General features: G+C 37.4%; 4 protein-coding genes and 6 long non-coding RNA genes across 27 annotated transcripts in view; 5 read left to right on the top strand and 5 right to left on the bottom strand.

The window, feature by feature from the left end:
- Positions 1-5,374, top strand: part of LOC129415602 (uncharacterized) — a 6,491-nt gene extending 1,117 nt beyond the window's left edge. The window contains exons 2-8 of the mRNA XM_073873629.1: positions 312-3,436; positions 3,598-3,695; positions 3,883-3,933; positions 4,045-4,426; positions 4,512-4,688; positions 5,007-5,136; positions 5,248-5,374. Of these exons, the coding sequence (XP_073729730.1) occupies positions 1,027-3,436; positions 3,598-3,695; positions 3,883-3,933; positions 4,045-4,426; positions 4,512-4,688; positions 5,007-5,136; positions 5,248-5,269 (3,270 nt within the window). The 5' untranslated portion in view covers positions 312-1,026 and the 3' untranslated portion in view covers positions 5,270-5,374. The remainder of the gene's footprint in view (positions 1-311; positions 3,437-3,597; positions 3,696-3,882; positions 3,934-4,044; positions 4,427-4,511; positions 4,689-5,006; positions 5,137-5,247) is intronic.
- A 12,801-nt stretch (positions 5,375-18,175) lies between these two features.
- Positions 18,176-21,845, top strand: LOC129416425 (THAP domain-containing protein 6-like). Of its 5 annotated transcripts, XM_073872841.1 has the most exons (8): positions 18,620-18,786; positions 18,880-19,624; positions 19,734-19,837; positions 20,080-20,272; positions 20,419-20,508; positions 20,619-20,880; positions 20,991-21,421; positions 21,526-21,845. In XM_073872841.1, the coding sequence occupies exons 3-7, from the start codon at positions 19,758-19,760 to the stop codon at positions 21,200-21,202; spliced, it is 837 nt and encodes a 278-aa protein (XP_073728942.1). In that variant the 5' UTR covers positions 18,620-18,786; positions 18,880-19,624; positions 19,734-19,757; the 3' UTR covers positions 21,203-21,421; positions 21,526-21,845. The 5 variants fall into 5 exon arrangements, with proteins under 5 accessions (XP_073728940.1, XP_073728941.1, XP_073728942.1 ...); XM_073872839.1 differs by lacking the exons at positions 18,620-18,786; positions 18,880-19,624 and adding an exon at positions 18,176-18,356; XM_073872840.1 differs by lacking the exons at positions 18,620-18,786; positions 18,880-19,624 and adding an exon at positions 18,242-18,292.
- A 14,936-nt stretch (positions 21,846-36,781) lies between these two features.
- On the top strand, positions 36,782-61,268 carry LOC141368747 (uncharacterized). Of its 2 annotated transcripts, XR_012371968.1 has the most exons (6): positions 36,782-37,021; positions 40,009-40,159; positions 40,300-40,755; positions 40,828-40,958; positions 49,440-50,239; positions 61,047-61,268. It is a non-coding gene; the product is annotated as an uncharacterized lncRNA (long non-coding RNA). The 2 variants fall into 2 exon arrangements; XR_012371967.1 differs by lacking the exon at positions 40,009-40,159.
- On the bottom strand, positions 48,558-50,205 carry LOC129415601 (uncharacterized). The gene is made up of 3 exons (XM_055169639.2): positions 50,124-50,205; positions 49,438-49,855; positions 48,558-49,323 (listed from the first exon to the last, which is right to left on the bottom strand). The coding sequence occupies exons 1-2, from the start codon at positions 50,193-50,195 to the stop codon at positions 49,445-49,447; spliced, it is 483 nt and encodes a 160-aa protein (XP_055025614.2). The 5' UTR covers positions 50,196-50,205; the 3' UTR covers positions 48,558-49,323; positions 49,438-49,444.
- A 5,368-nt stretch (positions 61,269-66,636) lies between the features above and the next one.
- LOC129416420 (uncharacterized) lies at positions 66,637-97,108 on the bottom strand. 5 transcript variants are annotated; one of them, XR_012371970.1, is made up of 8 exons: positions 95,767-97,108; positions 95,623-95,677; positions 95,451-95,522; positions 68,910-68,997; positions 68,248-68,804; positions 68,034-68,098; positions 67,512-67,612; positions 66,637-67,131 (listed from the first exon to the last, which is right to left on the bottom strand). It is a non-coding gene; the product is annotated as an uncharacterized lncRNA (long non-coding RNA). The 5 variants fall into 5 exon arrangements; XR_012371973.1 differs by lacking the exons at positions 68,248-68,804; positions 68,910-68,997 and adding exons at positions 94,659-94,737; positions 95,243-95,323 and having other exon boundaries at positions 95,767-96,429; XR_012371971.1 differs by having other exon boundaries at positions 68,248-68,326; positions 95,767-96,422.
- Positions 72,697-76,326, top strand: LOC129416419 (uncharacterized). The gene is made up of 5 exons (XM_073872843.1): positions 72,697-73,933; positions 74,098-74,198; positions 74,376-74,426; positions 74,547-74,924; positions 75,010-76,326. The coding sequence occupies exons 1-5, from the start codon at positions 72,787-72,789 to the stop codon at positions 75,163-75,165; spliced, it is 1,833 nt and encodes a 610-aa protein (XP_073728944.1). The 5' UTR covers positions 72,697-72,786; the 3' UTR covers positions 75,166-76,326.
- Positions 89,855-90,610, bottom strand: LOC141368849 (uncharacterized). The gene is made up of 3 exons (XR_012372274.1): positions 90,516-90,610; positions 90,252-90,394; positions 89,855-90,154 (listed from the first exon to the last, which is right to left on the bottom strand). It is a non-coding gene; the product is annotated as an uncharacterized lncRNA (long non-coding RNA).
- Positions 97,109-98,517: 1,409 nt separating the features above from the next.
- On the bottom strand, positions 98,518-101,235 carry LOC141368850 (uncharacterized). 2 transcript variants are annotated; one of them, XR_012372275.1, is made up of 5 exons: positions 101,126-101,235; positions 100,502-100,549; positions 99,789-99,856; positions 99,365-99,481; positions 98,518-98,659 (listed from the first exon to the last, which is right to left on the bottom strand). It is a non-coding gene; the product is annotated as an uncharacterized lncRNA (long non-coding RNA). The 2 variants fall into 2 exon arrangements; XR_012372276.1 differs by lacking the exon at positions 101,126-101,235 and adding an exon at positions 100,796-101,018.
- Positions 101,236-120,295: 19,060 nt separating this feature from the next.
- LOC129447924 (uncharacterized) lies at positions 120,296-128,298 on the top strand. 7 transcript variants are annotated; one of them, XR_012371976.1, is made up of 8 exons: positions 120,296-120,360; positions 120,497-120,586; positions 120,725-120,785; positions 120,964-121,024; positions 126,973-127,160; positions 127,270-127,465; positions 127,604-127,755; positions 127,893-128,298. It is a non-coding gene; the product is annotated as an uncharacterized lncRNA (long non-coding RNA). The 7 variants fall into 7 exon arrangements; XR_012371980.1 differs by having other exon boundaries at positions 120,302-120,610; positions 120,725-120,816; XR_012371977.1 differs by having other exon boundaries at positions 120,302-120,610.
- A 10,832-nt stretch (positions 128,299-139,130) lies between these two features.
- LOC141368748 (uncharacterized) lies at positions 139,131-140,978 on the bottom strand. 2 transcript variants are annotated; one of them, XR_012371981.1, is made up of 3 exons: positions 140,791-140,978; positions 140,378-140,456; positions 139,131-139,847 (listed from the first exon to the last, which is right to left on the bottom strand). It is a non-coding gene; the product is annotated as an uncharacterized lncRNA (long non-coding RNA). The 2 variants fall into 2 exon arrangements; XR_012371982.1 differs by lacking the exon at positions 140,791-140,978 and adding an exon at positions 140,584-140,658.
- Positions 140,979-144,179: the final 3,201 nt, after the last annotated feature.

The raw sequence follows: 144,179 nt of genomic DNA on the forward strand, positions 1-144,179 counted from the left end.
ACATTAAAGTCAGTAAAATAAAGCATCTTACAATAAGAAATTAAGTTTAGACCATTTTTCTAGTGTGTTTTAAACTCTTATTTTAACAGCATTATTAATGCAATAATCATTGCTGTATTTTTAGGAATTTGTTATAAAGAATTAGATACTCAATTACATATACATATTTAATCAAATAGTATCTGGGTGGACAGTTTGTTAAATGTGTTTATTAAGTATTATTACTGACCACGGTTCTTTGTCATTCTCTTTTGTCATAATGAATTTTCTAATAGTTTATCATTTGTTTTTGTTTTTCTTTTTTGGTGTAGAAAAATGCGAGAATAAATTATTGAAATCATTAAAGAAGGGATGGAATATTGTAAGGCGCCCATTCCTTCATAATGATAAAGTGGAAACACTGATTCCTTCAGAGGTTTGTTACATCATTACATTTACTACAACTATCTGTCCATTTATAGACATGTTTCCATCCAGGTTTTGTTATCGACCAAGTGAATATGCGTAAAAAAGGTTTTCTATTCAAATGGTGCTAAAATGGTGTCCGTGGTGATATCACGAAGGATGAAAGCGACATTAGTTTTGGTGTATCACAAAAAATCTGATCTTGAGCAAATTATCTACCTAATTTCTCTAATGCTCTTAAAATAAAAGCTTAGTCAGGTCGAGTCTGATGTTTGTGGTCTCGGTAATTTAAAATAAATGTGCTTTCACCAAAGGGACCCGATTATGAGGAGAAAAAATGTAATATTTAGGAGAATAAACATGAATCATTTTATGGATAAGTGATTGACATTTCAGCACTTCATGAAGTAAGTTCAGTGCAGCTTGTGTACCCTCTGTGTATATGGAGGATCGACTCTGCAAATCAAAACAGAAAGTCTCAGGCTGCAATAAGAGCGCCTATTGTTTGCTGTTATGTCCTTCAGAGGTTGCGGGTGATGAAGATCTATCATGTGACATCACATTTATTGCGTTAAAGCTATTTTTTATATATATGTATTTTGAGGTATTGACATTGCATTTATGCGCTTAAGCATTTTTTTGCTAAAAAGCCTTGGATGGAAACATTTATCTGTCTGTCTGTCCATCTGTCTGACCCACCTCTGGTCTTCTCCACAGCTTAATGCAGATTCAGATGATCCTAATGTAAAGGATGATGCTGGTCTGGCGAGCTCTGAATTAAACAATAAGATCAAACCGGAAAAACAACGAATGGCATTCTTTGACTGTCTCTGGAGGGGCAAGGTGGAGTCAGTGCCGACTCCCCTGCTTAAAGCGGATCCAGCTATCCCTGATGTTAGGGAAGTTGTTGATCTTGCATCACAGTCAAAGACCTACGTTGGTCCGAAGAAGCAGAAAGAAAAGGCTTCAAAGAGCCGCAAATCTAACCTCCAGGGAGAAAAAGTGACTGTTGTGCCAACTCAACAGCCCAAGGCTATTTCAGATATTCCTGTTGGCATGGATGTTCCTGCTCTGGCCGGCCCCCAATCAAAACCAAAGATTCGTCCGGATAAATGCATGACATTGACGCAACGCTTCTTTGGATGCTTCCGGAGGGGCAAAGTGGAGTCGATGCCGACTTCACAGATTGAGGCCGATCCAGCTATCCCTGATGCCAGGGAAGTTGTTGATCTGGCAGATTCTCAATCGAAGAGTGTTGGCTTAAAGCAACAAAAACAAAAGGCTTCAAAGAGCCGCTCATTTCACAACCCTTGGAGTAAAAAAGGGAAGAGTAAAGTGAAAAAAGATGCCAATCCAGCTATTCCTGATGCCATGGATGATGTGGATCTGGCCAGTTTTGGTGGCATCGCTGCAGCCAATGCCAGGCTACTGAAGTTAGGTGCCATTCCAGAGAATATTGGGTTAAAAGGTGGTGGAAATCCTGACCCAAATAAAGCAAAAAATCCTGGGTCAAAAGATGTTGGAAATCCTGAGGCAAAAGGTTGTAAAAATCCCAGGCCAAAAGCTCTTAAAGCTCTTGAAAATCCCAGACGTTTTTGGGGTCCTAACCCAGGTAGATTTATAATTCCCACACCAAAAGCTTTGGAAAATACTAGACGTTTTTGGGATCCTTACCCAGCTAGATTTAAAACTCGCAGACGAAAAGTTGTTGGAAAACCCGCAATAGGTTGGATTCGTAACCCAACTAAATTTAAAATTACCCCACCAGAAGCTTTTGAAAATCCCAGAGATTCCTCGCCAGAAGATGATAAGGTTGTCAGGCCAAAAGCTTTTGAAAATCCCCGACGTTTTTGGATTCCTAAACCAAGTAGATTTAAAATTCCCACACCAAAAGCTTTTGAAAATCCCAGAGATCCCTCGCCAGAAGATGATAAAGTTGTCAGGCCAAAAGTTATGAATGTTGTTCAACAAGCTTTTAAACCGCCAAGTGAGAAGAAACGAGCTAATCGCTCAGTACCAAGAGGTCCCACACCAAAAGCTTTTGAAAATCCCAGAGATCCCTCGCCAGAAGATGATAAAGTTGTCAGGCCAAAAGTTATGAATGTTGTTCAACAAGCTTTTAAACCCCCAAGCGAGAAGAAACGAGCTAATCGCTCAGTGCCAAGAGGTCCCACACCAAAAGCTTTTGAAAATCCCAGAGATCCCTCGCCAGAAGATGATAAAGTTGTCAGGCCAAAAGTTATGAATGTTGTTCAACAAGCTTTTAAACCGCCAAGCGAGAAGAAACGAGCTAATCGCTCAGTGCCAAGAGGTCCCACACCAAAAGCTTTTGAAAATCCCAGAGATCCCTCGCCAGAAGATGATAAAGTTGTCAGGCCAAAAGTTATGAATGTTGTTCAACAAGCTTTTAAACCGCCAAGCGAGAAGAAACGAGCTAATCGCTCAGTACCAAGAGGTCCCACACCAGAAGCTTTTGAAAATCCCAGAGATTCCTCGCCAGAAGATGATAATGTTGTCAGGCCAAAAGGTATGAATGTTGTTCAACAAGCTTTTAAACCGCCAAGTGAGAAGAAACGAGCTAATCGCTCAGTACCAAGAGGTCCCACACCAAAAGCTTTTGAAAATCCCAGAGATCCCTCGCCAGAAGATGATAAAGTTGTCAGGCCAAAAGTTATGAATGTTGTTCCACAAGCTTTTAAACCCCCAAGCGAGAAGAAACGAGCTAATCGCTCAGTGCCAAGAGGTCCCACACCAGAAGCTTTTGAAAATCCCAGAGATTCCTCGCCAGAAGATGATAAAGTTGTCAGGCCAAAAGTTATGAATGTTGTTCAACAAGCTTTTAAACCGCCAAGTGAGAAGAAACGAGCTAATCGCTCAGTACCAAGAGGTCCCACACCAAAAGCTTTTGAAAATCCCAGAGATCCCTCGCCAGAAGATGATAAAGTTGTCAGGCCAAAAGTTATAAATGTTGTTCAACAAGCTTTTGAACCGCCAAGCAAGAAGAAACGAGCTAATCGCTCAGTGCTTAGAGGTGAGTGTACTGACTTCATTACTCCTACTTTGCAACAATAAGTGAAATGGTTTCTTCATCATATTCTTCTGTACCTGGAAATGTATGCTGTACCTTTCATCTGTGAGTATATGAGTGTTAACATGTACTGTCACCTCATCATTTTTCTGTGTGTTTTTCAGAGCCTTTTGATTCTATATATCAACTCTTGTATGAAGTGCTTGGGCAAGGGTGCGGTGGCAGAGTGTACAAAGGGATCCGTATATCGGATAACACTCCGGTAATGCACTCGTATTTATATCAAACACAATGTTTGCTGAAATTTGTATGTTCACTTGATCTAAACCATGTTTTAAAGTTTGTAGATTCTTAAACCTTAAAGTTATGTGTGCAGTGTCAGGTGAGCCGCTTTAGTCAGCTCAAGAGAAATTAACTTTTTTGTTTTTTTGTTGTTTTTCTCTTTACAGGTTGCCATCAAGCAAATAGACAAACGAAAGTATGAAAGGACTCTTCAGATTGTAAGTTGTCATAAAATTCGATGAATTGAACTAAACAGAAAATAGAGATTACGCACCAATACAAGATATTTGTTTCATCTAATTGTAATTTGTTGACCATTTTTTGTCCAGCCTGGATACCCCAAACCACTTATTACAGAAGTGGCGCTGATGCTTAAGTTAAGAGATGCGCCCTCATGCCCCAATGTCATACAGATGTATGACTGGTACGACACTAAACACTTTTACACGCTCGTGTTGGAGTACCCACTGCACAGCGAATCCTTGTGGGATTTTGTTACAAATCATAGAGGACTTAGTGAAAATACAGCAAGACATCTCATGCGTCAGGCGGTACTGGCAGTGAAACACTGTCTGGATAATGGAGTTTTTCACACCGACCTCCATGCCAGTAACTTCTTGGTGCAGCAATCAACAATGAGCCTGAAGTTAATTGACTTTGGGGCTGGACATTATCTGACGCATGAGGCATATAAGACCTCCGACTTTGTAGGTGAGCTGAATTTTTTTAATATAGCGGAGTATTGAAACCTGTTGTTTCTTTTACAAAATGACTCAACACGATGTTTTGTGTACAGGAGCTCCATGTTGCACCCCGCCTGAGATCAAAACAGCTAAGAAATTCCACGCCGTGCCAGCAAACGTCTGGGCCTTAGGTACTGTGCTGTACTTCATGGTGCTTGGATCTTTGCCCTGTCTTTTAAACGACTTTAATTCCGGGTGTCTGAAGACAAATGAGAAGGATTTATCAAAGGGTGAGTGAAAATGACTGATCAACATGCACACACAAAGTATCTGATCAAATCCACAATTAATATTATCAGATGACACGGTCTGTCTGGTAAAATGTTAGACTTTATTGGGTTTAGCTAAACAGTCATTTAGTGGCTCGCCGATGTATTACATCACTGTGCCATCATCTTAACCTGAGGTACTGTCTGTCTGTGACCAGGGGCCCTTTAGATGATAGACAGACAACAAAAATGACAACAAAAGCGTCTCTTTATGCCATGATCATTATTGTCATTTGTGTGTCATGATGACTAACCAGCTCTCTCCTAAATCTTGTACAGAAATCTGTGATCTGTTAAGTTGGTGCCTGGCCCTGAATCCAAGTGATCGTCCGACGCTCAAGCAGATCTTAGATCATGACTGGTTTAAAACTAAGTCTGACAAAGAAGAGCTACTCGTGTACAAAATCAGGTAACAGACCTTTTCAAGTAGGAAACTGCATTTTGCAGATTACATGCTTTTTATTTTGCGTAGTTAGTTGTGTAGAAAGATTGTTTTAAATGTACATTTTCATCACTACAGGGCAATATCCACACAAAAATGAAAAGGATGAAGCTGAATGACTGAAGGAGAGGGGAAATGATTGGAGATACTGTTTTCATCATCCTGAGACGTATGGAGTTTGAAGGAGGTATGAATGAATGCTTTTTTTAACTATAATCGCATAATCTCGTGCATAATCAAAGTTTACTGTTAAGGGAGTGTCTTGCGTGTATTTTGTGAACGTGAGCGTCTCTTTTATCATAAATGGTTTTGACGCGTGTGCAGCAGGCACTTATTTTGACAAAACACGTGATGCACATGGATCACATGACGCAACAAACAAATATTTTTAAAACGCAAGCAACACACAACACTTATTTTGATTTAGCGCCCCTCGGATGAGCAGTCACGAGCCGCCACTGATATTGTGGCTTTAAGGTTCTAGATATACTATAAATATGATGACTAAAAATTAAATGTTGACATTTTCTTTCTTTCTCATCTTCAGGTTGTATTTCAGACTTCATGAACACAGACCGCTGGCTGAACGTCTGATGCAGATCCTGTCTCATCCTTGAACACATTAAAAAAAAATCAATTCTTAATGTTTTTATTTTTCAAAGTTGTAAAATAAAGTATCTAATATATAGTAAGTTCTCTATAGAATCAGCGATGTCTGGCTCTCTCTCGGGTTTTTTTTCTCCTAGGAGTTTAGGGAGTCAGGTTTATGAATGTAAAGCTGCTTTGAAATAATTAAAAAATTGTGAAAAGTGCTACAGTATATAAATAAAATTGAATTGAATATGGAAGACTTTTCTTTAGCAGATGTTTTCATTTGCTTTTTTAACTTTATTATTTGATCAAACTGATTAACTTGGTTACTTATGTACATGTTTTTCATATGCAATATCAAACCCTTGACCTTGGTATAAAATACTGGGAGTTAAAATAGTAAATTCAATCAGACACAATGTTAAACCTGATGCTGTTTTAACCCAAATAAATAAGTACACTTGACCTAAACCTTAGTGGAAACAACAATCGCGGATCGTTCTCTTCCATGAAGGCCGATGTAAACATCTAAGAATATATGAACATTTATCAGATTTATTACTTTTGTGGACTACAAATGCAAGTTAATGTCATGCCGGGATTGCCTGGCGAAGATAATTTACAAACATGAGTCCGGATGGATTATGACTTGCGCACAATTTTTAAACAAAGGTATGTTGTCCCGTTTAGATTTAGCATGTTCATTCTATATGCACTGTCAGCTATGATGAAGTGTAATGATTCATTGCGCCGCCAACCACGGTCCTGCGACGTCAGATATGTTGTCTATTTTTTACAAAATAGAGTAACGCGAGTAACGAACTCCTTTATATTTCAGTAATTGTAATTGCATTACTTGATTTAAAAAAATACTTTGTTACATGCTCGTTACTGCTAAAAGTAGTGGAATTACAGTAACGCGTTTCTCCCATCACTGGTGCACGCGTCAATGCGACTGCTTCGTCGCTTTTACAAACGTAAATTGGGTGTCTACATTGCAAATAGATCCGTTTTTGCCGCGGTTGTCTTAAGGATTGCACTAGTTAACTGCTAAAATTTAAACTTGAGATTTACAGCGGGGCACAAAAGGTTTGCACTGGGGCACGTGCCCCAGTAAAAGGGGTCTAGCGACGCCCCTGCCACCAAGGTTTCTATGTGCTGCAACATTTACTATACATTTTACATCATTCTTTTTACAGAATACAATATCAGACTAGAAATAAAAAAAAATCTGTAGTGCTAGTTATCATATTTATCCACATTTTCATCATTATCACTCTTATCATTGTATACCAGTGTCTGTATGCTTGGCATGGGGAGGGCCTGACAAAAGTGAGGGTTGTCTGCAGGAACAAAGTCTGATACATGTGGGTGAAACATCACAATGGCTTGATGCAGTTTTCTTTCCAGCTGTTGGAGGTGTTGAATGAGAGCAGCTTTTGCACCAGGCTGCTCAGTGTCTTTGATGTTACAGCGCAGATCTTAGAGGCCTGCTGCTGATGGGATGTTCAGTTACACACTTCTCATTTCTTGGTAAAGCATGCGCCTTTAGACTCCTCGAACATCATCTTCTTCAATCTAGAAGACAAAAGAAAACAAAATGCTGTTATGTTATGTTACCAGGTGGTTTCTAATATGATTTGCAGGTAGTTAGTTTGTCAGATGGTTACTAGAGTGACTGCTGTGTGGTTACTAGAGTAAAATAATTTTACTTACAGTGTCATCAAAGCAGAAGTAGACATGCCAAGAGGGATCACATGATTCCTGAAAATCAATTGTCGCAGGTAAGAAGCTCATCTGCGGTGACCATTGAATGCTGTTGTATTCTTTTTTTGCCTGTCTCAGTCTATTGTTGGAGCTGGCTACCTGCTTGGAGAGTCTAATGGCAATGCCCTGCCCATCTGAAGCAAAGCTAGGAAACAAGCATGCAGAAAAATGAATGTATTAGTTTGTATTATAGTCCTTTTTAAGTTCAAACCTAATGTCATATTGTATCTACTTATCCACTTATAGCACTATACCTGGATATATTCTTCTCAGGTGGAGGACGACTGCTCTCTCCCTTGATTCAGTTCTAGCCTTGCAGTTGGACTCTGAGCTCACGGTCCACATCTTTAAGGGTACACTGGAAGTTTGAATCAGACTCTTGCCATCTTCTCCCAATACGGTATTTTTTCCTCAATGAGTCCTCAACTCTACAATGGTCAGCAAATAATTAAGCAATATCGCTCGAGTAGGAGTGTGATATAGCTCTATATCATCACAGCTGTGATTAGGCCAGAGGCAATCACAGCCGTGATGATATAGAGCTATATCACACGACTCCGAGAGCGATATTGCTTTTATACAACAGTTCGACGGCACACGTTTGAAAAACGAAAACTAGAAAACAACAACGGAGTTATTTTAAAAGCCTCTTTGTTTGAGAACTACTTCTTCCACCACGGATTTGAGGGCGGCCAGAATGACAGGTAAAACTTTCGGCTGCTTTGAAGCTCATACAACTCAATGGACGGAAAAGCCGTTACTTTATATTAGGGGAGACCGGGGCTGGTTGTCTCACGGGTTGGTTGTCACACTGCTTATTCCAGACATACTACATGGCACTGTGGTACAATTTTGATATCAATTTGTTAGCCTTTAATAGCTTACTCATTTGCACTGGAAATTTTGCTGAGCAGACAGAAAACAATGATGTTAGGAGACAATTTTTTATTTTTATGGGTCAGAGTAAATTTTCATGTTGGTGTTGTTTTTGTGTTGAGATCTTGTAGGATATTAGTCATTCAAAAACAAAACATTCATTAAAAAGCTAAAAGTAGTAGCTTTATTTTGAGTCATCTTTTAGCGATCAATTTAAAGCCGTGTAGCAGCTAGCTTATCATGTTTGTCAAGAAGTCAGTTGGGGATGTTGTCACATAGCTTGCGGGGTTGGTTGTCACATAAGAATATTGGACATCTAGACCTTTTAAGACTGTTTGTCTGATTGTTTGTTTGTTTTTGTTTGTTGTTAAAATAAAATAAATAAATCATTAATTAAAGAGGTTTTAACACTAAAAGTTATTTAATTTTATTTCTAAACACAGTAGACAACAGGCTTTATGCCCAGCTGCACTAGTACTTCCTGAACTTCAGCCAGCTCCTTGTTTCCTGTCTGCCATTATTGGACAAACTGATTAATCCAGGTGTGCCTGACCTCAGTAGTCACAACAACAATAATCAGACACACCTGGATTAATCAGTTTGTCCAATAATGGCAGACAGGAAACAAGGAGCTGGCTGAAGTTCATAGTGCAGCTGGGCATAAAGCCTATTCAAGTAACTGATCACCCACTTTAATCCCATTGTTTAAACATAAGGGGCATTAATAACAAGTATCATAGGGTTGGATTCATATTAAAACTTATTTGGAGTTTCTAGCTTAAAAAACTAAAAAGTTACACATTATCTTTTCAGATCCCAATTTATCACTGAAATCCTATTGAATCACTATAGGGACAACCAACCCCATACCCTGTGACAACCAACCCCGTGATGGGGTTGGTTGTCACATTGTGTCAGAGTGTCTTTGATGGTTAATTACTTTCTGTTACAATACATTCTAAAAGTAAAAAGTATACACATTTAAAGCCAAGACCCCAAGCTTTCATTTCATGTGGGAATTACTGCTGAAAGATTTTTTGAAGATGAGCAATTCATGCATGAGTAAAAATTGTGACAACCAACCCCGGTCTCCCCTACCGTTTCTTGGTCACAAAGTGTAGTTTTAAGATTAGTTCAGTCGAGAATGTATCTGTATTATATTTAAATCTGCAGTCGATTAGTAAAGATAGCGCCTGTTTGAACGTTTGCTTAGTGAGATTCGGTACGAATGAGAACCAAAGCATGAGCGGACGTCAGTGTTCACTCACCCCGCTGACCACCGCCCTCTCTGGGCTACATTTCTGAAAGGGATTCCCTGGCTCTCATGTTGGCCTTGTTTGTTTATGATCGTCAAAATGAGATCAAATCAGCAGTATTTGGTGTCATGATCAAAGTATTACTTGTTTTTTAATTCATATTTAGTGTCTTTTGTGTTGTTATTGTTTTGGCACGAGGTAAAAGTTAATAAAACTATGCTTGTGTAACGTTACTATTGCTTTCTCATTTATTCTTAACGCGATATGAGCACTCGATTATTATTATTAAACTTTGTTCTGGTCAGTACTATATAAAACGTTTTTTTATAAGTGTCAGAGATATGTTTTTGCATGCTGCTTATAAATATACCAGTGGCCATATCTCATAACATGTTTTAATAGTCACGTGACGTCACGATAAAGTAAATGATCAATGTCCACATTTAAAAGCTGCGGTGCTTACCTGCAGTTCCACGGTGTTTTCGCGTTCTGATAAGAAATATAGCACCAGAAAAAAACGAGTGTTTATATTCCTCTTTCCAAGTGTTAATCGTCCACACGATGTGACAAGACATTTCTCCCATTAACTTTATTAATAACTTCTGATTGGGGATTCACAGACTGATTTATGAGCTAGTAAACTAATGAGACACACGGAGAGTGATTCAAACAGCGCGTCTGTGTTTTTCCATTCAGAGATGAGCCTGTTTAATGGACCTCCATTCACTAGGTGGCGGAATAATACGAAAGGTGAAGCGGTTACAGTGCCGTTATCAGCACAATATTGTATAGCTCTTAGCCAATCAGATTCGAGAACCAGAAAGAACTGTTGTATAATTAGTATTAAACGTTATGTACACACTTGATCAGAGAACAGTAACAGACAGATTACTGCTTACTCTGTTTCACCCTTTTTGTGCGACTCACGAGTCCCATATCTACACATTACAAAAAGTACAGCACAAAAGTTCAGTAGCTAGCAAGCAGAAAGCATTACCGTGGTACACCTGACCAAATATATGTTACATATAAGGCCTTGGTGGTAATAGATTACTAATTACACCACATGAAGATTTGCAATGATGCTGCAATACTTACATTTATAACCACTGATGACAGTTTCCTTCAAAGCTATGCCATTAATATAATCACACGTTGAAGCACATCAGCAACACCGTTTTTCAATATTTACTACAGGGCTATTCAGATCTTACCCTGGAGGGCCAGAGCACTGCATAGTTAAGCTCCAACCCTGATCAAGCACACCTGAGCAAGCTAATCAAGGTCTTCATGATTACTAGAAAATCACAGGTGTTTAATGGTACATAAACTCATGTAGTGCTCCAGCCCTCCAGGGTAAGATGGGAATAGCCTTGTTTTACTATGTTCTTACCTCAACTTATACCTATCTTTTTTCAATGCGTGCACTTTTAGTCTTTGTACAGCGCCTTGTGAATGTATTAGCGTTTAGTCTAGCCCCGTTCATTCATATGGCTCCAAACAGAGATGAATTTAGAAGCCACCAAACACTTCCAGGTATTTACACGAGTAAGTATACTGGCACAAAATAAAACTCTTGTTTGGAGCCATAGGAATGAATGGGGCTAGGCTAAATGCCAACACATTCACGAAGTGCTTAACAAAGACTAAAAGTGCATGCATTGAATAAAGATAGGTATGCATTAATTCATCTAAGTTGAGCTAAGAACATAGTAAAATATTGAAAAACAGTGGTGTTTTCCTTTAAAGACGTCTGTAATTACCAAAGTCTTACCAGTGGCGTGTTTACCATTTTGGGGGCCCTAAGCAAAGTCCAAGAACCGGGCCCCCCATGCCCCAGCATTGCCCAAGGTTTTTCATTTGAATTGCACAAAAATAATATTCAGTATATAGAGTTAAGTGATATATATATATAAAGCGGATTTATTTTGTTTTACAATGCTTAAAATAACACTAAATTGTTACAGTTTGGTATGACAAAAATTCTTGGTTTAAAAAAATGTTTCACGCCCCTCTCAGATATATTTTTTGCTCGCAAATGTCTTACAGGATGTATTTCAAACAATGTAATTAATACTGCAACTTCAATGTCTGACATCTTACTAAAAAAACTAAATGAGGAAAAAGACGAAGCTTTAGATTATGATTCAGACTGATCTAACAAGCTGAACTAACAAACACCAGCAAACAACATTGTAAGTTGGTTATTGCTTGAATTTATGGATGGGAATCACATAACTCTCATGTTCATATTGTAAAACCAAACTTACTCTGAGATACAACAAGCATATAGACTAGACCACACCCGTCGCTATGGGCGGGCCATAGGGGGCCGGGCCCGCCTTCAAAGACGCCTGTGCCCCCCCCAGTATTTAAAAAATACTGTAATTTTAAATGATCATAGTTGCTAATTTTGTGTTGCATTAATGTTGCATTCTTTATAATTAAAACATTGAAAATATAAAAAACAATGGTGTGATTTTGTTTGATTGATGGGAATCTAGCTACACTGCAACAGCCTATCACGAGGCTACGTACGACACGTACGTGACGTAGCCTACGTCAGTGTAGCCTCTCAACAGTTACCGCACTTTTTTTAAACTGGATGAGTTTAGCTATACTGCTTTAAGATGGATATTATCCGCAAATGGTTAAAAAAGGAACAAGGACCTCACTCACAAGTTTAATTCCGAGTGGACACTTTATTAATGAGGAGGTTCTGCTCGGAGAAACGCCGCCTGCCGCTGTAGTGACAAGGGAGAGACGACAGCGCTGCCTCCACTCAAGTACAGTAGTCTGCGTGCGTGTGTGCGCACGTGTCTCATGGCAATGCATATCCCTCTGTTGACTGCTTTAAAATGCAATGTTTGAGAGATGCCTCTAGTGTTACATGTAATATGTTGTATAGATTTATGGATATTCATAAGATTGCTTCTATGTGTAATGTGGTGTAGGCTATCTGGTCATATTGCTGATGGTTATGTTTAACGTGATGATTACGTGCTGCGCGAATGGATTATATATTATTATAAGTATACGTACTGTAGGCTAATTATAAGTGTGCCCACCCATGCATTTCATATGCCCCCCTTAAGACTGAGGTCTGGCGACGGGTCTGGACTAGACAAACATTAAAGATGAGATTTGATGACAATAATGAGATACAGAATATGATTGATCTATTTTCGACATGATTAAAACCCCTGCGTGGTGTCTTTATCATGTTTATACCTGTACGAGCGTGGAACAAAAAATGCGTGTCGGTGTCACCAATCACAGGTGTGAAGCCCAAAGTCTTTAAAGTAAACTTGACCATAGAGTGAATGTTGTGCAGTTACGAGAGCAGAGAGAGTCGAGGGAGCGCTCATTCCAGCACTTGTGTGGCTGCATTTGTGAGCGCTGAGCAGAGGTGCGTTTTCCCGTAGAGTTTTGCTCATGAAGTAGCCTATATGTGCCCTCACAAGGATGCGCGCATATATTATTCTGCGTACAGACTCGCACATATCGTGCTCGTGCATGCTTCATCCGTACCTTAGATTTGGGTCTGAATAAACGTAACATACTTTCGCACACCTTGTGGCCAGTAGGGGGCCCCCCAAGCCCGTGGGGCCCCATGCAATTGCGTGGTTTGCGTGGTGGGTAAACACGCCACTGAGTCTTACATAAAAACATTAAACTCTTACTTGAACTTGTAGAACTGAATCAGTCTGATGATGTAGTCACTTTTCCATCTACAGACAGTGTCTGAAGAAAAGACGTCATTACTACCACTCTAATAAAGTCAGTAATTTCATGTTACTTCTGTTTCTTTGTTAATAGTATTCATGACATTCTTACAGTAGGCTACCCCCAAAAATGGGGAAGGAATGGATCTTCAAAGAACAAATTATATTTATATAAATTTTTGTATGCGCATTTATGAGGAATAAAAAGATTTACAGATGTGACAATTATGACATTTTCTTTGAAAATATCAAAGTATGGGGGAAAGAAAATGCTTAAAACTTTTAACAGACATTGCATGGGTATTTAAACCATGTTTGACATATAAGATACCAGTGTGATTAAAAACTTTACTTTTCTTGATAAGTTTAACATTTGCAAGGAATTGCTCATATACAAATCAGCTAGAGTGAAATAATGAAGAATCCACAATTTCCACAATTTTACCAATTTTAATTGTTTTTGAGTAAATACAAAAATATTACACTTACAGCTTCATTAATTTAATGAATCTGGGATGGATTACTACACTTTTATGAAAGTGCAAAAAACTAAATATTATTAATTTATTATAGCTTTTCAATGTAAATACTGTAACATTTTAGAAAAATATTAATTGCAAAACAGGAAAGTAATGCAGCAACTCATCAGTATCAGTTTAACCCTCAAGAGATCTTATAGGGACATTTTGTGCCGTTCTGATTTTTACTTTTAATTAAACCATCTTGACTGTGATGATTGAATAGAGAATGTCTGTGATGATTACCCAAAATTGGCAGAGGTTACTCATTGTTGACACATTTTTGGTTTCAGTTTTTCAAATTAGCTTAAAATGGCTAAAACACATGTGATCCTAAAGCCAAAAAATGTCCCATTGAAAACTATTATAATTACCATTTTGAACCCCCATTTATTTTAACATAAAGTAATGCATACCTTTATGTCAAGATATATTTTGAAGTACTGCTTTCAATTTTTGATTTTTATACTTGTCCACCAGGTGGGGCTACTTTTTACCATTTCATCCATGTATCAGATTTCAATTTTTTTCTGCATTGCTACTGAAAAGATAAGCATTTGATGTGAAAAATGGTGTGTGTGCAAAAAAAATTGTCTGAGAGGTAAGGGGGTATAAAATCAGCCCTGTTAAAAAATAACAATGCATCAAAATCCATGTTGCAATCTTTGATTTATCATAATATTAATCAAATGGTAGTTCAAAATTATTATTATTTTTCTGAAAATATTTAGTGTTTTGTTTTTTATGTTAAGAAAAATGGGTTAATGTAAACTAACTGGCATATAAAGGGTTAACATTAATATTTGATGTGTATGGTGCAGGCAGAAGTGTGCAGTTGTTTAAAGTGAAAAGAATATTGATGAATAATATTTTTACATTTAAGCAGATTTCATAAATGCCCAAGGAAATAAAACACAAGGAGCAAATAGTTAAATCCGTTAACCTTGAGTATCTATTAATTAAATAAAAAAACAAAGAAATGATTCAAATAATTTGTATTATAAGGTATTAAATATAGTTATGATCACAAACTGATACTGTATGCATCATGTGACATAGAAACATTGGCTGTCTAAAAGTAAAATCCTACCATGATAAGGAGAGAGATGCTCTTGAATTCTGCTGTAGTTTTCCATCAGTTCTCTGTCAGGATCTGATGAAGACACTAAAAATAAGAGGAAATGAAAATGTTTGAATCTTAAAACTCACACAAAAAATGTGCAAAATAACTTGGAGAAAATATCAAATGAAAGTTCATACTCTCTATTTTTAATAAACACATCACTTCTACATCATTTACATGCATATTAGTGTTAATAGTATACTGTAAAATAAAACACACTTTCTCTCGAGGTGCTCAAACCCCTTTTGATGTCCATGCATGTACACAGACTACACACGTCTGTTTGTTAGTATGTTGTAATTCAGGATGTTGTTCAAGAGTAACAGTACTTACAATTCATCATAAGAGCGCTCAGACTTCCAAGAAGAAATGAAACCGAGACAGACAAAACCAGCAGGAAAAGTTTAGCCCTATCAGACAGATTGACTCCATATGACCTGAAGATAGAAAACAAATGACTTTATGATTTTAGTGATATTTTATTAAATATCTATATGATGATATAACAGCACTTATGTTAAAATTGAATTAGAAATTATGCAAAACCACATGTGTTAAACATTTTAAGGCAGGTAAAATTTGTTGTTGTTAAATTTATTTAAAAACCCGCCGTTTTTAGGAAAAACTAAACAAAAACCCTAATGCTAAAATGTACAGATGACATTATTTCAGTAAATGAGCATCTGTATCTTTTTTTTTTTTTTTAGCTGGGGTTTCCCCTCTTATCGAACAATATAGCCTACAGTATACAGTTATCTATTAGGGGAGAGTGGGGTAAAGTGAGACATTTTTTACATTTGCTCCCCTCTAAGCGAGCTAAAATGATATATCAGTCAAATTTACACATTTCCCATTAATTCAGGATGTTTCCTTGCTATGGAAATTACCAGAATGTATTCAGGACAAAGAGCAGTGAAAATATGATTGTTTTAAAAAAAGTGGTCTTGTGTCTCACTTTACCCCAGCTTAGGGGTAAACTGAGACAGACCAGAAAAATCAAGGGGGTAAAGTGAACCAGCTCGGGGTAAACTGATCCACTTACTTTTTCCACTCTGAAACTACCATAACAGCACATATTGTAACAGATAAAATCCTGACGGCTAGCTTGACAACCACACATTCCAGAACTAATGTTGGACTAGTAAAAGAATCAAGGGTATTGGTCAATTAAGAACATTATTTTTCTAAACACTTGAAAGTACAGTAACTCTGAACCAAAATCAAATACAACATAATATAATTCAAAAGTTATATTTTTTGGCCAGTTTTTGCCTTTATTTAACAGTGAGTTTTGGAGAGGACAGGAAAGGATAGGGAGGAGAGAAGGGTATTGGATCGGCAAATGACCACGAGCCGGGAATCGAACTCGGGTCCCAGAAAGTGTGAAAGCACCACATGTCGGAGCGCTGCCCACTATACATCATTGGCTCCGACAATTCAATTTTTTTTTATTAACATTCAAATGACATATAGAACCAGTTAGATTAGAACGCAGTCTGGGGGTCAGAACAAAGGACCCTTATAGCCAGCTAGTGTCTGTGGGTCAGCGCAAAAGACAATCAGAACCATCTATCAATATTTCTATCCCTTGCAGCTGCTCTTACTGTGGGTTCACACCAGATGTGAGTTCAACGATTTGTGCAAGTAGATTACATTCAAAGTTAATGCAAAGACACGATTAGACGCATCCTCGCCTGGGGCGATGCGAATGACGCCATATGAGCGGAGCATTTGCCGCAAAAACACGCACTATTCACCTCAAACATGTCTTCGCCCAAGTTGAAAATATTTATCACGAGCGAAAAATTTGCATGACACAATGTTAAATCCTGTGAGTAATCTAGAGTGAGTAATGCTACGTACACACCAAATGTGGGGCATCGCGTTACTTGATCTAGATTACTCGCAGGATTTAACATTGTGTAATGCGAATTTTTCGCTCGTGATAAATATTTTCAAATTGGGCGAAGACGTGTTTGCGGCGAATAGCGCGTGTCTGATCGCGTCTTTGCATTGACTTATATATGTAATCTACTTGAGCAAATTGTTGAACTTGTGTCTGGTGTGAACCCACAGTACCATGATGCCTCGCGTTTGGTGTGTACGTAGCATTAGAGACTTCTTTCCTTCCTTGACCGAAGCGGCTGCACTCTCCATCTCCTCAAGGGGTGTTTTTCCCCAGGCTGTCTTCCTGGTGTATTGACTAGGCATAATGGTTTTTTGCAATGTTTATAACATTAAAAATAAAACATATGTAATGTAATATTACATTAAAATATGTTTTAGACTAAACTGAACTTGTGCCTCATGTCTCACTTTACCCCACAGCATTTGTCTCACTTTACCCCACCGCCACATTTTGGAAAAAAACTTTCTCTCTTGGAAATTCAGGCTAATCTTCAGCTAGCATCAACACAAGGTTTTATATGTTGTTAGTTCATAAACATGTGTGATATAAGTTTTTCTACCTGAATCAATTTGCTTTGGCACAACAGCTGATTAAGTTGACAGCAAGAAAATTTAATTTTACAAGCAAAAAATATATTTTTGTGAAAAAAAACATGCTAACCACATCAGCATGAGGTCCTGTCCTTCATGGCCAAGGGGAAATTTGAGGGGCTTAAAAACATAATAGTCATAGGACCACAAATGTGTTCCGTTGCCTAGATACAGGGGGTGTCTCACTTTACCCGATGTCTCACTTTACCCCACTCTCCCCTATAGACTATTCCTATTATGTATTGCATTGCGTCATATATACCTTAAATATCCCTACAAATCACCTGCTACTGGAAGATAAACATACAAGCAGAACATTTTTATTCTTGGATCATTTTTTTAAATAAAAATAATTGCTCATTTTGACTCATCTTGCCAGCACGGGTTACACATGATAACAGTGTATTTTATACTTTATACCGTAAATGCAAAAACACTACCTTTAATTTAATAAGATTTAAATGTACAATACAGAGAAATGTGCAAAGATCCTCAATATAAGACCGTCATAGTTATCACTCAAATGTAATAAATAATTTTTCACAGATTAACTTTTTCTTGTATTCACAAGATGCATCTTTTTAAGTAAAATCAGCAACATTTATCATAGAGATAGAAAATGACGACTTTCGAATACTTGCAGCTCAATGCAGGCATAGATATGTATAAAGGCTAGATGGCTCAAGGCGGAGTCAGCTGTGTCGTCACTTGGCGGCCATCTTAGGTCAGTGCTGCCATAGTGCTGCTCCCTGCTGCTGTGGACGGAAGGTGAGTGACATACGCCAACTAAAATGCTCGTAACTTGCTGAATTCTTGACGGATTTACAAACGGGTTGGTGTATTACAAACCTTATTAACGTGGCTATGATTTGTGCTGATGCCGATGTTTAAATTGTAGCTCCACGTTTTGAGAAACGCTTAACATTGCAGCGTAGCTGTGTGTTTCATGGCTGCCCTTGTTGTGTCGAACTCAGTTCCCCCTATGTTTCCTGTAGCTGACGCTGAGATGTCAGTAAAAGCATAATACATTTATGTGATTTGTATTTATTATATATTCTATGTAAGAATTGGGTCATTGTATTTGGATTGTGTAATTTGTGTAAATTGATCATGTTTAACTTGTTGTTGTGCCGGAAGACGTGTTCACGTGACCTCTCCTTATTTAACCCGGACGCGTTAGCGTTCAGTATGGATTAAGAATGATTGCACACATACGTGAATAAGTTGAACTGAATTCTACTGCTGGTTATCAGGCGCACACGGTAATGAACTGTTTATGTATCTATTGTATTTTAAGGATTTAGTGTGTTTGTTGTGGTGTTATTTGTAAAACTGTTGTTGTTTGTTTGTCTTAGTTTTCACGGTGTTCCAACAACAAATAAACTTGGATATTGGACATCAGTATGAGACGTGGAGTCAGTGAATTTAAGCTATAGCCAGTGGATAGTTACATTTCCCTTTAGTGTAGTGCTTTTATAACGTTTTCATCACGTTACATTTAGAAAGATTAAATATTTGAATTGGTTATACTAAAAAGGCATAATATAATGTATTTTATAATACAATTTATAAAATATTTCATACATTTAACAGTTTTCTATTAGGGTATTTCTTTTAAAATATAGCCTGTCTTTTTCTCTTTTTTTTTTTACTTTACTGGTTGTTTTAAAAATGTAATGTTTGCATTCATAATTAAATAAATATTATACATATAATATGATTCATACTGTAAAAATAATTGACTTACCATTAAGAACAATACAGATACATTACAGAAATGCACACACATACATCTCAGTAGCCATTAAAACTTTAAATATATAAATAATAAAACCTATAACGTGATAAAAACGCCATAAAAACACTACACTGAAGGGAAAAATAGGGGGAACAGACTTCGACACAACACCCTCTACTCTAAAGTGATACCACACAGTCGACATTTTCAATTATTAACAGGTTTCCTGAGACCAGTTTCTTGACAACCTAATCTTTTGTCTAAATGTCATTTTGTGGATGTGGTTGTATTTATTTGCTGGCTAGCAGTGAAGAGGCCGTAAGTGAGTCACCAAGCAATTGTAAATTGGTGGGAGAGGCAGGGTTAGTCTTTCGTTTCAACATAGCTTTGAGTTACACATGATTTCCAAGTGGTTTGGTTTCTTAAAAACATCTTTACATTTGGATTACTTTGTTGGTTTTTTGTTTACAGAACTTCTGATTACGCTTGTGGAAAATGCCTGATTTTTGTGCTGCCTACGGCTGCAACAACGAACGGAGCCTCCAAACCAGAACGCGTGGGATCACCTTTCACAAGTAAGAAAACAAAATATTATGACTATTATTAGGATACTTAGTAATACAAGTTCTGCTAGGAATAGTGTAACTGACACAACATTACAAGATTGGCTACATATATAGGCATACATGCAGTACATAGAATCATAATGATAATATATTTTATACTGTATTTTAGTCCATACCCTCAATGTTGAAGGAAATAAAGGTGCAAGGTTAACAATCATTTATATCTGACTACTATTTCTCCCATTTGTAAGGTTTCCCAAATGTAGCGAGCGCCGGAGACAGTGGGAGCGTGCACTGAGAAGGGAAGGTTTTGTGGCTAATGACAGAACACTGCTCTGCAGTGAACACTTCAGAAATGAAGATTTCGACAGGACAGGACAGACTATCAGACTCAAAGCTGGAGCTGTTCCATCTGTCTTCAACTTCCCTGCTCATCTTCAGAGGGTACGTGTATAATTGGCCAACTAGATTACAAGGTGTTAAAGATGGATGCATCGATATTTAAATGTGATTTAATGTTACACTTTCTGCAAGTTTAGCAATACATAAAGTGTATTACAGATCAATTGAATATTTAACTATTTTTTCAGCCGGTAGCACCAAGAAGCACAAACGCTTCAAGAAAAGCAGGAGAAAACCAGCCCATGTACCCCGAGAAGGATCAACCTCCACCTGATGTTGTGAGTATTTGTACACATGAGGAATGTCACTAACAAATACACTAACTCTAATTAACTTCATTATATATATATATATATATATATATATAATTTTTTTTTTTTTTTCAAAGCCACAGCCATCCACTAGAGAGGGGCAAAGGAGTCGGAAGAGGAAGGCCCCTGACCACCAATATGCAATGCCTTCCTCTCCAAAGGCTCTTAAGGCCAAACTTGATGCAGCCATGGCCACAGTGCGTAAAATGTGGCGGGAAAAGAGCAATGCCTTGGCAAGGGTAAGGAGGGCCAGGAAGAACATGAAGGCTCTTCTGGAGGAGCTGAAAGCTAAGAACCTCATCAATGAAGAGCTGAATGACAAGCTGGAATGCTACTCAGGTAAAATAAATAATGACTTTAAATGTTTTGTCTTTTTTATGTTCTTTGTTAGACATAAAAATTACTATCAAAGGAGACTTACTAAATCACTTTTTCTAATTACATTTCAGATCTTCCGGTTCACCTCCTGTCAAGACAGGGTGCAGAGTACACCCAGGCCCAGAGAGACTTTGCGCTCACTCTCCACCTGCATGGTCCTAAGGCGTATCACTACCTGAGAGACGACCTGAAAATTCACCTTCCACATCCCAGTTCCTTGAAAAGGTATTCTTCGTCTCTAATTTCAACTACAGTAACAACTTCAGCTACAAAAGCAATGTGACAGCACAGGATGACACAGAGTCCCTACCAGCTGATCAGTCTGCTGTTCAGTCCTACCGCATGGACACATCTACCAACCTGTCGGCTGTAGAAATGTCCTCTGCAGAAGGAGAAGATCTCCCTTCCCCGTTTGCAGACATTCCTGCCCTTGTACAAGACCACAGCTGTCTTCCCAAGAAGTTTGATGGTCTTGTGGAAAATGTGCTTGTGTACATTTCAGGTAGAGTTAGACTTTATAGTAGATTTAGCCTATAACTAATTCATTTCCCCATGCTTATTAATTAAAAAAAGTCATAATGTGAATCTGTCCACCATTGATTTCAGGATTTGTGGTGCGACACACACTAAAAAAGCTTTCCTGTGATGTCTGCCGGGCAAGCCTGTTGATGGATGCTGAATCTGCCAGTAAGGACCAGAGCTACCATCTGCTGACGCTGAAAAACAATGGAGGGCTTGTCATCCCATCAGCAGGCACAGTGAAGGTCGTCAGGGCAGCAGAGTGGGTTGTTCGGCAGGCAGTAGCAGATTCCAGGAGATCGCAACCCATCAAACTGCTGGAGGTCCTCTACATGGTGAGGAAGAGGATAGGTGGAGAGGATGTGTTTTTGCTCGGGGAGCACATCACTGACACGCGATATGGCATTGACAGTAGGGCTGTCACTTTTCGTTCGAAAATCGATTGCACAATCGATCGGACCAACCAAAAAACGTTTCGAAAACGAAAATAGGCAATCGATTTTAACCAAATATGTACACTATTAATTTTAAAAGAATTAAACGGTTAAAATATAGATGTAACAAAACTCACAAACAAGCAGAAAAAGAAAATAAAGAATTCCGAAAGTGCAGTAGGTGTGCGAAAGCTAGACAGAAAATACCCAGCAATTTTACGCACCTATAGTTTCACGCTTTCAATCGCTGCATCTAGTGTTTTGCAAAGAAAATGGAGGACAACGTCAATAAACCTGTGCAACACGAGACAACGTCGAAATTGTGACCTTACAGGAGATGATGAGTTATGACATGGAGCCACCCTTGCGAGCTGACAGCGACCCGCTTTTGAGATGGAAGATTGGCAGTACGAAATACGCAGCTGGCAACGAAGTACCCGAGTTTCCCTGGGACATCAGAGCGGTCGGAGTGCGTCTTCTCAACAGATGGACATATATAGTGAATGAAAAGCGCTCTGCTCTTGACCCCTAAAATGTTGATCGACTTGTTTTCCTGACCAATAATTTGTAATGGCCCTAGTCTTTTTGCGCATTTCATTATGCCTGCCTAGTGCCGCCTAAGTGTCGGTTACGTTTAATAAAAAAATACACAGCATGTTCTCGTCTTCAAGTAAGTCTATTTAAAGTTTCATTTTTGAACAGTTGTTTGAAATGCATCGAATCATTATTTAAAATAATTTTTTAATTGCCTAAATCATAAAAGCAGCCGGTTGAACCTGCAGTAATGTTTTTCATTTATGGCAGCAGTCCACTCTGCATATTTTTTTAGAGAATGTTGCACTACTGTTGCTGTTTTTTATTCTGCACGAAACTTAATGACAATGAATAAGAAATATTGCTGACGTGTGCGTTTCAGGCGCTCTCTTTACATTTGTCTGTTATTTGGCGTTAAATGGAAACGTCTTTTTTAGACATGGAAAATCGATTTTACAATCGATTCAATGAACACTTGTATATTAAAAATCGAAAATGATTTTTTCACAAAAGTGACAGCCCTAATTGACAGTCACCACCATACACTCTTGACCCTGGTTGTGTCCCTCTTCTTCAAGCTAAGGCTGCACCACATTGCGAAAATGTCAACGCTTAGCTTGCAGAAAGACAGTGTGAGACAGAAGCTCACAAAAACTGTCCTTTTCAAAGGGCAGTAGCGCAAACTATTTGTGCACTTAAAGAATGGGTTTTCAACTGGTGGTCTGTTTAGTTTGCTACTCTTCTTTGATGTTTGCATGTGAATGAGTGGTGTATGAGTGTGTGGGTGAATGGGTGAATGTGGGGCTTTGTAAAGCGCTTTGGGCACCAAGACGGTGTAGAAAAGCGCTATGTAAGTTCAGACCATTTAAGAGAGAGGAGGAGAGGGAGGGAGCTGTATTGATTATATTGTATTGATGGAAAGAGTTTTGTGTCCAATTGTGTCTTAATGTTTTTTTTTTTTTTTGTATATTTTGTATATTTTTTTGTAAGTTTTTTCTAATTGTGTGCCTTTGGACCTAAGTAAAAAAAACAAAGACCCATCTCTTTTCTCTTTATTTTAAAGAATGGCAACTTGAGACAGATTTATATTATACATAAATTTACACATGTATTTAATAATGTTAATATTAGTAATAAACTAAATTGCACTATTTCATGTTTCATGTACCTTATAAATATTGACATCATTACTGTGTGTGTGTTTATGGGTATACCTAGTACTTTACCTGTCTAGTCTGCTTAATATACTATTTTCTTAAGAAACTCCGTGGCTATAATTTTTCACAAGTATGCAGTTAAATAGCCGCATCCCTGAAGTTTATGACACACCAAGCCGTTTGAAAATCGGTTGAAAATTGAGCAAAATATAGTTATTTCAGCACTGCATGCACAATAGACTTTAATGTTATAACTGGACGAGCGGTCCTGTCCTAAGATGGCCGCCGTGTGACGTCGTCGGGTCCCATTGGCTCTCAGCGCCGGTAAGCCATCTAGCCTTTATACATATCTATGAATGCAGGCATAGGCGGAGCTTGCGGTGGAGCAGGACCCTCATTGGCTAAAATGATTTTTATAAAATAAATTATATTCCACAACAAATATACATATTAATTTAGGTTCTTATACATTTCAAAACGTTACTTTTTAAGATGCTTTGTAAAACAATTGCTATTTTGTTAATAATACGTGTTTATCAAAACGTGGCACTCGGTAAAGTCGCTTTTATCCAGCCGTCCAATCACAATGGAGGAGAGGCGGGACAAACAGTACATCGACCAATCGGAACATCCTTTCGCTACTACTTGAAAACATAAAAGTTAATATATCTTATCTTGTCGAAAACAACATATAACAGTCCGTGCTACCACAATATGAGTACGCTTTGATTAAACAAATTATCTGCAAAATCTGATACTTATAAAACAGTACTTCCGCGGAGGTTTAAATAATAGCAAACAGCGCACAAAAGCGCCCTCAAGCGGATATTTTTAGAACACCACCTGGCGGTTTGAATTAATTATTTTCACAGATTAACTTTTTCGTGTATTCGCTAGATGCATCTTTTTAAGTAAAATCAGCAACATTTATCATAAAGATAGAAAATGACGACTTTCTAATACTTTCAGCTCAATACAGGCATAGGCGGAGCTTGCAGTGGAGCAGGCCCCCCATTGGCTAAAAGGGTTTTTTAAATAAAATAAATGATATTCCACAACAAATATACGTATTCATTTTAAATTATACATTTTAAAAGTTTTTAAGATGCTTTGAAAAACAATTATTATTCTGCTAATAATGTGAATTTATCAAAAGTGGTGCGCTGTAAATCGATTTTGTCCAATCACAATGGAGGAGAGGCGGGACAAATAGTACATCGACCAATCGGAACATTCTTCCTCTACTACTGAAAAAAACATAAAAGTTAATATATCTTGTCGATAACAACATATAACAGCCCGTGCTACCACAATTTGAGTACGCATTGATTAAACAAATATCTGCAAAATCTGATACTTATAAAACAGTACTTCCGCGGAGGTTTGAATAATAGCAACCAACGCACATAAGCGTCCTAAAGCGCCCTCAAGCGGTCATTTTTAGAACTACGCCTGGTGTGTGAAGCTTCTGTGGAGTTTATTTATCCACAAAATATTATAGAAATTAATGGGCTAATGTACTGTTCACTTTATATACATTTTCCGTTTCGTTTTAACTTGTATATTAAATTAGGCATTGAATTTTGTTGTGTTTTAGAAGTGAAGAAAATGTCCTAAAATTAACTAACCTTGTGTTTTTTTTTTTAATAAAGAATTTCAAAATCTAAATAACAAAAATTTTAATTTGCTTATTCCAACTCATTTTGCCAGCATCACAAATGATAAACACATTTTAGTGTCTTTTATACCGTATACTGTAAATGCAAAACTACACTGAATGGTATAAAATCAGAGTAAAGACCGCCTTTTATTAAATATTCATGATTTAAATGCACAATACAGAGAGACGTGCAAAGATATTAGATCGAGACTATCATTTTAGTCATCACTGAAGTGCAATTCATTATTTTCACAGATTACCTTTTTTTTGTATTCGCAAGATGCATTAAAAAAATAAAGTAAAATCAGCAACATTTATCATAAAAATAGAAATTGACGACTTTCTAATACTTGCAGCTCAATGCAGGCATAGGCGGAGCTTGTGGTGGAGCAGACCCCACATTGGCTAAAAAGATTTTTTATAAAATAAATGATATTCCACAACAAATATACATATTCATTTTATATTATACATTTTAAAATGTTTTTAAAGATGCTTTGTAAAACAACTGTTATTCTGCTAATAATGTGTATTTAAAGTGGCGTGTTGTAAATCACTTTTGTCCAATCACAATGGAGGAGAGGCGGGACAAACAGTACATTGACCAATCGGAACATCCTTCCTCTACTACTGAAAAAATATAAAAGTTAATATATCTTGTCGATTACAACATAATTACGCATTGATTAAACAAATTATCTGCAAAATCTGACCATAAAATTGCAATTCCGCGGAGGTTTGAATAATAGCAACCAACGCACATAAGCGCCTCTAAAGCGCCCTCAAGCGGTCATTTGTAGAACAGCGCCTGGTGTGTGAAGCTTCTGTGGAGTTTATTTATTTATCCTCAAAATATTATAGAAATTAATGGGCTAATGTACTGTTTACTGTATATACATTTTCCGTTTTTACTTCATTGTATTTTAAATTAGGCATTGAATTTTGTTGTGTTTTAGAAGTGAAGAAAATTTCCTAAATTTAACCAACCCTGTATTTTTTTGGGGTAAGCTATGTTAACTTTAATATAATTCTTGTTTATAGGCTGTCATTTATTATGATTTTGCTTCAATATTTGATCACTGTTTTATAATAATAGTTTCTAAATACAGTGGGAGTCATTTCATTGATTAGAGTATTATAAATAAAAACTTACAAATTGTCATCATTCTTTACTTTTAACTTTTTATAATTTTCACAAAGTAAGTGTGTTATAGGTTGTGTAAGAGTGCCACTAAGTAGAGTGGATCTAAAAACCAAAATTTGGCAGGAAAAGAGAAACTGTTGATTTATTCACCCCATCAAAATGGGACAGCTGAAAGAGCTTGGAGGACTTTGTTTGAAATGGCAAGATGTATGTTAATTGAGACTAGTGAAGTTTGTCACAAAAAGTACAAATGAAAGGGATACTTAGACAGTGGAGGACGTGGATGAATATGTGGAATACAGGAAGGAGGTTGAAACCTTAGTACCAAAACTGAACAAGACTACAGTAATTCCACAAGAAATGAAAGTTGAGGGTAAAGTCAGCACAAAGGGTGAAAATGAGAGCGGTCAAGGTACTAGATATCCAAAAAGGGAAAGAAGACCCCCTCAGTACTTTGCAGATTCTGAATATGAGATCAAAGATGATGCAGAACAGCATTGACTATTGCTATCGTGTTGCATGTTATGTTCTCCAGACACTGAATGAAGCAAGCTCTCCAAAATCAGAGCAGCAGGTTGAAGCTATGGAGGATGAGATGAACTCAACCATTACACACATTAACAACTCTACTAGAAGGTAAACAGGCAGTGGTGGGATGATGGGTTTATGCTGTGAAGGAAAATCCTGATGGGAGAATATATAAGGCCAGGTATGTGACAAAGGGTTATAGTCAAGTGGCATGTATTGATTATAATGAGACAATATAACTTCAGTACGTGTTCTTCTAATGCAGCTTGCTGCATAATATGATTTGAAGTTACATCAGATGGATGTTAAAACCGCATATCTGCATGCTACTATAGATTGTGAAATTTATATGCAACCTGAAGGATTTGAAGTTGAGTCAAAAACAGGAGAAGAACTAGTATGTAAGCTCAATAAATCACTGTATGGTCTGAAACAATCAGGACGAAATTGAAACAAGATGTTGCATGATTTCTTAATTGAAAATGATTTTGTTCAAAATTCAGCAGATTATTGTGTTTACTGTAAACAAACTGACAAAGAAAGAGTCATACTGATAATTTGGGTTGATGATCTTATCATTGCAGCAAGTAATGATCAAAAACTCAGTTATGTGAAGGAAATGTTGGGAATGAAATTCAAGGTTAAAGATCTGGGATAACTTTGACATTTCTTAGACATTGACTTTACGCAAGAACATGATAAAGTTAAAATGAATCAGGAAAGATACATTTAAAAAAATTTAGAGATATTTGATATGACTCACTGCAAACAATGTGAAATCAAAGTGAAATTTGACACTGATGGTGAACCCTTTGACCTAAAGAGGTATCGAGAAGTGATTGGAAGTTTAATAGGGATGCACCGATAGGATTTTTTTTGGGCCGATACTGATTTAAACAGACAACTTGTTCTGGCTGATACCGATGCCGATATTAAACACTTGTATACAATACTATATAGTTGGTCTATTTGCTAGTTTATTTCTGCATCAAATTATTTTTACTGAACATGGATTGGATCTGACCAACATTCAACTGACCAACATAATAAGAGAGGCACAAATAAAGCTAAAACAAATATAATAAGACAGCATGACAACCTTCAGAGGTGGTTTCAGCATTTATTTGATAAACAACATTAACTCATTTTTTACATATAATGGATTTCTTTATGCAGTTAATTAATAAACATTTAGTATCGGCCTTTCTCGTGCTATTGCCGATATGCCGATGGTTTCAAATTCATTAAAAATCGTCCAATAAATATCGGCGGCCGATACATCGGTGCATCACATAACTTTAATCTATATGATGACAAGTACTCGCTCAGATTTGAGCTTCATTGTAAGTAAATTGTCACAATATTTAAGGGCACCAAAAGAATAACATTGGGTTGCTGCTAAACATGTGTTGAGGTATTTGAAAGGCACAGCAGACTTGGAACTATGCTATAAGAAAAGTGACTTGTGGTTTAGGGGCTGGACACACCAAAACTTTTAAACGCGTCTGAAAAAACGCCTTGAGGACGCCGAATGCCAGCTGTTTTTCAGCTGAGTGCCAGCTTTCTTCAGCTGAGCGCTTTGGTAGCTGTGCTGCGAGCCGGTTGGTTGCTGTGGTAATGTCCCACCCCTCCTCCACTGTGATTGGGCGGCCGTGTGAAAACTGACATTGACGAGCGGAGCTTTTCTCCCAAAGTTGAATCTCTTTCAACTCTGGACGCTCAGCGGCGAGCTCGAAAAAACCGCCGAGCGCCGGTTTTCAGCGCAGAAAAAACCCCCTAGCTGCTGGCTTATTTGAAAAACGCAGAGCTTCCATTGGAAACAATTGAAAACATGCGCCGGCCGCGGGCGTAAAAGCGTTGGTGTGCACGCCCCCTATCCAAATGTGAAGCTGAATATATATCTTTATCAGCTACTGCACAAGAAAGCTTGTATCTGACCAATTTAATCAATGAAATGGACAATGTACTTGAATATGTATCAGTGATTTTTTTAGGACAATCAGGGTGCCATTGTACTTTCAAAGAATCCGGTCTATCGACAAAGGTGTAAGCATATCGACATAAGGTATCATTTTGTTCGATCTGCATTGAATGATGGCAAAATAACTCTTCATTATTGTCCTACCGTTGATATGAGGGAAGACATCTTAACCAAATCTGTGTCTAAAGCAAAAATTGGAAAAATATGTTTTTTATTTGGAGTGTGATGGATTAACTGTGATTTGGAAAGGTATGTATGTATGTATGTATGTATGTGATGCACTGGGTTATATTCTGTCAATTTAAGTACAAGTGGGGGTGTTAATTTATGTAAATGATATGTTCTATAATTGACTGTGGCTGAATCCCAAACCGCCTACTTCCATACTATATAGTATGGAAGTAGGCGGTTTGGGATTCAGCCTGTGATTTAAGCCGTTTCTCAATATGCGTTCTTGTCTGTACTTGTGTTCTTGTGGACTTGTGAAACGTCATCAGTCGCGGCCCAAGTACTGTTCCAATTCAAAGTTCGCATCAAGCCCAAGTTCACATAAAATCCCCGGATGTGTTCTTGATCCGCCCATTTTATCGAGGATGCATCGGAGGAGACTTGTGTGGACTTATGACAGCGAAGTTTCCCAGAATGCATTTCGCGTCAGAAGTTCGTTCTTCCAAGTCTGAACTTGCAAGTCCGAACTAGGAAGGACAAAAGTCCGAACTTGGCGTACTTGGTATTGGGAAACGGCTTTATCCTCATGAAGTGGGTGGAGTTAACTTACACAGGTGTGCAATTGTCACAAGCCGGGGGTGGCCACAAATGTAACTAGGCCACGCCCCTGTTTAACTTCCACCTCGAGGAGGTCCCCAAAGCCAACCCAATGACCAGACAACACAAGCGCAAATAAGTATAAAAATAATCTTTTATTTAATTTAATTAAAATGACTACAAGAAGGGTGAGGGAAAGGGAAAGTTTAAAACTAATGCTCGAATTATGTTCTCCAGGTAGGTCGGGGTCCAGAGCCAATAGAAGAGGGGGGGGAAGGGATCGGACCCGGGACTCCAACGTATTGCACAAAGGGAAGGGTGTACCTCAGGCTTCTCCGCCTGGCTCGTGAACCTGTGGCGCCCTCCTCTTCCTCCTGGAGGCAGAACAGAAAAAAAATGAATGCTGGGAAACAGGCGTGCGTGTCTGTAATGTACCCTTAATCACGGGTATCTGTCTCTCTTCACCTCTCCAGCGGACACGACATACAATAAGTATGGTGTAACTAATCTTCCCTTCTCGCTTTCTCCACGCAGGCTGCTGGCTGGGACACACAGAATGGTTAAGTATACAACTGGGGGCTTGCTCTCACCTCTCCAGCGGACACGGCATACAGTAAGTATGGTAGTTTAATCGTCTCCTCTCTCTCTCTCTCTCCACACAGGCTGCTGGCTGGGACACACAGAATGGTTAAGTATGCAACTGGGGGCTTGCTCTCACCTCTCCAGCGGACACGGCATACAGTAAGTATGGTAAGTATAATCCTCTCCTCTCTCTTTCTCCACACAGGCTGCTGGCTGGGGCACACAGAATGGTTAAGTACACAACTGGGAGTTTTCTCTCACCTCTCCAGCGGGCACAACATACAGTAAGTATGGTAAGTATAATCTTCTCCTCTCTTTCTCTCCACACAGGCTGCTGGCTGGGACACACAGAATGGTTAAGTACACAACTGGGGGTTTTCTCTCACCTCTCCAGCGGACACGACATACAGTAAGTATGGTAAGTATAATCTTCTCCTCTCTTTCTCTCCCACAGGCTGCTGGCTGGGACACACAGAATGGTTAAGTACACAACTGGGGTTTTTCTCTCACCTCTCCAGCGGACACGACATACAGTAAGTATGATGCAAGCAAAGCTTCACTCCTTAGTTCTCTTGCTTCCACACGTGGCTAATCGACAATCAATATAGACATATGTTTCATATGGGTGAGTGAAAAAGGGTGGACTTACAGTGACCGTTTTTTTCCCCAGCTCGCCGAAAGCCTCGAGGCGAGGTGACAATGATGGCGTCGAGGAACAGCTCCTCTCGACGGCTGCTGCTACTGCGGGGGCACAACTCACTCTGTCACACCGAGCCGAGCGCTGCCCTCTCCTTTCCACTTCCTCGACTAGCGAACGCTAGACAGGGGCACCCTTCTGAAGAGGCTACGGGACAGATGAGATCGACTCCGCCTCACTCCACAAAGCACAGGTATGAATTACAACATGCAAGCAATCGTGTATCCTTTGTGTTACTCACACAGTTTCTTGTGGTCAACCGCTTCACCACCTCTTCGCCACACAACCCAACTCCACAGAAAGTCCGCCGATCTTCCACCACGATAAGTGTTACCACTCGGGGCTCACCTACAGCTTATATTAGACAGGTACAACAACTGATGCCGGCAGCCTTTTCATCTTTCCACAGTCTAGAGGATGGAGGCGGGGTCTGGCTGACAATACACACACACACAGCAAAAGGGCACTGCACCACTCCAAAGTGAAAGGTTCCACACAATACAGACTCACCCCACCGCACTACAAGTGAACACTGAGAAACCCCGTCTTCTCCTCCTTCACCGGAATTCGATATGGCATTGTTTACACAGCTCAGTCTACGTTCATGGGACTATAGTCACCCGAACTGGCTTCCTTCTGGCACTCCCACCACACTGCTCCGCGGTAGGGCAGTCCTTCCTTCACTAAACAGTCTGGTACACAACAGGTTAACAGCCAATGTCCAAAAAGTATTTGTTTGTACTCACAGTTACCGTACAATCTGCTTCGTTATCCTCCTCTTCTTCACACGCAGGCCAGTATTTATGCCAGAAATGCCAATAGCCTTTATTTCCTTCAAATCATTAACCACTCACTCTGACGCCGATCTCTCTCTGTTTCATTTCAGATTCCAGCAGTTATGCTCTCCGTTGTCCCACACAGCCACGCCAGCCCAGCCTGAAGAGTAAACACAACACATCAGCAGCAGCGCCAACACACAGCAACAATGACTCCAGCAATCGACTCCTAACTGTGTTTTGAACAATCTCTTTATACTCCCCGATCCGTTGTTTCCTCCAATCACCAACCGCTACGGTTAATCAGCCGCACCTGTATCGAATTTGCTGATTTTCTCTTGCGGAGTTTACCGGAAGTTCCGGTGTTCGCGATCTTCCGTCTAGCTGGAAACGCTTCCGGGCGGAACAAAACTCTCTAACTTCTAGTTCCGCCCCTAAAACGATCGTCACCCTGTGACACAATCATTAATAAAATGGCCGCTGCTCTCTTGTGTGGGTGTGCAGGCTAAACGCCAGATCATGTCTGAGTCGTAACTCTTTTAATCCTTCGTTATGTTACTGGTTACAAAGCTCTAACTGAGATGACAGCGCCAACAGAAACCCATTATCATGTTTCATGTCTAACATTCAGACTATGTTATTTTAATGTAATCATTCAAAATGTTTCTAGTTTGTAGCACATGTACTGGTGTATATACTATGATATGCATGTTCTCCCTGTGTCAACGTGGGTTTACTCCCACAAGCCAAAAACATGCAAGTTAGGCAAATTGGAGATGCCAAATTGTCCCTCCCCCAACCTGTGTCTGGATTAACTTGTGTATGAATTAACTAGTTCTCACCATGAATATAGCCTTAGAGGCTGGAATGGCATAAAGAACAATTGTTATGTTTAACTTAAAGATGGGATTTTAATAAATGTATGTAAATGATAATATATAAGTATGAATATATGGACAAACTTTCCAGCACTGATCAAGCAAATTGCTAGACAAACATTTGTTTTAAATACGGTGGCCGTGAAGTGCAATTTCATTTACAAGATTTAAAACAAATGTACAAGTTTTTTTTAAACAAATGTACAAGTTTTTTTAAACAAATGTACAAGTTTTTCAACAAATTTACAATGAGAGAACACATTTACAAGTTTTTAACAAATTTACAATAAGTGAATAAATTTACACGTTTTTTAACAAATTTACAATAAGTGAATAAATTTACACGTTTTTTAACAAATTTACAATGAGCAAACAAAATTACACGTTTTTTTTTTACATATTTACAATAAGTAAACAAATGTACAAGTTTTTTAACAAATTTACAAGTGTTTAAAGGACAAGTTCGGTATTTTACACTTAAAGTCCTGTTTTCAGATTGTTTATGATGAAATAGAACGGTTTTGACTGAATTTTCGACATATGCGGCTGCCCCGAGAATTTTCGGGTGTTTGTGTTTCACCTCCCACCTCTACAATGGGTTTAATGGTGCACTGGAATAATCCTTCCTAAAATGCATTAAACTTTCGTTTACAAAGACGTGAAACTCGGTGAGTGGTAGGGGGTGTTCGCTGGTGTGCTCACACAGGGGTCGCTGCAGAAGACGCTTTCCAACAGCTGTTTAGCATTCGTTGTTAACGTTTGGACCTATTTTTCCAAACGCCTCACACACGTATATTCTTTCATTGAGAGCTTGAATAATAGACACTCCAGCCCAGTTGGTGGCGCTAATCCGCCATTGCCAAATTGCAAGAATAGAAACAAAGTTCCCGGCGGCGGAGTAATACCTCACAGCACATCTAATACAAGTCAATGGAGTTGGCAAAATCTACGATAAAACCTGTTGGAATGCGTATTTTGCAGCGATTTTTGTGTGAGCATATTAGTGAACACCCCTGGCCACTCGGTGGGTTTCGCGTCTTTGTAAACGAAAGTTTAATGCATTTTAGGAAGGATTGTTCCAGTGCACCATTAAACCCATTGTAGAGGTGGGAGGTGAAACACAAACACCCTAAAATTCTCGAGGCAGCCGCATATGTCACAATTTCAGTCAAAACCGTTCTATTTCACCATAAACAATCTGAAAACAGGACTTTAAGTGTAAAATACCAAACTTGTCCTTTAAACAAATTTACAATGAGCGAACAAAATTACAAGTTGTAAAACAAATTTACGTTTATTACGGAAAGGGTACACTGTAAAAAATTGCTGTTAAAAACAGCCAAATTTAACAGTATGATTCTGTTTTTTAACAAAAACAGAAGAATACTGTTAAATACTGCATTCTGCAAAAAAACAGAATCCCAAATCACACCCTACACCCTCATTCACTATTCCCTACATTAGTTTCCTAATGATCCACCTGAAATCAAGTCGGTGGCTGGGTCCCGGGCCGCCTGCTTCCGTGCTATATAGTGCGTAAAGTAGCGCTTTTTGCGTGCTGTATAGTGTGGAGGTGGGCGGTTTGGGATTCAGCCAATGAGTTCAGATACTGAAGCATTAATGATGGACACCTGCTGCTAATAAACAGAATCACTAACGAAAACATAAACACAAAAAAAAGAGAAGATATGAGCAGAATCACTTACAGACACAAAGGCTGCGTCCGAAACCGCATACTGTATAGTACTGAATTAGATGAAGTACCTACTTACTTGGCGTTAAAAGTAGGCACTGTATAGTATGAATCCTGGTAGTATGAATGAGATTCGGACATACTACATCCGCCATGTTGTTACATCACGTGACATACGTCGTCATCACGTCGCGTCATTTCAGTGCGAAAACAGCTGCGTGCCTCTTCTTCGTTGGATAACTCCTCGTCCGGGGCATCATGGGATAGTGAAGCGTCCATCGTATGCACACTGCAAAATCTAACCGGGTACTTTTCGCATACTGTTTTTCGAATACTATGTATTCGGACATACTACTCGCCTCGCCTACTGCTTTTCGCGTACTATATAGTATGTAGTAGGCGGTTTCGGACGCAGCAAAAGACTTTGATGAACATCAACTGAAAATAACAGAGCACATTAAACCTCTCCCTATATCACCAGATGAGAATTAAACATTTACACAAACACCATTACCATCTTCACTTATAAACCACTTTTACTTTATTTCTGTTATACATCTACAACAGTTCTCACTGAGAACAAACAGGGGTTTACTAGACTTTACAAGCAATTTCTTTGATCACCGTTATGGTGATCACTGTTTTCATTAGTTGGGCTCTTTACTTGTTTTTCAGTCGTTTTAGAAGAAGCACAGGGTAAAAGTGATTCAGACATCAATCCAGGTTGAGGTAAGGGGAGGTCTATAAAGACAAGCAGAACGCCATTTTTTCATCCAGTATCTGAAAGAGGTTATTGTTCAAGAATGGAGAATAAAATATGTAACTTTATGTTATCAACTTGTTTGTTCAATGTCTAGAAGAATTAGTGCTGTTTTTTTTTTTTTAAAAAAAGAATGGAGGCCATACAAAATATTAAATCGTTTTTTTTTTGGAGGGTGTACTCATTTTTGCATCACCTCATTTGATTTAAATAATTTATAAAGAAATCACAATGAAAAATGTAAGTTACTATTAATTCATTTTTCTACAGTATGTACCCCAATTTTACACACCAATAAAGTATCTATATCAGTTTGGATGGATATTTGACGTTAATTTTTTAATATAATAACATCATGTAAATGTTCCTTCACAATGATGATGAAAGTTTGATTTGATGTAATTTGCCTCATTCATATAAAACAAATAATATGTTTTTAGTTACATATAATAGAACATATAAACATATATATTACAATAATCAATAAAAACTATTTTCAGTAAAAGCAATGTAAACCTTTTAAATAAACACTGTGAAGATATACACATGTAACTTGTACACATGCCACTTTTTAATGATAAAACAAATCTTCACCATAATAGAACATACTAAAAGAACTGTTCACTTACAAATGAAAAAACAACAGCATGAAAGTCAATGGCTATTGTTAACTGTTTCATTATCTATCTCTCTCTATTATTATATATTTTTATCTGCTCAGATGTGCTTTATTGACATGAATGTTTCAGGAACCTTTGATCCTGTAATGAACAGTATGCAATACTAACATGAACATTACTTGGTATGAAGATTGATATAATTTTGTATCGTATATAATGTGTGTGCTCTGTGGTGACTAAGATCTTTAAAGTTTGAAATCAAAAATTAAAGAGTTGTTGAACATGTTCAACTAAATGTTCCTAGTTTCATTCATTTCTTTATCTTTCTCTCACTTAGGAGTCAGTGAAGACGTTGTCCATGAAGTTCTTATGTTGTTCACGTCATGAACAAATTTGGGTAACACTTTACAATAAGGTTAATTAGTTAACATTAGTTAACTACATTAGTTGCATGGACTAATAATAAACTGCACTTATACAGCATTTATTAATATTTGTTAATGTTAATTTCAACAATTAGTAATACTTGATAGTTAGTTAATGAATTGTGAACTAACATGAAAAAACAATTAAAAGCTTGATTTAGCTTAATAAAGATTAAGGTTAATAAATACTGTAACAAATGTTTTGCTTATGGTTGGTTCATTAGTTAATACATTAACTAATGTTGGCTAATGGACCTTATGGTAAAGTGTTACACTATTTTTTTGTGTGTGTTCAAATTTAACTGTTGCAATATATAATTTTATAAATATACAAATTTTAAATCTACCCCCAGAGTCATCCTTGTGTATTCCCTTTGTACTTGAATATGTGATTGACTAAAAAGGCTAAAGTACACGATTTCTTGTTTATTTTACTCGATGAGTTATTAAATAATGCAACGTAGAGCCAATAATTACTTAACATTCCTAAAAATCAGATTTAATTTCAATAAAGAAATCAGTATTTGGGTGTAATAAACCTTTAAAAACATCTAAAACTTTAAAAGTAGTTTAAATTGGGTGAAAATACTGCATTGGTGGCACTTTTTTCGAGTAGCATCTGCCTGCACCACCAGAGGCTACAGTTTCGCTAGATGGCGCTGGTAAAAAAAAACGAGGGTCCTGAAACTGCAGCCTCCGCTTGTGCAGACAGATAATGTTGGCAGAGACTCAGCTGCTCATATCGCCGTGTTTGGAATAAAAATGGATGAAATATTAACCCCCGGCAGAAATTTTAAGTAAACATATAAAATTAAACTAATATTTCTCCAAATATGCATGCTTTGAATTAAAAGCCCCGATGGATGTTGTTTTATCGAGTGCTTTTATGATGATCACGGAGGAGTATTTTTATCAATGAGTGCGGCTGAGGTCATATTTCAAATTAAAGGTATGTACCGTTTTCTACTTTCATATCTCCTGACAAAAATGAAGAAATGACTGTCACTGTAGGATTTTCAAAATAAAATAAAGGTCAAAAACTAAATCTTAACACTTTTTAATTATGTATAGTTGTTTTATGTAAGTACATTTAAACTAACAGTAATTTAAATTATGTAAATAAAGAGCTCTTCAGTGCGCTGGCATCCTCGTGCATGCTAACAGTGCTGAGAGGTCTACAGACACTCGATTTTTATACTCTCTTTTTTTAGATAATTCCTGCCTTTAACATCTATTTGACTACATTTCAAGTGTAAATCGTATTCTAAAATGGAACAACAAGTGCACTAAACTACACTACTGAAAATTAAGATTCATGAGCAATTAAGCACACTTACAGACAGTACAATTGCATTGTATCGCTATTCTAATGGAAAAAACCTAAAAATATATTTTTTTGGACGTTTTGGACTTCAAGTTGAACTTAATTACATATTTTTGGAAGTTATACTCTTTAAATAAAGCACAACAAGTAGAAGCATACTGTCAAGATTTACGGGAGAGGACCACTGATCTATATAAATGACTGGATTGCGCATAGAACGCTTGACGTAACTGCGTGAGGTGAAGCCAGCGCAGAGTTCGAGCCGCCATCTTGGTATACCCAACCGGCAGAGAGCGTCATTGACTTTCATTCAAAATCATGATCAAAATTTACCCCCTTTACAGCGTATCAGTTACACAAGGAAAATTTTTAGGATATGTGTATGTGTAGATGAATGTATAGTAACTGTTTAAAACGCAAAATGTACAACTTTCAGTAAATAACTATTTACATGCTTTGGACGTTTGTGTTGTAATAATGTACAGGGTAACTTCACATATAAAAACGAAGACGAGTAAAGTGATGTTTTATCATTAAAATCTGACAACGTCCATTGACTTTTTTTTTATTTTTTTTTATTGCATATGAACATGTATATATACATACATATATAACAACAAGAGAGTTATAACAATGCATTGTACATAAATGTTGTCAATGTACATATGTAAATGATTAATGTAATCCAAAATAAAACAAAAACAAAGTTAGCCAGAGAAAACAAACAACCCCCCCCCCCCATAAGTGGTGCATATTACTTGTCTACATCAAATTTGCAGATAATATTAGAAGCCCTTAAAGCTTTTTTATTTTTACATTTGTTTACAACATTGCAATATTGCTTAAATTCGTTGATAAAATGGAAAAAATTGGGTTTACCACCAGACCATTTCATTTTGTGTACATGAAACTTCCCCATTAAGATTAGTAATTGAATAACATATGCTTTGTCCTTTTCTATTTCACAGTCATTAAAATAAATCATTATATCCGGCCCATCCAATTTAACAGCTGTATTAAGTTTTCTTGTAATAAAATTTTCAATATCAACCCAAAATATCTTGGTATAAATACAATGATAAAATAAATGAAAAATTGTTTCTTTTTCATTATTACAGAATTCACATGAATAGTCAATATTTAGTTTGAACCTCTCTAATACATGTTTTACTGGGTAAATTCTAACAACGTCCATTGACGTTTGGGTATAGGGAATGTTAATGTACGTCACCGCAGTGTTGCATTATGGGACGTGGGCGCCATGTTTAGAGGCACCGACGACCGCTATGCCATTTAATTCTGGGCATGTTAAGCTAAAACTAGGTAAATTTGAAGAAAAACGGAAGATATCGAGAAGTTGAAAGAACAAGAGAAGGGACCCTATCGGGAGAAACTAAAAGCTACTGCCAAAAAACTTTATTTGGACAAATAAACAACATAGATCCATATGATTTAGCAGCCCAAGACTGGATTACGGACCTCCGCTTACATATCTGGTCAATTACCTTGTTTTGCAGGACTTTATTTACACTTTGCAGGAGTTTAAGAGCTATAAATCCCTTCAAGCTTATAGTAAAGTGACACTTCTTCTTTTGGAGTCTTATGGTTGGCAGACCAGCTATTTACTGACAATGTGTTAATACCTACGTATCTTAATGATTCTATAAAAGATCTTTCTCCGTTGTATTCTGCGCGATGAATTAACACATGTTCAAAAGATGGCACTTCTGTTTTGGCCAAGTTATTAAAACAAACAAAATGCTAAATATTTAGCTAACGTTGTTATTTAAAGAGTCACAAGCAGTGGGTTTGAGCAGTTGCATTTAATAAAAAATATTTGTTACAATCGTCAAAATTCTCTAAATATTTATTTTTATAACTCCTGCGGTTAGGGTGATCAGAAATGAATGAATGAATGAATGAATGAATCAATAACTTACATTTACAAGTTAGTTTGACAGTGTTAGCATTAAAACAAGACAATTTAAGTGGTTCTGCTTTTATTAATCACAAATTACTGAGTGACTTAAAATGCAGTGAACACACTCTCGCTGATGCAGGGATTTTTTTTGAAAAGTAAACGTTTTTCTCCTGATTACAGCATGCAAACCACGCGATCCGGCGTCTTTTCGTCAGCTCCTGCACCGGCTTCCTTTGTTTTTTCCACGAATAAAAGCTGAAAAAACGTATTCCGTTGTTCAGTTTCCTCCCTGAACGATCGCGTGACTTGCTTGATCGAGCAGTACTGACCAAACATATCGAAGTTCATTAAAATCTCGATAGAAAATACAAAAACAACCTCCAATACATTAACTCAAATACAGCGGGATAGGACGCGTGCCTGCAAAGATGGCGGATTACACATAATCCAACATAGCGTGACGTCAACTCCACATTCCCTATACCAACATGGCGGCGCGGTGGCTTCACAAGTGTGACGTCATTCCCAATCCAGTCATTTATATAGATCAGTGGAGAGAACCCAAGCGCGGACGATGAAGGGTTAAATGAAAACATTAATACAAACACAAGACAAAACAATAGCTCACGTGGGGGCAAAACACATCAACAGGATACATAGACTTAGACTTAACACTAAACTTCACAAACAGCTGGGCAAATAAACTGCAGGAGAACAATAAGCAGGAGAACGAGGGGGCGAGGACAAGAGACAAGACACCGGAGGCACATGACCCAATAATCAAGGCCATGAACCTCCACATAGAGCATGGGACTGCCAGAACCCAGCCATCATGACTAGATGTAAATACAAAACAAGATTCCTAGGCAGGATCCTGACACATACTTGTTTTTTACTTCATGTACTTCAATCATATTTCTAATACACTAAAGTATACTACTTTTCTTACCTGCACATTAATAACTGTATTCTTTTTTATAAGACAAGTAGGTACTCTACTCACAAAGGCAGGAGGGTTGACCGTAGCAGTCTCACTGCTGATAAGTGTGATGCGGGGCTCAACAGCAGGATGTTCCGTGTCACAGTGGTACGCCTCGTCTGCTTCGGTGTCTGAAATAACCTCCTCCTCAGGCCCAGGACCGTCGCTTATAATGCCCTCAAGAGAGAAGGACTCCCCTGTGCTCTGGCTGAAAAGATATTCGAGCCCAAGCAGCTCGTCTGACTGGATGTTGGCCGAGGCCCTGAAGTTTTCTTCAACTCTCTCACCAAAAAGCAGCTGGCATCGTTATTTGAGGCGATCAATGAGTGGCGCCGAGTAGACTCTGTTGTGCCGGCCTCTGCCCCCAAACACGGCGTCCGAGCTGCGGTCGGAGTTCCACCTGGCGTAGACCTGGTAAGGCCGTGCCGCACAGCGGGGACCTGAACATCCCAATCACAGGTATTATCAGAATGACACAAAAGGAACATGTGTTGTAATTTTTGCATATAAACATGTATTTTTCCCCCTTAGATTACTGGAATCATTTGGGGCAGCGACTTGTGGAACCCCTCCAGGCTGTTGCTCCCACGCAGGCCCTTTTAATAGGGCAGGTCCACATTGTTGATGGTCGTTGTGTGGGTACCGGTACATGGCCATGCCTGGTGGGTACTGCATGCATTACAGCATTTGTTACTGTTCCAATACATTTTGTATGTCATCATGTGTGGGCTGTGTGATGAAGAGAGATTGATTAATTTAGTAATTTTAAAATGATTTAATTTATTTCGGTGTGTTTTAGCCAATCAGATTTGTTTTGACAACGTGAATGCGATTCAGCCCACACTCTAAAAACAAATGGTGCTATGTAGCACCAAGATTGGTTCTTTGCTCGTGGTCATGGAATAACCGTTTTGGTGCCATATAGCACCGGTGAAGCACCAGTGAAGCACCTGTGTAGAACCAAATAGGGGCCATATAGCACCACATATGGTTCTAAATACTAGCACTATATGGTTCTACACAGGTGCTTCACTGGTGCTTCACGGGTGCTATATGGCACTAAAAACGGTTCTTCTATGATTACGAGCAAAGAACCACTTTTGGTGCTATAGCACCGTTTGTTTGTAGAGTGCATAAGCTGCGTATACGTATAAGCATAACACACAAGCACACACACTCACAGCCACATAGAACAAATTACTAGGCTATCTGTAGCCTATCTATCAGCTTCGCAATGTCTCAGAAGAGAATTTTGGATTTTTTAAAATTTATAAATATTAAAAACTTAAGCAAAGGGAAACAAAGAAGGCGTAGGCTACTACTGGCACGAGTGAGAATGTATAACTGGTTCCATACCTCCAACTTTCCTCCAAACTAGCTTAAAGTTAATTCTCCTGTTTTTCTTTTTTTCTTTACATCTTCAAACTCCATGTTGCACTTAAAGGTGACATAGAATGATTGAACGGGATATTTATCCTTGTTCTGTGATGTGACATATAGACAAAATTATTTTTATTTGGGTCTGTAATGCCTTAGAAGCTTCCTAAAAACCTCTCTCAGATAGCTCTATTAGGGTGGGGGATTTTAAACAAGTGGTTTTGCACCTATTTGGCTCCCCCTACTGGCTTAACTTGCAATCTCATTACTGATTGGCTGACTTTGCTGCCACTCAAAAAATGTAGCCAATTATTTTAAAGTGGATGGGCAGTTAGATGCCTGTGATCAGTTTTTCAGATTGGGCTGTTTTCTGGCTGACATTTCTGAAAGAGGAATTTTTATGAGACTGAGATGTTTAGCATGTTTAGCACTTTTTGTATGTTTGTGAATGTGGGTAGACTACCATTATTCAACAAAGACAAGGTAAAATGGTTTTTCATTCTCTGTCCCCTTTAAGCTTCATCATGCAGAACAGCAGACCTGGTGCGTGATGCGTGCCAGAGGAGACTCCGCACATGACTCGCGTTGCATTTTGTAACTTTTACAAATCATTTCGTAGTTTGTGTAACTTTTGGACACATTTGTTACTTTGGCCTATATACATATAATATTTCTGATAATATGGCACAGTTTTCTCCCCACCTAATGAGGCTAATAAAGTAATGATTAAAAAATATGCTTAATCAACGGTCCGGCCCAGCCAGAGGATATTAGCAGAAAATAACGACCCTGGCAGAGAATCTAAACTCTATGTAGGAATAGGCTATATAGTTTGTATGTATGCACCGTCAGCTGAGCTGTATATTATGGATGGGAGTTGCGAGTGAGTTTTTAAAGGCATTCTATGCAGTTTGACGTTTTTGTCAAACAGCGACCCCTAGAGTCGCTGGGGAAAACTTGCAACTGTCGTAATTTCGCACCCCCACTCTATACGTACCTGTAGTGTTGGGCGTGAATATGCAGAGATGGACTCCGAAGATAATGACCAGGTAATGTTTCACAATTTTATACAAATATTAGGCTACTGCATGTCTACTAAACTACAGATGATGGTAATAGGATAATAAGAAGTTTATGCCAAGTGTAGAGTAGGCATATAATAATAAAGTAGCCTACCGCGTTTGCTGGCTTATTACGTTTTTACAAGATTGCAGCTTAATCACAAGTAAACAGTCTATAGTCTAACGTTATGTCTACTGTATAATTAGGGCCCGAGCACACCAGGGTGCGAGGACCCTATTGTTTTTGCTCGGTTTATTATTATTATTATTATTATTATTATTATTATTATTATTATTATTAGGGCCCGAGCACACCAGGGTGTGAGGACCCTATTGTTTTTGCTCCGTTTATTATTATTATTATTTTTCTTCTTCTTCTTCTTCTTCTTCTTCTTCTTCTTCTCCGAAATGGATCGCATTTTTGAGGGCCTAAACATACCCGAAAACTCATGAAAATTTGCACACACGTCAGAAGTGGCGAAAATTTACATGTATTATAGGCGTCAGAAGTGGGCGTGTAAAAATGGCTCGATAGCGCCACCTGCAAAATTTCAAGAGAACAGCCCCCCCACTACGAAAAACGTACAGATACTAAATTTGGTAGGGTCATCTATGACCCCAAGACCTTCAAAAAAGTCTCTTAGAGCTAAGCTCTAAACCCCACAGGAAGTCGGCCATTTTTATTTTTCACTGTGATTTCTGTGCAAATTTGGTCATTTCCAGCCTTCGTACTTTAACGAACTCCTCCTAGAGATTTTATCAGATCGTCATCATATTTGGTCAATCTCATCTAAAGGCCTTTGCGATGTTAAATTGCGGAGCTTTTGACTTTTTGTTGGAGGGTGTGTCCGTGGCGGCCTGACAAAGTTCAGCGTTTTCGCCATGAAACAGGAAGTTGTTATAACTAAGGCATACAATGTTCAATCTGCCACACACTTCACACGTTTGATGCGAGTCTTGGCCTGAACACATTTCAATGCCAATATTCAGCTTCAGTCATAGCGCCACCTAGAGGTAGCAGGAAATGCCATGTTTTACGCTGTGATTTACTGCTCTTAGAGATTTAATAAAATCATCATCATATTTGGTCAGACTGATCTTAAGCCCTTTGCGATGATAAATTGCGAAGATCTTGACTTTTCGTTGAAGGGCGTGTCTGTGGCAGCCTGGCAAAGTGTGATGTTTCACCATGAAACAGGAAGCTGTTGTAATTCAGGCATACATTGTTTGATCTGCTCCAGACTTCACACGTTTGATAAGGGTCCCGGCCTGAACACGTCAATATAACAATAATCAGGTACCGTCATACCGCCGCCTGCTGCACAGTGGCACATCAATTTTTCTTTGAATATCCACCTATATTTACCCACTTTAATTCATAACCCCCTGGTTCACTGCTTTACTAATGCCATAAGGTGGCTGTGCACATGCGTGCGAGGGCCCTTCCATCGCTGCTTGCAGCTTTAATTAGGGCCCGAGCACACCGGGGTGTGAGGACCCTATTGTTTTTGCTCTGTTTATTATTATTTTTCTTCTTCTTCTTCTTCTTCTTCTTCTCCGAAATGGATCGCATTTTTGAGGGCCTAAACATACCCGAAAACTCATGAAAATTTGCACACTCGTCAGAAGTGGTGAAAATTTACATGTAGTATAGGTGTCAGAAGTGGGCGTGTAAAAATGGCTTGATAGCGCCACCTGTAAAATTTCAAAAGAACAGCCCCCCCACTACGAAAAACGTACAGATACGAAATTTGGTAGGGTCATCTAGGACCCCAAGACCTTCAAAAAAGTCTCTTGGAGCTAAGCTCTAAGCCCCACAGGAAGTCGGCCATTTTGATTTTTCTCTGTCATTTTTTGACATTTCCAAGCGTCGTACTTTAACGAACTCCTCATAGAGATTTTATCAGATCGTCATCATATTTGGTCAGTCTCATCTAAAGGCCTTTGCGATGTTAAATTGCGGAGCTTTTGACTTTTCATTGGAGGGTGTGTCTGTGGCGGCCTGACAAAGTTTGGCGTTTTCGCCATGAAACCGGAAGTTGTTATAACTAAGGCATACAATGTGCAATCTGCCACACACTTCACACATTTGATAAGAGTCTTGGCCTAAACACATTTCAATGCCATTATTCAGCTTCAGTCATAGCGCCACCAAGAGGTAGGAGACAATACCATGTTTTACGCTGGGATTTACTGCTCTTAGAGATTTAATAAAATCATCATCATATTTGGTCAGACTGATCTTAAGCCCTTTGCGATGATAAATTGCGAAGATCTTGACTTTTCGTTGAAGGGCGTGTCCGTGGCAGCCTGGCAAAGTGTGATGTTTCACCATGAAACAGGAAGCTGTTGTAATTCAGGCATACATTGTTTGATCTGCTCCAGACTTCACACGTTTGATAAGGGTCCCGGCCTGAACACGTCAATATAACAATAATCAGGTACCATCATAGCGCCACCTACTGCACACAGGCGTTGTGGCACATCAAATTCCCTTTGAATATCCACCTATATTTACCCACTTTAATTCTTATCCCCCTGGTTCACTGCTTTACTAATGCCATAGGGTAGCAGTGCACATGCGTGCGAGGGCCCTTCTATCGCTGCTTGCAGCTTTAATTATTATTTATTCTTCTTCTTCTCCAAAGTGAATCGCATTTTTGAGGGGCGAAACATGCTCGAAAACTCATGAAATTTTGCACACATGTCAGAAGTGGTGAAAATTTACATGTGGTATAGGCGCTAAAAGTGGGCGTGTAGAAATGGCTCGATAGCGCCACCTGCAAAATTTCAAGAGAACAGCCCCCCCGCTACGAAAAACGTACAGATACGAAATTTGGTAGGGTCATCTATCACCCCCAGACCTACAAAAAAGTCTCTTGGAGCGAAGCTCTAAACCCAACAGGAAGTCCGCCATTTTGAATTTTTGCCTTGATTTTTGTGCAAATTTGGTCATTTCCAGGCTTCATACTTTAACGAACTCCTCCTACAGATTTAATCCGATCATCGTCATATTTGGTCAATCTCATCTAAAGGCCTTTGCGATGTTAAATTGCGGAGATCTTGACTTTTCGTCAGAGGGTGTGTCCGTGGCGGCCTGACAAATTTCTGCATTTTCGCCATGAAACAGGAAGTGGCTCTAACTCAGGCATACAATGTCCAATCTGCCCCACGCTTCATACGTTTGATAAGTGTCTTGGCCTGAACACATTTCAATGCCAATATTCAACTTCACTCATAGCGCCACCTAGAGGTAGGAGGAAATACCATGTTTTACGCTCTGATTTACTGCTCTTAGAGATTTAATCAAATCATCATCATATTTGGTCAGACTGATGTTAAGCCCTTTGCCGTGATAAATTGCGAAGATCATGACTTTTCGTTGAAGGGCGTGTCCGTGGCAGCCTGGCAAAGTGTGATATTTCGCCATGAAACAGGAAGCTGTTGTAATTCAGACATACATAGTCCGATCTGCCCCCAACTTCACACGTTTCATAAGGGTCGCGGCCTGAACACATCAACATGGTATAATTCAGTATCAGTCACAGCGCCACCTAGAGGCAGCAGGAAATACCACCTTTTATGCTGTGACTTACTGCTCTTAGAGATTTAACCATATCAACATCATATTTCATCAGTCTAATCTCAAGACCTTGTATGATGATAAATAGCAACGACCTTGACTTTTCGTTAAAGGGCGTGTCCGTTGCGGCCTCGCAAAGTATCGCTAAATGAATCCCCTTTTTGACAGCCTAAACGAGCTCAAAAAGTCATGAAACATTGCACACGTGTCAAAAGTGGCGAATATTTTCATGTGATATAGGCTTCAGAACTTGGGGTGTTAAAATGGCTCTATAGCGCCACCTACAAAAATTCAATAGAGCAGCCCCCCCGCTACGTTAATCGCACAGATACGAAATGCGGTAGGATCATGTATCACCCCAAGACCTACAAAAAAGTCTCTTGGAGCAAAGCTCTAAACCCCACAGGAAGTCAGCCATTTTTAATTTTCTCTGTAATTTGAGTGCAAATTTTGCCATTTCTGGCCTTCGTATTTTAACAAACTCCTCCTATAAATTTAATCAGATAATCATCATATTTGGTGAGTGTCATCTAAAGGGCTTTGCAATGCTAAATTGCGAAGATCTTGACGTTTCAATGGAGGGTGTGTATGTGGCGGCTTGCCAAATTTCTGTGTTTCTCAATGAAACAAGAAGTTGTTCTAACTCAGGTTTAAAATGTCCAATCTGACCCACGCTTCACAAGTTTGATAATTGTCCTGTCCTGAACACATCAACATGGCAATATTCAGTAAAAGTTATAGCGCCACCTGCTGGAAGCAGGAAATGACATGTTTTACACTGGGATTTACTGCTCATTGAAATGTATTCAGATCATCATCATATTTGGTCAGTCTGAACTTAGGGACTTCACAATGATAAATTGTGAAGATCTTGACATTTCGTTAAAGGGGCGTGTCCGTTGTGGTCTGTCAAAGTTTGATTTTTCGCCATGAGAAAGCTGTTGTTACTCAGACATGCAATGTCCGACCTGTCACAGACATCATACGTTTGACAAGGGTCCTGGCCTCAAGACATCAATGTTACAACAATCAATTACAATCATAGCGCCACCTGCTGCATAAAGGAGTAGTGGCACTTCAAAGTTCCTTTGAATATCCACCTATATTTATTCACGGAAATTTCAATACCCCTGTTTTATTGCTTTACTAAGGCCATAGAGTGGCGGTGCACATGAGTGCGAGGGCCCTTCCATCACTGCTTGCAGTTTTAATTTCATTTGTTTTTTAATTGTTATGTAAACATTACAAAATGCATTGACAAAGTTAATCGTATACGTTGCATTATTTCATAACATTGACCGTTATTCGTTGGCCATAAGAAATCGAAATTAAGTTAGACAAATGACTACGTACACATCACAACACAACACTTGAGTTTAGATGGCAAAAAAAACATGTAAGCAAACGAGTGTTTGTTAGCAAGTCTGCTAAATGCTCTTATCGTAAGCTAGCTAGACCCATGTTATTTTTACTGGTCTAATTATCAACACTGGATGAATGAACAGCTTAATAAAAAAATACACACTACAAGCAAGCTTAACCACATACAACATAGACCGCAAACAAATTTACAAATAAGAGATTTACTTACTTGTCCATCAACAAGATCGCCAGATCAGCATCCCTTTTGCATCCAGTGCTGTCTATTAGCTCACGCCAACGAGTAAAAACCTGACAGAGTGGGACTCTTGTCCGGTTCCTAACTCGGTCAGATTCTCTTTTTCGCTTTCTACTCTCTTCCGAACAGGTTTTCTTAGCTGTTTCCCTCATCGAGCATCACGTCTCAAATGCACGCGTGCAGTTGTTGTTATAGGCTTGTTTGACTTCATGCAGCGCTGCAGGAACCGACAGCCGGATGACGTCAAAGTGCCATCTCTGATCATTCTCGCGGTACTTTTACGTCATCCGACTGCTGGTTCTTGCAGCGCTGCACGAAGTCGAACAAGCCTAACGTGTGTGACGTCGTTGCCGTGAAGCAAGTCGTGATTCTCGCGAGATTTGTCAGGGGCGGTTCTCTCAAGCTTGCATTGGTGGTTTTGCTAGCGGCGTCCTCCCCGAGCTTCAACAGGAGGATGATTCGCCTTACTATGCCTTTGTTTACCATCGAAATGACTTTGAAGCTGTTATATTAAGGTAAAATAACTGCATAGTGTTTCTTTAAAAGAAAACATAGGTAGAGTGGTCTGCAGAATAAACAGCTTGTGAACAACTTTAGAATTCTATAACTATAACCCTATCCAGCCTCACCACCATCCCGTCATCCACCTAAGGCTGGAAGAGCGTCTCCACGGCCGTCAGACCCTGTGCCTTGCAGCATCACCAGTCGATGTTAAGGATCTTGGGTACAGGTCATAGACTGTAAAAAAAGATGGATGACGCCTGTTCGCTCTCTTCCATTAGTGAAAAGTGAAGCCGCCAGTGTCCCAATAATGGCGTTGACATCTTGGGTCTTGAGTCTGCGCAATAGCGATTTCGGGACCAGTCATGCGCAGTAGTGAGCAGGAAGGGAAGCCGCAAAGTCAAAACCCCGCCCTCGCTCTCATAGAATGCGCATATCACACGATATCACAGCTGTCAATCATGACGTGATACCACCGTTTTTATATCATTAAATAAATAACTAAACACAAACTTATTTTAAAAACAAATATTTGAATTTACATCAACGTGATAAAAACTACAGTAAATGACAAAAACCAGCTTCGGAAAAAGATAATTGAAGTGCAAAAGTGTAAATTTTTTAGTTGGTCTCAAGTCCCATTGAATAACACGGGGAGGCGGGCTTTATCACCTATACTGGGTCCAGTCACTGGGGGGCGATCGAGACGTTTTGGCTTCAGGATCTGACTTTAGGATGCGCCGCCTTCAAATGACACCCTTGATGTGCTTGTAAATTTGGACGGGCGTAAAGAGGCCTCTCTCGCTGTCCTCTTTCAGCCAAGGGATGTCTGCAGATGGGATGCCATTGGAGTCTTCCCACAGCCGCACACAGCCTTCCAGCTCCACCTGCAACACATCACATTTAGTTATTTATTTTCCATAATGTGGTGGGGGTTAGTAACAAAGGTTTTTTTTGAAATGCATTAACATTGCTTGTGTATGTTGTGATTTTACACTTACAGAATAGTCACTCCGCGGCAAGGTGGTGGCAGACGCAGTCTGGCTGTTGGAGGTCGATGGCAGCCCTCGGGGCGAGCATCAGGCGGAGACTCACCAGGTGCGGAGGACGGCAGGAGCATCGGCTGCTCTGGATGCACACTAGACGTTGGCTGCTCTGGACGCTCATCAGACGCAGCCTTGCTGGTGGAGGACAGCAGGGGCTTCTTGTGCTTGCTGCGCTTTGGCTTCTTGCTGGTACGCAAAGGAGACTGCTAAGGATGCTCTGCAGTTGCTGGCACGCTGGTGGAGAGTGGCAGCTGTTCGGGACTCCTGGCGGACACAGGCTGGCTGGTGGAGATGGGCAAGAGCTCCTTCTGGCTCTCAAAAGTGACGAGGGCATCCACCAAGACTGAGTCGTCCAGAGCGTCATCGAACCATGCTACAGGAAAGCTTGATTCATTTAACACACCACACTTCTTACCTACTTTATTTACATTTCCTTGCATTTGTACATACATACTCTTTACATACCATCTTGTATATTGTCTTTAAAAAAATATATATTTTCTTTTTTGAATCTATTTTTGCATATTGTGAATTTTACTAATTCTAATTTTATTATTTTTATTGTCTGTATCATGTCACACTTATTCTGTGCTGTAGAAGCTTCTGTCACCAAAACAAATTCCTTGTATGTGCAAACATACCTGGCAATAAAGCTCTGTCTGATCCTGGTTCTCTTCTTGAAGAGCTGGAAGTGGCGGCAGGAGGAGTGGCATCGGGTGGAGGCTTCTGTGAATTACAGGGAAGTTTCAGCTTTGAGGTTTGTCTTAACATAGCATGTCTTTAGTAACAATCATGGTTAAAGTAGAAATGAAACAGGAAAAAGTATTTTCCACATTTCAATTAATGTGGAAAATACTTTTTCCTGTTTAATTTCTACTTTATTACACACAACTTCACTTATGCACTTTAATGTTTTGATTTCTTTATATTTGTACATATCTGTGTACACATTATAAATGCACAAAGTCAGGTGAAAATGAACCAAATGTTATTATAGTAAAAGTATAATAACCATGTTTTTTGGTGAAATTATTGCCATTTGTGACTACAAATACCACGATTTAACTATGTCGGTGTAGCAACCCTTACAAACATTAACCATGGTTTTACTAGAGTTAAACCCAAAAAACCATGGTTACTCTAGTAAAACTATGGATACCACAAAATAACCATAGTTTTGACAACCATGTTTTTCAAAAACCATAGTTACATCACGATTGCTGTAGTAAAACCATGGTTTTGCTGATAGTAATAAATACACCTAAATAACAAGGTTACCACACTTTTACCACAATAAAACCATGGATAATTTTCGTAGGGGGAAAGCATATGGTTAATTTGCGGTTACCATGGTTTAACTATATCCACCATGTTTTTATTTTAGTTCCTATATGTAGTAAAACAATGGTTAAGTTTCATAAGTACAGTCAGTGAAATGATCTTGATACCGGACGCTTCGTTGTCACGCGTCATCGAATAAATAGTTAAATCACGTAAAGTTTAGCTTGTACTTTGACATAATATCATCGTATTTCTCTGTTTTTACATAATAGTATATAATTAATTTCTTACTTAACGTTACCTTTAAATTATCAATTCGCTTATTTCCAACCAGTTAGTACTAGCCAGGTGAATGTATATGGTTCGGCTTTCTGATTGGCCTAGAGAGTATAGTGAACGTAGACTCTGGGCCAATCAGAGAGCCGAACTGTCACGTTCAACGTAGACTTGCACAGAGAACGACTGCGAATCACGTTAAGCTGAGGTAAATCTTTGCCTGCGTCCGAAAACTCTAAATTGCTGCCTTCTGAGGCAGCTTTCCAAGGCAGCAAGGCATGTCCGAATTCAATGTTAGGTTTACTTCCTGTCTCCTGAGATACCTATGCGTGGGCGTACAATAAGAATGTGATTGGTCGAGCCTGGTCGAGTTCGAAAAAATAAAATGGCGGCCAAGGACGTGACTGGACCACCAATTTAGTGTAAATAAAGGTAGATTTTTACGTTTTACACATTTTAATTGCATTTCTAGCAAGAAATTAGTATTGTAGTTTTCAAATATGTGATTAGTTATCACAAAGGCGCTCTCTGTTTATATTTCAAACACGCTGCCTTTTAAGTGTGTTCGAAAGTCTTTCTCTGAGCTGCCTTCATGCCTTCGAAGTCATTTCCTCATGAGGCAGCGAGGCAACGAGCGTGGGCAAAAAAAGTTACGCCGGGAAACAGGACGCATGCTAGGCTAGTGACAATGCCCCAGAATTTTTGAGATACCCCTACCGGAGTAGAACTAAACCCAATAATGTTTTCCTCATCTCTAAGGTCTCCTATATATGAAATTAATTCTTGGCTCAAAATATTTTACTCCTGAGATTGTTAGATTAATAGATATTGTTATACACCCCAAAACCAAAAAAGGACTAAAATATAGCCTGTCCGTATGGGAGTTAAGGCATATAAACTAGTACAGATCAATCATACAACCTCTGAGAGCTTTGAAACTTGACATGTTTGTAGTCAGGAAGTTGCTTTACTTACCAGAAAAGACTTGTTAATATCTTGATGTATGGATAAAACAGAGACATATAAACAACACATGCCTAAAATAAGCAGACTTACACAAATTTAATATCTATATGCAGAATGTTTTCATTTAATTTGTGGTTGCTTTGCCAGGGATTATCATAGAAACATATATGATGACTTGTTGGAAAGGTGGGGTTGTGCTGAATGTGGCAATTCTAAATATGTAAATAAAGCATGACCAATCAGAGTGTTCTGTCACTCAATGTATGAGGTGTCTAAAATGAAAGAAAACTGAACAGACAAAATATTTAGGATTCATGATACATTTAATAACGATACATTTCATAAGGCACAGTATACTATACAATTCATATGAAACACAGATTAAATTGAATCATGTTAGTAGTATATATTTATTGTCCCCTTAGGGAAATTCTTTTTCACATTTCTATAAAAAACGCTTTTTCGTCACACAAAACATATCCACAGCACATATAGTAAATATATTTCTCAGAAAACACAAATATACATTTAACATAGACGAATATCATTTTAAGGTTTATGTAGGGGAGCAAACATCATTTCAGGCAGCATTTCACAGCATACAGATGATTTATCTGTGTATCTTTGTCTTATTAAAGGAACACGCCCACATTTTGGGAATTTAGCTTATTCACCGTATCCCCCAGAGTTAGATAAGTCCATACATACCTCTCTCTTCTCCGTGCGTGCTGTAACTCTGTCTGACGCAGCCCCCGCTAGCTTAGCTTAGCACAAAGACTGGAAATGCATGGCTCCAGCTAGTATACTGCTCCCAATAAGTGACAAAATAACGCGATCATTTTCCTATTTATGTGTTGTGATTTGTATAGTCAAACCGTGTACAAATAACAAGGTGATATGAGACACAGCGATCTTTTAACAGTATACATACTGAGAACTATATTCTCTGAAGACGAAGCACTGCCGCGTGGGCGGAGTGATCTGCTCGCAGCACACGAGAAGCCCCTGGTGAGGAGCAGAGAGTTCAGTCAGAATTGTGCAAATCACTCCGCCCATGCGGCAGTGCTTCGTCTTCAGAGAATATAGTTCTCAGTATGTATACTGTTAAAAGATCGCTGTGTCTCATATCACCTTGTTATTTGTACACGGTTTGACTATACAAATCACAACACATAAATAGGAAAATGATCGCGTTATTTTGTCACTTATTGGGAGCAGTATACTAGCTGGAGCCATGCATTTCCAGTCTTTGTGCTAAGCTAAGCTAGCGGGGGCTGCGTCAGACAGAGTTACAGCACGCACGGAGATGAGAGAGGTATGTATGGACTTATCTAACTCTGGGGGATACGGTGAATAAGCTAAATTCCCAAAATGTGGGCGTGTTCCTTTAAAGGGATAGTTCGGCCAAAAACGATATTAAACCCATTATTTACTCACCCCCAAGCTGTCCAAGTTGCATATGTCCATCGTTTTTCAGACAAACACATTTTCGGATATTTTAGAAAATATTTTAGATCTTTCTGTTGATTAAATGTAATGTTACGGGGTCCAGCAATAGTCCACGACCTTCAAGTCCAAAAAAAAGTGCGTCAATCCTTCACAAATTAAAGGATGATAAACAAAGGTCTTCTGAGGGTAATCCGTGCGGTGTTGTTGTAGAAATATCCATATTTAAAATGTTATTAACGTAGTTAAATACCTTCCGGTAGCGCCGCCATCTTAGACTCAGGAGTATTAGCGTAGTGTACGCACTTTTCTTAGTGACGTATGACAAATTCGGAGGGCGGGGGGACAGAGCACCAGCAGAGAAACTCTGTACGCTGCGTAAGCTCTCATCCTGAATGCGGATGACTCTAAGATGGCGGCGCTACCGGAAGGTATTTAACTACGTTAATAACATTTTAAATATGGATATTTCTACAACAACACCGCACGGATTACATTGGCAGAGGAGGTGGAGAAAGTTGTAAAAAGAGTTGACATTTCAGTGATAAATAATGGGTTTGGTTTTAGTGGTCGATAAATGAGGAGGAACAGCACAGGGGAAGGGGATTTACATTTAAATGCAAGGCATTCAAATGAAAATAGTTCAGGTAATGGTTGCATAGATAAGTCCAGATCACTACGATAAATAACTGACACTACGATAAATATCTGTAGGGAGTCCTATGATTGCATTGTCATCGGCATATTTAAGGAATATGGTGTTAGATGAAGGGCTAGTGCAATCATTTGTGTAGAGTGTATAGAGAAAGGGGCTTAGGACACAGCCCTGCGGGGCTCCTGTATTAGAAGTGAGTATAGTTGTGGTTGTTGTGCTTACCCTGACGGCCTGTTGTCTGTTGGTAAGGAAGTCACGAGGGGAGATGGATCAGGCGAGAGGAGACGTTAAGATGAAGAAGTTTCTGGATTAGCAGGTGTCTCTGAATGGTGTTAAATGCTGAAGTGAAATCTGCAAACAAAATCCTGGCAGTTGTGCTTGGAGAATCCAGGTGATGTAGGACTAAGTGTAGCAGGCATGCCACAGCATCCTCAGTGCCTCTTTTGGCCTTATAAGCAAATTGGAAGGGATCCAAAAGTGGACGGACGTGTGGCAGGATGGTTTAAAAGCAACCAATACTCCAGGCATTTCATCAGGATAGGTGTGAGGGCAATGGGACGAAAGTCATTTAATTCTTTAGGGCGTGTTTTTTTGGGTACTGGAATTATTGTGGCTGTTTTCCAGAGGGTGGGGATTTTGCATTGTTGATAGACTTCATAGAAGAGATAGTGAATGCAGAGAGTTCAGAGGCACAGGTCTTGAGCACCCTTGCTGGAATTCCATCAGGCCCTGAGGCCTTGCCTGGCTTGCATCTTCTAAGTTGCCGCCTAAAGCCGACAGTATACTAGGGACGTCCGCGTATGCGCGCCGTCCGCATGACGTCATTTTCGTCATCAAGAGGGTCCGCGGCCGACCGCGTGGACAGTGCGCATACAGTCCGCGTAGAACAGGGCATGCGCGTGAAAATATTTAGACAGGACACTCCACTATTAACAATTATACAAAGGAAATAGACAGCATTTGCACACACACTATCGTTTTTCTTCTTTAACTTTTACTTCTTCCAAGAACAGAAAGCTCTGGACCATGTTTGTTACCATAATCTTTGATTCCTTTTCTTTATTGTTTTCTAAACTGTGTTTGCAATGGTGGATCGGTAACTTTTCTTCACCTATCCTAATGTTTTAATGTACTGTAAATATCACCAAATCAGTGCTGCCCTGACGGCCTGGTGGAGTAATCATTTGAATAAGAAATCATTTTTATTGCGTGCACGCGTGAGCCGGAAGCGGAAAAAGGTATACCCCGGCCTTAACATCCTCCTTTGAGAAGGGGGCAGTGTCATTTGGGTCCAGCAGGAGGAGTGCATTCAGCTGACTGCGACACTCCTCTGAGTAGTCAACCGAGTCAAACCGGTTGAAAAAGATGTTTAGTTGATGTCCTTGTTCTGGTGAGATGGGAGTACTGGGTCTGGGTGCATTTCCTGTCAGTGTTTTGGTCATCTGAAAAGTAGGGATGCTCCGATCGATCGGCCACCGATCGGTATCGGCCGATAATGGCATTAAATGACTCAATCGGTGCTCGCTAAATCTGCCGATCTCATAAACCGATCTTTCTGTTTACTTTTGTCATCAAAAGGATCCTGAATGCGGATGCAATTAAAGACATTTTTTACGTAGCGCGAGCATTTTTACAACTTGTTGCTCATGTGCAGCGTGCAGATTTGTATGTCTCTCTTTGCCTTTACAGAGATATGCGTATGAGGACGCGCTCCGGTAAACAGCGCGAGGCGTCTTCACATCCCCATCAAACAGCGTATACAACACATATCTATCACGGACAATTGCATCCTCATGCCAAAAGTTTCTTATTTGCATGCGTTTTAAAGTTTTGAGCGTTTAAACTTTTATTTTCCTCACAGCTGCTTGTCTGCGTTCAGCCGCCGCCCACACACACAGCAGCCTGTCATCAGTGCACGTGAACAAAGCGATCTCTCTCTCACGTCTTAAAGCTGCAGTAACCTAATTCATCTCTCAATAAAATCACTCTCTGCTCTTGACTAAAGAATATTTATACTTCATACGAATGCGTGTATATTTAATTAATACAGTAAAGTCTGTGAAGTGTTTTATTTTCAGTACTTTTAGACATAAGCCTTTTTAAAGCCATATTAAATTTCTCTTTGCAGAATAAATATTTGTTGTGCTTATTTATTTGAGTCTCTATTAAAACAATAATATACCTAATTACTGCAAGTAATATAACAAAGGCAACATCCGTGGTATTATTTTATTTAGAAAGATTGTAACAGTTACAGTTACAGTTGTAGAAATTACTTAGTATAAATTACTTAATGTTGCATGTGGAATTCAACTTGATCTGCATTTTAATGAAAATTCTGAAATTTATATAATTTTCCTTTTCACTAGTCTCTTGAATTATGGAGAATGTCTTACAGATAGGGATGGGACGATAACCGGTTTCACGGTTAACCGGGATAAAATGTCCTGACGGTTAGTATTATCCTTTAAAATGTAATAATTACAACCATGTTTGATTACCATCATTTTGAAATCTCGAGGTAAATCCTGTCCAGCCAGAATCAGTTTGACGCAGGCGCGCACATGCAACATAGTTTTTTGCACAAGAAGGCATTTAAGTGATAATGTATTGTATTAATTCACTGTAAACGTATGACATATTAAAATGTGACTTCAAAAATAAAATGTTTTCAGTGCGTGTATTAGTTCTTTATTTCCATCTCATTTTAACAAAACCATGCTAATAATGATAACCGTGATAACTTTGGTCACTATAATCATATGAAATTTTCGTACCGTCCCATCCCTACTTACAGACATTGGATCCAAAGCTTATAATTATAATAGCTTATAATTCAAGCTTATAATATGTGAGAAACATTTTGACAAGGGCAAGAAAAAAGATCCCTATGTCCAAAACCCCACAGTAGAAGCCTCCCAAATAAACAGCCTGAGAAGAGAGGGCTTAGCTTCCCTTTTTTAGATTGCCATTTGTTTGATTTAAGACAGTAATTTTTTATTATTATTTTTAGACACAATATTTTTGTATTGTGTGAAGTTAAGTTATAGTTTTATTCAAAGGCTCTTTAAGGTCAAACTGCAATCCTGACTCCTGGTCTCCTTTTTGTGCACTGAAAAAAAATGATTCATTAAATTTACTCAATTTTTTAAGGTAAGTGGTTGCAATCAATTTATTTTAGCTACATTTAAACAAAAAAGTTTAGTAAAGTAAAATAAAATAAAAAACTTTTGTTTAAATGTAGCTTAATAAATTGATTGCAGCCACTTACCTTAAAAAATGGACTAAAATTGAATGCATAATTTTTTTCAGTGTGTTATGGTAAGGGGTAATCTTTCGATTTCAATTTTTGTATCCAAAGTACAAGGTGCCATATGAAATGTTTCATTATTAAATAAATCTTATATTTGCATTTCTCAACATTATTCTCACCAATAATAATGTGCTTTGGACTAAATTACAGTATGTCAGTGTTCCGTTTTCTCTCATTATAGACACACCTCATACAGTGAGTGACAGAACACTCTGATTGGTCATGCTATATTTACATATTTAGTATTACCAGATTCAGCACAACCCCACCTTTCCAACAAGTCATCATATATGTTTCTATGATAATCCATGGCAAAGCAACCACAAAGTAAATGAAAACATTCTGCATAGATATTAAATTTGTGTAAGTCTGCTTATTTACGGTATGCGTTTATGTCATGTGTCTGTTTTTACCATACATCAAGATATTAACATCCAGTCTTTTCTCGTAAGTAAAGCAACTTCTTGACTACAAACATGCCAAATCTCAAAGCTCTCAGAGGTTGTATGATTGATCTGTACTAGTTTATATGCCTTAACTCCCATACAGACAGACCTTTTTTTGGGGGGGGGGGGTGTAAAACAATATCTATTGATTTGACAATCTTAGCAGTACAGTCTTTTGAGCCAGGGATCCTTTTCATGTATGGGAGACCTTGGGGATGAGGGGGGGCCTTGTTGGGTTTGGTTCTACCTCCGGTAGGGTTATCTCAAAAACGAAAGCACTTTTTGACCATTTGTCACTAGCCTATACGCAGGGTTCACATTAAATAAATAACATTTAATATAAAACAGGAAACAAAACATGAGTAACATACTACGGCGAGTAAAACAAGAACAGACAGGGAAGTAATAGCAATGATCCGGCAAGTGCACATACAACAGGCAGGGGTATATTATGAAAGTAAAACTGTGCCGTTGGATTTTGAATTCTAATTCTTAGCACTGAATTTTTTTACATCAAATTTTTAACTTTTTATTTTGCATCTAAATCAGACTTTGAATTTTAAAAGCCATCACATTTCTAGCACTGTTTGTTTGCCTATGACATTTTAAAAAAAATTCAGTGTAAAAGAAATTTAATGTCTCAAAAGATTCAGTGTAAAAAAATTCAATGTCTCAAAAGATTCAGTGTAAAAAAAATCAATGTCTCAAAAGATTCAGTGTAAAAAAATTCAATGTCTCAAAAGATTCAGGCAAAAGGTGTATTTGCATTAACATACAAAATCTTGCATTTTTCACATCTCGCAGATCATATCATCAGTATATATCAGGACACGTTTACATTTATCAACATAAATGTGGCTTCTGTATCTGGATGTGCGATCGATCCCGTGCGGGGAGATGCGCTGGATGAATAGCTGTCAATCACAAATGGCTACAACTGGCTTTACCATATGATTTAGAGTTTTCGCGGTAACCGCAATCCCATATATATATATATATATATATATATATATATATATATATATATATATATATGAAGAGTTTGGTTCCAAAACGCGATAAACGCCATTTTTGAAAAAAATGAGTTACTGCCAAAATCAGTATTATATCAGGTCAGTAGTTAAAAGTAAATAATTAATTTTACGCAAAATCCAATACCCGCCGTGATATTCTGTCATGTTTTCTCCCTTTTTTCCCAAAATGCGACAAGCGCCATTCCTCCTTTTTTACAGAACGCAATAAATCCATTTCTGATATTACAGCGGACCATTCACGCAATGTAAACAAACATGGCGGCGCGCTGAGTACACGGAGTCCTAGTTTTCCTCATCTACTTTGTACTTCGTGATCAACAAACAAAACAAAATAATACTTTAATAGCATTGCCAAACCTGTGATGGTTTTCTGTGACGGGAAAGAAACGTAAGCCATCAACATTTAATAATTTACGCGAGAAGCACTCGGTTGCTTGTTCTCCAGACAGCATCAAGCTTCTCATGCTAAAACATTGTGTTCTTAATATAACAAAGTAAGTGTTTTGGTTAATGCCATTAATGTTTATTTTTTAATCATTGTATACCACTAGTCAACTAAATAAATATAAAATGGTAAAGATGAATGCACATTTATACATTGATTTAATAGATTTATAGCATTTTGAAATAAAAAACTGTCATGGATTTATTGCAATTTGTGGAAAAAATAATCAGTTTTTATAATAAATCTTTGAAAATAAAGTTATGGATTTGAATTGTTTATGTTTTTATAACCTTAAGATGCTTTATGAAAGTTTGTAACAGAAAATAGTGGTTTTCATCTCGTCACTTTCTTGGTATAGAAAACTAGTTTGTACTGAAATTAGTCAAAATGGATTTATTGGAACCAAACTCTTCATATATATATATATATATATATATATATATATATATATATATATATATATATATATATATATATATATATATATATATATATATATATATATATATATATATATATATATATATATATATATGTGGTCTATGCATATATTGCAATATATCAAATCATATAGAGACAAACTATTACATGAAAAAATATCATGCCTTGGTCTTGATTGCAATATATTATGTATCATAAATACATGTATGGTTTATGCATATATTTCAATATGTTGGAAAATATAAATATTAAATCCCATATATGGGAATATGTTGCCTAATATATTACATGATATTTTCCAATATACTGCAATATATTTTTGTTTCGTAAAGGATTGCTCCACAAATAGGAATTTATAGAATACATAGGATTCAAGTTGCATTTCTTCCCCTAACTTTTGCGACTTTGTCAATGTTTTATATTGTTATAGTTTTATATTGATTAAAAAAAGCAAACCAATAATTTGTTTAAATACATCTTAGGATCTTTAGATGTATTTATTTAATAAGGCAGGTAAAATGTTTTCCATTTATTTGTTTTTGTTAAACCTTTTGTTAGTTCACATAGCTTAAAGATACGATCAGATTTTCTCCAGATGTTAGATATAAATATCTAAATTGTGGATTGTCGACTGCAGATTTTTTTTTTGTTGTTAAGAGTAGGAGAGATGCATCAATCTGTAAAGCTGCTGCTCAGATACAGTAAGTTGTAAAAGTTTGTCTTGTTATGTTGATCATGTATTTACAGTTTTTTTGTTTCATGTTAGCTGTTTTTGATTATAAAAATAACAGTGGAGATGACTAAGGCACAAGTTTCATGTGGGTTCATTTTTTTATGACATGTTATATAAATGCATATTTATGAATCTGATGCATAAAATGTATAAACACCAGAAAATAAGATATGTGGGGGAAAATGTGAGTATTACCAGCAATGTTGAGCATTATATGCATAAGTTATTTGGCAAACGTAAGGCATTTGTTATTATAAAGCATTTGCGTGTGCGTGCGTGTGTGCACGTGTGTGTGTTTTCTCCTTGCGATGTAAAATAGCCCTTCAACTGAAACAGATAATCACTGGAGTTCATTCCCGACTCCCGAGCGAGCCCATTCAACATAACAAGTAATTTGTTATAATGTACAAATGTTTTTTTCTGAAATAGTTTTGTGCTGTTGTGTGCAGATAAGTTTTGAATTGATAGTTATGTAGTATGTAGTGCTCTTTCTTATTTTGTTATCATGTGTCTATTTGGATTCTCTAGGTGCACATTTTTTGTTTGGAAAAAAGCTCACAGAAGCTAAAACCAGATGTATGCAGCGTTGCCAGGCGTGCAGCACCAGCGTAAACCAGCTAAGACGACTCTTCTAAGCTTTCAGCCTGGTAAAGCTGGTTTTTCAATCTGAACAGCTAAAAGTGGACTCTAAAAACCTCTCTAAAACCAGCCTGCTACACCAGCTAAAACCAAACTGGGAGATCAGATCAACTAGGTTAGGTTGGTTTTAGCTGTTTTTCAGTAGGGAATGTTTATCCCTATACTAAAGTTATCCTCATTGTGATATGTCTTTGAATAATCTCTTATTATTATCACACAAGTCCACGTGCTCATCTCCACTCAAACCTTTGCAGAGAAATGAAACAGTGACTGCATGTTTGATCTACAGTCGCCACCTAGTGGTAATAAAAATGAATAGCATTAACAGAAAGTATGATTTCAACATGTTTTTGGTGGTATGGTACAGTGCTTTATATAGATTAATGTTATATGGTACAGTCTTCTTTAGCTTAAAGGTAAATTTAACAGTGAATGAAGATAATTTTTAAACTGTGTTTAGATGTAGTTCAGTAAAGTTCAGAGTATCAGTGAAGCAAGTTTGAGAGATTTTTACATAAAATCTATAATGTAAACAATATAATCTTGATATCTTTAATAAGGTAAATTTTTAAATAAGGTCTATCTCTATCTGTTTTATGCCACATTTAACCTCCTAAGACCTGGATGTCACATATGTGGACATCAATGTTTTTGTTGTTTGTAATACTTAATTCTGTGTAACTGGAACCTGTTATACACACACATGGACAAATACACTGCTTCATGTTCTAAGAAAAATATTTGATTATTATATTTATTGGTTCCCCAAAATAGCTGGTAAAAATCTGGAAAAAAAAGTCAAACCAAAGCTCGGGTTCAGGAGGTTAATTTAGGCTTCATGTTATCTGACCAATGATAGGAGATTGTTGAAGTTGGTTTGGGGCAGACAAAATTATTTTGGTAGTGGAAACCTTTTTAATTTCTTTTCCTCTCATCTCATACAGTATTTTTGTCCACTGCCATGACCCTTTAGTCTCTGTGGTGGTTCTTCATCAGTCAACATGTCAAATGTTCTTTAATGTGTTGGGGAATTAATATTAAGTGTTTAGTGAATTTAACCCTGCAGTAAACCCAGCAATATGTAACTCTGCTGATGCTTTAACTGCTGTAAGGGATGAGGGATTATTAGCTAATGTCTGTTTTTGCCAGTGTTTAACTATTTGATATGTGTGAAGGATTTTGAGCAATGAAAAAAACTTTCGTATGTATCATGCATTAAAATATATGACCTTTGATGCTTTTTGATGATTTAAATAAAATCTCCATACAATCTGAGCATGTCTGTGTTTTACTCTCGACTAATACTCTTTTCTTTTAACATTTCTGGTAATTAACATAGCGCCATCTAGTGGTTGTAAATGAATAACACAATAGGTCTAGATATATTAATACAAAATAGCATCTATACATACTGTAAAATACATTTTAAAAAGTAGTAATAAGCATTAAGACATATTAAAGAGATTTTATTCATATATATATCTACAATAAAAAGTCCAAATGTTGTAAATAGTTTTAATTAAACAACACAGGGGACATAAATATATATATATAACTCATCACAGTTGAACCGTAAACAGAACAAAGTCATTAAACTCCATGACAACCATACTGTAGAACTTATCGTTGTCAAAGAGACATTATGACATCACAATCGGTGCCTATAAAACGCTCAGCCAGATGAAACTGGTATCATTTGACTGATCTGAACGCTTGCCTTTGGTTGACTCCGAACGCTACTGTACAGATTATCAAGTGAATTTGCAGACTTTCAAATAGTTCGCAACTTTAAACTGCTTGACGCACTGTGTACGGAGGACAGTTTACTTAGATTTCAACCGTCTGTGAACCGAGTCTAAGCACAGTTAAGTCTGCAGTTATCTTTTCACATCATGTTTCGTCCTGTAACACCATTGTCCGACAAGGACATGGAAGGAGCAGATGTTGAAAATATGGATCTGCCGAATGCTGTGCCGAACTTTGACTATGTCCCTGATTTCGGACTTTCGTCACAAGTCGGGCGCGCTGCCGGTTTAAATCCATTTGAAGGAGGAGAGGAGGAGGAGGAGATGGAGGATGTTTATCCAACACATGAGGCGAAACGCCAAAAAGGTAAGATGCGAGTTAAAGCAAAAAGTCTGAATTTCATGCTGATAAGTTTACATAAAGTTATTGTGTTGTTAATGCACGTGTACATGTAGACACACCAGGTGGTGCTCGTGTACTTGATATTTTACCCGCCGTTTTTCTTGACCGGCAGAATACGCAAACAAATTTTAACTCCATTAATTTAACAAAAAGCGACCAAAATGAATAAAACATCCCCGCAATTTAAGATAAGAATTACGCCGTATGAGGTCTTGTTTTTAAATGTCCCTCACGATCCCTTAACTATGGTTTTTATGTGGTAAAAGTGTAGTAACCATGTTTATTGGTGTATTGATTACTATTAGCAAAACCAGTGGTATTTTGTGGTAACAATGGTTTTAAGTACCGTTAACCATGTTTTGTTGGATGTTTAATTATTATTACATTATTTCATTAGTACATTATTACTTTAAGATGGTCCCTAAATTCACACACACATTATGGGGTGGTTTCCCGGGAAGAGATATCTTAAACCAGGACTAGGCCTTAATTTATTTAGGAAATATAACTAGTTTTAACAAACATGCCTTACTAAAAACATTACTTGTGTGCATTTTGAGGCAAAACAAAGGGCCCTGATGTATTTTAAGATATGTCAGTGCAAGTTCCTTTCAGTTTGGACAGCTCTTAAATTTATTTAAATCTCAGACTAGTCTAATCCCTGTCTGGGAAACCGCCCCATTCGTTATTTATTTAGTAGTCTATATGAAATTATTTGCTACACGTATGCATCAGCAGTTCACTTTAAAATACACTAATTATTATGGACAGGGCCAGATTAACACTTTGTTATATCCTGGGCAACAATATTCAAGGGCCCCATCATCACGACCCCAGGATCACCATAATATGGTCATATACAGAATATATTACTGTAATATACAGTAAATATACTCAATACTTCAAATTCTAACTGTCATCAGGTGTATTTTGATTAACAAATATTTAAATGCTCATACAAATGCACTACCATTGTCTAAAAATGAAAATAGGCTTTTACTTAATTATTATTACAAGACCATCATATAGCCTAATATTAGACACCCAAACCAAAGTGAAGAAAATGATCTTTAATTTGCATGTCTGAACTGAACTGAACATCAACGCAGACATGAATTTCCTCACAGAAGTTTAAGATCATATAGGCTACTTGAACGTAGATAATATACAAATGACAGGAAGTTTAACACTGCACAAGCAAACAGGCTGGAAGGCAGCTAAAAACCATCATAAACACCAGCTTATTTTATTTTATTGAAGCCTTACCTCCAGATAAAGTAATAAACTGGATTGATGATATAAATGTTGTTTACTCACATGTGTGTTGTGAACTCTCCGGATTTTATGTTGTGCACTGCTCCACTCGTTCACTTCTCCACATGGTCGGTTACCAGATACAATATTTTGCTCGTGCCCTTGCTGCCCTGGGCCCTTTGGAGGTCTCGGGCCCCTGGGCAATTGCCTAGTTGCCCGTATGGTTAATCCGGCCTTGATTATGGACAGGAAATTACATACAAAACAACTTTTTGTTATCTTAAGTTTACATACATTATTCTTAATGCACGTGCACAGATAGACACTAGGTGGTGCTCAAGTACTTTTTACCTCATTTTACTTTTCCTTTGGCACATGACATCACTTTTCACTTAAGCAATACAGAAAGTATGATTGTGATAAGCAAATGTGATATTTATTTTATACAGTTGAATAAATAATAGATTAAAATAAGTGACAAGTTTTAGACACATATTGATCACTTCAGTTAAAGCATTCATTTCATAACATTATTTATTGAATTGCAGTGTTGGGATGGAGATGTGATGATGGTGGAATGGATTTTGTCCTTCCATGTGCCGTCCCTGACATAGTCCCGAACAACGGACATTTGTTAGACAGACGCGCCGGGAGTTCACATCCACGAGGAGGAGTAAAGGAGTTTACTCCTGCATTTGAGGAGGCGAACAGCCCCACAGGTCAGATGGAAATTTTGTGTTCTTGACAATCTTTAAATCTGTACCATGTTTGTTCCTCAATAGTTTTGTTGGCCCTTGCAGATACTGATATCTTACTACATTAATGTCAGTAAAATAAAGCATCTTACAATAAGAAATTAAGTTTAGACCATTTTTCTAGTGTCTTTTAAACTCTTATTTTAACAGCATTATTAATGCAATAATCATTGCTGTATTTTTAGGAATTTGTTATAAAGAATTAGATACTCAATTACATATACATATTTAATCAAATAGTATCTGGGTGGACAGTTTGTTAAATGTGTTTATTAAGTATTATTACTGAGCACGGTTCTTTGTCATTCTCTTTTGTCATAATGAATGTTCTAATAGTTTATCATTTGCTTTGTTTTTCTTTTTTGGTGTAGAAAAATGCGAGAATAAAGTCTTGAAATCATTAAAGAAGGGATGGAATAAAGTAAAGCAGCCATTCCTTCATAATGATAAAGTGGAAACACTGATTCCTTCAGAGGTTTGTTACATCATTACATTTACTATAACTATCTGTCCATTTATAGACATGTTTCCATCTAGGTTTTGTTATCGACCAAGTGAATATACGTAAAAAAGGTTTTCTATTCAAATGGTGCTAAAATGGTGTCCGTGGTGATGTCACGAATGATGAAAGCGAATTGTCACATTAGTTTTGGTGTATCACAAAAAATCAAATCTTGAGCAAATTATCTACCTAATTTCTCTAATGCTCTTACAATAAAAGCTTAGCCAGGTCCAGTCTCATGTTTGTGGTCTCGGTAATTTAAAATAAATGTGCTTTCACCAAAGGGACCCGATTATGAGGAGAAAATTTGAATATTTAGGAGAATAAACATGAATCATTTTATGGATAAGTGATTGACATTTCAGCACTTCATGAAGTAAGTTCAGCGCAGCTTGCGTACCCTCCCAACAAACATTTGGACGTGTGATGACCGTTGAAAAGACGTCCGTTCGTCACGTCCCGTCCGCGTTGAAAATAATATCCAAAATGAAAGTTGAGCCGATGTCTTTGACGTCATCTTGCCGTGAATTACACGTCTTTTCTGCACGTCCCTGGACGTCTAAATGCGCCGTATTTTGGATGTTTAAATGTGTTGCTGCATAGTTTAAATGTATGCATATAAAATGAATATACACCCATTGTGTAACATCGTGAAAGGCAATCAATTGTATTGAGGTTTAACACATATTCACAAAGGTTCAAAATCAGTTCAAAATTGGTCCAGTCAGACCTGAACGTCCATAAAACGTTTTAACCACGTGTACTTCACAAACACATTAAAGAACACATTATTTGTGGCCATAACCAAAAAAGAAGCATGTTCTGATTTAGCACTTTTTATTTTTTAACCATTTAACTATAATAACAATTTCAAAACACTTTCTATAAAGGGATAGTTCACCCAAAAATTAATATTTAGTCATTTATTCCCTCTCATGTTTCAAACCTGTATACCTTTCTATGTTCTGCTGAACACAAAGATATTTGAAATAATGTTTTTAACAAAGCAGATCTCACAACCCATTACTACAATTGTAAAAAAAAAATATTGACAGTTAATGGGTTGTGAAGTTACAAACATTCTTCAATCCTTGTGTTCAGCAGAAAATAGAAAGGCATACAGATTTGAAACATGTGGATAAGAAAATTATAACAATTTTCCTTTTTTGGTGAACTCTCTCTTTAACACATTACAGCTGTTAGGCTTTTTTGTATCCACCACCCCCAGCTCTTCCTGGAGCGTGCTTGAGGTGGTCTGCCATAGCTGCATCTATTTCCGAGTCTGTGGCATTTGGGCTCCACCTCTTCACAGCATCTTGAAGGAAGAGAAGAATATGTTTCTTTTTAAAATAAATACAATTAAAATTTTGAGGTAAATGACATGCACTTACTTTCAAAATCTTTATGGTCTACAGCTAAAATGATATATTCATATTATATATATTATTGTACAAGATATGTTCTGCTTTAAATAAGTGTTAGATCAGTTGTGGGGGAAACAGCATTTGTCCCCTCCCTCTACAAAACCACTGTGGTGCCCTTGAGAAAGACCCTTAACTAGGTGTGTAACTGTCAAAAAATGAACAGGGTATTTCTGATAAAGACAGGTGAGCTGTGATGTCCCCTGAATAGATCAAGCATAACATTAAACATTACATCAATATAATTACATCAAAATAACATTCCCTAAATTACCTTGAATAACATAATACAAAGGTGTGCCTTTAAAAGACTTCTTTTCCAGATGTCCACCACCCCTCATATTGAACTTTGCCATAAGACAATTAGACATCATTCTGTGAAAGAAATGTAAGATTACTTCACCTTAGACAAATAACCTAAAAGGTCAATAAATCACAATTAACAGTAATGAGCAATTGCATACAATGTTCAAACATACACTATGTGTTAACACTTCACAACTTCACTTGTTTCATCTACCAACTTCACTTGTTTCATCTACCATGTAACAAGTGCTATGAACTATATCCTCATCCATAAGTTTGGGTGACAAGTAACGGCTTACACTGAAATTATGTTTTGATTTCTTGTTTTCAGTATGGCTAACTGTTTAAGTCACTACGAACATTAAAACTTCTGAAAAAGTGATGTGTGACTGAAATGAAGTAATATAAATAGCTGGGTTAATTATGGTGGTACTCAATATATATTCCTTAAATATTATGCAGGATTACACAATTCAAGAGAAATACATACCTGTTCATAACGTTGTTCACGCAGTCTCTGACAGAATATCCACCAACTCAAGACAGTTTCTGGACCTAAATGTGAAAACAATGGAAATAATGTTATAGAAAGATAGATGGAAATATATATACATATTCTTTATGTCACAACTTACGCAGATCAACTTATCAACATCTTTGATGTATTCATAATGCAAAATACACAGTCATATAGCATTTCTTACTTCTTGCATTTGAAGCTGAGGCCATAGGTGAAGAATCAGGTAGTCTCCATCCGGTAATTTTTTCGTTGTGTTACTTCACCTGTACAAATAGAGTTAATGTTATGGTAGTGTAATATTTTAACAGTAAATAACTTTACAGTACTGCATTAGTTATGAAATCAGCTGGCTGTACTTTTAGGTCTTTGTGGTTGCAATGACAGACATTATAAGCTCTGTATTTGTAACTATTAACTCAGATTCAGAGAAATGTAAATGTTTATACTCCAAGCTGTGTTGCCACTAATGTGAAATCTTGTGATGCACGATAAATCTGCGATTAGATTTGGAGGTAGGATTATTAGGATGAACACAGCGGCTCTGGCTAAATAAGATACAAATACATCCTACAATCGTGTTAATTTTGTGTTTAGAGTTGGGTTTGGGTGAAGGATTAGGATAAAACAGTGCTCATCTGGCGAGATTTCGTTTGCTGTATCCCTTCTATCCACAACCGCAGGCGTGGCGGGGATGTTTTATGCGCGGCGGCCCGCCACGGTAGAATGTATATAGCGGAAACACTGAAATGAGAATGACATTATAAAGATGGAACTGTATGCAATTTAGAGCCAAGCAATGTGTTTGTATAGTGTGGGAATGCACAAAAAAGCATCAGTAGCACGTACACAGCATCAGTGTCACAGCTTATTCTAGGGTATAGATCAATCACACCATCTTGATACCGATGTTTACTGTCATGATGTGTGCCATCACCTGTGTAAACAAAAAAAAAACACCAAAACAATTTATATACATTTTTTAGTTTCATATCAAAATATATAAAAAAAATTTGAAAGCATGATTATTATCCATAGTATTAAGCAAAGCAGTCAAAAACTTACAACTTACAGGAGTAGTCAAAGTCAGGCACGTCTCATCCAAGTGTGTTGGACACAAAACTTGATCTTTAGAACAAACAAGGAGACAAATTAGAACATTAACAAATGTGTAGACTGTTTAAGCCATATCTACACAATTCATATATCTACAGTTTGCCATACCTTATTTTTTATTGTTTGTAGAATCTGCAACATCTTTATTTGGTTTGTGTTGATCTTCAACTGTAATTAAAATGAAATTGTAATTAATGATATTTACACCACAAATAACATCTCCCATTTGTTTAAGTGTATTTTCAAATGGATTGGATTTTGAATGGTTATATTTTGGAGGAGGATCTGGGTAGGACACAGTCCTTTTAACAGCTTGTTTATTTTTATTTGGATTAGGTTCTGCTTTTCCTTTGTACAAAACAAAAGCAAAGGAAGTTAATCAAACACTTACACTGAGCTTTTAATACAGAACAGTATTTAACATTTTACATCTGCAATGTTATCATTACCATCATGCCAAATGACTTTTCTCTTTCAGATAATTTACTTTCTGAAAGAAACTCTCAAAAGGCTACATAAATAAGTTAAAGTAATAACTTTGACTATCATTAAACATACTTTATGGTATACCATATATAAGTTCAGAGTAACTTTAAGCCGTTACTACGTTAGCTAATTTTATGTGTGGACAATCTGGCAACGTTTATTTCGGTTCCTTCGTCAACAAGTAAAACTTAAGCACGTTAATCAAATAATACAAAATGTACTTACCCAATAGTAGGTTTTATATAATATATAGACACAACTCCTTCATAAATTCACCCTCTCCTCGTGGCTTGCTGGCTGCACACGACGTACTTCCGGGAGAACGTGTGACGTGACAACTATCTCGCGAGAAAATCTATCCTAGCGTGCGATTTTGTAAAATATTTTGTTAAAACATTCTTGGCAGCGCAGTTTTGAAATTACATCCAACTCAGACCTAAATGGTAACCGGATATACTTTCTTTACATTTATATGCATACATTTAATAATAAAGCAGGTTGAAAAATGACTAAAATGTATTGTGGCTTTGGAATCACACTGGGCACTTTGTGATTATAATTTTTTTAAACAAGATAAAGTTAATATATTTACTTTGTATACAAATCGTGTATTTCGTAAAGATAATTTTGTTTTTTTCCTACTCGTCTAGTCTAGACGTGTAAAAGACGTCAGTGGACTATTCACAACCTCTTAAAAAAATACTTTTTGCACTTAAATGAATTATTACAGTATTAACCAAGGTGTAGGCACAGCATTTGCATATTTCACAATGACTTTATAGAAAGTTTATGATTTTTTATAGAGGGTCATGATGGACTATAAATGCACGTGTAAAAGACGTCACCTAGTGACGTCCTCTTACAACCGATTCACAACAGGGTATAAATATTGAAGCACACGTAGTAAAAGTCAAAGTAACAATTATACATGCAACCCCATAGAACTATAGACATGTACAAATGTATCTGAATGCATTTTTATGAAATGTTCTGTGCTACATATTTTCACCGATTTGTGCCGTCATACCGCGACTATTTTTGGCCAGGGACACGACGTTGCGGTCGGACCAATGTTTGCTGGGCTCTGTGTATATGGAGGATCGACTCTGCAAATCAAAACAGAAAGTCTCAGGCTGCAATAAGAGTAGGCTTGGGAATCGAGAATCGATTGGAACCGGGACTAGCTTTGCGATTTTCCCGGAATCGTTCAAAAGTTTAAAATTCGATTCCTAGTTTCGATTCACAGTCCGCCGACCGGATAAAGAAACCACTGAACACCAATGAAGAAGCGTCTGTTTCGTGCATAGGCACGTCGAACGTAATAAAGCACCTCGTTCATTGAGTAGAAATAAATGTGTGCCCCGTCTTTGACGCGCTGCGCCGATCGTCCTCTGCTGCCTCTTCCTCTGTCTCTGACCCCCAGCTTGGCACCGCAGTGACTGCACTGCAGTCCGTATCAAGTAAGTAAAACAATATATACAATGAGGGCTCGCTAAATTTCGAAATCCCTGGTAGAAAAAAAGAAACGCTAAAACAATGTTAGTCTCTGAAAACAAAAGGACTAATTATTTTTAAATTACTTGAGTTCGCGCTTTTTGCTGAGCACAAGAACAAGCGCGTACTTGTGAAGAGCGGACCCGGGATGCAGAGGAGCGTGCATCTCAGACGTGAACACGAAAGGAATAATGGTTTTAATTATGCTTTCAGTTTCACTTATTGTTACGTGAGGATAGTAATCACTGACAAGACGACGCCGTACATACTACCTAACAAAATGTGAGAGAATGCAAAAACATTAAAATATTTTTCCTATGATAGCCCGACGGGCAGAGCGAAGATGCATTTTGATGAACCGACAGGAATTCGCAATAGCCCCGCGACGTCGGGCTAGCGATTTTGCGAGCCCCGAAAAGAATGCCTTGCACCAACATTGAGCTAACAAATTAGCCCATGTATTTTTTCATAGACAATTTACGAGCTAAGAGTGCGAATGTTAGTTAGCCCATCAGTGGGAGCACGGTAACATGTTCAAGTACCTGCAGCGGCATCATACACTTCATGTGTTTTCATGAGGTTTTTAAAAATAAATCTCTCTTGAGGAAAGTGTACCCCTGTAAAAATATATTCATAATTTATAATATTTATATTCAAGTTCATAGATTTGATATTTATATTGTTGAAAACAGCCATGTGAGAAATTAATAGTAAAGTTCATAAAAAGTCAAAAGTTTATAAAATTAAAATTGATGGAGAAGGTCATACTATTTCCTTCAGAAAGACCATTGGTTAGCTAGCTCATTTAAAATATACTAAACATTTTTGACCCTGCCTCTTAAAAGAATCGGAATCGAGAATCGATAGGAACCGGAATCGAAACAAGGAATCGGAATTGGAATCGGAATCGTTCAAATTCAAACGATACCCAACCCTAAATAAGAGCGCCTATTGTTTGCTGTTATGCCCTTCAGAGGTTGCGCGTGATGAAGATCTATCATGTGACATCACATTTATTTGCATTAAAGCTATTTAAAAAATTTTTTTTGAGGTATTGACATTGTGTTTAAGCGCTAAAGCATTTTTTTTTTTGCTAAAAAGCCTTGGATGGAAACATTTATCTGTCTGTCTGTCTGTCTGAAGCCGAAAGTATACTAGGGACGTCCGCGTATGCGTGCCGTCCGCATGACGTCATTTTCGTCATCAAGAGGGTCCGCGGCCGGCCGCGCGGACCGTCCGCGTGCAGCCCAAAATTTGAGACCGCGCATGGGCATGAAAATATTTAGACAGGGCACTCCACTATAAACAAATATACAAAGGAAATAGACAGCATTTGCACACACACTATCGTTTTTCTTCTTTAACTTTTACTTCTTCCAAGAACAGAAAGCTCTGGAGCATGTTTGTTTGATTGCTGTTCTTTGTTGTCTTGTTGTTTGTTCTAAACTGTGTTTGCAATGGTGGATCTGTTACTTTTATTCACCTATCCTAATGTTTTAATGTACTGTAAATGTCGGCAAATCAGTGTTGCCCTGACAGCCTGTTAGACTAATAGTTTGAATAAGAAATCATTTGTATTGCGTATAATGTCGAACGCGGCCGCGGGGAGTATACTAGAAAAGCTGCACGGATGCGTGCGCGTGAGCCGGATGCGGACGCAGAAAAAAGGTATACCCCGGCCTTAACCCACCTCTGGTCTTCTCCACAGCTTAATGCAGATTCAGCTAATGTAAAGGATGATGCTGGTCTGGCGAGCTCTGAATTAAACAATAAGATCAAACCGGAAAAACAACGAATGGCATTCTTTGACTGTCTCCGGAGGGGCAAGGTGGAGTCAGTGCCGACTCCCCTGCTTAAAGCGGATCCAGCTATCCCTGATGTTAGGGAAGTTGTTGATCTTGCATCACAGTCAAAGACCTACGTTGGTCCGAAGAAACAGAAACAAAAGGCTTCAAAGAGCCGCAAATCTAACCTCCAGGGAGAAAAAGTGACTGTTGTGCCAACTCAACAGCCCAAGGCTATTTCAGATATTCCTGTTGGCATGGATGTTCCTGCTCTGGCCGGCCCCCAATCAAAACCAAAGATTCGTCCGGATAAACGCATGACATTGACGCAACGCTTCTTTGGATGCTTCCGGAGGGGCAAAGTGGAGTCGATGCCGACTTCACAGATTGAGGCCGATCCAGCTATCCCTGATGCCAGGGAAGTTGTTGATCTGGCAGATTCTCAATCGAAGAGTGTTGGCTTACAGAAACAAAAACAAAAGGCTTCAAAGAGCCGCTCATTTCACAACCCTTGGAGTAAAAAAGGGAAGAGTAAAGTGAAAAAAGATGCCAATCCAGCTATTCCTGATGCCATGGATGATGTGGATCTGGCCAGTTCTGGTGGCATCGCTGCAGCCAATGCCAGGCTACAGACATTAGGTGCCATTCCAGAGAATATTGGGTTAAAAGGTGGTGGAAATCCTGACCCAAATAACGCAAAAAATCCTGGGTCAAAAGATGTTGGAAATCCTGAGGCAAAAGGTGGTAAAAATCCCAGGCCAAAAGCTCTTAAAGCTCTTGGAAATCCCAGACGTCCTTGGATTCCTAACCCAAGTAGAGCTAAAAATCCTGGTCCAAAAGAAGATAAAAATCCCAGACCAAAAGATTTTGAAAATCCCAGAAATCCCTCGCTAGAAGATGATAAAGTTGTCAGGCCAAAAGTTATAAATGTTGTTCAACAAGCTTTTGAACCGCCAAGCGAGAAGAAACCAGATGATCCCTCAGTGCCTAAAGGTGAGTGTACTGACTTCATTACTCCTACGGTGGGTTGCACCAATAAGTGAAATGGTTTCTTCATCATATTCTTCTGTACCTGGAAATGTATGCTGTACCTTTCATCTGTGAGTATATGAGTGTTAACATGTACTGTCACCTCATCATTTTTCTGTGTTTTTCAGACACTTTTGATTCTAAATATCAACTCTTGGAGGATGAAGTGCTTGGGGAAGGGTGCAGTGGCAGAGTGTACAAAGGGATTTATAAATCAAATGGCTCTCCGGTAATGCACTCGTATTTATATCAAACACAATGTTTGCTGAAATTTGTATGTTCACTTGATCTAAACCATGTTTTAAAGTTTGTAGATTCTCAAACCTTAAAGTTATGTGTGCAGTGTCAGGTGAGCCGCTTCAGTCAGCTCAAGAGAAATTAACTTTTGTGCTTTTTCTCTTTACAGGTTGCCATCAAGCGAATTTCCAAACGAAAGACTGACACATATCTTCAGTCTGTAAGTTGTCATAAAATTCGATGAAGTGAATTAAACAGAAAATAGACAGTATAGCGATTACGCACCAATACAAGATATTTGTTTCATCTAATTGTAATTTGTTGACCATTTTTTCTCCAGCCTGGATACCCCAAACCACTTATTACAGAAGTGGCGCTGATGCTTAAGTTAAGAGATGCGCCCTTTTGCCCCAATGTCATAGAGATGTATGACTGGTATGAGACTAAACACTTTTACACGCTCGTGATGGAGTACCCACTGCACAGCGAATCCTTGTTGAAATTTGTTCAGCATGAAGAAAAACTAAGTGAAAATACAGCAAGACATCTCATGCGTCAGGCGGTACTGGCAGTGCAACACTGTCTGGATAATGGAGTTTTTCACACCGACATCCATCCCGGAAACTTCTTGATGCAGCAATCAACAATGAGCCTGAAGTTAATTGACTTTGGGGCTGGACATTATCTGACGCATGATGATGTCTGTGATACCGATGACTTTACGGGTGAGCTGCATTTTTTTAATATAGCGGAGTATTGAAATCTGTTGTTTCTTTTACAAAATGACTCACAATGATGTTTTGTTTACGGGAGCTCCATGTTACACCCCATTATACGCCATGCAAACAAACGTCTGGGCCTTAGGTACTGTGCTGTACTACATGGTGCTTGGAACTTTCAAAAACATTAATTCCAGGAATCTGAAGACAATTGAGAAGGATTTATCAAAGGGTGAGTGAAAATGACTGATCAACATGCACACACAAAGTCTCTGATCAAAGCCACAATAAATATTATCAGAGGATACGGTCTGTCTGGCAAGATGTATTTTATTGTGTTTAGCTAAACAGTCATTTAGTGGCTCGCCGATGTATTACATCACTGTGCCATCATCTTACCCTGAGGTACTGTCTGTCTGTGACCAGGGGCCCTTTAGATGATAGACAGACAACAAAAATGACAACAAAAGTGTCTCTTTATGCCATGATCATCAGGGCCGCATTAATGCATGGGCTTACCTGGGCTTAAGCCCAGGGCCTCGGGCTGGGAAGGGCCCAGAGTTGCCGGAAAAAAATAACTGCCGCATTTTATAAAAAGTTGATACTCCCTTTAAAATTATGCTTAATCGCTTTGCTTTGAATGTTCGTGCGTGAATGCAGTTCCTGCGCAAGAAAATCTCTCACTTACTATAGGCTACCCTGCAATCATTAGTGAGCTTTTTAAAATTTCTGTCTGAAATATCCATTATTGCATTTCTGAAGGCAACACAGACAGCTTTCTGATAAAGTGACCAAAAGTGCCTTTCAAGTGATGAACAAAGACTAAACTGAGGACACGTTTTTATCTTAATATGAAAGACAACGTGTATATAAACATTCATTAAATGATTCCTCGTAACATTTTAAAGCCAAGATGTACAGAACAGCACACAAAGATATTACACAAAACGTTTTTGATAACTAAATCTAATAAATAACAGATTAGATTCTGCCTCGGAAGCCACGGCTAAGTTCAGCGATCGTTTCATTTTGAGATTTAGCGTGGCAAGGAAATAAAAGACGAGAAGTGTTACTGTAAATTATAAAAAACAAGCTTTATATACAATTACTTAAACGGTTTATTTATAACCAAAAAACACTGAAATTAAGGATTTTATAGACACTATATATGCTTTATTATTTTGCACAAAAATATCTGATTGCTTACTTTCACTTTGATCATCTCTGTATTCACAAAAACGGCTTACCTGTTTTGTAGCTCAACTTTTGACAAGTTAAGCAACCTTTTTAAATACATTTTAAAACTTATACTTGTCGAAAAAATCAGTTTTTTGATGTTACGTTTGATGAATGCCTAAATATGATCACGCAGAGCACCTAGCACGTTCGGCTAAGTTGAATGTGACATCGACACAACGAAAAGCAATCCAAAACTTACAGAACTTAAATTAGATCAGAATTTACCTTTATAATTAATAAAACATAAAAACAAAATAAAGTCAGAATCAATAGGTGCAGAACATGGGTGCAAAATGCCTAAATGCGCAGGGGAATAAAACCCACAAATAGTTTAATCAGACAACACTAAATAATCTATAAATTAAATAAAAACAAGGAAATATTAAAATTAATTTTAAAATAACGAAAGTATAGAATTACTTGTTTTGTCTTTTTAATTGCAGAAACAAAGAGACTTTGCAATGGTTTCTGGATATGGACGTCTAGCCCTGTCACGGGATTTAGGCTATTAACAGACTTTAAAAATATTTATTAAAAGCTACTATATTATTTACTTAGTATTATCATAATAGGATGTATATTTTTTATATTGGGAGAAAGCTGTTAAATGTGAAATCAGATACTGTGCACTCTTATACAGCCAAAATGAAATGATCCTCAATTTTATAACACATCTGCGACAATTGACTGTGCAGTAGTCGAATCAGGCTTCTCCTGTCAAAGCATCGAATCTTAGACTATTCGGGTCACCTAGGACTATGTGCATATGTTATTCAGTGATATTTGTGTATATTGCGGGCATTCTGATATGGTTTTAATATTTTGTAATTCCATTTATTCCAGCAAAATAAAAGCCTGACAACTTGCACTTAGTGATTATAAAGATTGTGTGAATGTATGCTGCAATTCTGGTGGATAAAGGGCCACACAAAATGATAAAGCCCAGGGGCCCCTTACAGTGTTAATGCGGCCCTGATGATCATTATTGTCATTTGTGTGTCATGATGACTAACCAGCTCTCTCCTAAATCTTGTGCAGAAATCTGTGATCTGGTAAGATGGTGCCTGGCCCCGAATCCAAGTGATCTTCCGACGCTCAAGCAGATCTTAGATCATGATTGGTTTAAAACTAAGTCTGACGAAGAAGAGCTACTCTTATACAAAAGGAGGTAACAGACCTTTTCAAGTAGGAAACTGCATTTCGCAGATTACATGCTTTTTATTTTGTGTAGTTAGTTGTATAGTAAGATTGCTTTAAATGTACATTTTCATCACTACAGGGCAATATCCACACAATTAAAAGAAGGATGAAGCTGAATGACTGAAGGAGAGGGAAATGATTGGAGATGCTGTTTTCATCATCCTGAGACGTATGGAGTTTGAAGGAGGTATGAATGAATGCTTTTTTAACTATAATCGCATAATCTCGTGCATAATCAAAGTTTACTGTTAAGGGAGTGTCTTGCGTGTATTTTGTGAACGTGAGCGTCTCTTTTATCATAAATGGTTTTGGCGCATGTGCAGCAGGCACTTATTTTAACAAAACACTTGATGCACATGGATCACATGACGCAACAAACAAATATTTTAAAAACGCAAGCAACACACATGACACTCCGAACACTTATTTTAAATTAGCGTCCCTCGGATGAGCAGTCACGAGCCGCCACTGATATTGTGGCTTTAAGGTTCTAGATATACTATAAATATGACTAAAATTAAATGTTGACATTTTCTTTCTTTCTCATCTTCAGGTTGTATTTCAGACTTCATGAACACAGACCGCTGGCTGAACGTCTGATGCAGATCCTGTCTCATCCTTGAACACATAAAAAAAACATTTTAATTCTTAATGTTTTTATATTTTTAAAGTTGTAAAATAAAGTATCTAATATATAGTAAGTCCTCTATAGAATCAGCTATGTCTGGCTCTCTCTAGGGTTTTTTTTCTCCTAGGAGTTTAGGGAGTCAGGTTTATTAATGTAAAGCTGCTTTGAAATAATTAAAGATGCAGTTTGTATTATTTGCGCCGATAGATGGCGCCAGATCAAACAACAACAATGATGTTGTTTACTGACGCTCTGAAGCAGCGTGGAATTATGGGATTTGTAGTCTTTAACTCAACCGCTGATGGCCATGAATCAGACGAGAACGAGAAATCACGTTGATGGATAATGTAATCAAGTCTTATAAATGTTGCGTTTGATGACATCGTTTATTTCATTATGTAAGTTTATATGTGATGTTCAAAACGAAATTTTCAGTCATATATATTACAGTATTAGTCCAAATTCGATGGTTAACACAGCACAGAATTTAGTTTTCAACTTACAATCTACAATGATTTTTCACATAATGTATTGACAGTACAAATTTTATTGTGATTTATCTCTGCAATTAGAATGCCAAATAGGGACAAAATACATTTTTAAAACACGTTTTAGAGATTGTGTATGCGGTAACTAGTGTTATTTTGTGGATTTTGGTGTATAAAACCGGTATTTAACCTGGTTTGTTCATTGTATGTTTTTGTATGGTTACATATGTTCTCACTGGCTGTGTTTTTGATGTCCAAGACAAATTTCTCAGAAATGAGACAATAAAGTATAAAGTAAGTAAGTAAGTGAAGTGTCTTAAAATGACCATTTATATTGCTGTACAATACCTTTGATGTGCATATCGTCCGCGGGAAGACGCGCTGATTACAATCTACACACTCATGTTGTGATCAATATAATAGCATACGTTTTTTGAAGGGTTACGAATCAAAACAACTCACCCATCGCGTAAAACACAAGCAGGATCAGAATCTCGGTCTAGTTAAATGTTGTCGTGAAGCTCTTCTCCATCCAGATAATGCAACACCAAATTGATCCTCTCTCGTTTTGTTCCAAACTCTTCTTGGGTCATTTGGTTGGCCCGTACGCTAACAGGAGCTGACACAACCAGCGGCACACGGTAAAGAGTTATCCATAAGTCCATAAGCAAGCGCGTAGCCCGACAGCCGCTATCGCACAGTTACACAATTGTCCACGACACTGGCTGCGTCCGAAACCTCAAGGCTGTGAGGACTGTGAGGACTTGTTGCCTCGCTGCCTCATGAGGACATGACTTCGGACTCGGAGGCCTGAAGGCAGCTCAGAGAAAGGCTTTCCGACGCACTTCAAAGGCAGCGTGTTTGAAATATGAACAGAGAGCGCCTTTGTGATAACTAATCACATATTTGAAAACTACAATACTAATTTCTCGCTAGAAATGCAATTAAAATGTGTAAAAAGTGAAAATATAAGTTTATTTAAACAAAATTTGTGCTCCAGCCGCTTCCTTTGCCGCCATTTTATTTTTTCGAGCTCGACCAGTTTTCTCATGTGGGTTAGGTCAGTAAAGGCGGTGACAAAGGGTCACATGGATATTAACGTCATTGACAGGAGACTGCACTGCCCCGTAACAATGTTTTGAATGGAAATTTTCTCACGATTTACAAGTAGTTGAAAACATTACAGTTACTGCAAATATCTTACAAATTGCACCTTTAAACAATTGTGAAAAGTGCTACAGTATATAAATAAAATTGAATTGAATATGGAAGACTTTTCTTTAGCAGATGTTTTCATTTGCTTTTTTAACTTTTTTACTTAATTAAACTGATTAACTTACTTATGTACATGTTTTTCATATGCAATATCAAACCCTTGACCTTGGTATAAAATACTGGGAGTTAACATAGTAAATTCAATCAGACACAATGTTAAACCTGATGCTGTTTTAACCCAAATAAATAAGTACACTTGACCTAAACCTTAAAATATACCCTTCTTTACTCTGTGTTTCAGTTTAATTTGCATGATTTCTCTCAATCATCAAGACATTTTGATTAGAGAGTAACTAAACCCTAAACCAACTTTTTTTAAGTTAATGATCTGTAAGAATGATGCTTTATTAGTGCTGTTCATTAATTTTAGTAAGTTTTTTGACATTTGGATATAAAGTGTTTCAATACTGCAATATATGGGGCCCTATTTTAACCATCTGAAACGCAAGTGCAAAGCGCAAGTGACTTTGTTGGCGGATCTTGGGCGCTGTTGCTATTTTCCCGGCGGGAGAAATGAGTCTTGCGTCAGGCGCAAATCAATAAGGGGTTGGTCTGAAATAGGTTCATTATTCATAGGTGTGGTTTGGGCGTAACGTCAAATAAACCAATCAGAACGCTATCCAACATTCCCTTTAAACGCAAGGGCGCAAGTTCCATGGCGGGTTGCTATTATAATGACGGATTTGACATGCGCACGCCAGGAGCGGTTCACAGCCGAGGAGACCGACGTTCTTGTAAGAGCAGTCAAAGACAGAGAAGTTCTTTTGTGGCGTGAGAGGAAATAGCCGCAATTGTCTCATCAGCTGCGCCAAGCACTACAATGATGTCAGGAGACGGGGGGATCCCAAGCTTGCCAGCATAAATCGGGCACGCCGGGCACACAGGAGGACATCGCTGCGTCCACCCTCACCGCTGAAAGGGTTTGGGGGCTTTGAAATCGGACACAAGAAACGCAAGCAAGGTCCAACCCCAAAGTACACTTACAAATCAAGTTCACATACATGAAGGTTTCTTATGAAAACATTTTAATTATTATTTAGATAAAACAAATGTAATACAGCCACACAACAAACTTATGAAAATATTTTAATCGTTATTTGCATGATAATTGTTTAACGCTGCCACACAAAATAAATAAAAACTATCACCACAATGCTCACCACAATGATTTCCCTTATCTCATGTATTAATATTTTTTATTGTAACAATTTATGATTTAATGATTTCCCTTATCTTATATTTTTTATTGTAACAATTTATGATTTCCAAAAATAACTGTTGCATCTGTGTAGATTAGATAAGCAATGCGCGTTGTGCACGCTATACATTATGGTCAAGCATGCGCCCTTAACATAGCATAATGAACCACGCGCAACTGACTTTAGACTAGTTTTTTTTGGTTAGTAGCGCAATTGTTTTTTGAAACGGCAAAATAGCATTAGAGATGGTTTGCGCCGGAGCACGCCTCCTTTTTTGCGCTGAACCGCCCAGAGAGCGCAAGTTCATTCCCTAGTTTGCCGACGTGCGTCTGTGGAGGGAAAAACCTGCTGTGCGCCAGTGCAAAATACGAAATGATACATGCGTCACTGACAAAGTCACTTGCGCTGGGTGCAAGATAGGGCCCATTAAGTCAAAGTGTGTTCTGTTTTTTTTTTTTTTTAGGGCAAACAGATCATTATTAAGACTTTTACCCTCTTTTAATTATGCACATGCTTGTCATTAAATCCGTCTATAAATAAAAACTAGGCAAAATGGTGTTATCAGTCAGAAGGATAAATGTTTTATGAACTTATAATAGTAAAAACCGATCAAAGTTCACCTAAACCAGGGGTGTCCAAAGTCGGTCCGGTGTCCGGCAGAGTTTAGCTAAAACTCCCCTCACAACACCTGCCTCAAAGTCTTGCTGCGTCCGAAACCGCCTACTACATACTATATAGTACGCGAAAAGCAGTAGGCGAAGCGAGTAGTATGTCCGAATCGAGGGGCAACCTTCCGATCTCTCTAATGAAGCCAACACGGAAGTGACTTAAACTGCAGTTCATCGACTGGCCGCTTGAGGCTGGCTTCAAAAGGGAGTAAATTCCCATAGACTCCCATGTTAAAAATGGCCAACTTTACAGTAGAAAATAATATGTTTACAGCCTGGTACAAAAAGTGTTTTTGGCCTATATAGCTAATTTTGCCCTTCATGACAACTGTGAGGGGGGTGAATTTTTTTGTAACTCACTAGTTAGATTATATTAAGCCATAAACTTCTGCATAATTAAGGGCGTGGCCGCTTGAGTGTCGGTTGAACAGCCACTGCTGTCACTAGACTCGCGCTAGGCGGGCGTGGTTTCACCTCAGCTTCACCCATGTCCCGCCTTTTTACCCATTTTCGGTTTTCCGCGAGTAATTCCAACGAAGAGGAAGAGGCACGCGGCTGTTTTCGCGCTGAAATGACACGATGTGATGACGACGTATGTCACGTGATGTAGCAACATGGCGGATGTAGTACGTCCGAATCTCATTCATACTACCAGGATTCATACTATACAGTACCTACTGTTTTAACGCCAAGTAAGTAGGTACTTCATCTAATTCAGTACCTACTATACAGTATGCGGTCTCGGACGCAGCCTCTGCCTAGTAAGAGCTTGATTAGCTGTATCATGTGTGTTTGATTAGGGTTGGAATAAAACTCTGCAGAGACACCGGCCCTCCAGAAGCAGGATTGGACATCCCTGACTGTCACGGAGACCTGTGACAAATGACTTTTATTATGAAAGAACTTTTATTTTGATTTGGACTCGCTACATCAACTCACATACCCTTTACATTCATCTCTGACTTGCGCAAAATATACATCAGTTAACACAGAAATGTTTGTAGTTCCACCTGTGTGTGTGTGTTGTTTTGAGGCTGATTTGTCCATATCTCTGACTTGTTTATTTGGTTAAATGTTTAAAAGTTAAATGTTTTGAACAATAGAAATGAAACGTAAGTGTTCATGTGAAAAGTTTTTTTATTCTGTTAAATGCATCCATTTACATATACAAACAGATATACTTACGTATTGGTTCATCATCCCATTCCAAACAGTCAAACCGAGTCAAAGAGTTGGAAAAAAATGTTCCCCTTAATGTCCAAAATCACTGAAATTACAGGGATTTTACAGATGAACAAAAACTAGTACATTACAAAACTAATAGATCTGTGGATTTTAGCTGCTTTCAGTTGATGCCTGATCTTGACTCCTCTTTGGTTTAGCCAACCGATCCATTTTTATGTTATTAAAACAGAAAGGCAAGAACTGACATCACAGTTTCGCAAGTGCATTAAAAATCTACTTAAATAAGTGACAATTGTATAAACCAGGGGTTCTCAAAGTTTACATTCAAAGGTCCAAATCTGAATTCTCATCATTTACATAGGTCTGGAAAAACTTTATGTAAATAATTTGTTTATATAACAAATCAACACAAATAGTTTGGGAAAAACATAAGTGTATTTTGCATTTAAACTAAAACATTTTTTTAAACATAAACACAAGAAATAATGCTTACTATGTTTCTCAATGAGGCTGTTTACACTTGGCATTAACATGTGTTTTCGTCGATCGGATCACAAGTGGACGACGTTAATGCCAGGTGTAAACGGTGTTCAAAACGTTTTGAGCTCGTCCACTTTCGACCACTTTCAACCACATCCAGAGGTGGTCGAAACCACTTTCGATCGGATCGCTTTGGAGCTGCGGAACGCACATGTGGTTGAATGCGTTCGAACAGCCACACGCGACCGCCTTCTCTCCGCCCATTTATCTAATCTGAGGTATTAAACACAAGTTTTACGTCTTTTTTGACTTCTGGCGTGAACATTCGGTGAACAGCGCTATTTTTAGCCTTTCATTGATAAAACTAAGTGGCTGATCTCCGTAGTTTCGTTTTGCAAGCGTGTGAAAGTTGCGCAATCCTATTTCATCAATTGCGCTGAAAATTCAAAGAAAGCTCTTACATACTCATGTACAAAACACTGTGCAGCATGTTTACTTGCTAAACAAGCAGTGCACTCCGACATTATATTAGTTTGCATTCATATAAACTCATAATTACTCCCGCTCGGGTTTGAATGACAGCAGAGAGACTCGCCCACCGTCTCACAGACCACCCCCTCATAGTATTCAGCACAGAAGCGGTCGAAAGTGGACAAAAGAGACGGATTTAAATACCAGGTGTAAACGTCATGTGTCTCTCTCGTCCACTTGTGATCCGATCGATGAAAACACATCTTAATACCAAGTGTAAACAGCCCCAATGTCTCAATGAATTATGGTGAAATGACGCTACATCCAAAAGACAGGGGGCGCTCTCGTGCAGAAACTTAATATGCGCTGCAGACACACGCAGCTCCAGGAAATGATATATTTATATTGCTGTTCTTCAAACCTTTTCAGGTATTTTCATGATAATAAAGAATATGTATAGTGATTATGTTTGACGAGTGTTGCTTTTTCAAATGCATGTTTTAAACGACTCAAACCAACAGTGATTTCAGATCGATGAGGACTTACTGATCAAAAGCCGTAGTACATGAAGTAGCTGTGCATAATATCTGGGTGTGATGGCTACAGTGTCACACAGGAAATTTTTAAATAACTCGTTTTATTTTTGGATCAGGAATACTCTTAAATCTAAAAAGAAAAAAGCGAAACGAATGGTTTACAAGTTTAATATGCATTTGTAAAGTAGCAAATGCACACATTTAGCAATCACATAGAAATTAATGCACTTGTAATATGAAGTGGACGCGGGTCCGGATGAAGTTCCCGGCAGGTCCGGACTTTGAGAACCCCTGGTATAAACACTTGCCTTGGGTTGGCGGACCAGCAGCGGTCCGCGGACCACACTTTGAGAATTACTGGTCTAGGTAATTTACGAAGGTTTAACCCTCAAAAGGTCCTTGGGGTCGTCTATATGACACCAAACGACATTTCATTAGTTAAAAAAAGGTTCCCTTCATCTCAGAGATATAAAACTTTGTGACTTTTCCTAAATAATATATCTTTACATACACAAAAATACTGGGCTTGATTCGGTTGTTCTAAAGGTATGTAAAAAAATTTTATTAATCTGTCCCTTGGGGGACATTACATATTTAGGGGGACATTTAGCAAACATTACAAGTAGGCCTAATACATTAATAAAATATATATTAATACTATATTCTACAACATAAAAGATGAGGCAAGCATGGTGTTTTAAGAGATTAGTTATATATAATAAATATATACTGTTGGCATACTCTGGCCTACACTATCTGTAGCAAATCAGTTGTTCCAAAAGATAGTTTACAAGAGAAACTACTAGACCAGACTATGTGCAAGGTGAGAGAACAGTTGACTAATTATTTTAATGTGTGAACAGACTAAAATGTTTACTCACAATTCATAATCAGTTGTCCATTCAGTCTATGAGCCAGTAGGCCTATTTTCTGAAAAATCTGCACCTCTTTGTGGCTTTAATTTCATAATGATCCTTACTCTAAGAAGTCAAGCATCAGAAATTAAGTGACAATCCAGGCACCACTAAACCACTGAGTCTGTTGTCATAAATATGTTGATGTTTTACTTTAAAAATAATATTTGTATATTTTGTGAATCAATCATGATGTGGGCTTAAACCGAGTTATATTTTATACTCATAAACCATTGAAATCGGTTGAGAAATGTAAACGTTATTCTGCTTTAATCCATAAATAAACAAGCTCGTCCATTCATCTTAGTGCACTTTTGCCCGGACCAATGTGGCGGCGCTTTTGACGTATCGCAGCAACGGAGCAAAAGCCCTTAATGTCCCATCTAGGTCTATTTTTTATATCTATAAAAAGCGATACACATACTGTAGAAAATACTATACAATATTTGTTAACCTGATTGAACTAATGATGAACACTTTCATATCTTTATTTATTTTAGTTAATATAACGTTAACATTTACTAAAGTATTTTAAAAAAAGACAGAATCATCCCACCACTGTTTTCGTAGGATAAGAAGTAGAGGGGTCTGAAGCTTTAGTGCCTGAGATTTAAACAAAACCCCGCCTCAGATCAAGTAGAGTAACTGCAGACTGGAGCAATGGGCGTTCCATAAGGTCAGAAAGAAATGGGGCGTGCCATGAAGAATGGGCGTGCCGTAAGGTCTTTTAAATTGGACGCGAAAAGCTTCCTGGCCATAAACTTAATTACTAATTACACAAATAATTATAAAAGACGAAATACATTTCTTATACTGTATAAATAGCAATAATGATGGAATACATTCAAAAGTAAGTTACCTTCGAAGCCTTCTGTATGACGCGGGTTGCATGACGTCATCGCCACCGCGACTTTTTTAGGATCAGTCATTAGGGCTGAATCCCAAACCACCTACTTCCATACTATATAGTATGTAAAAAGCGCTACTTTGCGTACTATATAGTATGGAAGTAGGCGGCTAGGTGTGTTCGCGGCTGATTGGCGATCGGCGGCTGATTGAAGCAGTGCATTCCGGTTAGTATTTTTGTCCGACTTCAGCTGGCGCCGCAGGCACGTGACTGTGTCATATGGTTTTTAAGTACCGCAAGAGCGTTTCGAGAGTAGCCGGCTGGCTCAGCCGGTGCAGCTTCTCCAGAGCGGCTGCACGGAGTTGTGATGACGTAACAGCTTTACGTGATTGGTCGCCTCACTGATGACAACGATCACGTGCGTTTCAAGTTTAATCCAACCTTTAGTTACACTAATAAACATTAAAAATTCATGTTTTAAAACAAAAAAAAACTCTTTAATATGCTTAAATATGTTATATTGTGTCGTGTAATAAAATAAAAATGAAAATAACAAACTCTATTGGTATTTTAATAATATAGGCTTGTTTCCCGTTATTTTCGGGTATACAGTATAAGCAGCAATTAAAATATTCGATATAAAATGTTTCTGGTTGCAATTTTTTATTAAAAGGTTTGTTTTTAATCAAATCCAGCATCTAATTCACTTCATTTGTGATTAAAAACAAGGAAACACGGCACACACGTCACTACGGCAAGCAGCAGGTGTCCGGCTTGACGGCTCCGTCTTCAGTTCCTCCCTCGACTGCAAGCGGCAAACCTCGCTGATCGGTCTGCGCAGCGCCGGATGATCTCAAACACACCTAGGAGTGTTCGACTTCATGCGGCGCTGAGCAGACCGATCGGCGGCTGACTTGAAGCAGTGCATTCCGGTTAGTATTTTTGTCCGACTTCAGCTGGCGCTGCAGGCACGTGTATGTGTCATATGAGCCATTTCTCAATATGCGTTCTTGTCTGTACTTGCGTTCTTGTGGACTTGTGAAACGTCATCAGTCGCGGACCAAGTACTGTTCCAATTCAAAGTTCACATCAAGCCCAAGTTCACATAAAATCCCTGGATGTGATTGGAGCATTTTGTTAACTTTTGTTTAATTCCCAGAGAACACTCTGATATCTATAGCTTGAATGCACTGTAAGTCACTTGTCTAACAAATACCAAAAATTAAATGTTAAACTATTGTATACTATTGTAACTATACACCAGTCAGCTCACAGTAATGTGAGATAAAATTTACTACACACTCTCACATTGGGGCTTGTGGATTACCAGGTAAAAATATATAGAAAATTTGAACAAAATTAGTATATATGGTTTATTTAGGGAACATGTATGGTTTAATTATAATATATTGTATTTAAGCATTGATGCTATTGGACAATTCTCTTTAAATTCAACATATATAATTATATATAACTATTATATTAAATGTTTGGAATTTAACTGTGTTCTGTTTGTTCAGAGATTGTATAGTTATCTTAAAAATACATAGAACACTTTATTTAACTCCTCTATCTCTCCATAGTTTTACTTAATGAGACTTGATAAACCTTGTCCCTCATGCTGGCCCTTACAATACCGGTAAGTAAACCAGTATCTAAGCTGCACTGTTATGTCCAGATTTATAGTGGTTCTCTCTCCTCGATCTATGGTTTTTCTATCGTCTAAGTAAGAAAAAGTACATAAGATTGGAAATTGATACGGCAATAGCTAGTGCTTCTGAGATGTTTTTTTTCTGGCAAATTAGCAAATGGTATGCAAACATACAATCAAACATAATACAGTGAAAGATAATCTTTAAAGTTTATTTGGGGCACAATGATCATGCATAATAACCTTAATCACAAAGAAAATAATATTAAGGTTTATATAAACGAACGAAATAATAAACTAATAAATAAATAAAACATTAACAAAAAATCTCAAAGAGGCACGCGTAAACAAAATTTCTAACATTTTTGGAAATAACGAATGGGCAATATTTCTCATGAAAAATTGGATAAGTGTCCATAAACAGCGCAGATCATAATGAGCGAGCTTGTTTTTTAAATAAAGTTTAAGGAAGATTGATGATGACGTTGATCCGCGACCAGTGCGCTGTAGTCCGTTTATAGCATACCGTTAGCATTTTATATCTGACGGCTTTATTAAGGCTTCAAAATGTATACATTTTCAATTAACTTATAAAGATTATCTTGATAGACAAAACGTGTAAGGTTCATAACTCTTTGTTGAACACAGATCTTATTTTTTGCGATTTTCCAAAAGTCTATGGGGAAAATGAATGGCTTTTCGATCGAGGGAACCCATGCGCCGCTAACTTCCGAGTTGGCCTACAAAGTGACGTCATGACTTCAGCACTCTATAGACCAGTTCAAAAGATGTAAACAACACTGGTCCAGAAGCACTTCCTGTTTCCGTTTTTTAACACTAGATAAACGTTGGGATAAAATAAACCAACAGAACATATAAACCTGAATTAACTGAAGTTAAACAAACATCTTAAAGATAATAATATATGTGAAATAAAAAAATAACTGTCACAAACTGTAACAGGAAGTGTTTCTGGACCAGTGTTGTTTACATAATTTGAACTGGGGCACGTTCAATCTCACACCGGTGCGCAACGTTTTGCTACGGTTTCCGGGTTGAACGACATGTTTCCTTTAAACGGTGTGCAACGGAATGCAACAGGTTTTAGAAGCGTTTTCTCTTGTTTGGTGGGTGTGTCAGAAATGTCAGCCCAATCAGCGGCAAGATGTATAAAACCACGCGGTAGTAAAGAGACAGCTCGCTCAATGGGTTCAAGTTGGAATGTTGTCTTTCATTCTGGACACCAAGGTCAGTGACTGTAACATCGAGGGTATTTTACAGTATTAAACACACATTTATAACGATTTCATCAGTCCTCAGAAACATTTAAAAAAGAACACAAATAATGGCCTCTCAGCTACCGTAGTTGCAACGCTTACGTTATCACAACAGGGCGTTCAACGCATCACCGTTTCTGTTTAATAAACGTTGTGCAACGTTTTGTCGGGGCTGAACGCAGCCCTGGTCTAGTCTATCGGCTCCGTGCACGCTGTGGCTACTCGATCCGTACAGCAACCCGATCGGTCCGCGCATGTGCAAAATGACGTCACTTCCTCTCTAAAGGACGGCGAAGCGATTTACGGCAGTTTCGGATATTAACGCTTTTCTTACCCTTGCGCTTTATTTGCAACTCTTACTATTTACAACGATGTCTGCCTTTCAACAATTGATAATATTTCTCATGTAATGTGTGTTTTGTGTGCAAGTTTGGTTACTCTGACTTGTTTTTGTGGTATTTTTGTCGTACGCAATCACATGTGCGACATAAAATAAAACCTATGAGAAAATGTTGTAAAATTAAACTATATAGTTTACATATGTAAGACATCATTTGGGAAATACAGATGTGTGTGTTTGTTTACATTTAATATTTCATTTTCTAAAGATATGTTCTGAAACTGTTCTTCTTATTGCAGCATATTTTTACAAGTGTCTGTATAAAAACACAGGACAAAACTGATTTATTCAACTGATTTATTCATTAATGAATTAGTTTCCTCCCTCCCTCTCTCCCTCAATCAATCAATCAATCACTCCCTCTCTCCCTCAATCACTCCCTCTCTTCCTCAATCACGCCCCCCCCTCAATCACTCCCTCTCTCCCTCCCTCAATCACGCACTCACTCCCTTCCTCAATCACTCCCTCTCTCCCTCAATCACTCCCTCTCTCCCTCACTCCAGGAACATTGCATTGACCTTCAAGCCTTTTTCATCAATGCAGTAGGACATAAATTTCTCCATGTCCTCTTGACATTTAAAAATAAACATAAAGGCATCCTTTGCGTTAAGGGAATTCATCACACATGACCCTTTTGATGGCATTTTGTTGGTCATCAATGGTCATTTGCAGAAAAGCAGGCTCTGTCACCTCCCCACAGAATAAGTCTCTGTGACTGTGTATCCAGTTCCATGCTGTATACAGGTCTCTCAGAATGGTTGGCTGCTGCACCTGGTGAAGACACAAGTTGTAAATCAAATATACAAAATTATAATGACACAATAGTGGCACGCATTTAACTGTTGGATATGACCACTAAAGTCTTTACCTTATTTATGTCCTGTTCAACCAACTCTTCTGCTGGGCAACAGTTTGGTGGTGGTGGATTTCGAAACTCTAAAGACAGGCTGAAGTGTTCCCTGAAGGAGTTGGGATGATTCTTCAGTCCAGTATGCAAACCTCTGTCCATGCCTTTGGAATATATGCAAACATAGATGCCATCTATTAATGTAATAGCTTTCTAGTTTAACTTTAACCACAGTGACTTGATACAGCCAAGACACTGAAATTATTATTAGAAAACCTATCATACCCTTCTAGGCAAAACTTTTCCATTAGCTGAATGCACCACCACTGGCGAATCAATGGCACCTCCTCCTAAAACGCACAAAAATAAAAATGCGCTCACTTGATTTTACTGTCTAACACCTTTGATGAATTAAACATGCATGTAAACACCACAAGAATTCCCACTGCAGTGTTGAGAAAAACACTGGAAAAAGAAAAGTGGGTAACACTTTATTTTACGACCCGCAAAGTACCGCGTAATTAAACCGAATTTACAGCGTACCTATATTTGTAACAACAGAGTACCTCTACAGTACGTACTTGTAGGTATAAGGGAACAATATTTTAAGTTTGGGGTAATAAGGGGGTAAGAATATATGGAAATTATTCTCTAAGTATTTCATAACTACAGGGTACCTATTGTAATATTACGTGGTATGTATGACTTACGTCTATGGTCTATGTGTAATATGTTTTTATTCATATATGCTACTTACCTGATGAACTGTATTGTAAAGCCTACAGTTGATGTCTAAGCCACGTCGGCAAATAAAATATAACACACAATAAAAATAATAGCAACTTGTACCTCTTTGATCTGTATATGTATACAGGCAGGGGCGGACTGGCCATCGGGAATTTCGGGAGCAATCCCGAACGGCCGGTCCATTTCAGGCCGAACCGGCCGGAGGTCAAAAAATTTTTTTTTACGTTGTTCTACTGTACCTGCCTGACCGGCCGCTCAGCTACAGCGGAACGCTGTCTTTGTTTTTTTTTTTTTTTTTTTTTTTTTTTTTTTTTTTTTTTATTAATTTACAAAGCAATTACAAACAAAATAGGTACAATATAATATCTTTCTATAAATCTAACATTTGTATCTTATCAAATACATACATAAAGGGTAGAAGAACATGGGGCATAGAAATAAGGCAAAAAAAATTAAAAAAAAAATAAATAAAAAAATAAAAAAAAAAAAAGGAACGCTGTCTTTGGCTGTTTCTCAATATGCGTTCTTCAGCGATCTTGTGTCCTCGTGTCCTCGCTCTACGTCATCATTAACGGTCGAAGTTCATTCCAATTCTCAAGAACGCAAGGACAGAGGACGCATGAAAATACCCGGATGTGTTCTTGATATCGAGGATGCATCGAGTGCAGACTTGCTGAAATCGCTTTACGCCCCAGAAGTCATTGCGGCAAAACTTCCGAGTTCGTTCTTCCAAGGTCGCCTGGCAAGACCGATCTCCACGAGGACGCAAGTTCGTTCTTTGCGTTCTTGGAATTGAGAAACAGCCTTTGTGTTTGTGTGTGTTGTGTTTCAGGCCGGGCCAAACCAATACTTCCAATCTTGAGGGGGGATAAGAGCGGCCCCTCCCAACTTAGACTGATCCTCGTTTTTCCTGACATCCGATTGGCTCAAAGGCGCCGATCAAAAGAGTTTACTTTTGGTCAAGTTTGGTTTTGTGTGTGAATTTTATATAGACAGATGGTAAAAATTGCGAAAACAAGTAAAGAAGAGAAAGGAATAGGTGGGGCCGAAAAGTTAAAATCTTGGCACAAGAGGCAGCTAAATGCGCCATCTTTTTCGCAGTCAAAAGGGTGCTTTGGCTGGAGATGCAGATGAGGAAGGACCAGCAGCATGGACAGGGCAGGTGCACGATTAGTTATGCATTTATTATACACTAAAATCATTTATATTTGCATTTAAATATAGGCATATATAAGGGATAGAGCGAGGCGGTTGTTATAGCGAATACAAGCCCGACAGGCTTATCAGGACCCCACGCAAAGCGAGCTTGAATCAGCCTGACTGGGTTGTAAGTTATTTTCTATAAGAACCGCCTCGCTCTACATTATCCCGCTTATTACATTGCTACCTACCAAATAAATCAATTATTTGAAACAAAATATGTATTTTTAAGACAACCCAACAAACATTTGGACGTGTGATGACCGTTGAAAAGACGTCCGTTCGTCACGTCCCGTCCGCGTTGAAAAATATATCCAAAATGAAAGTTGAGCCGACGTCTTTGACGTCATCTGGCCGTGAATTACACGTCTTTTCTGCACGTCCGTGGACGTCTAAATGCGCCGTATTTTGGATGTTTAAATGTGTTCCTGCATAGTTTAAATAAATGTTTTAAGCCCTCATATAGCAAACATGTGGACGTTTTATGACCGTTGAAAAGACGACCTTTCGTCACGTCCCATCGCGGTTGAAAAATACCCTAAATTAAAGTTGAGCGGACGTCTTTGACGTCATTTGGCCGTGAATTACACGTCTTTTCTGCCCGTCCCTGGACGTCTAAATGTGCCGTCTTCTGGATGTTTAAATGTGTTGCTGCATAGTTTAAATGTATGCATATAAAATGAATATACACCCATTGTGTAACATCGTGAAAGGCAATCAATTGTATTGAGGTTTAACACATATTCACAAAGGTTCAAAATCAGTTCAAAATTGGTCCAGTCAGACCTGAACGTCCATAAACCGTTTTAACCACGTGTACTTCACAAACACATTAAAGAATACATTATTTGTGGCCATAACAAAAAAAGAAGCATGTTCTGATTTAGCACTTTTTATTTTTTTTAACCATTTAACTATAATAACAACTTCAAAACACTTTCTATAAAGGGATAGTTCACCCAAAAATTAATATTTAGTCATTTATTCCCTCTCATGTTTCAAACCTGTATACCCTTCTATGTTCTGCTGAACACAAAGACATGTGAAAGAATGTTTTTAACAAAGCAGATCCCACAACCCATTACTACAATTGTAAAAAAAATATTGACAGTTAATTGGTTGTGAAGTTACAAACATTCTTCAATCTTTGTGTTCAGCAGAAAATGTAGGGGTGTACAGGTTTGAAACATGTGGATAAGAAAATTATAACAATTTTCCTTTTTTGGTGAACTCTCTCTTTAACACATTACAGCTGTTTGGCTTTTTTTGTATCCACCACCCCCAGCTCTTCCTGGAGCGTGCTTGAGGTGGTCTGCCATAGCTGCATCTATTTCCGAGTCTGTGGCATTTGGGCTCCACCTCTTCACAGCATCTGAAGGAAGAGAAGAATATGTTTCTTTTTAAAATAAATACAATTAAAATTTTGAGGTAAATGACATGCACTTACTTTCAAAATCTTTATGGTCTACAGCTAAAATGATATATTAATATTATATATATTATTGTACAAAATATGCTCTGCTTTAAATAAGTGTTAGATCAGTTGTGGGGGATACAGCATTTGTCCCCTCCCTCTACAAAACCACTGTGGTGCCCTTGAGAAAGACCCTTAACTAGGTGTGTCAAAAAATGAACAGGATATTTCTGATAAAGACAGGTGAGCTGTGATGTCCCCTGAATAGATCAAGCATAACAATAAAATTACAATCAATATACAAGAACAAGTTTTTGTAGATCAACATTCCCCAAATTACCTTGAATAACATAATACAAAGGTGTGCCTTTAAAAGACTTCTTTTCCAGATGTCCACCACCCCTCATATTGAACTTTGCCATAAGACAATTTGACATCATTCTGTGAAAGAAATGTAAGATTACTTCACCTTAGACAAATAACCTAAAAGGTCAATAAATCACAATTAACAGTAATTAGCAATTGCATACAATGTTCAAACATACACTATGTGTTAACACTTCACAACTTCACTTGTTTCATCTACCATGTAACAAGTGCTATGAACTATATCCTCATCCCTAACTTTGGGTGACAAGTAATGGCTTACACTGAAATTATGTTTTGATTTCTTGTTTTTAGTATGGCTGACTGTTTAAGTCATTACGAACATTAAAACTTCTCAACAAGTGATGTGTGACGGATTAAATCCTGAATTGAAGTAATATAAATAGCTGGGTTAATTATGGTGGTAATCAATATATATTCCTTAAATATTATGCAGGATTACACAAATCAAGAGAAATACATACCTGTTAATAACGTTGTTCACGCAGTCTCTGACAGAATATCCACCAACTCAGACAGTTGCTGGACCTAAATGTGAAAACAATTGAAATAATGTTATAGAAAGATAGATGGAAATATATATACATATTCTTTATGTCACAACTTACGCAGATCACCTTGTTATCAACATATTTGATGTATTCATAATGCACAATACACAGTCATATAGCATTTCTTACATGTTGCATTTGAAGCTGAGGCCATAGGTGAAGAATCAGGTAGTCTCCATCCGGTAATTTTTTCGTTGTGTTATCTCACCTGTACAAATAGAGTTAATTATATGGTAGTGTAAAATATTAACAGTAAATCACTTCACAGTGTAATACTGCATTAGTTATGAAATCAGCTGGCTGTACTTTTAGGTCTTTGTGGTTGAGCAATGACAGATATTATAAGCTCTGTATTTGTAACTATTAACTCAGATTCAGAGAAATGTAAATATGTTTATACTCTTAGCTTTGTTGTCACTAATGTAAAATCTTGCATGACACCTTGCATGTAATTTCATTAAGTACAATAAACATACACATGCACAATGTATTTTAAAAAATACATAGTAGTGTAAAATATTAAAATAAATCACTTTTTATATCAAAGTTTTTGGATATTATGTTGACATTCAGGCAAAACCCTAACTCATGGAATACATTTTTACCTAAAAATGAGAATGACATTATAAAGGCAAAAGTGTATGCACTTAGGAGCCAAGCAATGTGTTTGTATAGTGTGGGAATGCACCAAAAAAAGCATCAGTAGCACGTACGTCTCATAGTGTCACAGCTTATTCTAGGGTATAGATCAATCACACCATTGTGATACCAATGTTTACTGTCATGAAGTGTGCCTGTGTAAACAAAATACACCAAAACAATTTATATACATTTTTGAGTTTCATATCAAAATATATAAAAGTCATTTTTGAAAGAATCATGTTTTTTCGTAGTATTAAGCAAAAGCAGTCAAAAACTTACAACTTAATGTAGGGTAGACAAAGTCAGGGGTCGGGCACGCCTCATCTAAGTGTGGTGGACACAAAACTTGATCTTTAGCACAAACAAGGACATATGAAACATTAGAACATTAACAAATGTGTAGACTGTTTAAGTCATATCTACAAAAATTCATATCTACAGTTTTCCATACCTTTTTTTATTGTTTGTAGAATGCACATCTTTATTTGGTTTGTGTTGACCTTCAACTGTAAATAAAACGAAATTGTAATTATTGATATTAACTCCACAATAACAACTCCAATTTGTTAATGTATTTTCAAACTGAGACATTTACCTGACTTGGGTTTTGGGTGGTTATATTTTGGAGGGTCTGTGTAGGACACAGTGCCTTTAACAGCTTGTTTATTTTTTATTTGGATGAGGTTCTGCTTTTCCTTTGTACAAAACAAAAGCAAAGGAAGTTAATCAAACAAACACTTCTGCTAAACTTTTAATGCAAAACAGTATTTAATATTTTGCATGTGCAATGTTTAGGCAATCAAATCATTGTAATTCCATTAATGCCAAATAACTTTTATTTTTCAGATAATTTACTTTCTGAAAGAGACTTTCAAGAGGCTACATTAATAAGTTACTTTGACTGTATCCTTAAACATACTTTATACCATGTATAAGCTCAAAGTACGTTAGCTTTTAGCCTTCTAGCTAATTATTGCAATACTCAGTGTGGACAATTCTGGCAACGTTTATTTCGGAGCCTTCGTGTCAAACAAGTAAAACTTAAGCACGTTAATCAAATAATACACAATGTACTTACCCAACAGTAGATTTTGAATGATATATAGACAAAACTCCCTCGTAATCGCTCCTCGTGTTTGAATGTGAACTTCCGGAAGAACGCGTGACGTCACCCCTATCTCGCGAGATAATCTGTCCTATCGCGGGATTTTGTAATATCCCCAGATTTATCACTATATTTCTTAAATTAATAGCACAGTTTTTGAAATTACATCCAACTCAAACCTAAATGGTGACCGGATATGTATCTGTTTTACATTTATATGCATACATTCAATAATAAAACAGGTTGGAATAATGACTAAAATGCAGTGTGGCTTTGCAATCACACTGGGCACTTTGTGATTATAATTTATTTAAACAAGATAAAGTTAATATATTTACTTTGTATACAAATCGTGTATTTCATAAAGATTATCCTTTTTTTTTCCTACTAGTCTAGTCTAGACGTGTAAAAGACGTCAGTGGACGTCTATTCACAACCTCTTAAAAACCTACTTTTTGCACTTAAATTAATTATTGCAGTATTAACCAAGGTGTAAGCACAGCATTTGCATATTTCACAATGACTTTATAGAAGGTTTATGATTTTTTATAGAGGGTCATGATGGACTATAAATGCACGTGTAAAAGACGTCACCTAGTGACGTCCTCTTACAACCGATTCACAACAGGGTATAAATATTGAAGCACGCGTAGTAAAAGTCAAAGTAACAATTATACATGCAACCTCATAGAACTATAGACATGTACAAATGTATCTGAATGCATTTTTATGAAATGTTCTGTGTTACATATTTTCACCGATTTGTGCCGTCATACCGCGACTATTTTTGGCCAGGGACACGACGTTGCGGTCGGACCAATGTTTGCTGGGAACTAGCGCAGCGCTGAAAAGGGGCTTAGCTACATAATGTCTATAGACCCTTTTACAGCCCACTTGATCAAATAGCCTGCGCGTGCATTTTGGCAACAGAAGTGGTGTTGTTCTAACGTGTTAGCAACTCAGAAAAAGTTTATCAAAACGGTTTCCCAGCATCAAAATGTCTGGTTATTGCGTTTGGTTGCACTAATAATATACTATATACGTATATATCTATTTGGTCACTTTATATTTGGCCATCTGCTAACGTCTTCTATCCACTTCACTATAGTACATGGATCTGGTAGCTGTGTTGAAAAAGTTGATAAAGTCAACTTTTTAAAATAACTTTCTCTGTCTGTGTTGCTTCACTGCTGATTCTTGCCATACTTCCATTGCCAACATGCACATGTATACGTTACCACGTCATCATTGTGTACAAACAGTAAAATGGTCTAAGGAATCCCTGTATGTCTGTATCTTAGCTGTTAAGGTCAGTGATGGAGAGGGACAGGTTGATGATGATCCCTGCAATCATATTGATGAGGAGGAGGAGGAGGAGAAAGGAAAGCAGAGCAAGAGGAGGAGGAGAATGGAACCAATACAAAAACAATGATAGGTACAGGGGCATTGTGCAGGGCTTGGTAGGCAATCATATTACCCTGCTGGAAAAAACAGCATAGACCAGCATAATTCCCATGCTGGTTTGATGCTGTTTTTTCAGCAGGGTAGGTAAACAATCAATCAAAGCTTTATTAAAGGTGCAGTGTGTAATTTTTAAAAGGATCTCTTGACTAAATTGGAAAATAATATACAAAACTATATAATCAGGGGGTTTATGAAGACCTTTTCATAATGACCCATTATGTTTTTATTACCTTAGAATGTGACGTTTTTATCTACAAACACAGAGGGTCCCCTTACGTGGAAGTCGCCATTTTGTGCCACCATGTTTCTACAGAAGCCCTTAATGGACAACTTTTTTTGCTAAGTTGTCTCTGTCAATGACATGTTTGTCTGGTGGCGGCTACTGTAGCTTCTCTATGCACTGTAAAAAATTTCACCGTAATTTTACGGTAAAGTACTGGCAGCTGGGGTTCCAGCAGTGCACCGTAATTTTACGGTGTCATTGTCGTATTCTAAATTACGGCTGTTCTGTAAATTAATAGTAAAATACCGCAAGCATGTTTTAGCTGTGTACCGTAATCCTACGATTTCATTACCGTATTCTAAATTACGGTTGTTCTTTAAATTTACGGTAAAATACTGGCAGCAGGGTTTCCAGCTGCATACTGTAATCCTACTGTTTAATTACCGTATTCTAAATTGCTGCTTTGTAATTAAATAATAGAATGGCAAAGATAAGATGAGGAACCATAAAATTACCAAATAGTTTGTGTAAAAATAACCCAGTCTATAGACATATTTAAACAAATTCAAGTTTATTATTATTTTTACATATCAATTTTGAGGTCATTGAAAAAGCTTTTGTAAAAACTTGGAAAAAAATGGGCCAGGAACATTCCACAAAGAGTGACTAGCTCTTAACAGGAACAGGTCAGGTAGTCTGAAAGATAAACATAAAAAAACTTTGTAAGCAGTGTGTTAAAAGTAAATTTAATACTACACGTGGCAGTAATAGTGTGTTGAGGGTTCCCCCAAAAAGGAAAATTCTCTCATCATTTACTCACGCTCATGTTGTTACAAACCTGATTAAATATTTTTGTTGTGAGGAATACAAAGGAAGATATTTTGAGAAATGTTTGTAGACAAACCATTCATGAGCCCCATTCACTTCCATAGTACTTTTGTTTCCTACTATGGAAGTGAGTGGGGCTCATGAACGGTTTGTTTACAAACATTACTCAAAATATATTCCTTCGTGAGTACAAAAGTGAGTACACTCTAAGTGATTCTGATAATGACACCATCTTGGACTCAAGAGTAGCTGCACAACATACCCATGTCAATGAGTGCTCACTAAGTTAAAACTCGTGTGAATCATGTGTGTCCAAGATTGTGCCGTTACCGGAACCTAGTTATTACAATTTATAAAGTTTGAAATATTTTTCTTACACAATCACAACCATTACCCGCAGAAGACCTTTATTAACCTATTGGAGCCGTATGTGAAGCATGAATGCACTTTTTTGGGGTTAAAAGTCAGAAAATGTTCCCTGATCACCGGACATTTTCTTAAATAACTCTAGCATCGGCTCGAAGTTAAAGCTATAGTTCATCTTATAATGATTTTTTATGTTTATCAGCTTACCCCCAGGCCATCCAAGATGTAGGTGACTTTGTTTCTCCAGTGGAACACAAATGTAGATTTTTGTGTCCAACCGTTTCAGTCTGTCAGTTGTATAATGCAAGTTGATGGTAACACAATCTGATAGAAATAAAAAACATGAACAAACAAATCCAAATTAAACCATGTGGCTCATGACAACACTTTAATATACTAAGACATGAAACTATCCCCATAGCAATACGCGCATTCACATTACCTTCTTATTCATGTAATGTTTAATAGCGGGTTGCCACCTACTATATCGGGTGCACAGCATGAGGGCACATATAGACTATATGGGGCTCCTGATACAGTAGGTGGTGGTATGCACCTATGAAGTTGTTTTGCAACCTGCTATTAAACATTGCAGTGAGCAAACACATTTCTCATGATGATGACCACTCACCTGCAGAGTTTTTTGTGGATCTAGTCTCGAATAAGCCATGTGACATGGAACCGGCATTTGCAGACATACTGTTAGGAAAGGTAAAAACTGAAGTTAATATCAAGTTAAACACCTAGGTCCATATTTATCAAGCTTCTCAAAATGCCATTTTAGTAGAGTACTGAGAATATATGAAATGCACTCCTACTTTCAAACTTAAAGAGATAGTTTACCCAAAAATAAACATTTTGTTATCATTTACACGGCCTCAAAGCCTGTTTGAGTTTCTTCATTTTGTTGAACATAAAAAAGATATTTTGATAAATGATGGTAAGCACACAGAGTAGACTATACCTATTGACTTCCATAGTATTTATTCCTACCATAGAAGTTAATGGGTACAATCTACTGTGCGTTTCATCATTTATCAAATCATCTTCTTTTGTGTTCAACACAGTAAAGAAACTCATACAGGTTTTGAACAACATGAGTCTGAGTAAATGATAACATAATGTTTATTTTTGGGTGAACTATCCCTTTAAGTTTGAAAGTGATTTGATTTGTGTGAATGAGCTGTGTTCTGACTTCACTCAAACTGTACATCAAGTCAAAGTGAGGTCTGACTATTTCATTTATCCATTGCATCATAAAGACCAACATGCTATTTAACTTTTGAGCACTTGACTTGTGTTTGATTCTGGTGGCTGTGCAAATATGAACAAAGTAATACTTACTCTTGTCTTTAGTCAATATAAAACATCAAGACACACCAAGAAAGGGATCTGAAAGAAGTAACCATAAATATACAACAGTTATTAATTCAGAATGGCCTTTAGCTCGTTTAAGTTTACTGTAAAACTTTAACGTTGTTTTTCATAAGAGGGAGCTGTTGAACAAATCCCATATTGCAATACTTGTAGTTAACCTGCGTTTTAATTAACTAAACAATGTCAAATACATTTAACAACAAGCACAACACATTTCTATAAAAGATATAAAGACTAATAAGTTAAAAGATCTCCACTAACGTTAGCTCACGAGCTCAGTCAATCTATGCGGGAGCTAAACCAAGCCCACATTGCAATTCTTGGAGAAAACTTGCGTTATAATTAACTAAACTATGTTAAATACTTTTAAGAACATGCATAACACATTTTTATAAACGATAAAGACAAATAAAAGATCTCCATTAGCTCACAGCTGCGCCGAGCTCAGCTCACCCCACTCGGCGCTCGAGCAAAACGAACCAACGGTCAACGGTTTATCATATATTAGTTTAATCGAAATATACAGACAACTGAATAAACATCACTGTGAACTAATTTCAATAAAGTAACCACAAATGTTAAGAAACTTACCTCATAATACCACAGAAACACTCGGTCTGAGGAGAATAGCGGTTAATCCAGATCGCGCGTCTCCCGTTTGAATAATCACGTGATCACAAAGCATTCGAGGGACGGACACGCGCCTTACGCGCCTCCGCCCAAAATAACATAATAAAAGTAAATAAAGATATAAAAGATGAAAGTAAAGTGCTTCTTCCAGTGCTGCGTCCGGGACCGAAATTGCCTGTTTAGAGCCCATTTAACATAGAATATTTATTTAATAAAAACAGAAATATTAATCGACTTTAACTAAAGGTTTAATTATCATGCAGTGTCCTCAATATTATTTCTGCGTATACGTTCATGCAGATTTTGCCCGGATTATTGAATGAACAGACCCTTTTATGGACATTATATATGGTTATATTAAAATAGTTGCAGTCCAAAACAGACGTTTACTGTAGTAAAACCATGTTAAGGGTCCTCGGTTAAAGGTGATGTAGGAACACATCTAAGATTTTAACTGTTCTTTGCTAGATGTTAACTTTGAATTTGAACAGTACTTGGCCATCTACTGATGACGTTTCAAAAGTATTCAGTCTTTATAATACAAGTCCAGACAGAAAATGCATATTAATAAGTGGCCAACACATACCACTCAGTAATTTCAGTGCAGTTCCTCCCCCCACGCCCACTGCTCATGCAACCATTTACGGCAAGACACTGTAATTTTATAAAACAGTTCAGTACCGTAAAATTAGGCCGTACATTTACGGTAATTTTTTACAGTGTGTGTTTCAAAAGCAAGGGGTGAGCAGTGGACTGAGCTGTTGGTTGGAATTCGCTACCTCACCACTAAATGTCGCTAAAATGTACACACTGCACCTTTAAGGACACACACAAATAAAAAATACAGCACAATATTACATATTTACATATAGGATAAAATGCAATAGTTTCACATACTAGGTAATAACCTGACTGAAGCACAGATTGAATTAAATTGAATTAATTATTATTCTTAGTCATATTTATTACTGATGTTCTTCTCATGCATATGTAGCTGTACAATCAGTAAGCAGAGCAGGATCCAGCAGAGGCAAGGTCCAGCACAGGGGAAGCTAAGCCAGAGAGAGTTGTAAGTGAGTACACACACAATCTCTATTTATGGGACTTTATTGTATTTTTTGAGTATCTGAGTGGGTATGTGTGAGTATTTGTAACAATTGTATCACTCCGACTGACTGTACACATGACATGCTGGTAGTTAGCAGTATACTGTGACTTATGTGTTCGAGATTAGGTTTTGCTGACCTGGTTGTGTTTAGTTCAGTGGTGACTTGCTTATACAACCTGAGGAGGCAGGTGTTATCCTAAAGTTTCTTTAAGGTCTTCAGCATAATCTGATTCTCTTTATACCATAAAAACACTATTAGAATTAAATGTGCAAAAAATCCTGCTCGTGCACCATGGGCACTCGCGTAAAAGGCCTCTCCATCTTAAAGTCCCGGGCTGAATTTCAGTCCCAGTACGTCCCTGCACCTCAGGATCGCGTTCCAGCAAACCTCCTGCAGACGGCCGCGCGCTCTACACCTGCGCAGTAGCCTACGCATGTAGTCGTCTTTTTCTTTAGCGGGAGCTGATATCTGCTGTTGTTTCATTCTGGTTTGCCATTGCATAAATTATATTTGGCTAAAATACTTGTGTTTACACATGTTGCAAAGTTTTATTCTACCAATGATAACACCTATTAAAAATAAACAAATAGCGTGCTGCTTTGTGGTCGTGTCATTTGAAATAAAAGTAATTGCAAAGCACCACTTCAAATATGTCCGCAAATGTAAGAGTTTCCTGGTAAATAGGGAATAAGTTGCTATTTTTATTGTACTTACCTTAAAAAAAAAGATAACAACATTAAATCAGTTGAACTTTTGTTATTAAAAGCAAGTAATATTGGCTACTAAAATAAAAGTGATGTGCTGTTATATTTATTTGCCGATGTGGCTCCTAGACATTGACTGTATACAACATTCAGTAGTCAATATGAAAAATTCACAATAAATTAAATAAAGAAATAAAACATAATTTCCCCATAAACTTGACTAGTCATACATACCACGTAATATTACAATAGGTACCCTGTAGTTATAAAATACTTAGAGTATAAATCATTTATAATTCTTCATATTCTTACCCCCTTATTACCCCAAACTTAAAATAATATTCCCATATACCTACAAGTACGTACTGTAGAGGTACCCTGTTGTTACAAATAGGTACGCTGTAAATTCGGTTTAATTACCCGGTACTTTGCGGGTCGTAAAATAAAGTGTTACCGAAAAGTGCATTCACAGTTGGTTTTAAACTGTTTAAACATGCATGAATATATACCAGGGGTCTTCAACCCTGCTCCTGGTGAGCTACGGTCCAGGAGATTTTAGCTCCAACCTCAATGAAGCACTACTGAAGCAGCTTGTAAAGGTGTTCAGTGTTGTTTGATAATTACAGACAGCAGGCATGGATTAACGCACGGGCCTACTACTTGCCCAGGGCACTGGGCCAGCAGGGGGCCCTGTCAAATTTACTGTGTCTATTCTTTTCAAGTAAATATTTTAATTTTACTTTCAGTAAAATTTTGTTAAATATTGAGGAATAATGTGAATTTTAAGTATTAACTAGTAAATAAATCAAATAAATAATTTTAATGTATTGCTGCGCTGTTGAAAGGGACATCTAGAGGCGAAAAGCATTGTGTAATATAAAAGTCACACGTAGAAGACGGTTGCTCAAAAACCAAAACAAAAATGAGTTTAAAACCACAACCAAGTGGGTCAATGAAAAGAAAGCACAAAAGGACAGCTTTTCCTCACCCTGTCAGTCAGCAACTGTAAAGGAGAACGTTCATTTTCTCTACTGGCAAGAGTAAAAAACGAACTAAGAAGCAAAATGTGTCAAGGACGTCTTTAATGGCCATTAAATGTGATCTTGTTAGGGAACTGGATTTTGATGATGTGGTGGAAGCGTTTTCTCTGAGGAAATCGAGAAAGATACCCCTCAGCTAAGGTAAATTTACACCAACTTTTTTTTTAAAACAACTTTTTTGTTCTAAGCTAGGGGCTGGACACACCAAAGCTTTTACGCCTGCGGCCGGCGCATGTTTTCAATTGATTCCAATGGAAACTCTGCGTTTTTCAAATAAGCAAAAAAAGCTCCGCTCGTCTTTTAAGAGATATAAATAAACCAATTTGTGGTGTGAAAGTACAGAATATTGTGTGCATTCTTTCCCCGTGTATTAGTGCCATTGTTAATCCTGTATGATGGGGCATACAGGCAGAGGCGAACCAACACTTAAACCCTGTGCATACATGTGCAACGCTGTTGCCCAAAAAATTGGTAAAGGGGGCCTTTGAGACATCTGTGCCCAGGGCACATCATTGCCATAATCCGTCCCTGACAGACAGGTGTGTTGGAGCTGGGTTGGAACTGAAGTCTGCAGGAGGGTAGCTTACCAGGAGCATGGTCGGAGACACCTACTATATACTTAAAGGGGTCATATTATGAGATATTTTTAAGATGCAAAATAAATCTTTGGTGTCCCCAGAGTGTTTATGTGAAGTTTTAGCTCAAAATACCATATAGATCATTTATTATAGCATGTTAAAATTGCTAATTTGTTGGCCTTAGCAAAAGTGTGCCGTTTTTGGGTGTGTCGTTTAAAATGCAAATGAGCGGATGAAATGCAAACACTGATCACAATGATGGTGGTTTGTTGTAATTGAAACTCAATTGTGCTGTCAAGTCCTTCTTTTCTCCCTCTTTCTCTCTGCACCAAGTTGCAGTGCTGTGGTTGGATAGTGAAGATAAAAGGGGTGGTATTATTGTAATTCACCTTGTTACCTACCTCACAAAACAGGCGAAATCTGAACGACCTAATTTTTCACATGCTTGCAGAAAATGGCTTACTCAAATTAAGTTACTGGGTTGATGTTTATCACATTTCCTAGGTTGATAGAAGCACCGGGGAACCAATTATAGCACTTAAACATGGAAAATGTTAGATTTTCACGCTATGACCCCTTTAAAAAAGCTTTATACAACTTCATTATTCAAAACCAACCAAGGTCTTTTCCTGTTTTCTCTGTCCAGGAGCCTGGGTCAATAAAGTCTGCAATGTTTCTGGCATTCAAAAGAGAACACAAAATAAATAGATGTAATGTCTGATAAAATGACCAGTTCTGTAGCCCGAGAAGAAATGTCCGAACTGGAAGCCTATAAAAGAATAAAGAAAAGATTAAACAGATTAGTAACTGATATCTGACTAAAAAAAATAAACTACATTATGGTCAATTATTTATTAATACTCTGCTAGAAAAACAATAAAAACATCACATAAATTCTTCAGATTTTATAAACTGATTGAATAAATTATAATTATAAATATAATGGTTATAATGGAAATTTTATTATTTGTAATGGAAACTATTAGGGTCTCTTTAGGTATACTGGTATGTAATGGAATGGTTGGGTGAGATGTTTTCTGGCAGATGGGAATCAATATAACCCCAATTGAATCCTACAGAAATAATGCCCAAAACACACCACAAAAAATGAATGTTATACTTGTTTTATTTGGTAAAGGCTAAAGGTTCCTAATGGTTTTTAATGGAAACCATTACAATCTCGAAAGCTCCTATTGTTTTTTTTCAGCAGGATACTCAAATATGGGTACTGAACAATTGGTGAACGTGGCTTAATATTTTCAAAATAATTTTGTAAATTAAACACATGACCCATGCTGTACACTTGAGTTAGTTTACTTTATTCATTATAAAATCTATCGGTAATTTACTTTTAAATTATTATTCCTTACCTTTGATGGCAAAATTTCCAGACGCACGTTTCACCTTCCGCAACTCTGAAGGACAGTCAGGAATTTCTCTCATTAAAAGAAATGTTTGAAGTCGTACATAAAATTGAAAGGAATCCATGTCGCTATTCGTCTCTCTCCACCACGTTTCTAATCCAGCACATGCGCAGAACAAAACTGATCCCAGGCGAGCAAACTGTCGTAAAACGTCAGCGATAACAGGAAGTGGCGTCATTTCACACATGCGCGGACCGATCGGGTTGCTGTCAGATCGAGTAGCCACACACGTAATTAAGGCCCTGTCCCAAATGGCGCACTTCATGTGGACTTTCGGTCTCGTGGCCTTAAATTGAGCGTTCTCGCTTAGTCTACGAGTCCGTAGGGTGTCCCATCTGTCATTTTTACGCTTTGAAGTGTGCTCATCAGCGCCTCCTTTGCCCCCTTGATGCAGTCTTCAGTGAAGCCCGCACTGCAGCAGGCTTCGCGCACTTTACCAACCCAGAAGTCCTTGCAAAAGAGCAATCAGACCAATCAGACGACGGAAGGGAGGAGCTTACACTGACGGGCAACTTCTCCACCTATTTCTAGAGATGGGGAAATGAAGCTTCGAATGAAGCACCAATACTTCTCTTACTGTTTCGAACCATGATTCGAAGCCTCAACGAGGGTGTCGAAAACAGCGCCATCTTTTGGTTAATAAAACATATAGCAGTCGCTTCTGGAAAAAGCTCTGTCAATGAAGCAACAAGCTGATGAAATTCAGATGAATATTAATATTATGTGTACAAATAAAGCTTAGACAACATCTGTGAATGGTCAATATAATAAATGCATTTACTGATTAAAGTGTGGCAATAATCCAGCAGGAGTTAATATTCATATGATTCAATACTGTATTGTACAGAATAATGTTCACAGGCATATAATAACAGACGTGCACAAAATTATAAGTAAATGGGACCAAAATGTGAATAAGGCAAATAACTCATAAAAAAACCTCTAGGGTTCGAACCTTCTGACACGCGAAGCGCGCACGTGACTAAGCAGAAAGTTTGTCATTGGTTACGTGATTTCAACGTTAACAACACAAGCTTCGAATCAAAGCTTCATCTGGCACGCTCACTTTTGCTCGACACAAGGGGTGCGTTCCACTCCAGTTTTAGACACACACTCGCAAACTTCCCTAAGCACTTCCCTTCGGGGGAATACCTGTCGCCATTTTGAAGTGCGTTCCACTTTGTCAAGTGGACAAGGGAAGTTTGTATGGACAGACCCTCGCTCCCTCGATTTTGACAGAGGAAGCGAGTCTGCTCATATGTACACTTCAGGCAGCTTCATATCCCACAATGCAGCACGATTGTGACGTCACTTCAGCAACTCGCGCTTTGCACATGGAGGGGGCAGTCTCCACTTTCCATGTGATCAAGGGCTTAAGGGGGATCCATTTGAACCCACTTCCAGTGTTCTAGCAGTAGTGGGCACTCGTACAACGTAAGCAATGACGTACATCCGAGTGAACGAGACTGAGGGAAGTCAGCGAGGGAAGTTCATAAAAAAACGAACTGGAAGCTCCAAAGCCTCGCTTCAAATGTAACATCACTACCTATTTCCGGTGTGACCATCGAGTCTGTCCCAAAATACGACTTCGTTGCACCCACGTGGACTCGCATTAAGGGTCCCTAAAGTTTGGACTATGTGATGTCATCAAAGTGTGGACTCTGAGGAGGACCACAAGTCTGGAGTGTACCATTTGGGACAGGACCTAAGGAGTTCTACTTCCGCCCCCCTTGAGTGTAAGGGCGACCATTTCCGGTTTTAAGATATTAAGATATTTAAGATATTCAGTGAGCAGGAGTTCATCCACTACCCAAACAACAAAAGCTGGACTTCAGTGCAAAATCAGTACGTGTGGAAGAGTTGAAGAATGAAAGTAACAAAGCGATTTTCTCTGAGCCCTGATAACATCTGCATCTCACTATAACAGCATATTAGCACATAACCTCTGAAAGAGTTGACAAATATCACGTTATTTACTCACCGATTTCCACGTGTAGATCCAGAACTGTGTTTTAAACCAAGATAAGTAAATTCCAAAAGCGGTCTTTTTTTCTTATAACGCGTTGTGTTTCTCATTTCATGTGTTACAATACTGATAAATCTATAAGGTATTTAGTATATAACATCCTGAGACTTCTCAGTTTTTCAAAATAAAAGTAAGTCGAGTTTAAACTCGACTTACTTTTATTTTGTGAGCAGATCCTGTCGGGTCAAAAGTAACACTTGTTAGTTTTGTCCGCTGCTAATACTGTGTAACGTTATAATATGTTGAAAAATTGATATTATTCTAATTTGATTTAATTTCATTTTCATAGTGTTCAAACTATTGAATTTTTTTGTCTCAGCAATTTAAGTTTGTACTGTTGGTTGCTTTTGAAACATTTGATAAAACTGAAATGTGAAATAAAAATGTAATTTAGTTATTTTTTACAAAGTTTTTTTATAATATATATATATATATATATATATATATATATATATATATATATATATATATATATATATATATATATATATATATATATATATTAGTTTTTTAAAACACAACAGTTCAACTTAAAATGTCAGGAGATACATTGTTGGCGTTACTGTTAAAAATGCACTTCCAATAAAGTGAGTGTTGGCAAAACCGGTTGTCATTTTTAATGTTGAGGCAGTGGGGGTGTTGGCAGCTACTGGAATGTAACTAACAAAGTAACTTGTAATCTAACTTAGTTACTTTTAAAATCAAGTAATCTGTAAAGTAACTTAGTTACTTTTTAAAGAAGTAATCAGTAATCAGATTACTTTTTCAAAGTAACTGTGGCATCACTGATTATTACACATATAAGCACACACCGCTCAGAACCACAACCATCTCAAGTGTAACATGTGACAAATGTGAAATGTGAATTTGATAAGTGAAAAAGACACAAGATATATATATATAAGAAACATCTAAATAGATAAAACAATCAAAATCACACACAATTAAAAAATATAATTAGTACCTGCTGTTCATGCTTCAGAATTTCACGAATGATATTCCTGTAGAGTTTATCACGAGAGTCTTCATCAAGAGAAGGCAGGGATTTAAACCTGGGGTCAAGAGCTGTAGCCATTTGGAGATAATCATGAAGATAAGGGTCAGTGTACCTCTTCGCCAGGTCATTTGTAATGGCTGTTTTGGCTTTTTTGACTGTTGCACTGTCCTGGTCTCCTGGTGACATGGATTTGAGAATCATCTCTTTCGGAGGAAGGATCATTGATATAGTGGGGGTTGTTTCGCTGCTCATTGGAGTTGTCACTGTTTTCAGTGGTGCGAGGACCTGAATCAGTTCTTCTGACAGTTTCTGTTCACTGTCATTTAACATGGTTATGTTCTTGACAGACAGCTTCAGATCTTGGTCCAGTAAGGCAGAATAGATGGCAGACTGCTGTTCTGTGTTTCTTTCCAACATGTCATGTACTGTATTCCACCGAGTTGTGACATCATGAATTAACTTGTGTCTGGGCAAGTTTAACATCTCCTGCTTCACAGTCAAAACATGGTGGGCTTTTGTGCTTTTGTGAAAAAAAGTCACTATTTTTCTAACCCTCCCCAGGAGGCGGGACACTGCGTTGATTGACACTGCTTTCTTGGCTGCTAGGTTTACAACATGCGCAAAACAACTTATCTGTGGCCCCAGCCCATCAGCTTCATGGACTGCATTCACAATATTCGGAGCGTTATATGTGGTGACTGGGAGTAACATATTTGGCCTCCTTAACTTCCACGTATTCACTGCGTATGTCAACTCTTCTGCCAAATGAGCGCTTGTATGACTTTCATACAGGGGACGGGTTTGGAGAACAGTGCTTTTCATTTCCCACTCCGACATGTAGCAGACAGCCTCTTTTCAAATCTGCTTGTCATAAACAAATGAGTACCATCCACGCCAGTAACTGACGAGAGAAGGATGACGTGAACTCCACTGCTCTGTTCTCATTGGTACTCGCTCCCGAAAGTCGCTCGACATTTGCATAAAGTTAAACTTTTCTTAACTTTCTCGCATCGCTGGACACGCCCATACGGTCGCCAACGGTCACTTTCCCTCGTGTCGCCGGAGGTCGACAGGTTTCCATTGAAATGAATGAGATCGCATCGCTCTGCTACTGCTTGTCGTTGGCTGTCTGAATGGGCTGTCACGGTTGCGCGCGATGTTCAACCATCTGTCGTCAGAGCAAGGCTCTGTGCTTTAGCCAATTCGTACACAATACTGTTGCATGTCTTTTTGTAGAGGTTGGGAATTATCTCAGTGCTGAAATAAGTGCGAGACGGTAGTTTGTAACGCGGATCGAGTGTTTTTATAAGATGACAAAAGCCTGCATCTCAGATCGCCGAAAACGGCTGTAAATCTTTGGCAATGAACACCCCCACTGCCTTTGTTAGTTTTATGTGACTCTCGGAATCAGTTGGGTATTTAATGTTATTCTGGAACGATTCAGCGAGGGACTGTTGTTTTTTGCAGGACTTTACCTGCTCTGCAATCCTGCCTTCAGACAGTGATATTGTTTGGTGATGGCGCCTCAGATGCGAAGTCATGTTGGAAGTGTTTCCGTGCGAGTAGGCTATACGTATAAAACAATGCTTGCAGATAGTAATTTTTTTGTTTACTGTTTTTTCTTCCTCGGCATTATACTCAACTGCAAATCCGAAATGTCTCCACACCACGGATTTGAAAGACGCCGGCGCTTCCTCGAACAGTAGCCTGACTTCACCGCCGCTCGCCATGTTAAAGTGTGCAATGATGTTCACGCCCCCTAACTAGAGCATAGTGTGAGTGACTCGCAGGGAGGGGTTTCCTCATCTCAGCTCGTAGACTTACAGGCACACACAAACAGTCAATTCGGAGAGAAATGAAATACACATAAATCATTTAAACGTAAAAACCGAAAAACCACAATTCACAAGCGTGTATTGAACCGTGGATGTCGCACCGTACGGTTCAATATTATATTGAGAATTGTGGCATCCCTATTGGCCAGTGGTATTCCAGTACTGATTTTGCTTTCAGTGTTTTTATAAAACAATATGAAAGTGTAAATTGAGACAGGTGATTTATTTGGGTGTCCTTAGATTACAGTATTGTTTACAGTGTTATGCAATTGATAACCTGACATGATTTAGCCTATTTCCATAAGTGGCCCACTACTTACCAGTATACTCATTTTCTGTGAAGTATTGAAGTTGTGTCCTGATTCTGAATGTGAAAATGACATGTATTGTCTTAATGTTTAGATTCACTGAAATGTCAACTGGTAAGCAGTCAGAGACTGTTCCTGTGGAAGGGCATCCGACTGAGAGCTCACCCTTCCAACTGATGGAAAATAAATGTCCCAACGCAAAGAGCCATGTGGACTGTAGCTCCTTGAAAATGCATGTGTAACGATGAAATTAAGCAGACTCACAGCTACTACTGGCAGGTGCAAGGCCAGCTGTCGCTTACAGTGATGTGATTTTGGTGTTTTAACCATAAGGGAGATTTTTTTTACATTGATGTTTGAATCACTTATGGCATGTAATTTGATTAATATGTGTCACAGGTTGGAGAAGCGGACCACCCTGTCGCGGGTCACGCTCCTCCTAGTTCCACCTCGAGGAGGTCCCAAAACACCCCAATGACCAGACAGAGGATTCAAATTTTACAACTTTTATTAAATATTAAAAGATAATAGGGGGGGGGGGGGTTAAATATATAAAAAAATCCCAGTCCTCAGGGCTTCATAGCAAGGGGGGGCATTTGGATCCTCTGTGGTCGTGGCTGTAAGCAGAGGTAAGAGTTTCACAGGTGACTGGGACTTTAACTTTTTCTCAGCAGGTGACTGGAACTTTTCCCTCTCGCTCCTTAGATTCTTTACGGTAATTTCCTCACGATTCCTCTGAACTCGGAGTGGCTTCTGTCAACACAAGTACAGTGCAAGCCTTAGGTGTACACACACACACAATGAAGACAAAGACTCACCCACGACACTCCACACACTTTAAGTGAACTAAGGACTTAGCCAAACTCGGCCCGGGTTCGTCGTGTGGCTGGTTAGACGGTGTTCTCACCCACGCTTCTCTCCACGGTAGGGCCGCAACTGTTCATTGAACTCACAACACACGTTAGGTAATATACCCTCTTCCACTCCGCACAGTACAATGTGCAGCGTTTCTCACGTGCCCTGTCGATGCTTCACAGCGTTGGCTCTCTATATAGACTCCCAGTATTACTCCCCGGCTCACCCACGCTTCTCTCCACAGTGGGGCCGCAACTCTGAGTGCTACACTCACAACACACAACACGGCAGAGAAAAAGCACTTTTTCCATGGCGCTCCTTTAATTTACAGCCACAACTCCTTCCTCTTCGCCTCTTTCCGCTACCACACTCCTCCACTTGCTCTAAGCGATCCCTGGATCAACGGCGCCTTTAGGCTCTTCAAAGGAAGTGTGAGTTGTTGTCCGCCCTTGGCGGAAAGGAGCTCGCCCCGAAATCAACCGCCCTAGGCGGAACTGCATCTACCCAAAGTCAACCGCTCTCTTGTGTTTCTCCAGCTCTATTTATATGTCTCATCTTCACACCTCTTCCAATCACGAGTTGCCACATAAATCTTCCACACCTGTTGCTCGTAGAGCCATGATTTGGGTTGTCAAGGAGACCAGGGCTGCGTTCAGCCCAGACGAAACGTTGCACAACGTTTATTAAACAGAAACGGTGATGCATTGAACACCCTGTTGTGATGACGCAAGGTTGCAACTACGGTAGCTGAGAGGCCATTCTCGGTGTTCTTTTTTAAATGTTTCTGAAGCCTGATGAAATCGTTATAAATGTGTGTTTAATACTGTAAAAGAACCTCAATGTTACAGTCACTGACCTTGCCGTCCAGAATGAAAGACAACATTCCAGCTTGAACCCATTGAGCGAGCTGTCTCTTTACTACCGCGTGGTTTTATACATCTTGCCGCTGATTGGGCCGACATTTCTGACACACCCACCAAACAAGAGAAAACGCTTCTAAAACCTGTTGCATTCCGTTGCACACCGTTTCCAGGAAACATGTCGTTCAACCCGGAAACCGCAGCAAAACGTTGTGCACCGGTGTGACATTGAACGTGCCCCAGGAAGTATTGGTGTTCGAAAAATGAGGTCTGGGCGGAAACCATCTTCGGGCGGAACCAATCTTCGCCGCTTTTGGTTCCGCCCTATAATAGTCACCCTGTGACATCTGCACTACATTTTTCCTCTTTAATAAATATATTACTTTAATGTGCTCCTATGTGTGGCTTCCTCTTAATGCTATCAGGTCAAGTGTATAAAGCAATGCTAAACTTTCCTTAGTTGTAACGTGTAACTGTCCATCTCATAAGTTTTGGAGAATGAGGTTTAAAGGGTTCATATAATTATCTTTTTAATAATGTAAATGATGTAAACAAAATATTGTTTCATTAATCAATTCTGGTAAGGAAATATCTAATAAAATTATAGAACATTATTTATAAAGTACTGTATTTTCCGGACTATAAGTCACACTTTTTTTTCATAGTCTGGTTGGTCCTGCAACTTATAGTCAGGTGCGATTTATATGTCAAAATTAATTGACTAACATGAACCAAAGGAAAACATTACTGTCTACAGCCATGAGAGGGCGCTATATGTTGCTCCTGTAGCCTACCCCTGAAAAAAACTGCTAACTGAAACATTAACTTAAAGATAAAGGAGAAAGACTTAACAAACCAAATGTCCCCCAAAAGAATAATAATTTTCTAAATAAATGCGACTTATAGTCCAGTGCAACTTACATACTGGAAAATACGGTATTTACAAGACACTATAATAGAAACATTCATTATAAAGTGTTTACATGAAAACATTTTAGAAATACATTTATTAGAAGGTTTTTTTAAGTGTAAAAGAGTCAAGTCCGGTGTAGGAGAACTGGTTAAGCTTCTTTTATTAATCTCCTCAACCCCTTAGTAGTCACTACGAAAGATGCCTGCTACACACACATACAGGTAGGGTTGAAGCTGTCCCTACGGATCTTGACTTACCGGAGTATCAGGACTGAAAACATATCTCCGCGTTATTATAACGTGACGACTGGGAACACAACAATCTAATGCTGACTTCTTTACCCGTCGGAAGGCTAGTCGCCTTCCTCTAAACCATGGGTCACCAAACTAAGGCCCGCGGGCCGACTCAGGCCTGCCAGCCCCCTTTGACCGGCACCCCAGCCCCTCTGCCCCCACTAATGGGACAGCCCTCTGAGGCAATTTTATTTTTGTTATTGTTTTTTGGAAAGTAACAAGTCACATCTCGTATTTTGTTGATTTTTTTTAAGTAAAAAATGATATTTCTATATTTGCCGAATTTTCATCACCCGACATGCTCAAGTTTTCAAAGAACAGTGGACCAACAGTTATTTTTTTGTTCATTGTAGGACCGTGCAGTTTGTATTATATGTAAAGAAAGTGTGGCAGTTTTCAAAGAATATAATCTGTGTCATCATCACGAAACCCGCCACAAAGTGTATGCTAGCTAGCGAGGGCAAGCAAGAGAAGACAGGATTCAGAGGATGAAAGTCAGACTGGCAGCACAACATAATGTTTTTCTTCTCCAAACTCAGGTAAACCAGGCTGCTGTCTGAGCTAGCTAAGGTATAGCTCACCTACTAGCTACCCATGAAAAGCCATTTACTAATGGGGACTTTGGCTGTGCCAGGCTAGTAATAGCCTATAGCTAAAATATAGCTGACCCGGCCCCCATCACAGTCAGGAACGATAATGTGGCCCCCAGAGAAAAAAGTTTGGTGACACCTGCTCTAAACATATCTCTTTGTCGCTGTTTGTTGAACTCGGTCGCTCTCTGTCTACCGCTCTCGCTGTCAGATCACCACACCGGAAGTTTTCACCGGAAATACTGGGCCTCACAGTCAAGTTCGAAACGTCAGCGGTCGCCATATTGTGCACAGAGCCAATTAGAGAACATATCATTTACATAAATCAACTTTCTCTTTCCCTGCCAAATAACGAGTTTTAGTTTTTAGATCCACTAAGTGGCGCTCTTACACAACATAACACACTTACTTTGTGTAAATCATAAAAAGTTAAAAGTAAAGAACGATGACCATTATTTGTAAGTTTTTATTTATAATATGAATACTATCATTTATATCAGTAAAATGACTCCCACTGTATTTAGAAACTGTTTTTATTATAAAACAGTGATCAAATATTGAAGCAAAATCATAATAAATTACAGTTTAAAAACAAGAATTATATTAAAGTTAACATAGCTTACCCCAAAAAAATTACAGGGTTAGTTAATTTTAGGACATTTTCTTCACTTCTAAAACACAACAAAATTCAATGCCTAATTTAAAATACAAGTAAAAACGAAACGGAAAATGTATTTACAGTGAACAGTACATTAGCTCATTAATTTCTATAATTTTTTGAGGATAAATAAACTCCACCGAAGCTTCAGACACCAGGCGTAGTTCTAAAAATGACCGCTTGAGGGCGCTTTAGGACGCTTATGTGCGTTGGTTGCTATTATTCAAACCTCCGCGGAAGTACTGTTTATAAGTATCAGATTTTGCAGATAATTTGTTTAATCAATGCGTAATTATATTGTGGTAGCACGGACTGTTATATGTTGTAATCGACAAGATATATTAACTTTTATATTTTTTCAGTAATAGAGGAAGGATGTTCCGATTGGTCGTTATACTATTTGTCCCGCCTCTCCTCCATTGTGATTGGACAAAAGCGATTTACAGCACGCCACTTAACATACACATTATTAGCAGAATAACAGTTGTTTTACAAGCATCTTAAAACACGTTTTAAAATGTATAATATAAAATTAATACGTATATTTGTTGTGGAATATCATTTATTTGATAAAAAAATATTTTTAGCCAATGGGGGGCCTGCTCCACTGCAATGCCTGTATTGAGCTGAAAGTATTAGAAGGTCGTCATTTTCTATCTCTATGATAAATGTTGCTGATTTTACTTAAAATATGCATCTAGCGAATACAAGAAAAAGTTAATCTCTGAGAATAATTAATTCAAACCGCCAGGTGCTGTTCGAAAAATGACCGCTTGAGGGCGCTTTAGAGGCGCTTATGTGCGTTGGTTGCTATTATTCAAACCTCCGTGGAAGTACTGTTTTATAAGTATCGGATTTTGCAGATAATTTGTTTAATCAATGCGTAATTATATTGTGGTAGCACGGACTGTTATATGTTGTAATCGACAAGATATATTAACTTTTATATTTTTTCAGTAGTAGAGGAAGGATGTTCCGATTGGTCGATGTACTATTTGTCCCGCCTCTCCTCCATTGTGATTGGACAAACCGATTTACAGCGCGCCACTTAACATACACATTATTAGCAGAATAACAATTGTTTTACAAAGCATCTTTAAAAACGTTTTAAAATGTATAATATAAAATGAATATGTATATTTGTTGTGGAATATCATTTATTTTATAAAAAAATATTTTTAGCCAATGGGGGCCTGCTCCACCACAAGCTCCGCCTATGCCTGCATTGAGCTGAAAGTCCTCATTTTCTATCTCTATGATAAATTTTGCTGGTTTTACTTTAAAAAAATGCATCTTGCGAATACAAGAAAAAGTTAATCTGTGAAATTAATTAATTGCACTTTAGTGATGACTATAATGACAGAATCGATCTAATATCTTTGCACGTCTCTCTGTATTGTGCATTTAAATCATGATTATTTAATAAAAGGCGGTCTTTACTCTGATTTTATACCATTCAGTATGGTTTTGCAATTACAGTATACAGTATAAAAGACACTTTAATCTGTTAATCATTTGTGATGTTGGCAAAATGAGTTGGAATAAGCAAATTTAAATTTTTGTTATTTAGATTTTGAAATTCTTTATTTTTTTAAAAAAAATCACAGGGTTAGTTAATTTTAGGACATTTTCTTCACTTCTAAAACACAACAAAATTCAATGCCTAATGTAATATACAAGTTAAAACGAAACGAAAAATATATATATATACAGTGAACAGTACATTAGCCCATTAATTTCTATAATATTTTGATGATAAATAAACTCCACCGAAGCCTCACACGCCAGGCGCTGTTCTAAAAATGACCGCTTGAGGGCGCTTTGGAGGCGCTTATGTGCGTTGTTTGCTATTATTTAAACTTCCGCGGAAGTACTGTTTTATAAGTATCAGATTTTGCAGATAATTTGTTTAATCAATGCGTACCCATTTTGTGGTAGCACCGACTGTTATATGTTGTTATCAACAAGATATATTAACTTTTATGTTTTTCAGTAGTAGAGGAAGGATGTTCCGTTTGGTCGATTTACTGTTTGTCCCGCCTTTCCTCCATTGTGATTGGACAAAATCGATTTACAGAGCGCCACTTTTGATAAATACACATTATTAGTAGAATAACATATGTTTTACAAAGCATCTTAAAAAACGTTTTAAAATGTATATATAAAATTAATACGTATATTTGTTGTGGAATATCATTTATTTTATAAAAAAAATAATTTTGGCCAATGGGGGGCCTGCTCCACTGCAATGCCTGTATTGAGCTGAAAGTATTAGAAAGTCGTATTTTCTATCTCTATGATAAATGTTGCTGATTTTACTTAAAATGTGCATCTAGCGAATACAAGAAAAAGTTAATCTCTGAAAATAATTAATTCAAACCGCCAGGTGCTGTTCGAAAAATGACCGCTTGAGGGCGCTTTGGAGGCGCTTATGTGCGTTGGTTGCTTTTATTCAAACATCCCCGAAAGTACTGTTTTATAAGTATCAGATTTTGCAGATAATTTGTTTAATCAAAGCGTACTCATATTGTTGTAGCACGGGCTGTTATATATTGTAATCGACAAGATATATTAACTTTTATGCTTTTAAGTAGTAGCGAAAGGATGTTCCAATTGGTCGATGTACTATTTGTCCCGCCTCTCCTCCATTGTGATTGGACAACCCTATCTCACGGCGAATTCGTAATAATTCAAACGATTTAACCAAGTGGCTAAATCGTATGAAATCATACGAGCTGGCTCGTACGAAATCGTACGATTAGTTCATCGCATTTAACACAGCTCTGTGCTGCAGGGATTTCGTGCGCATTAATACGAATAGATTAAATCGTACTATACCATACGATTTGTTCATCGCATTCAAGAAGCGTGACCCGTAGCAGGAAAAATACCTCTGGGTGTGCATCTGAAAATCTGCGTGTGTCACAAGCAGACAAGATAAACGCTGGGGAATTCAGGTGCTGTAAATCCGGTGGACAGGACTCATCTCGTTATAGATCAAGATAATTTATAAAGATCTTTAAACGAAGGATTGGAATATCAGATAGTTGGCATGGTAAGCAAGTTAGTTAATATTTTTAATTTAAAAAAAAAAAGGAAAAACGAAATAAAACTAATAGCATACATTATTGTTGTTGCGGTGTGTCACGTGACAATCATGACCCGTCGCCATGGACACAAGGGGTCAGATAAAATATTTTTAACTTACACGTGAAAGGCTTGATTTAAAAAATATATATATATTCTAAGTAAACAACAACAGCCCTAGTTTAGTAAAAAAAAAAGATTGAAACTATAAATAAATATTCTGCATCCATTTTAGGTGTGCTACTGTGGGTGGCTCCGGCACACCCGTGGCTACGCCCCTGCCGTGACCCAAATCTCGTTCGCACATCATCGCGATATTTATCATCTGTTTACAAACGTCGCCACATCTCGGTGATGGGTGAGTATACCATAAAGTGTCTGTTTGTTCGATATTAAATTCATTATATGTCGTTTTTAAACCAGATCGGCTTCTAAATGTTCTCTGAGTTGTATTGGTCATCTATATTACATTCTTTCTAAGAGATAGTCACGTTATGTTAGTCACCATTATCATAACGCGACAGATCCTCGATCATTTTATTATATTCATATTTTTGGAATTAACAGTTAACTACCAATGTACTTCTACTGTGGTATTTTGTGTATTTGTGTGTATTTTGTGTGTATTTAGTACACACATCGTACCATGTTTTTACCGCAGTTAGTCTACTACTTCTACTGTGGTATTTTGTAGTACAGTCAGTAACAGCAAACCTTATGCACAGTAGTTCAGCCTTTTCATACATAGTAAAAAAACCGTAACAACAACACCACCATGCTTTTAATACATTTGATGTGCAATTCAGAAATCTTTAGACATTCAGATCTTTCTTTTTTGGTCAGTTCTATTTTGTAGTACAGTAACAGCAAACCTTATGCACAGTAGTTCAGCCTTTTTATACATAGTAAAAAACAGTAACAACACCATGCTTTTAATACATTTGATGTACAATTCAGAAATCTTTAGACATTCAGATCTTTCTTTTTTGGTCAGTTTTATTCTATTGCCGTTTTATTTATTTATTTATCTTATTATATAGTCTTATGATAGTGGGCGGATCTTGGGGTTTGTTGTAAATAGTTATACACATCCAATGTTTAGTAAATAAAGAATTTAAAAAATATCTCCAACTCACTCACTCACTCTCCAACTCATTCATTCACACACTGACACACACAAGGCACCTGGATCCAGAACACGCCAGTGTAGTGCTTGCTACAAAGAAATTGGCGGTGCCTCCAAAACCTGCAAATACTGCGGAGTAAAGATTATACAAAAGAAAAACTTGAAAGCCCCAAAAGTAAAATTTGATGATCAGTGGGCAGCCAAATAAAAAAAACATGCCAATTCTAACAAAATTATGAACTGTGTGGACTTGCTTGTAAGTTTCATTTATAATATATATATATATTTATTTATTATAATTATTACAACTACAATTCAGTTCAGTAAACATTAACAAAAAACAAATATTTATTTAAGTAGATAGTGGATAAGAGCATAGTTTTTCATTTGACTGTGTACTCTTGTTTAAAAGATATTGTTCTCTCTTCTCAGCTTCGTAAGATGGAATTACTGGGCTTCTCTCCAATGCTCTTTATTACAACGCAGAGAGGCCAGCATCACTCCACAAAAGTTTTTGTTAAAAACGTCAACGTTCAGAGGCATCACTCAGTACCAGTCATGCAGAGACTTTATGAGGCTGTTGTAAGAGGTATTTATTTGTACACATGCATTTACCAATTGAAAAACTTTTTGTATTATAATGGTCTTTTTTCACAGACTGTGATGATGCATTTCCACAGTTATTAACATGGTAAATCTACAAAGTTTATGTTTATATATATGAATGATCATCGCCTTGACCTACTGACTGATGCCCTTTTGCATTATGGACGGAGGAAATCAACTGACCTAGGTGTGTCTACTGCTGTATAACCTTTCAAAATTCTGTGCTGGTGGTTCACTGTTTATACATTTTATATTTTCTGGAGTGAAGCCGATCACACACAAAATGGTAAGCATATAATTAGTAGATTAAACTGTCTTTTCAGAGGTCCAGCTCCTGCAAAGAGTAGACAAAGCAGAGAAAATATTGATTCTTGCTCAGGAAGATATCTCATCTGTCATCAGAGAGGCACCAGGTAAACAATGCACATAAGAAGCAGGTAATAATTAGTTGTAGATGAGAGAATATTACATTCCATTTATAAGTGCATTTTGCACAAGAGTATTTAGGATTGATGTGTGTCTTGTTTTCTGTTATTGTTGTTGTTGTATAGTGTTGATTTCTGAAGGAGACATGGAGAGATGGAAAAAAGCTAGCCCAACAGAAACCAATAAGTAAGGAACTGAAGTTAAAGTCTTAAATACTGTAAGAATGTCATGAATACTATTAACAAAGAATATTGCAAATGTAATACTTACCTTTCCGTGTACAGTAATAAAATATAATCATGTTAAGAAGTAACATGAAATGAATGACTTTATTAGAGTGGTAGTAATGTCGTCTTTTCTTCAGACACTGTCTGTAGATGGAAAAGTGACTACATCATCAGACTGATTCAGTTCTACAAGTTCAAGTAAGAGTTTAATGTTTTTATGTAAGACTTTGGTAATTACAGACGTCTTTAAAGGAAAACATTCAATATTTTACTATGTTCTTAGCTCAACTTAGATGAATTAATGCATACCTATCTTTATTCAATGCATGCACTTTTAGTCTTTGTTAACCCTCTGGGGTCGGACCCTTTTTGGACACAGTCAGAGGTTCTGACATGCTCTCACATTTGGTCTTTTTTCAGTTGCTTTAAAACACATTAATGGCCAATATCACATAACACTGTATTCAGCACAAACTGTGCTATAATAATATGTAAGATAAATGTATGTACATGTTTGTATTTTTAAGTAAATTATGTTTATGCGTGGTTAGTAAAAACAAGAAAACAAAAAGTTGCTGAAATAAGGCCAAGAAACACATCCTAAACATTTGTTAACAAGCAAAAAAGTTATCTACTCCTGTAGAGTAGAGAATTTGCTACAAAAAGATGTAAAAACCATTTAACCCACTCATTCACGTGAAAAAATACATTGATTTAACTTTTGTAAGACACTTTTTGCTGTGTAAAGGCAATATGCATGGGAGGGTCAATGGTCATGAATATTGATGTGTTTTACACCTGAGGAGACCCAACCCCCTAATGGCTCAGTGAGGAATGTTGGGACAAAAGAACTGTGACTGTGGGGAGACTTAAAGAGAAAAACTTTTGCTTGAGACTTAAAAAGAAAAACTTTTGCTTGTAGTTAAAAAAAAATAGGTTAAAATAAAGTACAAAAGGCCTTTTTAGTAAAATAAAAGTCTTACAGGGTTGCAAAAAATGCTAACAACATGAACAATACAATAGATTTAAGAAGCTTTATTGTAATTATAAACAAAGAAGCTTAATTGTAATTATAAATAATAAAGTAACAATATGTATACATGTAACAATATTTTATATGACCAGTACAATATGGCTCTAATTAAAAGAAAATTATTCTAAATGTCAGCTGTGAAAGTTTGGTGTGCATCTAAAAATACTTCCAAATATAAAAAATAAGGTATACATTTGTAAACCATCACACACTGTAACTCTTTGGGAATGGAGTTAAATGTTGTCGTGCCATTGTTCAAAACGTGCGAGTACCAGACGAAGTTGGTGTTGCAGACACATTCCTGAAAACATATCTTAATTAATATCATGTATTTTCAAAGTACAAAGCAACACATCAGTATTACTAATATTGAGAACTTTTTTTAATAATTAATAGGGGTGACCCCGAATAGTTGAAGATTCGATGCATCGGAGAAGCCGGATTCGACTACCAATCTCACAGTCGAATCGTTGCAGATGTGTTATGAAATGAGGATCATTCAGTTTTGGCCGTATATGGGTGCACACATTATCTGATTTCGCACATAACAGCTTTCTCCCAATATATTGATATACAGCATATTATTATAATGCTGCCAATAATATGTGATGTAGCAGCTTTCAATAAATATTTTTAAAATGCGTTAATAAATCCAACAATCCCTGTGACAGGGCTACACGTCCAAAAAGAGGTTCCTATGTTAATAAACCATTGCCTCTTTGTTTCTACATTTAAAAGACGAAGCTGGCAATTCTGGCAATACTTTGGTTTTTTTATTAATTTTTTTATTTTATTTATAAATCACTCTGGTTTATCTGATTTATCTATTTGGCTTGTGTTTTGTTTCCGTGCACTTGAGGCATTTTGCACATTTGTTCTGCACGTTGTTACTTCTGACCTTATTTGATTTAAAAAATGTATTTATTATAAACGTAAATTCTGATATAATTTAAGTCTGTACATTTTGGATTGTTTTTCGTTCTATCGATGTTGCGCTATTGCGTTCTGGCCATGTTTGCGCATGCAATTTTGCCGAACGTGCTATAGGTGCTCTGCGTCTCATATTTAGAATTTCATCAAACTAAACATTACAAAACGGATGTTTTGCGGCGGGCATAAGTTTTAAAATGTATTTAAAACCGAGTGGTTATCTATTATGGTCGGTGTTCACTTTCAAATGATAGCAAAGAGATTCCTGAAATAAATAATATCATCAGGTCTTTCTGTATCTAAAGTGAATACAGAGATGATCAAAGTCAAAGCAAGCAAGCAGGTATTTCTGTGCTAAACAATAACGCGGAGTGTCTATAAAATCATTAATTTCAGTGTTTTTCTTGTTATAAATTAACGTTTAATGAATTGTATACATTATAGCTTATAGTTTTTATCATTTACAGTAACAATCACAAATTATTTGTCATTTGTCTTTTTTTGGTCATGGCTTTGACGCGCTTAATCTCCGAATTAAATAAAAATACTAAATGGGGTTTCCAAGGCAGGATCACCTTTGTTATTTTTTAGGTTTAGTTCTCAAAATGTTTTTTTGTGTGATGTTCTGTAGATCGTGGCATAAAAATGTTATGAGGAATAATTAAACAAATTTTGCCTTACATTTTACCTTAAAAAATATATATATAAATTGTATCACTTTATTTATTTCGGGTTCGTTTCTGCATGCCCCTGTACGAGTAAATGATGATGAAGCCACGTTACTAAAAAAAATTAAAAACATTATTTGTATCATGTATTTTCGGAAAATACAGATATGTTTATATATATACATCTTGTATTTTCCAAATTACTACGCAAAACATCAGTAAAAGTCTACTAATAAAACAGAAAAGCCCGCAAATGTGACTTACCCTGTGAATGTCCGTCGCATTTCTGCAAATGCCCGCTGAAGAGGAGAGTGATGCTGCCACATTCCTACAAAAGTTTTTAATAATTAATATAATGTATTCTCCACAGTAACAAACTTATAAAGCAATACTAAGGCGGTAAAGCATAGTTGAGATAAGATAATTGGGTACATAGATGCGGTATATCTTTGTTAACGGGCCATTACCGGACATATTTATGGCTAAACATTAACACATTACAAATCTCCGGACACATTTACAGCACATCGATACTACATCGATACATTTACACCCGAACAGATAGTCGCGTAAACAAGACTTGTTGAGGCATAAACACACTAGTCAAAATATATTCTAAATAGTGATATTGTTTTATGACATATTGAATATTTACACCATACAATCATACTGTTTAACGCATGACATATCTTCGGGCTCATTTACAGCACAATGTTACACCCGAGCAAATAAAGATTGATAAGTCGGCATGGACACTATAGTTATAGTAGTGATATTGCTTTATAACATTCACATTACACTTATCAGCATACGGTTTAATGTAAGAACTATAATTTTAATGTTAATACAAATTGCCAATTACGAGACGTTTTTTATAAAGTCATTATGAATATCTGCTTGCAAACAGTCAGTATACAGTATATAAAAGTTACACAACATTTAAACAAATGTAGGTAAAACTTACTCTTCAGAAATTATATCCTCAGCTGGATCAAGTCGCTCTTCAAAATACAAACGTTTATCGTCGGAGTCCTGCTCTTCGTCTGAAGAAACAGTGAACTCTTCTTCCTCGCTGTCCAGGAGCATAGAGCTTCCTCACCTGTAAAGCGTGTCATCTTCCGAACGCGTTGATAAGTGGATGAAACTGTCAAAACTCGCTGCTTCTTAAAGCATTGTTTGTGGGCGTTGATCTTGTTTGCATAGCCCGCATCAGGTAATTTCCATATGAATGGCGCGCACAAGGGAAGGTGGGATTACATTAGCGCTAATGAGGTCGAGCCAGAAAAACTGTACCTCTCTTTACTTACATGTCGATTACACAAACAGACAATGAGTTCTTCAGATTTTAATTACATCATGTAAAAGTAGACATTTCAGGCTTTCTTTAGACATATGTATCATGTTCGTGTGACAAGTATTGGCGGAGTTATCAGTTCATGTTTGAAACGTATTTGAGGAAAATGGTCAAGGAGACAGAGATGTCGAAATGCACTCCCTGTTTATTTTCTTTATTTGCCAAAAGCACACAGTTTTGTTGTTATTATGAAGGCACTCACATTAAAGTAGAGACTTCACAGTTTCGAATGATGTATTACATGTATGTGTATGATTATGAATGACGGAGTATTTTAAGTGGATGTCACAGGAAACAGGAAAAAAAGCGTCAAAACGCGGCCCCGCGTTTTTGGACCCCAGGGGGTTAAGCACTTCGTAAATGTGTTGGCATTTAGCCTAGCCCCATTCAAGTTTTATTTTGTGCCACTATACTTACTCGTCTAAGTACCTGGAAGTGTTTGGTGGCTTCTAAATTCATCCCTGTTTGGAGCCATATGAATGAATGGGGCTAGGCTAAACGCTAATACATTCTAATATTCTAATAGGCGCTGTACAAAGACCAAAAGTGCACGCACCGAAAAAAGATAGTCATGTATCCATTTGTATAAGTTGAGGTCAGGCTTGTGCAAAAATCAGAATTGAATTGAGAATGACTTCTAAATTCCAATTCAATTCTTGAATTTGAATTGATGTCAAAAACAGGATCTAGAATTACAATTCGAATTTGAATTAAAGGAAGCAGAATTACAATTCAATAGAAATTCAAAGAAATTCATATACATATTATACAGTAAGTGAAGTGTTAAAAGTGAAGCTTTCAGTATATGTCAGATATGATTGCATTACATATTCTATAAATTATATTAATTTGAACTACTTGTACAGATTACATTAACAGGAAATGTTTTCCCCCAGCAATTAATGTTATAGTCACATAACAAATGATTAAGTTTGATTTAATTGTAATTTTGTGTAACACGATGGAACATGACTTTATTTCCCAGAATGCTTTACTTTAACCAAAGAAATTTAAAATGGTTGCCAAACAATTTTCTAAAGTAACTTTCCTAACACTGAATGTATGTGAGATTCTTTATGTTGTGTGACTGTGGAATTTCTTTGAATTGCCATGAATTTAATTCCACTTCCTGTCATTCCAATTCAAATTCAACTTCCTGTAGGGCGGAGTCAATGCAATTCAAATTCCAATTCATGAATTGAATGGAGGCCAATTCTGAAATTCTGAATTGTGCACAAGTCTGGTTGAGGTAAGAACATAGTAAAACAGGGCTATTCAAATCTTACCCTGGAGGGCTGGAGCACTACAGAAGGGCTTTTCACACCTGAAATTGTTAACCCTGGGTTTTTCTAAAACCAGGGTTAACGGAATCCTGGGTTATTTTTTTCATGTTTCACACTGTTCAAACTTAACCAGGGGTTAAGCGATAACCCTGGGTATTCATACTTTGACGTTTCACACTGTGCATTCCTAAACCCTGGGTCAGGAGTCTCCAACCCAGTTTCAAAACACCTGTCTGTAATTATCAAGCCTTGATTAGCTACTTCAGCTGTGTTTAATTAGGGTTATAACATTCTAACCCTGCTTCGTTTCACACTGCATGCGTTTGGCACCACAATGAGCAGAGCAGGGATTCATAACCCTGGGTAAAAAGCGGTGCTAACAATGCTTTCAAATTACAGGTGTGAAACGCTCCTTAACCCAGGGTTAAAAGCGGGGTTTAGAATGAAGATAACCCAGGGTTAAGCGCAGTGTGAAAACCCCTTCGTACCATTAACCAACTGTGATCATGAAGACCTTGATTAGCTTGCTCAGGTGTGTTTGATCAGGGTTGGAGCTTACGTATGCAGTGCTCTGGCCCTCCAGGGTAAGATCTGAATAGCCCTGTAGTAAAATATTGAAAAACTGGTGTTTTCCTTTAAGTGCCTTGCTGATGTGCTTCAAAGTGTGATTACAGTAATGGCATAGTTTTGAAGGAAACTGTTACCAGTGGTTATAAATTAAAATATTGCAGCATTATTGCAAATCTTCATGTGGGGTAATTAGTAATCTATTACCACCAAGACCTTACTTGTAACATATGTTTGGTCAGGTGTACCACGGTAATGCTTTCTGCTTGCTAGCTACTGAACTTTTGTGCTGTACTTTTTGTAATGTGTAGATATTAGAATTGAGGACTCTGCTGAACATTGAGAAAAACTACCGTATTGGGAGAAGATGGCAAGAGTCTGATTCAAACTTCCAGTCTACCCTTAAAGATGTGGACCGTGAGCTCAGAGTCCAACTGCAAGGCTAGAACTGAATCAAGGGAGAGAGCAGTCGTCCTCCACCTGAGAAGAATATATCCAGGTATAGTGCTATAAGTGGATAAGTAGATACAATATGACATTAGGTTTGAACTTAAAAAGGACTATAATACAAACTAATACATTCATTTTTCTGCATGCTTGTTTCCTAGCTTTGCTTCAGATGGGCAGGGCATTGCATTTAGACTCTCCAAGCAGATAGCCAGCTCCAACAATAGACTGAGACAGGCAATAAAAGAATACAACAGCATTCAATAGTCACCGCAGATGAGCTTCTTACCTGCGACAATTGATTTTCAGGAATCATGTGATCCCTCTTGGCATGTCTACTTCTGCTTTGATGACACTGTAAGTATAATTATTTTACTCTAGTAACCACACAGCAGTCACTCTAGTAACCATCTGACAAACTAACTACCTGCAAATCATATTAGAAACCACCTGGTAACATAACATAACAGCATTTTGTTTTCTTTTGTCTTCTAGATTGAAGAAGATGATGTTTCGAGGAGTCTAAAAAAGCGAGGGATTGATGCCTTACATATGAAGATTCATGCAAAAGCTGCTCTCATTCAACGCTTCCAACAGCTGGAAAGAAAACTACATCAAGCCATTGTGATGTTTAAATTAATACACCTGTAAGTACCAAAACAGTGTAGATCCTAAAAATATATATTTAAAATAAAAAATACTGACCTTTCTTTGGTTGATTCCTGCTTGACCTTGCATAGACAATATTTCCATCAATGTCTCTTTTTCTCCAATGCACCCTCAGCTCAGGTGTCTTCACTGGCGCTGCTGCTTCCTCTTCTTGCAGCTCACCAAGAAAATCATCAGGACTTTGGAGCTCATCCTTCAGTTCTTGACCATCAACCAACTTATCCAAGATCATGAGATGTTATTGGAGTTCTGAATGGATGGACATGTTGATGGGCAGAAACACAAACAGATAGAAAGAGTCACAACAAAGAGATAGACAGATAAAACAAATATAAATGTAAACAGAGACAAAGAGTGCTACACGCACGCACGCGCACACACACACACACACATACATTCTGGTTTCCATGTTTTGTGGGGACATTCCATAGACGTAATGCATTTTATTCTGTACAAACTGTATATTCTATTCCCCTTACCTACCCCATTCCCTAACCCCAACCATCACAGAAACCCTTGTGCTACTTCACATTTTCAGAACATCATTCTGTTTGATTTATAAGCTTGTTTCCTCATGGGGACAATTGGTCCCCACAACGTGATAATTACCAGGTACACACACACACACACATTCCTTCCATCTGTGTTGGAAGCTGAGGTCAAATCTATATGATACTGATTTTATACCGTTATAGCTAAAATTGGCTTTAATTATTTCGTATTAAAACATGACAATTAAGCCACAATAATGGTTCTGTTAAAAATTAAGTTGTGTTGTTTATTATAGATCATGTCTGTCCGTTTATTGTAGAATTTTGTGTGGATTTTAAATAATTATTGGGCTGGAAAATAAACCAATCTGGCAACACTGTTCATCATGTTGGCCAAGTCAACATAATAACTTAGTTGCGAGCTAGTGTAATATAGGTAACATATCTCACTACTGAAAATCTTGCATTTCCCTGTATCTTGCTGCATGATTAACTTATATGCGAGATTGAATTTAATTAGCTAATTCTGCTATTAGCCTACTGCACATGTGGTGCAACAAAGTTATTTGTTTAATGACCGTCCTATTGCTACCTTATACATTTAAATGTTCCAAACACAACGTATTGTCATTATTATTATTATCGCTGTGTAAATGTAAGAATTAAATCCATCTCAATTTACCGAGTGGAATATCTTTTTTTTTCTGTTTGTAATAGCTGGATTTTTTTTTTATTAAAGAATTGCACAGTTTACAGAAACTTAAATCTTCAATATAAAGATAACATTGTGCATTTTACAATATTGCAGGTGCAGGTGCTTTAACATAAACAAAACAAAACAGAACATAAACAAATACTAACATCATCACATTTTGCCAAGGGAAATACAGATCTATAAAAAGATATCAAAATGTTTACACACATTCACCGTTTTTATTGCCTTTTGATTAAGAGACTATTTAATCGTATTAACCCAGCCAACATTGACATGTGGGCCCCACGTGGGTCCCATCTGGGCAGCATGGGTTACATGTGGGCATGGGCTTCACATGGGCAATATATGTGGGTTTCCTATGTGGGCCCCATATGGGTTTGCCCATGTGGGATAATAATGTGGGCCCCTCATGGCACCTATGTGGGCAAAACATTTTTATGCTTGAAATACAACTTTATACATTTACAATCTTAAAATAATAACTTTTGGTTGATTGTCACTTTTAAACAAATAGAAAATAATATAACAGATATGATTTGATCAGTATAAAACATTTTAAATAAAAATGCATTATTTTTTACATTTAATTAACATTGATATGTGGGCCCCACATGGGTCCCATATGGGCAACATGGGTTTCATGTGGCCATGGGCTTAACATGGGCAATATATATGGGTCCCTTGTGGGTTGACTATGTGGGTCCCATGTGGGTTTCCCTACGTGGGCCCCATATAGGTTTGCCCATGTGGGATAATAATGTGGGGCCCTCATGGCACCTATGTGGGCAAAACATTTTATGCTTAAAATACATTTTATATAAATGTAAACTCTTAAAATTATTACTTTTGGTTTATAGTCACTTTTATACAAAGAGCAAATAATATCACAGATAGGATATGATCAGTATAAAACATTTTAAATAAAAATGCATTATTGTTAACATTTATTTGTGATATTTGTAATGTTTACCTGCCAATTATTAATTTTAATTTGCACAGCTGAGCATGAGTGAAAATAAGAAATGTCAGAAAGTTCATCAGTTTGATAAGTGTGTTAATTAAAGAAATGTTTTAAACATTCTGAAAGGAGTTTGATTAGTGGAGTCAGGTGTTTCATATAAGGAGACCTCATTATGATCTGCTCACTGCTACGACACATTACGCTTGACAAAGTAGTCCTGCTTCATATGTTTTTAATTGTGATTTTTATCACATAATATAATATCATATTTTAAATAATCTTTGCTAAAATAGGCAGACTTTTAAAATTACAACTATAAAGATGATAAACATTTAAACTACAAGAATTTCCGCTCAGGCGCAAGGATACGGTTTCTATCGGAGCAGCAGGAGTCTCTCACAACTGTTACACTTGTAATTTATCCTGAGTTGTGTTTTTAGAAAATGTAATACTATGGTAAAAGTTCACGGACTGCACAGGGATGAATCAAAGCAAACGTGCAAGGACATTTAATAAGTTTGGCTGTGGATGCTTTTGAAGTTCTTCATAAAACGTTTGAGCAAAGATTAATTGATGATCAGAAGACCATCTCCAGATGAGTGAGCAATGTTTGTGTTGTTTTTGAGTTCGAAGTATTTTAAGAGTTTGACTTCTTTCAATGCTTGTGTTATCTTAAATTGTTAGTCATTACTTGCCTTAGCAGTTTTGAAATGTTGATGATTATTTTAGCATTGAAAGTGTTATAAATTGACAACGTATTTTGATTTATTGAACCTTTACAGTTTTTATTAGATTTTTCATATTGCACCTCCTTCATGTTTTGTGATGTTACAGATGAATGAAATGTTGAATATTTATGCTGAAATCTGATATTTACCGAACTGAAATTATTTTGCTTTTATCGGTTTTCAATTTAAAATAAATATATTACTTAAGTAAATTACAATTAAGCATTAAAAGTGTAATTATTACATAATAAGAGACCAGTCCAGTACAGTAAATAATGTGGGCTTCAATAGGTGGGGCCAATATGGGCCCCATGTGTGTTGCCCAGCTGGGCCCCACATTAGCCCCACTTTGTTTCTATATCAAATTCATGTGGGCAACCCAGGTGGGGCCATAGTGGAAACCCATATAGGGCCCACATAGGAAGCCCATATGGGACTATGGTGCAAGTTCACAGACTGCACAGTGATGAATCAAAGCAAACGTGCAAGGACATTTAATGAGTTTGGCTGTGGATGCTTCGGAAGTTCTTCATAAAACCATTGAACAAAGATTTAATAATGATCAGAATTAAGACCATCTCCAGAACAGTGAGCAATATTTATGTTGTTTTTGAGTCTCAAGTATTTTAAGAGTTTGACTTCTTTCAATGCTTATTTTAAGTGTTATTTTAAATTGTTAGTCATTACCTGCCTTAGCAGTTTTGAAATGTTCATGATTATTTTAGCATTGTATTGTTATAAATTGACAATAAAGTATTTTGATATATTGAACCTTTACAGTTTTGTAATTTGATTTCTCATATTGCACCTCCTTCACGTTTTGTGATGTTACTGATATTTACTGAACTGAAATGATTTGCTTTTATCGGTTTTCAATTTAAAACAAATATATTATTTAAGTAAATTACAATTAAGCATTAAAAGTATAATTATTTCATAATAAGGGACCAGTCCAGTACCCATTAAAAACCCATACTGGGCCCTGGTAAATAATGTGGGCTTCATTAGGTGGGGCCAATATGGGCCCCATATGTGTTGCCCAGCTGGGCCCCACATAAGACCCCCTCAGTTTCTATATGAAATTCATGTGGGCAACCCACGTGGGGCCATAGTGGAACCCATGGACAAACCCATATAGGGCCCACATAGGAAGCCCATATGGGGCCCACATGGGCCCCACCTTGCAATGTTGGCTGGGTAAACATATCTCTTTGTCGCTGTTTGTTGAATTCGGTCGCTCTCTGTCTACCGCTCTCGCTGTCAGATCACCACACCGGAAGTTTTCACCGGAAATACTGGGCCTCACAGTCAAGTTCGAAACGTCAGCGGTCGCCATATTGTGCACAGAGCCAATTAGAGAACATATCATTTACATAAATCAACTTTCTCTTTCCCTGCCAAATAACGAGTTTTAGTTTTTAGATCCACTAAGTGGCGCTCTTACACAACATATAACACACTTACTTTGTGTAAATCATAAAAAGTTAAAAGTAAAGAATGATGACCATTATTTGTAAGTTTTAATTTATAATATGAATACTCTATCAGTAAAATGACACCCACTGTATTTAGAAACTGTTTTTATTATAAAACAGTGATCAAATATTGAAGCAAAATCATAATAAATTACAGTTTATAAACAAGAATTATATTAAAGTTAACATAGCTTACCCCAAAAAAATTACAGGGTTAGATAATTTTAGGACATTTTCTTCACTTCTAAAACACAACAAAATTCAATGCCTAATTTAAAATACAAGTAAAAACGAAACGGAAAATGTATTTACAGTGAACAGAACATTAGCCCATTAATTTCTAGAATCTTTTGAGGATAAATAAACTCCACCGAAGCTTCAGACACCAGGCGTAGTTCTAAAAATGACCGCTTGAGGGCGCTTTAGGACGCTTATGTGCGTTGGTTGCTATTATTCAAACCTCCGCGGAAGTACTGTTTATAAGTATCAGATTTTGCAGATAATTTGTTTAATCAATGCGTAATTATATTTTGGTAGCACGGACTGTTATATGTTGTAATCGACAAGATATATTAACTTTTATATTTTTTCAGTAATAGAGGAGGGATGTTCCGATTGGTCGTTATACTATTTGTCCCGCCTCTCCTCCATTGTGATTGGACAAAAGCGATTTACAGCACGCCACTTAACATACACATTATTAGCAGAATAACAGTTGTTTTACAAAGCATCTTTAAAAACGTTTTAAAATGCATAATATAAAATGAATATGTATATTTGTTGTGGAATATCATTTATTTTATAAAAAATATTTTTAGCCAATGGGGGCCTGCTCCACCACAAGCTCCGCCTATGCCTGCATTGAGCTGCAACTTAAGTATTCCAAAGTCCTCATTTTCTATCTCTATGATAAATGTTGCTGGTTTTACTTTAAAAAAATGCATCTTGCGAATACAAGAAAAAGTTAATCTGTGAAATTAATTAATTGCACTTTAGTGATGACTATAATGACAGTCTCGATCTAATATCTTTGCACGTCTCTCTGTATTGTGCATTTAAATCATGATTATTTAATAAAAGGCGGTCTTTACTCTGATTTTATACCATTCCGTATGGTTTTGCAATTACAGTATACAGTATAAAAGACACTTTAATCTGTTAATCATTTGTGATGTTGGCAAAATGAGTTGGAATAAGCAAATTTAAATTTTTGTTATTTAGATTTTGAAATTCTTTTTTTTTTTTTAAATCACAGGGTTAGTTAATTTTAGGACATTTTCTTCACTTCTAAAACACAACAAAATTCAATGCCTAATTTAATATACAAGTTAAAACGAAACGAAATATATATATATATATATATATATATATATATATATATATATATATATATATATATATATATATATATATACAGTGAACAGCACAATAGCCCATTAATTTCTATAATATTTTGATGATAAATAAACTCCACCGAAGCTTCACACGCCAGCGCTGTTCTAAAAATGACGGCTTGAGGGCGCTTTGGAGGCGCTTATGTGCGTTGTTTGCTATTATTCAAACTTCCGCGGAAGTACTGTTTTATAAGTATCAGATTTTGCAGATAATTTGTTTAATCAATGCGTACCCATTTTGTGGTAGCACCGACTGTTATATGTTGTTATCAACAAGATATATTAACTTTTATGTTTTTCAGTAGTAGAGGAAGGATGTTCCGATTGGTCGATTTACTGGTTGTCCCGCCTTTCCTCCATTGTGATTGGACAAAATCGATTTACAGAGCGCCACTTTTGATAAATACACATTATTAGTAGAATAACATATGTTTTCTTAAAAAACGTTTTAAAATGTATAATATAAAATTAATACGTATATTTGTTGTGGAATATCATTTATTTTATTAAAAAAAATAATTTTAGCCAATGGGGGGCCTGCTCCACTGCAATGCCTGTATTGAGCTGAAAGTATTAGAAGGTCGTCATTTTCTATATGATAAATGTTGCTGATTTTACTTAAAATATGCATCTAGCGAATACAAGAAAAAGTTAATCTCTGAGAATAATTAATTCAAACCGCCAGGTGCTGTTCGAAAAATGACCGCTTGAGGGCGCTTTAGAGGCGCTTATGTGCGTTGGTTGCTATTATTCAAACCTCCGTGGAAGTACTGTTTTATAAGTATCGGATTTTGCAGATAATTTGTTTAATCAATGCGTAATTATATTGTGGTAGCACCGACTGTTATATGTTGTAATCGACAAGATATATTAACTTTTATATTTTTTCAGTAGTAGAGGAAGGATGTTCCGATTGGTCGATGTACTATTTGTCCATCCTCTCCTCCATTGTGATTGGACAAAGCGATTTACAGCGCGCCACTTAACATACACATTATTAGCAGAATAACAATTGTTTTACAAAGCATCTTTAAAAACGTTTTAAAATGTATAATATAAAATGAATATGTATATTTGTTGTGGAATATCATTTATTTTATAAAAAATATTTTTAGCCAATGGGGGCCTGCTCCACCACAAGCTCCGCCTATGCCTGCATTGAGCTGCAACTTAAGTATTCGAAAGTCCTCATTTTCTATCTCTATGATAAATTTTGCTGGTTTTACTTTAAAAAAATGCATCTTGCGAATACAACAAAAAGTTAATCTGTGAAATTAATTAATTGCACTTTAGTGATGACTATAATGACAGTCTCGATATCTTTGCACGTCTCTCTGTATTGTGCATTTAAATCATGATTGTTTAATAAAAGGCGGTCTTTACTCTGATTTTATACCATTCAGTGTGGTTTTGCATTTACAGTATACAGTATAAAAGACACTTTAATCTGTTAATCATTTGTGATGCTGGCAAAATGAGTTGGAATAAGCAAATTTTTAAAAAAAAATATTTAGATTTTGAAATTCTTTATTTTAAAAAAAAAAAATCACAGGGTTAGTTAGTTTTAGGACATTTTCTTCACTTCTAAAACACAACAAAATTCAATGCCTAATTTAAAATACAAGTAAAAACGAAACGAAAAAAAAATATATACAGTGAACAGTACATTAGCCCATTAATTTCTATAATATTTTGAGGATAAATAAACTCCACCGAAGCTTCACACGCCAGGCGCTGTTCTAAAAATGACCGCTTGAGGGCGCTTTGGAGGCGCATATGTGCGTTGTTTGCTATTATTCAAACTTCCGCGGAAGTACTGTTTTATAAGTATCAGATTTTGCAGATAATTTGTTTAATCAATGCGTACCCATTTTGTGGTAGCACCGACTGTTATATGTTGTTATCAACAAGATATATTAACTTTTATGTTTTTCAGTAGTAGAGGAAGGATGTTCCCATTGGTCGATTTACTGGTTGTCCCGCCTTTCCTCCATTGTGATTGGACAAAATCGATTTACAGAGCGCCACTTTTGATAAATACACATTATTAGTAGAATAACATATGTTTTACAAAGCATCTTAAAAAACGTTTTAAAATGTATAATATAAAATTAATACGTATATTTGTTGTGGAATATCATTTATTTTATAAAAAAAATAATTTTAGCCAATGGGGGGCCTGCTCCACTGCAATGCCTGTATTGAGCTGAAAGTATTAGAAAGTCGTCATTTTCTATCTCTATGATAAATGTTGCTGATTTTACTTAAAATATGCATCTAGCGAATACAAGAAAAAATTAATCTCTGAAAATAATTAATTCAAACCGCCAGGTGCTGTTCGAAAAATGACCGCTTGAGGGCGCTTTGGAGGCGCTTATGTGCGTTGGTTGCTATTATTCAAACTTCCGCGGAAGTACTGTTTTATAAGTATCAGATTTTGCAGATAATTTGTTTAATCAAAGCGTACTCATATTGTTGTAGCACGGGCTGTTATATATTGTAATCGACAAGATATATTAACTTTTATGCTTTTAAGTAGTAGCGAAAGGATGTTCCAATTGGTCGATGTACTATTTGTCCCGCCTCTCCTCCATTGTGATTGGACAACCCTATCTCACGGCGAATTCGTAATAATTCAAACGATTTAACCAAGTGGCTAAATCGTATGAAATCATACGAGCTGGCTCGTACGAAATCGTACGATTAGTTCATCGCATTTAACACAGCCCTGTGTTGCAGGGATTTCGTGCGCATTAATACGAATAGATTAAATCGTACTATACCATACGATTTTGTTCATCGCATTCAAGAAGCGTGACCCGTAGCCAGAAAAATACCTCTGGGTGTGCATCTGAAAATCTGCGTGTGTCACAAGCAGGCAAGATAAACGCTGGGGAATTCAGGTGCTGTAAATCCGGTGGACAGGACTCATCTCGTTATAGATCAAGATAATTTATAAAGATCTTTAAACGAAGGATTGGAATATCAGATAGTTGGCATGGTAAGCAAGTTAGTTAATATTTTTAATAAAAAAAAAAGGAAAAGCGAAATAAAACTAATAGCATACATATTGTTGTTGCGGTGTGTCACGTGACAATCATGACCCGTCGCCATGGACACAAGGGGTCAGATAAAATATTTTTAACTTACACCCCAGCCAACATTGCAAGGTGGGGCCCACATATGGGCTTCCTATGTGGCCCTATATGGGTTTGTCCATGGGTTCCACTATGGCCCCACGTGGGTTGCCCACATTAATTTGATATAGAAACTGAGTGGGGCTTATGTGGGGCCCAGCTGGGCAACACACATGGGGCCCATATTGGCCCCACGTAATGAAGCCCACGTTACATATCAGGGCCCAGAATGGATTTTTAATGGGTACTGGACTGGTCCCTTATTATGAAATAATTATACTTTTAATGTCAATTTATAACAATACAATGCTAAAATAATCATGAACATTTAAAAACTGCTAAGGCAGGTAATGACTAACAATTTAACATAACACTTAAAATAAGCATTGAAAGAAGTCAAACTCTTAAAATACTTAGAACTCAAAAACAACACAAACATTGCTCACTCATCTGGAGATGGTCTTCTGATCATCAATTAATCTTTGCTCAAACGTTTTATGAAGAACTTCCAAAGCATCCACAGCCAAACTCATTAAATGTCCTTGCACGTTTGTTTTGATTCATCCCTGTGCAGTCCGTGAACTTGTACCGTAGTATTACATTTTCTAAAAACACAACTCAGGATAAATTACAAGTGTAACAGTTGTGAGAGACTCCTGCTGCTCCGATAGAAACCGTATCCTTGCGCCTGAGCGGAAATTCTTGTAGTTTAAATGTTTATCATCTTTATAGTTGTAATTTTAAAAGTCTGCCTATTTTAGCAAAGATTATTTAAAATATGATATTATATTATGTGATAAAAATCACAATTAAAAACATTTGAAGCAGGACTACTTTGTCAAGCGTAATGTGTCGTAGCAGTGAGCAGATCATAATGAGGTCTCCTTATATGAAACACCTGACTCCACTAATCAGACTCCTTTCAGAATGTTTGAAACATTTCTTTAATTAACACACTTATCAAACTGATCAACTTTCTGACATTTCTTATTTTCACTCATGCTCAGCTGTGCAAATTAAAATTAATAATTGGCAGGTAAACATTACAAATATCACAAATAAATGTTAACAATAATGCATTTTTATTTAAAATGTTTTATTCTGATCATATCCTATCTGTGATATTATTTGCTCTTTGTATAAAAGTGACTATAAACCAAAAGTAATAATTTTAAGAGTTTAAATGTATATAAAATGTATTTTAAGCATAAAATGTTTTGACCACATAGGTGCCATGAGGGCCCCACATTATTATCCCACATGGGCAAACCTATATGGGGCCCACATAGGGAAACCCACATGGGACCCATATATATTGCCCATGTTAAGCCCATGGCCACATGAAACCCATGTTGCCCATATGGGGCCCATGTGGGGCCCACATATCAATGTTAATTAAATGTAAAAAATAATGCATTTTTATTTAAAATGTTTTATACTGATCAAATCATATCTGTTATATTATTTGCTATTTATTTAAAAGTGACAATCAACCAAAAGTTATTATTTTAAGATTGTAAATGTATAAAGATGTATTTCAAGCATACATTTTCTTTTGCCCACATAGGTGCCATGAGGGGCCCACATTATTATCCCACATGGGCAAACCCATATGGGGCCCACATAGGAAACCCACATATATTGCCCATGTGAAGCCCATGCCCACATGTAACCCATGCTGCCCAGATGGGACTCACGTGGGGCCCACATGTCAATGTTGGCTGGGAGAAGCCCTAGATATTGCCGTATCAATTTCCAATCTTATGTACTTTTTCTTACTTAGACGATAGAAAAACCATAGATCGAGGAGAGAGAACACTTTATTTAACTCCTCTATCTCTCCATAGTTTTACTTAATGAGACTTGATAAACCTTGTCCCTCATGCTGGCCCTTACAATACCGGTAAGTAAACCAGCATCTAAGCTGCACTGTTATGTCCAGATTTATAGTGGTTCTATTCTATGTATTTATAAGATAACTATACAATCTCTGAACAAGCAGAACACAGTTAAATTCCAAACATTTAATATAATAGTTATATATAATTATATATGTTGAATTTAATGAGAATTGTCCAATAGCATCAATGCTTAAATACAATATATTATAATTAAACCATACATGTTCCCTAAATAAACCATATATACTAATATTGTTCAAATTTTCTATATATTTTTACCTGGTAATCCACAAGCCCCAATGTGAGAGTGTGTAGTAAATTTTATCTCACATTACTGTAAGCTGACTGGTGTATAGATACAATAGTATACAATAGGTTAACATTTATTTTTTAATATTTGTTAGACAAGTGACTTACAGTGCATTCAAGCTATAGATATCAGCGTGTTCTCTGGGAATTAAACAAAAGTTAACAAAATGCTCCAATCACTGATCCACAGAAACATTGCAGCAAGTTTTGTAGTAAACATCTTTATTTTCATAAAATAAGGAAACTGAAAACAAACTATATATAATTCACATGACAAGTCTCTACAGGGAAAGAAGGTATTTTTGCAACACAATGTGAATGCCCACATGGAAAATGCAAGTGCAAGTGTGTATAGTTGTGGCGAATTTTAATCAAGGTCCTCAAGGATGATTTCTTTGGGTCTCCTCCATCCAGCAAAGTACGTAATGGAATCCTCAAAATGAGCAACATATTCACACACAGCACTGAAAGTATCCCTATCTGGCAATCCTGTCTCCATTCGCATCACACTTTCACTGATCTTAAAGGCTGAATACCTGTCATGACAGTTACTCGTGTGCCTTTGGAGTTAGTCTTTGAGAAGCTGAATCTCTGTTATGGAATGCTCTAACTCAATCTCAAGCTGGATTCTTCTTCTTCGTCCAGACTGCAGCTCTTCTTTAGTTGTGCTTTTATTTGGTTGTTCCTCAGAATTGATAGTGAGGGTTTGATCAGCCGGAGATGGTTCATCATCTTTGTCAGCCATAAATTGTAGCCATTTCCTCCTCTTTATAAATGGGTGGTGGAACATTTTTAGGCACATCAGCCCTATCCTGTCTCAGGGAGTATGAATGATCTTCCAAAATTTGTCCAGTGGGAACATCATTTGTGGATATAAACAAAACGGGGACATTTTATCCCCTGCAGGAAAATGACAGCTGCAGATGCGAGAATGGACACTGGGCATCCGGTCAGCTCGTCTAAGGATAAATTCAAAATAAGCAGTGTTAGTTTTATGGAAATTACACCTTTACAAATTAAAATTACAAAAATCACACTTTACTACTAAAATAACAAAGATAAATATCATTGTTATCTAATGCCTAACTAGTGCTGTTTACAAATAACTACAATCATTATTATTAGTGGGTAAAGCAAAGTTGAATAAAAGTCAATAAACCAGGTATTATTTTGAATATTTTAATTAAACACATTTCTCGAAGTAACGTTAGCCTTTCATAAAACTGCAGCGGATCTAATCTATCTATTAAACAGCAAAGTAAACAAGCTTTAAGATATTTTAAGAGAAAGACACAGGTAAGTTATTTTAGCTGTTGATTTTGTAATGAAAAACGTTTATTCTTGCTAACTTAGCCTGTTTAATTCCATCTGACCGTCCAAGTATCATATCATTAGCGTGTTAAGCAATATGCACCAGTTTGGTCGTGCATGGCCACATTAAGGCAGTAAATACGGTGTTCACATGGAAATCATCGTTGTGTTAGCTTACCTTACGGCACGAACAGTCTCCGCTGGGAAACATCGGACGGTAAACGAGCATCTTTCATCGACGACTTGTGGTTGCATCTCTGGACAAAACAAAACATGTCAAACTACAGTCTCTCCACAGTACAACAATATTTGGAAAAACTACAATTTGAAAAGACTAAATATATAACGTTATGTATATTAACTGAAAGGTAAACTTCTGAGAACCTGAGGCTGAAAGGCTAGTGACAGATTTTCTGTCATGATGACCTCTAAACTCCCCGCCAAGGATGTAGTCCCTATTAGCAACTTGTTAGCAACCACCGTTTTTAAGGCACAATAAAGTTTTAAAAAATCACAAGCAGATTATAATTGGTGTATTTTATGTCATAGAACAAAACGAGAAAATATTTAGAGGTTTTGTTAACCACAGACCTTATTTCAGGCGATTTAGCAAAAACCCATTCAAAAAACCCATAGACTTCAGGGCGAGGGAACCCGTAGTGCTAAAATGCTAACTCACTTTGGCATTTTAGCCTACAAAGTGACGCCATTACTTCGGCACTCTATTGCTACAGCAGCGGAGGACTTTTATTTTGTTGAACAGACTTGAGGAACAACGGATGATGTCACATATTCACATTTTGGTTGACCAATTGGCGGAGAGGTGCGTCTAGCGACCGCCCACGTGTGACAACGAATATTTGAGTGGTTTATTCGTTTTGTACCAAAAAACAAAAAAACGAAAAATCAACCCGAAATCTCTTTTTTCGTCTTTCGGTAAAAAACGAAAAAACGAACAAAGGGGCCGTTTTCTCGTTTCTGCTTATTTCATTTGAAGTTGAAAAACAAACTATCAAAAGGTACACGGACCGAACAGGATCGGCTGCTACACCGGCTGTTCGTCGTGTCTGTGAAGGTACACATAGACGGAATCGCAGTGTACTTTAGCGTGTTTCGCTTCATTCCGAGTACATTGGGTTCGATATCTTCCAGCTTGAAATGGAGACTGCAAACCCTCAGGTTTTTCAATTTTACCGCATCGTTGTCTTCTCTGAACTTTGCGTGGTTGATAGCCCGCAGCCATTGTTTACACCGCGGCAAATGATGAAAACTTACTGCTTGTCCTTTCCCGGTTTTGGTTGAACATCCCGTTACAACGCAACGTATCATCATTTCAATGTGGAAAAGGTAGTATTTATAATAATATATCAACTAAATCGTTGCAGACGTGTCTGTAAAAGTTGTATTTAGCCGAGTTGAATCTCCCTCCCTCCCTCCTGCCATCTCGAACCGGTAGGCGTGACTAGGGAGTGGCCTCGTAGAGCAGCGAAGCAATGCATTCTGGGACATGGTGTTTTTCATACACATTATCAAAAAACCAAAATTTATTAATATTCTCGGCCAAGAAGGCACAAAATTCTAAAATAACTCCACAGATATAATACATAGGTGAAAAAAATTAAAAATATAATCAAATTTCAATTATATGAAGAATTCCTTTAACAGCCATTTGAAATGTGCATTATTTTTGCATTTCCATGGGCTGTTACTGGGCCCCTGGAAGATGAAGGACAGTAAAACCTACACAGATGTACCCTCTTCATCATGGATTACAATCTGTGCTGAGTGAAATTTTTATCTGAACAATATTTTTATTTCCCACATTTTCCAAATTCTTCTTGATTGTGTTAGGTTTTGCTCATTGTGAGACTATGTAATCAGAATACCGTAACAGTTGAAGAGAAACCTCTTTTATAAATATTTATTTATATTAAATAAATGCTTGAACATGACATGATTTTTCATGCAAATGACTTAAATGATCAGCAAATTAGTTGCAAATTCATTTATTTCTGCCAATCAAATTGTTTCTTCTGAGACGTTTTGTTAATAACAATATTTTATAAGCTCTCGCATGTGATGCCAAGTAATCTAAATAGCAGTGGAATATAAATAGAAAGTCAGATGAGAAGAATGAGATACCTAAAATATCTACTACAATACAGTGGGTGAGAGTGAGGCACAACGCTTTTTGACTTTGGCTCTATCATTCAAAAAACATTTAAGTTAGATGAATCTCTTTTTTTACACAATTAACACACACATCTCTGCTACAAATGAACACTTAAAGTTTGTTTGTGAGACCTACCATTATTATACAATTACACAGAAAGTGACAGGAGGGCAAACATTACCCCATGTATGGGGTTCATTAACAAACAGAGGGTTTGTTGTAAACAAATAATTCAATCAAATTCTGTCTATATACTAAAGGTGGATATTGTTTATATATCTGCCTATAATAGATAGATATCCACACATTCATCCATCCATCATCCTTCATCTAGCCATCCTTGTATTATGCATTAATGAATAGAAAAATATATTTTAAAAGAGATGCACAATTAAGACAAAACATATAATTGTGAGTTATTTCCCCCGATGTTGTTGTATTAACAGTCATCATTCTGATGAATAGTATATACATTGTTTTTATTTTATTATCATTGCATACCTGAGGCTTCATAGTAAGACAGTGTATAAAATAATATAAGGCAAGATTTGGTGACTTACACACCCAACTCAGAAATGGAAAAAAAAACATAAGATGAAGAAATTTACTTACATGCCTCCAAAACACTCTTTGTTCAATATCTTAACCAAAACAAATCAAAACTTTAAATAAATTCATAGGAGATCTTCTGACAGTAAGAGAAAAAGACCAAAAGCACAGAATGCTCGCCCTGTATAAATATGTAAAGTAGCTGCATTACAATTAACCCTGTGTTAGTTTGTGCCCTGGTCACCCCTACTTTAATTACTGCACTTAGTTTTCACCACTGACTGGTTGTAGAATAATATTTGACATGTATACAGTACATGTGTATTATGTGAATAAAGAGGCTACATAAGGTTATGAAAAGTAGATTTTATTAAATGCTTTATATTGACAGTTAGAAATCTTTGTCCAGAATAATGGAAGGTGTCACAGTCTTGTGGATTTCAGACCATCACCAGAAATGTCAAAGTCACTGTCGTACTCATCAGTACAAGAAGTTGATGTTCTCAGCTCCAGACAAAACTTAACAGTCTCTTGCTTGCAACTTAATTTCTCAGATTTTATGTTGCTTTCTGGGAATAGTGCTCAGCAGACCTTTTAGACCCTCTTCACTTGGGCCACATGGCGAATCTTAAAAGAGGAACACAATAACTTTAATTAGCAACTTAATAAACAGACATTATTGGTGCGGTTATTTATTAGGGCTGTCCCTATAAGGAAACAAAATGTTTGCTGGTCAGAAGAGTCACAGACAAACTTTAATGCCTGTACAAAATAAAAAACAAAGTCAACAGGATCTGGTTGTATGGTAATTACATATGTCAGGAAGAAATAAAGTGAAATGACTTGTAGAGCTACAGCCACTTATTGTTTAAAGGAAAACACCACCGTTTTTTAAAATTTTACTATGTTTTAACCTCAACTTTCAATGCGTGCACTTTTAATCTTTGTACAGTGCTTCTTAAATGTGTTAGCATTTAGCCTAGCCCCATTCATTCCTATGGCTCCAAACAAAAGTTTTAATTTGTGCCACCATACTTACCGTTATAACTACTCATGTAAGAGTCTTTAAATAGGAAAAACATGGAACTGTTGGGTGGCTTCTAAATTCATCCCTGTTTGGAGCAATAGGAATGAATGGGGCTAGGCTAAATGCTAACACATACACAACGTGCTGTACAAAGATTAAAAGTGCATGCATCGAAAAAAGATAGGTGTGTATTCATTCGTCTAAGTTTAGATAAGAACATAGTAAAATATT

Source organism: Misgurnus anguillicaudatus, chromosome 11 (assembly GCF_027580225.2).
Source record: "Misgurnus anguillicaudatus chromosome 11, ASM2758022v2, whole genome shotgun sequence".
Taxonomy (NCBI): Eukaryota; Metazoa; Chordata; class Actinopteri; order Cypriniformes; family Cobitidae; genus Misgurnus; species Misgurnus anguillicaudatus.

Bases quoted from the DNA above. Each gene is read 5' to 3' on its own strand.
- LOC129415601 (XM_055169639.2), bottom strand. From the start codon at position 50,195: ATGCCACTCCTCCTGCCGCCACTTCCAGCTCTTCAAGAAGAGAACCAG. The intron at 49,856-50,123 runs GTATGTTTGCAC...GCTTTCCTGTAG, and splicing joins AGACAGAGCTTTATTGCCAG to CATGGTTCGATGACGCTCTG.
- LOC129416425 (XM_073872839.1), top strand. From the start codon at position 19,758: ATGCCTGATTTTTGTGCTGCCTACGGCTGCAACAACGAACGGAGCCTC. The intron at 19,838-20,079 runs GTAAGAAAACAA...CCCATTTGTAAG, and splicing joins CGTGGGATCACCTTTCACAA to GTTTCCCAAATGTAGCGAGC. The intron at 20,509-20,618 runs GTGAGTATTTGT...TTTTTTTCAAAG, and splicing joins ATCAACCTCCACCTGATGTT to CCACAGCCATCCACTAGAGA.
- LOC129416419 (XM_073872843.1), top strand. From the start codon at position 72,787: ATGCGTGCGCGTGAGCCGGATGCGGACGCAGAAAAAAGGTATACCCCG. The intron at 73,934-74,097 runs GTGAGTGTACTG...TGTGTTTTTCAG, and splicing joins TGATCCCTCAGTGCCTAAAG to ACACTTTTGATTCTAAATAT. The intron at 74,427-74,546 runs GTAAGTTGTCAT...TTTTTTCTCCAG, and splicing joins CTGACACATATCTTCAGTCT to CCTGGATACCCCAAACCACT.